Source organism: Lynx canadensis, chromosome E2, assembly GCF_007474595.2.
Source record: "Lynx canadensis isolate LIC74 chromosome E2, mLynCan4.pri.v2, whole genome shotgun sequence".
Lineage (NCBI taxonomy): Eukaryota > Metazoa > Chordata > Mammalia > Carnivora > Felidae > Lynx > Lynx canadensis.
Window position 1 is genome coordinate 4,162,352 of NC_044317.1, and position 132,710 is coordinate 4,295,061.

The following is a 132,710-nucleotide window of genomic DNA, read 5'->3' on the forward strand; positions in this document are numbered from 1 at the left end:
CCTAAGGTCAAAAGCGTCAGGACCTTGAATGCGGTTCTCTCCCCCCACCCCGCCCCTCTGCCCGCTTGTGCAGGTGCGCGTGCACTCTCCCCCTCTATCAAAATAAAGATATAAACTCAAAAAATAAAGAATAAAAAATACATAAAAAGCTTAAGCTCATTACTTGCTGGTTGTCTCCAAGGCAAGGTCACCTGATAAAACCCTCTTGTGTTCAGCCAATCAGGGCTTGTTAGCAAGTGATCTCAGCCACAATCAGGGTGCAGGAGACACAACCAGGTCTGAGGAACAAAACGTGTGTAACGGGGAGACATGGGCAGTACACGCCGTCCGGGGGAAGCCCCTGCTCAACGCACAGCGACGCGCCCTTCCCGTGGGAGCAGGGGCGCCAGACCAGAGACCGAGCGACTGCCTGACGGGGCCCAATGCGTGTTGGCTGGTTCATCGTTTGCTCCGCAAAAGAACAAACGTCACCCTGTGGGTGACGGGCTGTGAAGCGAATGTCCTTTTTCCAAGGAAATACATTTTTCTCCGAAAGATATAAGACAGACGGGAATGGTTAGTTCAGAAGAGGAATAGCAACACTTACACAAACAATAAACGAATCCTTGGAAGCCTGCTGAAGAAAAGGCAGGCCTGCTTGGCGATGTACTTGACTGGTTTTCAATGAAAATCACCTCGGGGCGCCTGGGGGGCTCAGCCGGTTGAGCGTCCGACTTCGGCTGAGGTCACAATCTCACGGTTCGGGAGTTCGAGCCCCGCGTCGGGCTCTGTGCTGACGGCTCGGAGCCTGGAGCTGCTTCGGATTCTGTGTCTCCCTCTCTCTCTGCCCCTCCCTCACTCGCGTTCTGTCTCTGTCAAAAATAAATTAAAAAAAAAAAAACATTAAAAAAATACATTAATAAGTAATAAATGAAAATCACCTCACGTGTACAGCTGGCTGTGAACAGGTGGTTCTCCTGGACACTGTTTTAGGGGCATGGTCTCCCTGGGGACAGTCACCGAGCCAGCACAGTGACAGAAAAGGCCCATCACTTCCATCTGTCCTGATGGACCAAACAGACCATTAGATGGACGTGTCCGCAGCGGCACAACTTACTAACGGTGCAAGCTGGTCTGGAGGCTGTGCGGTGCGAAACCCGCGGGCTGACTGCGTTCATCCAAAGCGTCTGACTTTGACTGCAATCTCGGCCTCGTAACCAAGCATCCTGGCCAAGTGCAAACAGCCCAAGAGAGCGATAAACAGGAATTTCCGCTCAGAGAAAGGCGTAAGAGGGCGCGTGTGTTGATCACAAAGTTTCTGCTCGTGGTGCCCACAAGTCAGACCATGAGGATGCAACTGGTGATGCTGAGAAATGAGAGCGGGACGTTGCCGTGAGCCACTCGGGCCGCTGGCCCGTGTACCACGCGGGACAACGAGAGGACCACCGCCTTCCGTTCTGAACGGAACCCGCTTTCTTGGCTGCTGGGCACACATTCCAAGCAGGTGAGTTTCGTGACATCGTTCCCTGTAGGAGAACGTCCATGTCTTGTTAGTGACCATTCACACATCAAAGACACATCTCCCTGTGATACGCCTCCCGCGACCCCCCGCCCAGTATGCACAGAGGCTTAAGAGGCCCCCTAGAAAGACGTGTCACATGCTGACAAAGGAAAATCACAGAATCGACGACCCTCACACCAAGGTTAACGGGCCAAGTTCGAAGTGTAAATGACCGAAAACCAGGGAAACGGTCTACAAAACTTACGAAAACACTAACGTGGCAGCACTAAATACTGAACCCAGAGTTCAAAATCTGAAGAACACAGAACACACGGCTAACAATCCACTTGGGACCCTGGAAAACGTTGGATTTGCTAGAACGACCTTGTTCTCTAACCAGGGACAACATGAGAACTCTTGATTCCGGGCTGACTTCTTACTCTGCATACTCTCCCTTGGTGAGTTTACCCCTCTTTCGCTGGGTGTGCGGGTCCGCTTTTAAGCGAAGGAAACTGGGAAGCTCTGTCTCTCTCTCTCTCTCTCTCTCTCTCTCTCTCTCTCTCACACACACACACACACACACACACACACACACACACACACAAAATCAGGGAAGGCAGGTGTTCTCTCTTTCCTACAGAGCTGGAGTCCATCTTCCAAACAAATGACATACGGACCCAAAGGCCAGGAGGAGCCCTTTGCTGGCCGTCGGACGGCTGTACCGGGAAGTCCGGTGTCCCCCGGGAAACAGCAACGTCAAGAACCCATCCTACACTGACTAAGACACCCAAGGCCCCGCGGGACCAACTCACTTCCACCGCGCTTGAGAGAGAGACTGGAGACCTTCCAAACAAAGTTCAGTGATACCTCGCGGTCACCTCCCAAAGATGTTGGGCTTGACAAAATCTGTACCTTAGCAGCGTAAAGATCATACAGAAACCCCCGAACGCTATTTGGGGGGACATGGTCTCATCTCAACACACAGAAAAACAGGTCCCAGCAAGGCACTGTTTCGCCTCCAGAGGCCTATGAAAAGGCATTCTCAGACCAGAGGGCCTTGTCCTTGAGAGGGCACTCAGTCTGACTCACACGGGACGGGGACAGTCCGGCGACAGAGACCCTCACCCTGCTGGGGGGAACGGGCAGCACTGGTTGGAAGCTGGTGTGCGTCAGGACGGAGAAGCCATTCGCGAGCGAGGACATGACCCGGGTCACGGTATCACTTGATGACAAGCTCTACAACACAGCTCCAGTTGGTCCCCGGCTGGGGCAGTGTTGGGGGGCAGTGTTGGTGGGTCGCCTCCCCAGAGGGAATGTGGACTCCAAACACCATATGCTCCTGAGAAGGGTCTGTTTCAATGAAAACCAAACCATAACTTGTAGGTCGGCCAAGCAAATCAGGATAGGGTGACGACAGGTGAGTGGGCTCCGTGAAAACTAAGCTCGGAGCCCGAGCGGCACACGGCTAGGCTCAGGACCACCGGCTGCCACAAGGAAGCGCTCGGGGGCGAGGCCGTGACCATGTAAGCTGGCTGGCTTGTCCGGGGATCCCAGTTCATTACCATGAATGGTCTGCACGGGCTGGAAGCGGGACACCACAGGCACGAGAGCCACTGCGGGTGGCCTGACCCCCACGTGAACTCTCCTCCGCCTCTTCTGCCCGGGAAAGGCTTCCTGTCCCCAACCCAAGGGCGGTGTCCGAAGGGCTGCTAAGATGCCCCAGCAGCACGGTGTTCAGCCGTGCGTGACGTAAGCCCACTGCTCTGGGGACGCTGACTGCGCTGGGGACAGGAACAAGGAACGGAGGAGAGTCACCTCCCTCTTCTGCTATCGGAAGATTCAAAAACTCCATCCCCCCAAATCGCTAGTTAGTGGCGTTGGCGACACTAAGCGGGCACGACCCGAGCCTCGGTTCGGCTGGCTGGAGGGCCCGCCGTGATTCTGGGGGAGCCCGCGGGCCCACGGGAGCGCCGGCGACCGGAAGTGGCGAGAGCAAAGAAACACCGTGCACAGCTTTAAACCAACTTTGTGATTTTTATTGGTGGGGGACAACTTCTGTAGTCCTAGAGATCACTAAACTGTGTACAATTAGAGACGCAGCATCACAGAAGAGCAGACGGCAGAATTGAACAGAGCGACTGAAGGAAAGATCCGTCGTCATGATTTTGCCCATTTTTCATTATGTGTACACAGAAGCATGAATGCAACGTGAAATCTTTTAATGGCAATAAAGTTTACAACCACCCACCTATGTGGGCTAACGTCTTAACTCCGGGTATCTGATCTGCAATGCATACGTAAGCAGCTTTTCATCACACGATTACTAACACGTATCTTTCCGGTGAGGAACCAGCAACTTATTTTTCATATTTATGTTTCTTTTAGAAGTAAGAACTATGTCTCCTCTGATAACTGGCTCGTTTTTATCGTTTATCAAAAACTAGAGGGTGGGGAAGGAAAGTGTGACGGATTAAAAAATTTACTCCTTAAGGAAAGATAAAATTCATTTTCACAAATTTACAAGTGTCGCTGGTGCAGGATTTATTCTACTAAGCAATTAGACTGCGAATCGAATGCAAGTTCCCCCTTCTCACTCAGGAATCGGCATTATTTCAGAAACACGGGTTCTGTGTATTTTCTCAAATCGAGTGACGGTCTGTCTCAACCAAATGATTCGGATCTGGAAGGCAGGCGGCAACGTGAACTGTTGCGCACAAGCCCCGAGGCGTCTGCTCTCCGTTCTAGCCCGTTCTGCCAAGGACGAAGAGGCTCCCCCTAGAGAGCCACTAAAGACGGGAAGGAAGTCAGAGGGAGTCGGCGTCTGCAAGCGGGCGGCGGGCACACGGCGCGCAGGCGGCTAGAGCAGGTCCACGCGGCGGTAATACAGGAGGTAGGCTGTGCGTTCGGCAGTGGGCTTCACCACCTGGTACTGGTTCACCACCTTGACCGTCTGGTCATCGATGCGCAGCCAGCCGTTCAGACCGATCTGGAAGACGTCCGTGGTGTAGTGGCCGCCCGTCGCGCTGCTGCCGTGATGGTAGACCACTGCAAGAGAGGCCGGGCGCCCCGGTGAGACGGACGGCGCGGGGCGGGGCACGGCAGCGCGCCACGCCCCCCACGCGCGCCACGCCCCCCACGCCCGCCTGAGCCCCCAGGGAGCCGCCTCGCGGGACACACCTTTCCGAGGCGCGTGGGGCAGAGATGCCACCACACAAAGCAACGTCATGTAATCCAAAACCCTCAGCGACGCGCGAGAAAGTCACACACGGACACCTTAACGACACACTCGGGACGTTCAAGGCCTCGCGGAGGAGTCGCCGGCCCGGCGGGGCTGTCCCATAAGCCAGCCCTCCGGGCGAGGACGGCCCACCGCTGAAGCGAGCACGCGGGGACTTAGCGCCAAAGACCCCGCCCCCTCCCAGCCCCCCACGGAACCGCTAGCACTGACGGACCTCCAGAAATGCCACCCAGACCCCCAAACGCCCATGCTCTCGATCCAGCCCATCCCCTTCTAGACCGTTCTAAAGAGATCATGTGAACCTCCGACAAAGATTTGGTAAGAGTGAAAAAGCAAGGAAACGTCAAGAGCCGTGCACAGTAAGAGGAACAGGCTGGGTGCACGGCGATGTAGGAATATGCCGGTGTTACGTGGAAAATGGGCAGTTCTAGGTTTTCTGTAACATCACAACGAGTGACCGCACCAGCCCCAAGAGGGACAGACAGCAGGACTGTCATGTGGGCGGAACGGGTGGCGTCCCACCGAAATGGCACCTAGTCATTACGCTTTCTTCTTTTATGCTTAAACGAAGCTTTTCACTTAAAAAAATTCTGTAATCCAATCAAGAAGCCTTTGGTCAAAGGCCTAAAACAAAGACAACCAACCACTGGAAGACACCAAGGGCCCCCGTCTTCCCCCATGGGGGGAGGAGGGCCGGGCCTCAGGCAGGAACCCGGGGGAGGGAGACGCCTCCCGAGGACAGGGGGCTGGCAAGGTGGCCAGGCGAGCTCATGCCACCATCAGTGCAGAGGAACAAGACTCGGCTGGTGGCAAGGTGGCTGGGCCCTGGCGGCAGCGGTCACTCCAGCGGAGGGACGACCCCGTCCGGACCCGTGGCCCAGGTCATGGCTGGTGGGATGACAGTCCCCCCGGCAAAGGAGCCTCCGTGCTGGAGGCGCAGGGGACGCCCTTGCCAGCCACGTGACAAACACGGCTGGTGCCCTGGGGACAGAAGACTGCAGGAGGCCCCGGCAGGACACCAGCGGTGGGATCGGCACACACGGCAGGTCGCACCCATCAAAAGGCCATCGAGGACGTGGAAGAGGCTTGACATGGCCCGTCCCCCAGACCCCAAACCCACTTTGGGCTTTCGTCCTGGATTTTCACCTCCAAGACACGTCTGGGGCAAGAGTTTTGATCAAGTGACCAAGTCAGTGGGATTTAAGGAGCTGTGGGTTTGTGTTTCCTGCACGCCCCTCCCGTTCTAACACTTCAAGAGAAAGCACTCCACACGCGTTGTGGTTCCCTCAGCAGCACCCGGGGGCTGACACGGCACGTCAGGACCCCAGGCGAGTCCCCCTGACTGAATGGGACCGGCCAGCACTTCTCAAACGTGCTCTCCGGGTCCCGCAGTCAGAACCATTTGTGCGAAGTGCTTTCTTACATTCCTGGCAGACCGGGAAAAGTCCAACTGATCCAATCTAGTGCCCTTATTTCTGAAGTGAGAAGCCATGAGAGGATTTGGGAACGCAGGGGAGCCCCGGGCAGACGCTGGGCCACAGCCGGCAGGCAGAGCGGGACCACACCGGGGCTCCCCGAGCAGGAGAGACAGGGATTCCCGTCCTTGCCCCAGGTCGGCGGCCTCCCCCTGCAGCGACCCCAGGCGGGGAGGGCAGCAGGGAGACGGCAGGGCTGACCTTCATCTCCCCCTGGGGCCTCAGGGCCCAGCTTCGGACTCGGGCCGGCTGCTACGGCCTCTCTGGTCCCAGAGGCAGGTGGCAGAGTTTCCATGACAAGGCAGGGCTGGAAAGGGCTGGGGACACCGCAGGAGCGCAGGGCCCCCCTGCCTGGGGAGGGGCTGTGATCGGCTGACATGGGGGAGAAGAGAAAGTCAAAGGCACAGCCTGGCAGGAAGAGAAAGGTGACCGGGCCCAAGCCCTCCTGGTGTCGCACGGGGACCTGACCCGCTCATCGGGGGCCAACCAACTTTCTAAACAGGCAGGACGGAGGGTAGGAGGGTGAAGACCGGCCACGCCACTGCGGGCCAGAGCGGGGCGTGTGTCCCAAACAAGAATTTGGGTTTCTTGTTTTATAAAATGGGGACACCACCACCTGCCTCGCAGGACAGCTGTGAGGAATAAATGAGATACCGGGGCGCCTGGGTGGCGCAGTCGGTTAAGCGTCCGACTTCAGCCAGGTCACGATCTCGCACTCCGTGAGTTCGAGCCCCGCATCGGGCTCTGGGCTGATGGCTCAGAGCCTGGAGCCTGTTTCTGATACTGTGACTCCCTCTCTCTCTGCCCCTCCCCCGTTCATGCTCTGTCTCTCTCTGTCCCAAAAATAAATAAACGTTGGAATAAATGAGATACCACGAAAAAGGCACTGAGTAGAAAGGTTCACTAAACACGTGTCAGTAAATGGGAACTTAGTTTAAATTACACGCAGACTGAGCGAGGCCAACACAAAAGGAAGGATAACGAAGAAGCTAGGAAATTCTGGTAAAAACGGCCAGAAAGCACACGCAGCTGATGCAAACAGCAACCGGCACAAGCACAGAGCCTCAAAGGCCCAGAAGACTCTGGCTACAAAAGAGGAAGGAGGAGCGGAAGGACGGACAGACGGTATTAGACAAACTGGGGCCGCAGGAAGCTCTGGGCCGAGACAACAGGGGTCTCGGGGACCCGGCCCCCCGGGCGCCACCGTCCCCGCGCAGGGGCCACAACGGCAGCAGGAAAGGTCCCGTCTGCAAACCACTAGCCCGGCAGGCGGCCTCCGACCCGATCCTCTGACTCACGGACAGAACTGATGTCAAACAAGGTCTTAAGACGGATTCAGCTTAGAGCCAAAAGGATATTCTGTCAAATCCAAGCACCAACGTCAGGTCAAACGCACATTTTCAAAAGAAAACAGAGTCCCCTTATAAGGTCCAGGGGTTACCAGCAGAGACACTCTTCTCTATGCGAAGTGGTATTGTGGCAAAATTGGGCCTGGGTATTAAACGTCTTTATCAGTGCTTTAATAAGTAAATAACGTACAGATTTACTTACCTGCAAATAGCCTATAGGTTCTGTGGCATTTAAAATTCTTATTTTTAACCCCTGGAGAAAGCAGTTCTGAAAAACAAAACATCGACAGCTGCAATCTGTAAAAAAGCACTTATAGAGAGGCTCAGGGTAACAGAGACGAAGAGGTGCCGACAGCCCCGCTCACATGCGCCCCCTGGCAGCCCAGGAAAACAAAACAAACTCCAGGCCCCCCTGGGCGCAAGCGCTGCCCAGGAGGGAAACCGGCTGTGCGACGAGGGAGCGCCCGGACCCGGCAGCCAGTCCGTTAAGAAACAGGGGAAATACACTGAGCCTGTTAAGCTCATGCCAGAAACCCCTTAAAAGCAGACATGCTAAAAAACGGAAAAGAGAGCCGCCCACTTAGAAACAAAATGGCCCGGGGAAACGAAGAGTTGAAACGTTTCACAGGCGAGGGAGGCCGCAGAAGTCCCATTAGGTACGAGTAAGACGGTCCCTCCAAAGAGGCACTGTCCCCCTGCGGGAACGGCTCCCCGCGGATGGACCCTTCCGGGAGCCGCTCGCCACCGGCTTCTCCCCTACCCCCACCCTTGACCCACGCCAGGGCCTCTGGTCCCCGCTTATCTCGTTTCTCTTTCTGGAAAGCACTTCAGGTGGCAGCTGACACGAAGACACGCGTAACAAGCAAGACAACACGAGCTTGCTTTCATCAAAACGCGTCGAAGCTGAGGGGGCCCGGTTACCTGACGGAGACTCGGGGCGGACAGGGTGCCACAAACCTGACACGTGTCATTGCAACCGGAGGTCGGAGGACCGCCCAGGGGCCTATGGGAAACGTCCCTTCACTTCACTAAAAAAGTCCATTTAACAGGCCGGTACGTGCGATTCTCAACGTTTATGAAGAAAACCGTTTTGGACCAGTGATCCACAAGATATCTCCAGAAAGACGATGCTCATCTTAATGGACAAAATCTCCTCCGGTTTTACAATCTAGTAAGATCGTACGGTTTATTCACTTTTTGCCTTTATCTTTCAAGAGCTACCCTGGTGCCAATTTGAGCATCAAAATCCGTTACGAATCGAGAAATCTAAAACCAAACCGTCACGAGAGAGAACCTCCTGACTCCGGCATCTCGCAGAAGCGCTGGGCGCCGAGCGCCCGGCCTCCGGGGGAGCCGGCACCGCGCACGCGGTCTCCGCCCGCGGCCGGTACCTCTGCTGATCTCCAGGTCCACAGGGTACTCGACGCTCTTGACGAGCTTCTGACACCCGCCGGTCTTCTCGTAGACAAACCGCTTCAGGTGCAGCACGAGCACGGGGGGCAGCTTCTCCAGAGTCACTCTTCGACTGATCTCCACCTAGGGCACAGAGCAGAGCAGGACGCGCGTCCCTCACTCCACGCGGCAGACGCCACGTCCGCCCCCCAAGAACCCCCTCCGGGAGCCGACGGCCTGCGGCTCCGCGGCCCCGTTCCCCGCTCGGCCGGGTCAGGGGAGCGTCTGAGGATCTAACATCCCGCCAAGAGGTCTCGCCAGAGCCACCCGCACCCACACTCCCCGCGGGAAAGCGCACACGCGCCTGCAGACACGGCGGCACGGGACGCCACGGCTCCGCGGCAGGAAGCCCTGCTCTGGGGTCGGTCAAGCATCAGACCTCCGGTCGGGTCACGCTCTCACGGTTTGTGAGATCGAGCCCGCATCGGGTGAGCCCCGCTTCTCTCTCTCTCCACCTCTGTCCCTCATGAGATTCTCTCTGCCCCTCGCTCGCTCGTCCTCTCGCTCTCAAAAAAAAACAAAACAAAAACCTGTTCTGTGACATTAATGGCAAATTGGCACAAAAATTAACAGCCAACTCGGCGGTGGCACCTCGCATTATGTACGTATTAGCGTGCTTTTTAGTAACTCAAACCGAAGCCAACGTGTTTCTCGAATCGGGTGTTCTACGTAACCCAAAAGCTATCTCTTGTAACCATTAGCTTCGCAGGTTTGTTTTATCAATTTACACGTCTCTCATCTGCTTCCACAGGTCCAATGAATGCTGCGTTTCATTAAAAATGCATCCTTGCCAACAATGCCTATTACCTTTATTTGCTGTTCTTTAGAATCATAAACTCTTAGATGCTCCCTGTATTTATTTATTTTTTTTTATTAAATTTTTTTTTTTCAACGTTTATTCATTTTTGGGACAGAGAGAGACAGAGCATGAACGGGGGAGGGGCAGAGAGAGAAGGAGACACAGAATCGGAAACAGGCTCCAGGCTCTGAGCCATCAGCCCAGAGCCTGACGCGGGGCTCGAACTCACAGACCGCGAGATCGTGACCTGGCTGAAGTCGGACGCTTAACCGACTGCGCCACCCAGGCGCCCCAGATGCTCCCTGTATTTAGATGAAGAATCCTTTCGGTAGAAACGCCCGTTCGGGTGACCGTCGGAAAAACAGCAGAAGCGAAGCGTATGGCAACGTGCAGAAGACCGTGTGCGCGTCTGGGTAGAGGGGTCCTAAGGGCGCCCGGCTTCCCACTCAGGCTCAGATCCCAGGCGGGGACCACCCGACCCGCCTCTGGATGCTGGTCACGGGTCTGGAGCGCGGTGTCTCCGGACCCGAGGAGGATGTGCAAGCCATCGGAAAGCGTGGCCACGGCCCAACGGCAAGAGACCGAGATTGTGGCAAGGGGACTCCGGCGTCCCCGCACGAGGATCGAGGGCTGGGCAAATGCATCTCTGGGATGCTCTCCGAGCCAGGGACCCAGGACTCTGACCTCAGACTTTCGGGCAGTCCACTAAGTGGCTAATCGGAAATTCTTCCGTGTGTTGTGGGCTTCCACACAAACTTGACACGCTTTTCTTCGCGCGACAAAACCACACCAGTTCCGTACAGCAAGTATTTTCTATAGCCCCATTTTCCCGTGGGCCTTCGTCAAGTGGTCCCACAGCAAAATAAATCTCGTGACCTTAAAACACAGTAACGTCAAACTCGGTATTTTAAAAAGTCCGTTCAAAGAAAACACATTCCAGAAAATGCGATACTTGCTCTTTCCGGATATCCCCGCCCCATACGAACCGTCCAAGATCTCCCTTTCTCAAACGTCTGCTTTCCGGAGAGTTTTCGCTCTTCTCGGTAACATGCCACCGCCATCACCGAGCCGGGACACGCAGCGCGTTGCTTCTTCCTCTTCGAGGCTCTGCCAAAGCGTCCTTCTCCCCGCTCCCCCCAGCCATCTGGAATAAACCACCTTCTTTCTCCTCACACCCTCTACCTCGATCTCATCTGCACCCTCCCGACGTGCACGCGTCACCGCAGCAGGAACGAGAGAGGAAAAGACGCGTGAGGGGGCGGGGGCAAGGTCTGCAGGATGAGTGGCCACCAACCCCTGCAGGTGGCCGCGGGAGAGCGAGCGAGAGAGGCGCTGGGGGGTGGGGGTGGGGGTGGGCAGGACGGCGACTCCACCTCTGGAGCCGCGGCTGCCACCCAACGAGCCACGTACACGGCTCAGCCACACCAACCGACCTCCTGAAAACAAATACCCACTTTCTCTCTCATTAAGTTCCACCGCCAGACTCGGCTGATTCACTTAAGCCAAGCGCCGAGATTCTGTCTCTCGCTCCTACCGCTTTTCTTTTCTAAACAAAATCGCCCGTGGGAAGCAAGTCAGAAAATACTGTGGAGGATCAGGCCAAACTACGTGCCCATCTCCCAAGAGGAGCCTTGACCGGTCCAGGCGGAAGGCCCCAGGGGAACCGCAGGCGCCCAGGTGCTCCTCTGCTCTGCTCCCCGTGCGCCTTCAGCCACCACAGCCTTGTTGAGTCACGCTCCCCAGGGATACTACGAGCTGTCCAGACGGGTGCCGCCCGTAACTAGCCTGCGTTCCTCTGTCACGTTTCTCTGAATTCACCAACCCCGAGATCACCAGCACGATCTCGGCAGCGGAGACGACACCCTCCTCAACCCCGGAGTGGAAACAGCTGCCGCTGGCACACCTGGACCCCAGGCACCAGGAAGCGCTCCGGGAGCAAACACTCCAGCTCTCTCCTGACTCGGCTGACAGGTACCCCACACGAAGCCATCTGCCTCTCTGACTCCCGAACACTGAAGACTCAAAGACTTTCCTCCTGTCCACATCTGATTAAAGACTAACACGCAGGAAAACAGCTACTTTCTAATTGTTTTTGATCTCCTGGAAGACCTACAACCAAATGCTAAATAGACGTGTTTGGAACCTCTTTTCTGGCCTACCTAAGCTCACGAAATCATGCTTTGTGACGTCAGAAGCTGCTCGGCCTCTGTTCGACGTGGTGCTGACTTTATCGTACCGCGATCGCACTAGCAAAGTTACACAGCTCAGGACAGACGCTCCCGACGACCGTCACCCTGGGCTACGTGGAGTGGTGTCAGGACCAGCCGTTTCAGCCGTCCCATTGTAAACACGGGGAAACTTTCAGTGCGAAACAGTGAAGCAAGGGGCCTGAGAGGCAGAGCGCGGACCCGCTTGTGCCGCGCGCTCTTTCCACCAGACCGGGGCGCCTCGGCACACACGTTCAAGACCAACTATGGCTGTACCTCTTGTTTGGTCTTTGTGGTATAACCCTGGACAGATTCTCTCGCCACCAGGCTCTCCAATGCGTCCTGGACCGTACGTATCTTGTCAGACTGGATGTCCAGCTGCAACGTGAAGAAGGGCTGCAAAGTGGCGGATTCTCTGGAACTCTGCTGGTAGACCACAGACCTGCGGGTTGGAAGACACGACCAGACAACCGTGACACAACGCTCCTTCCCACCTTCCCTCAAGATCACCCAGCAGCAGAAGAGGGATTAACACGGGGAACGAGGTTTCTCAGGACCACTCTCAGGAGGCCAGAGAGGGAAAAGAGCCACCAATGTACCGAAGTTAAAAATAATCAGGCGGGAAAAATAAATAAATAAAATAAAATAATGACACCAACTATTGGTGGGAAAAAATAATCAGGCGGGAAAAATAAATAAAATAAAATAAAATAAAATAATGACACCAACTATTGGCGGGAAAAGAAAAATAATAATAATCAGGCTGAATACCACCTCCTAAGTATTTCTAAGCAAAAGCCCACCAGTTCAGCAGATCGCGTTCCCAGCGCAAGCACACTGGAAGAAAACCTACTTCATCTTCCAAATTCCTTCCCTTCCACTCCACACTTTATTTAATGCACCAGTTAGTAACTGCCCTTATCCTGCCATGGCCTCAAAACGCTGACACTTCTCATCTTCGTAAAGTATCAGAGCCATTCTAATAAAATAGAGGAAACCCCAAGGTAAACAATATTTTTAATGGCATTTTTCCCCTATAAAAATGACTTACAAAAGAGAAGCAGGGTGTGTCTAACAAAAACTAAGCTAACATTCCAGGAAACAAGGCTACCTACCACCCTCAAGAAGAAGGGTGCCAGTTCAACCTTGTTTTCTTAGCTGGTTTTTCATTTCATTTTCCTCTGAGTTTCTCTGAGTAAAACTTGTGTGTTCAGCCCATCTCCCATTCAGCCCCGGCAGGGAAACATTCCAGGCGCGCAACGAGAACTCTGCTTCTGCAGCCTGAGTGACCCAGTTGACGAAGGAATCAGATGGTGCCTGGGGGTTCAGACTTCGCAGAGCAGGTGCCCCCAAGAGCGAACTAAACGCTCCTCTGCCTCGGGCTTCACGTCCACACGCGCTCCCCTGCCACATGGACCAGGAAGCATCTTTGTGCTCCCTCCGAGGGCACAGACTCGAGAGCCACGGCCGTTCCCCTGGTTCCAAGAGCAACGGGGGGGGGGGGGGGGGGGGGCGGTCATTAAAACTGGTGGCGGAATCAAGAAGCGGTCCTCCGGACTCCAACGGCCTCGATTTTATTTCAAGGCTCCGGACGGGCGGGGAGAAAAGGGTGAAGAAAGGTGATGGTTTCTCCAGGGGGAGTGAAAACCCACCCAAGGAAGGTGGATTTGCAAAGAAAACCACACTTCATGATGGCTACCACACACACAGAAGTTCCTAAATTTGAAGAAATCATTCCAACCTTTGCTTTGTTAGTTCTCCAAAGTATCAACAAGCCGTTTCAACATTTAAAAAGCCCGCCAAGGCCAGGGCCAGAGGTCCTGCACGGCACGGCCATGCACGCCGAGCTAGAATTTCCTCCAAATCGGATGCTGGTTATTCTCAAACAAACGTGAGATCTTGGGGTACGCCGGCCTCAGGAGCCTTGCACGTTCCACCTACGCGCGCACACACGGTGCTGTCACACCCACTGGGCTGGCCCAAGAGCACGGACATCAGGCTGCCGGTCTCACGCAGAGCCAAAGGCACAAGACGGCCTTCTCTCAGTGCCGTGCCTGACCTGGATCCCGGCTTCCCTTCCCGAAACAGCCCAGCCCAAGGAATCGTATCCGCAACACCAAGTCACAGGGGCGGCAGTCCCCAGGGCACACCTGACCACAAGGCTGACGTGGAGACGTCACAACGGAAGGGGGCCCGGCGGCTCTAGCGCACAGTGGGGAGCCCAGAAAGGACTCGTTCGAGGGGACAAGGCGGCACGACTGGCTTCTGGATCCGGCGCGGCACAGCAGCACCGCCCGGGGCCGTGAAGGAGCCCGTGGACGTGCGGGGGTTGTATCAGCCTCGCTGAAGGGGGCTCGACCTAAGCTGTGGGGCAGGGCGAGCCCGAACTGACTCTGCCTGCCTCTGCCTCGGAAAGGGTGTCACTTCTTCTGGATGCACGGCATTCGGGACAAGCAAAGGCTGCGTCTCACTACGAAACCCCCCCTCGTAGGTTCCAACGCCAGGCCGTCCGCGAGGAAACCCTGCTCCGGGGGCCCTTCGGGACTCTGGACGCTTGGGCCTCCCTGGAGCCGGCCCCAGCGCTCCTGAGTTCCACATCGAAGCGGCAACGAATGTCTGTCTCTAATGCACTCAGACAGAACTCTTCTAGAAGGAGGTCATTAAAGAGCAACGAGCATCTGGTTTACGGGAACTGGGCCAGAGGAGGGAACCCAGCCCTCCAGGAGGCCCCGCGTCCCCCTTTATGTGAAAGTATCTCCCTCCACACTCCCTCACCTTTCTAGCTCACTCGGTTCCAGAGCCTAAAATTCCTCCAGCCAGACACAGAATTTCTTCTCTTAACAGAACCTGCCCGCCAACTTAACAAGTCTTTCTCTTTCTACCTAGCTGTGAGCGGCTGGAGTGCTGACGGAGGGAGGAGTCAGGAGGGCAGCAGGGCCTGGGGGACGGCGGCAGTGCCCGGGGCCGAAGGGCTTTGGTGCCGGGCGAGAGCAGTGAAAGCACCAGGCAGGAGAGGCGCAGGGACAGCGGGGGACAGAGCAGGCACAGGGGCGTCGAGGCAAAGCGTCGAGCCCAGAACTCCTCAGACACGTCTTATACCCTCCCCCTTCGGCCAGATGGCAAAACCCTGAGAGAGGCCAACACTACAGTATATTCCAGAAGAGCATAAACCTGATGTGTCCGCCAAAAATGCCAGTGATCGGGGTCTGAACAAACTCTGCCTGGCGCGTGACTGAAGTCTTGCTCCTGGGGCCCACTTGCTCCCACTCGTCCTCACTGCCTTCGCCCGGCTCGTCCGGCTCGTCTTCGTGCACCGACGGGCTCCTGGGTCCGTTGGAAACAGTGAGTTCTGAAAAGGAGACAGTCCGCTTAGGCCCCTCCCGGCAACAACGACAGCGAAACAGCTTCCTTAAAAAAAGGTTCTCCGTAAGCCGCCTGCACGGAGTGAGCCTTAAAGGCGAAACCAAGGCGCGCTCGGCACAAAGAACAAAGGCGACAGGGACGGACGCCCACCTGAATGCTGCTGGCATAAACCACCAAGGACGGCGCTCCTGGGACGGCCGGGGAGCCGTGAAGACAGACCGGAAGCCAGGCAGCACAGTGGGAGTGCGGCCCGTCTTCCTCACGTGCTAAGGGGCTTTGGTCACACAGGAGAGCACGCTCAGTCTCCGGACATGCGTGCTTTGGCCATTTTAGGGGCGAACTAAACTGTTACTTCCCACTTAATTTGTGTCACTCAGGAAATGCGTGCACACACCGTGCGTGGGGACACAGAGAGAGAAAGCACGGCAGGACGTCAACGGGTGCAGAATCCAGCTATTCACCAAACCATTCTCCCGGCTTTTCCGTACGTCTGATCGTTTTCCTCACTAAAAACTGAACGAACAAAAGCAGAGGTGCTGGATGTACTCTGATTTACCCAGAGGGAGCATTCTCGGTGGTATAAAAAATAAGCAGTGTAGAGATAACCAGAGTCGCCTGGTGAGAAAGTGACTCAAAGGGCCAACGATCTGGGGAGGAAGCGGCTCCGTGTACGAACACGCGACATCTGTTCAGAATTAATTCTTGGGGAAATGTTCTCGCGCAATTTTGGGGCCAACAGACCACGACCTACTTTGGTTATTGGGTGACAGAAGTTTCTTCAGGTTCAGCATTTCCTCATGAAGTCCGTTTAGAATGAAGCCTAAATATTCCTCCGCGTCTTCTTGTCGACCCTGAAAAGGCCAGATAGGAACACGTTAATTTTAACTGATCACCACGCAAGGCCTGCAGGGAATACTGAGCCTGCATATTCAGACCAGGTCTCCTCTTCAATTTTTAACAAGACTTAATGTAAAGTGTTTCCAGAAATCATGTGACTTTTTTTTTTTTTTTTAATTTCTTTTTACGTTTTTATTTTGAGACAGCGCGAGTAGGGGAGGGGCAGAGAGAGAGAGACAGACAGACAGACACAGAATCGGAAGCAGGCCCCAGGCTCCAAGCTGTTGGCACAGAGCCCGACGCGGGGCTCGAACCCACGAACCGTGAGATCATGACCTGAGCCGAAGCCGGACGCTTAACGGACGGATCCCCCCCAGGTGCCCTTCGCGTGACTTCTTTGTAGGCTGAAACAGGTGGAGTGAGGGGGGCACGGGTGGGGCTGGGGGTGCAAAGTAAACCTTTATGTCTAAGTGTAGGATGAGGAGGAACTTCCATCTGTTATGTTTTTTCCGGCTTTTTGAAATTTTCTACAATAAATACACGTTACCTTCAGAACAAAACACTTATTGAAAAGTTGCTCTTCTGTGCACACGAAAGGGACGAACAAGCACTAGACACGAGGGCCCCCTCGTCTCACAACCCCAGGGGCCAAAGGTCACACTGTGGCTGTGAAGGGGAGCCCGGGTGGTCCTCCCGTTCGCAACGATGGGCAACTACAGGGGAAAGGACCCAAATCACACGTGAAAATCTCTCCTGATTCAAAGGCTCCGCTGACGGTTTTTTTTACGCACACACATCAGCAAATTCATCTCCAGACGAGTCACGCGACAGCCAGATATCTGTTTTATGATCTCAGGATGAGTTCGTATTTCCTTCTTTGGAGAAGGACCGCAGGGACCGAGGATTTCCGAACCCTTCTTTCAGCCTCTGGCGTACCCGCTCCAAACAGGACTCCAAACGGACGGCAGCCGTTGGGCGTGTAGCACGCTCTGTATGTGCGGCAAAGGGCGGAAACCAGCGTGGCTCAGAGGCACAAGGGTCAACGCGGCAGGCCTGACGTTCTCGGGAAGGGCCACTTGCCGGGTCGGGTCGCTCCCTGGTTGGCATCTGGGAAGTGGGATTTGGGGAGGGTCCCCCCGCTCCAAGAACTGACAAGGGAATGTGCCTGAATCGTACAACATGGTTTACGCTGAACACCCGCTTTCCTTGTGCAGGTGTGCAATTCTGGTCTGCGCCAGGCAGAGGACGCCTGGGGACCCCGGGCACGGAGTCTCCATTGTGCTTCCCTAGCAGACGGCATCTTTCCACGTGCTGTCGCACCTGACGCCGAGGAACGAAGCGCGTTCTCTGTGACGCACCAGGACGCGAGTCTCCAGGTTTCCCACACACCGGACGTCTCGTCTTGCCTTGTGTCCTCGTGCTGTCCTAACCCGATTGTGAGGATAACGGCTTCTGAGTCCTTCCGATAACGGCTGTGACTCACAGCCCTTCCGTCGGACCACCAAGCCTGAGGGTGGCATGGGGGACCCAACACAGCCAGGATGCACCTAACTTCAAAAGACACTTCCGTCCACGAACATAACCTCGGAGCCGGATGTCAGTGGGGCTTGGCCACGGGACGCCCCCTGAACTTCACTGCTTTTCCTGGGCCGCCACCTGAACCGGGTGGCCCGCCTCGGCTTCTCAAGCATCTGCATTTGCATCTATCTTAGGACTTCTTTGCTGTTTCCTTAGATTAAATATCTAATTCCCCAGACAGACGGTGAGCTGTCTGCGGGCAGAGGGTGCAGCGTAATCTGCTTCTGCATTCCCAACATTCCGTACATTCCCGCCACCCCGGAAACGTCAATCTCCAACTGAACGCGGAGAGGCACAGTTCGCGCCTACGCCACCCCGGCCACTCACCCTCCGCAAAACAATGGCGCTTCAACACACTTTACTTAGCTTTAATGGAATTTTGGGGGGGATGGTTTTTCTCTCTAAATAATTCCCATAAGTATCATTTCAATTGCTCGTATGGACTCATCACAGACTGTCAGGGAGGAAAGAAAGGCTCCAGTTAACTTTGCAGAAAGGGTATGCAATTCACTCTCGACAGCTGTCGGCGCCCTACACGAGACCCCCTTGGCCCCTGGTCCCACGCCTTTAGTAGCAAAGTGTGTGACAAAAGATGCAGCTAAGAGAGTCAAGGAGCCGTGTGAGTGTGACGGAGACGCAGCTCTCCCGAATGTCGCCACGGTTCCGGGCCCCAGGACCACGCTCCACGTGAAAGGCCGTGCGGCGGTCAAGGAGCTGGCCGTGATGCCAGGCGCTGCATTTACGAGCTATGTGGCCTTGGAAAAGGATCGCCCTTTTCTCAAATATAACAACGAGAGGACCGCAGGGGGCGAGGTCGGCTAAGGTACGGAAAAAACTTACAAGGGTGCTCGGTGCCCAGTAAGTGATGCACGCCCTGCCTCTGGTTACGAGGACGATCGTGGTATTTTTAAATTTCATTCAAGCAACTGACTCCACAACAAGCCTAGATCTACCGAACACCCACCAAATGGCAGCAATGCAAGTGCAGGGCGAGCACTGAACAAGCAGGGACCGGAGCTACGCGCGAGCAGGGCCAAACCTTTTCAGACAGGCTCGACTTGATCACCGTCAGGAGTCTGTAAATGTACGTAGGTTCAAAAGCAGCTCCAGGGCGGATATCCCTCACGATTTTATCCCCAAGAGCTGCAACGGAACAGGACACAGATTCTCGTCACTGAAACAGAGTCTTAACACGATGAAAGGCAACATCACCGGGGCACCCCGCCCCCCCCCACAGCCCCGCCCCCCGCGACGCTGAGAACAGCACAGGTGTAGCGCCGGTTATTTTAAAAACCTTTTCTTTGCAACAAGACCGAACGTATGAAATTTAGCCCCCTGCCTCCCCAGCCGTCCGTACACAATGGCATCAGGAGGCCTCACCGCTACTCACCTTGTCTGGGTTTTGGAGGTACTGGCATATTAGTAAACTCATTCATTAGCCGAACACTAAACACGGGGGAGAAAAAGTTTAGTACATTTTTGTAAAAGACATCCTTTCACTAGAGACTCTCGATGGCTACTCAGAATATCAGTCAGTATGAAGGTGGCAAGTTTTTGGCAACCGATGCCAGAGCGGTGAGTGGTTCTTCCACCTTTTCTACGTAACTTCCGGAAGATCTTCAGGGACACACACTGGCAAGCACTAAACTGACATGAACAAATCTGAGGAACACAGGCAGTGCTCCAATTGCATTTCTGGTTAGCTTCCACATAAAAACACAAGCAGTGAATTTTAAAAAATTAAAAAATTAAAGGACTCGTCTGCAAGAAAGTAAGAACGTTGCTAAACTATTCAAATTTGAATTATCAGAGGCGAAACGACCCAGCCCCTGGACACATCTGGAGGCACCTTACTTACAAGCTATCTATCATGGGTGTCGACGTACAAGGCCTTTGCACTTTCGAATACAGAGGGATGAACTTCATCAGGTGATACATTGGAGGGCAGGCGACCAGTGCCTGCAGCGTCTAAGGAGTGGCAGTAAGGAAGCGTAAAGGAAATGAAACAGACACTCCAAACTCCTGAAAGGCACATTAAACGCAAAGCATGTAAAACTAAGCCAAGGACACTGAAAGACTTACGTATGTAAACTTTCAAGGAATCAACCAAATAACCGTAAGGACAACTGCCTTGTGATTTCCATGTAAGGCCTTACTCTGCAGTCAGCAGTTTACATACAAAAACTTGATTCGACCAAGATGTAGCAATTACAACAATGTTTCCAGCTGTCGGTGGACACGCTACCCTATTACTCGAGGCCATGCTAATGAAAATAAAATTGGCCTCATTCTGTCACTCACCGGTCAACAAATCACCTTTCTGGGGGGCAGGAAGAACTCTATCTTTTAAGCAAGGTAGGCACACTAAGTAAGGAACCAAGTTTTCGGATTCAAAGTTTAAGGCAGAAGCCCCATGGCAGCTGAACTAAGTCAAATGCACCGGAGGAAGAGAACGCCGTGGTCCGCGGGCCTTGAAGACAGCATGTGAGAAGGATACAGCATTAATGTAGCACCAGTTTCCTTTATTGATCAGCCCCCGGGGTTGCAATGACACTGGTTTATGTATCAGGGTCACATTCTCCAGTAACTCTGAAAGAGTGAAAAAGCATATTTAAGAAGTTAACGACATCCAGTAAATAACAGTGAACGAAATTCCTACACTCTGGAGGAGCGTTAAAATCCCCCTCAAGAAAGTACATATCCAAGGAAAAGGCACACTGTGTTGAAGCTTCACGGGGCCCAATATCAGTGTGCAGTAACCAACGATTTAAAATTTTTAAAAATACTCTCCCCCCAAACACTAGGTTTGTTTATCTTTCCGTGGGGATCCAACCAGGGAGCAGAGAACTATTTTAACAAGAAACAGAAACGGCTGAACTACATGGGTTAGAGCGAACAGACCTGAGACACACAGGCCCCTCCCCGCATGCTGACAGCGAGGCAGGCCCCGCCAACAGCACAGTCCCTCAAACGCCAGCTACGGAGGAGTTCGAGTGCAGACGGGAGCCTCGTCCGGCGGAAGCCCCAGCAACTGCCACGGCACCCCACGCACCCCAACGGTGGGCGACCCATCACCGTCCAGGGAGGGGCGACACTCCTTCCTGAGACAGCGGTCTCACGTAGCGCACTTCTACTCCTCACACAAGGCGTGTGCTTGAACGCCCTGGCTCCAGGCAGAAACACACCTCTCGGCAGATTCACCCTGACGTCACTCTTCTCTACGGTCGGCAGACAGACGGGATTGCCATCTTCACAGAACGCTCGAGCGGTGCAATTAAACGCCTTAAGTAATTTTTTTCAGTAAAGTTTTAAAACAAGACAAAGCCTCCCCATGTCCCGTTACGAATCTTGTACCAGTGAAGCCACAAGTCAAGGACACCTTTTACCCGGGCAAGCGCTCGATGACGTACGAGCGCTAAGGGGCTGCACCGAATCCTCAGCAATCCAGGGGAGCGGCACCACCCCCCTTTCACCAGGAAGGAGACGGAGTCTCTAAACCCCCGCCGGCCGGCCTGTGTCACTCGGGAGCTACGCGGCACAGCCGGTGCCTAAAAGCCACGATCTGCAGCCACACCGCTTCCTTTTAAATCGTGTCCCAGAAAAGAAAAAGGGAGTGAGCGTACGTGTGATGTCGGCACCCATCCAAGGCATCCAACAAAAGCAAGCCTTTTAATTCTACACCGCAGCCGGACTGGCAGGTCTCCGACTTGAGCTTTAAATGAGGAAATTAATTTGCACAGCTCTAACGTCCGCACACACCTATCCCCTCCCTCCTGGGACAGTAAATGTCCTCTTCCCTCTAACTGACGAAGCACAGTGAATGATTTTCCCATTTACAAAAAGTAAAGCATCACAGGCTCCAGAAGACCCGCTGGGACCTGTTCAACTAGTCTGGGCTGGCACAGCTCTCCGCTCTCTCCCCTACCGCGGGCGCAGCGCCGGGCGTCCGTGAGGACCGCGCCAGGTACAGAGCTGGGCCACGCGCGACAGGTGACGCCTCCCGGCAGAGACGGGACAGGGCGTGTGACAAGACGCTGTGCTGCGGGGCTCAGCTGTACCGTTCGTTACTGTGCTCACACCCCTGTCAGGGGGCCACCGCTATCCTGCTCACGTCACAGGCGAGAGAACAGAGGCCCAGAAGGTTAGGGAGCCGGCACGGCTGTGGCCTGAGCTGACGCGTCACCCGCGTCCGCACTGCCCCTCAGCAAGTACCGGGCTCCACGCCACGACCCTTTCTCACAAAGGTTTCAGGGCTCACTTTCCCCACAGGCTTAAGATCTCCTCCTTAAAACAGAGCTGTGCGTTGTGTTTGTGGCGTATTATCACGACGGTCCATACCTGTCAACGTGTGCCCCAGAACGGCAATTATTTAACATAATTATTCCATTAAAAAATCTGTGCACTTCCAAATGGGCATCAGTCCCAGATGAACACTCCAGCAGAGGCACGACCCCTGTGAGTCTCTGCCACAGCAGCTTTACGTCTAAGAACAATAATGCCGTTTCTGCCAAACCAGAAGACTCGGAATCAACCGCCTTCTCACCACCAGGACCTCTGCTAACTGACACGCTGCCGCTCGCTGAGCCCCACCCGGGCACCGGGTCCTGGAAGCACAGAGGTGGCTGAGAGGTCGCCCTGCTGCAGGAGAGCTTGTAGACCAGCGAAAAGGGGACAACGGGGCAGGCTGAACCGAAGGCGGGTCGGCGGACGGGATGCTCGGCCACATCCCCAGACTGGACGACCCGTCAGGCGGCAGGGGGCCGAGGACGGCAAATGGCAGCTGGCACGGCAAGGTCTCCGGCCGGGGCGATGGGGCCTCCCACCCAGAGCAGGCTTCTTGTTGTTGCATACAGTGACGAGGTCACAAGCTCAGTTTCAGAGGTGTGGAAACGAGGTACCCGGATTACACCAGTCGGCAGTGCACTCACACCCACAGAGCAGCAAGTACCACATCTACACACACACACACACACACACACACACACACAGGCCCACAGCTTGCAGCTGGCACCAGACATCCTCAGCAGGACTGATGTGTCAGGAGCGGAGCCCTAAGCACCACCCACATGTAAGAGGCAGCCCAAGAAGAACCTAGAAGGACGCGGGGGTTTGAATTAACAGTGGAGGCGGAAGCAGGCTCTAGGCCCCCAGGAAGGAGAGCTAGAGCGGAGCGGCCTGAAGCCTGCCTGAGGAGGGAGACAGGACTGGGGTGCCGAGGGGCTCACAGGACTGTGGAGGGAGGGAGCCAGGGAAGGACCGACTCACCGCTGGGGAAAGAAAGGAAACAGCAACCTCAATTCCTTTTGAGGATTCCAAGGAAGGAGCGGCTTCTAGGGTGGGGGAGGGGCAAAGACAGAAGAGGGAGGTGGCTTACTGACAGTAATTCTTGTTTAGCAAGACACGGAAGGAAAATGGAAAGAAAAGGACCAGAAGATCTGAAATCTCCCTCCCATGTTAACTGCCTTAACAGACTCAAAAACATGTTTGCAGACGGTCAAAAGTACTTTGAGTTAATATCTTCTTTTTTTTTTTTAATTTTTTTTTCAACGTTTATTTATTTTTGGGACAGAGAGAGACAGAGCATGAACGGGGGAGGGGCAGAGAGAGAGGGAGACACAGAATCGGAAACAGGCTCCAGGCTCTGAGCCATCAGCCCAGAGCCTGACGCGGGGCTCGAACTCACAGACCGCGAGATCGTGACCTGGCTGAAATCGGATGCTTAACCGACTGCGCCACCCAGGCGCCCCTGAGTTAATATCTTCTTAAATATAAAAAAAAAAAAATCAACTCCACGCAAAAGGAAACAGGTGTGGGGCGCCTGGGTGGCTCAGTCAGTGAAGCGTCAGGTCACTTCGGCTCAGGTCATGATCTCAAGGTTCATGAGTTCGAGCCCCACGTCGGGCTCTGTGCTGACGGCTCGGATTCTGTGCCTCCCTCACTCTCTGCTCCTCCCCTGCTTATGTTTGCACCCGAGCCACGTGCCCCAAATTATCTGCATACCTGCAGGCTGAAACACTCCAGCCCTGTGCAGTCAGACAATATACCCAATTTAAAGTTGACTATCAGCTGACTTCTTTCCAACACTGATCTGGGAAGCAGCAGGTACTGGCTGGACAGAAACCTTTAGTTTCTACATCGACCCTTCCCGTTGGAACCAACGCCAGCTTCGGGCCATTGCTCTCAGTTCACTTATTTTTTAAGGGAGGGAAAAAAAAAAAAGCAGTTTCACTGTTCGGCATCTACAATCTCAAATTCAAGTCTCTCAGCATCACCTAGTGGTTTGCTCAATGACCGCAAGTAACCGAACATTCCAAACAGCCATGTAGCCACAAAATGAACAGGGCAAAAACTCAAAGCACGTAATCTGGAACAAAAAGACACTCAGTACATTTACTAGAGGATGTACTGAACTAGCTTCAAGTCTTCAACATTCTTTACAAGAGCCTCTGGTACAATATTCAAACATTTGTAGATTAAGGTCTTCATGGTAGAACATACAGAGAAGGAACCACTCCAAACATTCCAGATTTTCCTTAATCATGACACTGCTATTCTAGAACGTTCTCTACAGTGGCAAGTCGTACCCAAGCTAAAATAAAGTTACCATTCTGTCGTCAGCATCTTCCAGTGAGCCTAAACACCACTCTCGAAGGCGGGCTGACCGGAAGCAGTCTTCCCTGAAGGCACACTGCGTTATCTCCATGGCAGGAGGCGCCATCACCCCCACCTGGTATCAGACAACCCCGTCACGCCGCTAACTGCTCTGCTGAGTCCTTCCCGTGTGGGTACCAGAGCTTCCTGGCCTCCTCGGTCCCGGCCTGATCTTGCCATCCCCACTGATTCCAGCACATCTCCTACTGGCCTCAGGCCCCACACCTCTCTGCAGATGATTGCTGTCTTTCTGCTAATAAGAGCGGACATCTGTTCCTTTCGTATCTTATTCTTCAGACAACGCTCAAGACAAGGCCAATCATCACTCACTGACCTAGAGAGTAGGTGGCATACAGAAAGTAACCATTAAGGGTAATGTGGAGGTGAATTAAACATCTGGAGACTAAAGTTGTTGGTTCCACTCAAGTTTGTTAGAAACGACCTGGTGGAGTTTGAGGGTCATCCTATCACACCGTTCAGAAAGCCTCCAGGCGCCCCTGCAAAGGAGACTCAAGGCACGAGTCCAGGAAGACAACCAGCAGACAACCAGAGTTCAAACCCTGACTCTGCCGCTCCATTCACTTCGCAGCCTGGAACAGAAGACTCCAGCCTCCCTTGTGGCAGAGTCGACAGGCTGCACCGTGCAAGGCCATGAGAGGTGCAGACACGAGAGCACAACGGGTCTACAGAGACACCTAGCAGGATGGCAGGCGCTGATAATCCTTATTAGAATAGAAAGAACGGTGGGGCTCCTGGGTGGCTAGTGGGTTAAGCGTCCGACTTCGGCTCGGGTCACGTTCTCACTGTTCGTGGGTTCGAGCCCCACGTCGGGCTCTGTGCTGACAGTTTGGAGCTTGGAGCCTGGAGCCTGCTCCCGATTCTGGGTCTCCCTCTCTCTCTGCCCCTCCCCTGCTCGTGCTCGGTCTCTCTCTCTCAAAAATTAACAAACATTAAAAAAACATATGTTTTTTTTTTAAAAAGAAAAGAAACTGATGTAGGCAGGAAGACATGGAAAAAGGAAATTAATTTATGGAAAACTTTGAGCAAACCAACAAGTTTCAGTACTGCAAGAAGTTAAATTACTTAAAATTAAGTTTTGGACATTCTGTGAATATACATCAAGTTCCATTTAAAAAGAAATGAAAGTTTGTAAAAAAAATTAAAATTAAATATCTCCTCGGGGCGCCTGGGTGGCTAGGTGGGCTAAATGTCCAACTCTTGGTCTCGGCTCAGGTTGTGGTTTCACGTTTTGTGGGTTCGAGCCCCGCATCAGGCTCTGAGACAACAGTGCGGGGCCTGCTTGGGATTCTCTTTCTCTCCTCCTCTCTCTGCCCCTCCCCCGCTCACTCTCTTTCTCTCTCAAAATGAATACACTTAAAAAAAAAAAAAAGATGAAATTTCTTCTCATCTGGAACTTCTCTTAAGAAACACACATCCAGGGCGCCTGGGTGGCTCAGTCGGTTAAGCCGCCGACTTCAGCTCAGGTCATGATCTCGCAGTCCATGAGTTCAAGTCCCGCATCAGGCTCTGTGCTGACAGCTCAGAGCCTGGAGCCTGTTTCAGATTTGTGTCTCCCTCTCTCTGACCCTCCCCCATTCATGCTCTGTCTCTCTCTGTCTCAAAAATAGATAAACGTTAAAAAAAAAAAAGTTAAAAAAAAAAAAAGAAACACACATCCAAACGATGTAAAGGTTTGGTTCTGCAGCACCTGCCACTGGGCCCGCCCCCCTCAACAGCCGCAAAGACCACAACCGGGCGGAACACAGACACCTGTGATGTGCTCCTCCTCTCCCTCCCGGCGAGACACACGTGCAAAGATCCTAATTCCTATCAAGGGTCATCTGTCACTATTGCTGAATCCTGCCACTTGTAACTCAAGTCAATTCTTCTTGACTTGCAGACAAGCCAGTAGGAATCTGACTTTGGCCTAACTCTCGGCTGCATTTAGTTCAGTTTCTTTTATAACATCACCAATTCCATTCGCTATTGTATTCCTATCCTGAAGTCCGATAAGCACTCTAACAATTTCTGAGGTCAAAAGAATTAAAACCAGGAAGGGCGGAGCCAAAGGACAAAAGGCAGGGTACTTCCTGAGGCTGAAACTTGAAGTGGGACCAGTGAACCCAAAGACATCACTGTTGGTTCTCTATTTCACCTTTTAAGGCAAATAATCACAAGTTAACTGGAACAACAAACCTCCCCCGGAGGCCTTCCTTCCAGTTCATTATTGTCAGTGTAATTTACTACTCAGATCCACCCAGACAGCTGCTGTAGGAAGCTGGCCTCCTCAATCCACCCTTCGCACCGGGCTGGGGGACTGCCCCACGCAACGTTGACCAGAATGGCACAGAATGCCAGAACGATCCATACCACATACAAGGTCCGAAGTGCCTTCGCTTCTGTACCAGCTTAAACATTAAATGGCTGAATTAAAATTAACTTTCTTATGAAATCTGCTGACACACAGAAAAACTGAGTGGTTAACAGCCTTTCTTGTATTTGAAGACATACACAGTGGCTCACGTAAACTGCCACAAATCATTCCAATGAAATGATTTACAAACCCGGAGGCAACACTTGCACTGCAAACTTTTAAGTCAGTATAAAGCAGGATTATTTTTGTATGTATTTTAGGCATCAAATTTTGTTTTCCTAAAATTAGGATTTAGCGGTCACGGTACCTTTTAAAATGTGTGAAAATGCAGGGCAGAGAACTTTCCTGGATTCTTAAGGCCCAGTAACCGGCCTGTAATCAACATTCTGATGCTGACCGGCTTTTTCTGTCACCTTCCTAAACCGTCCAGAGCATCCTGTAAGTGTTTCCCTCTCCCTCATCGCATCACTTTGGAAGGACACAAGCTCTCTTGGGTTACCAAATCAGGAGCAGGACAGCAAAGTGACCAAAACGTACCACTATCCGTTGGCTGCATAGACCAACACACGCTCTGTAAGTAAGTGGAGGGGGGGTCTCGATTTAGTTCTGTAAGAGAGAGACGCGGCCCAAATACCAGCAGGACCATAAACACAGTGAATCAGACAGGGACCGAACGCTCCATCCACAAGCATGACTCGTACAAACCGGTGCTGGTACCTTTTCAGCTACATTATGCTACGTTATCACTACCTCCGCTGCTCTGGAAAAGCCGAAGAGGAAATACAAAATATTTAAGAAATCATTCCCCTAGGAAAAGGGAAGTATAAATAAATCTGGCTTATAAGCCACCAAAATGATCGATCACAAGGTATGTACTTGTTTACATATTTGAAACAAATACGGACACAGGAATTCATTTTTCTGAGCAGATCCAACTTGTAATGATTCTGCTGCTGTCTCCAGGAACAAATTTTAGGTATAAGACCACTGTGCGATTCCATACATTAATAGGTTTTGACTAAAACTCATAATAAACGGTAGCATTAGGGACTTCAATTTCTTCACCAGACAGGTGTATTTTTAGAGCTGTCAAGGACCTCAGTTTACTTCGCTCTTTCCCCCTGGAATTTTAATTCATTTTATTTGGGTTTCAGCCTAGTCCCTCTCCTTGCCCACCATTATTTACACTCCTTTGAGACAAGATACACCGGTGCACGATTTTAAAAGCCGAACATAAAATACAGAACAGCTCTATTTGTGACTCGAAAGCATCGGATAGGATAAATGTTTCTTAGCAAAAGCCCAGAAAACTTAAACATTCGTCACAACACACAGGGAATCCCTGTACTACCTGTGTGTCCCCCACACTTACTCTTAAACGTGGACAGGTCTACGGCTTGGTAACCACTTTCAAATACAAGCTAAGATTTTCAAGTTTCTTTTCCTCACCTCCCGGTTCAGCTGTTACTACTGAAAAGTGGCAAATATCCCCTCTCAGATTGCAACAAGCAGGCACTGCCACAGAACCCCCCCCCCCCACAGCCCACGCAGGCCCCTGCTCCCTGCAGGCTGGAGGAAAGCAGTCTGGGGGTCAGCCCAAGTGCTCTTCCCTTCCAACTCCTGGAGTAAGAGTTTCCACTTGAGTTCCCGCCAACGCAACACAACGTGGACAACCTACACCAAGAAGGTGAGAGCAGAACCCACTAACCTAACGGATCAACACGTACAAGTAGTCGAGAGCTGGCTGTATTTCGGGTCAAAATGCCTTATGTGGTGTTCTTATTGTTTACAGTCGGTTTATCTTCCTAATTTGTATCTCATTGGTGGTTACACAAAAATTAGTTGGTATTTATTAACCACAGACTTAATGACAGGGCAGAGGATCCAGAAATGTGGACATCCAAACTAAATGAACTTGGGATTTAAAAAAAAAAAAAAAAAAAAAAAAAAATCAAATGTGGATACTGATATTATTCTAAGAATTCAAAACAGAAAAAACTTCATATCTGAACTATTTCCCTCTCCCTGTTGACCAAAAGTTAATAAATACAATAATCAACATAAAAATTACTCTCTTAGTAGAACCAGTTAGATGCTAATGCTAATTCTAATTCTGGGATAACCATCATCAACAGATCTTTTAATGGAACTAGAATCTCTCTCAGTTAAATGCTGCTTAAAATAAGCGGGCCTACGCTTAAAAACCTGCCCATTCGAGCGAAGTCTGTGGCAGTGATCTTACTCGTAACAAACTGAATTTATTTCACCGTCTTACAAAGTAAATGTCTACACAGGAGCCTATAACAAAGAGGAAGAAATTGCAAACAATACCACTTTGCCTAAGCTGTGTGTGGTCCCAGGAGTTTAGTGTCGCTGCTACCGCTGCTCTGTTTTACAGGAAGCAATACTCAAAACTACTTTCTATGTTTCTAAGCAGCAATTTCTAAGTCCCTATTTCTAAGACTCAATAAAAAGTCTCAAAATAATAACGTATCTTTATTTTTTTAAGTTTATTCATTTTTGAGAGACAGAGAGAGAGAGACAGAGCGCAAGTGGGGGAGGGGCAGAGACAGAGGGAGACACAGAATCCGAAGCAGGCTCCAGGCTCCGAGCTGTGAGCAGAGCCTGACGCGGGGCTCGAACTCACAAACCGCGAGATCATGACCTGAGCCGAAGTCCGATGCTCAACTGACTGAGCCACCCAGGCGCCCCGAGACAGCCTTTTTTAACTCCGCTAGCGGGACGAGAACCTGAAGAGCTGGCGACTGAACTTCTCAGGACAGAGAAACCTGAAGAAATACGCTGGCTTCTTAGCTATGTATAAACATAGACAGCCCCTGCATTTCTGATTCTTAGTAAATTCGCCCTTTGAGCCTGAACCCTCAAAAAAAAAATCATCAACTTTGTCCCAAATTACTGCAGTTTTTCTTTTCCTGTCAAGAGCTGACCCTCATGTGCTACAACGAACTAAAATCCACGTCCTCAATCCAAAACAGACGACAAAAGAAAACCACCCCCGCCAGGGTGCCTGGGCGGCTCAGGCAGTTGAGCAGCGACTTTGGCTCAGGTCGTGATCTCACAGTTCGTTCGTGGGTTCAACCCCCATGTCAGGCTCTGTGCTGACAGCTCAGAGCCTGGAGCCTGCTTTGGATTCTATGTGTCTGTCTGTCTGTCTCTCTCTCTCTCTCTCTACCCCTCACCCCCCTCGCACTGTCTCTCTCCCTCTCTCAAAAATAAGTAATAAACATTAAAAAAATTTAAAGAGGGGCGCCTGGGTGGCGCAGTCGGTTAAGCGTCCGACTTCAGCCGGGTCACGATCTCGCGGTCCGTGAGTTCGAGCCCCGCGTCAGGCTCTGGGCTGATGGCTCAGAGCCTGGAGCCTGTTTCCGATTCTGTGTCTCCCTCTCTCTCTGCCCCTCCCCCATTCATGCTCTGTCTCTCTCTGTCCCAAAAATAAATAAACGTTGAAAAAAAAATTTTTTAAAAAAATAAAAAAATTTAAAGAAAGAAAAAACCCCAAATGCTTTCTAATATCCTAAGAAAGAACAGAACAGAAACAGTGCAAAGTTCAGTCCACATCCAGGATTCCACAGCAAAGGTGTGCAAGAGCTGTGACACACGTACACGTCCATTCACTCACACGACGGAGAATTACTGGATCAAAAGGCAAGAAAGTGGAAATGTAACCCGTCAGCAGAAAAGGACTGGTAATAGACACGGACTGTTCACTTAACACAAAGGTATGAGCACACCCGCCCCCGCCCCGCCCCGCCCCTGGCATTGTGCTTAGATATCCTTTTACGTCTAGACAGGTAACAATTAAGGCATGGCCATTCTCGAGAAATTCCTAGTAACACACAGGTCAGGGCCTGCCGCTGCGTCAGCCCAGACAGCCTCAAAGTTCCTCACCCGGAGCGAAGGAGCCCTGCTCCCATCTCCACTCTCCACCTGTGTTTTGAACTATACCTGCAATCTTTATGGCTACGGGATCCTCTGAAACTGGAACAAGCCCTTCTTTGACTTCGACCTGCTTTTCAGAGACCAGGGGGGACGTGGCGGGAGGGGAATACTTAGTTTCCACGGAAGCCACGGGCGAGGAGGAAGAGGGCTTAGAATCATGAAAAAGACTGGCCCACGACTTAGGCTGGCTGGCGGGAGCGGTGCCCGCCACAGAGGCCGGGGCATCGGCAGCAGGGGCAGCGCTCTCGGCTTTAGCAGCGTCCGAGTCCGGGCTTTCCACAGTGTGCAACTCGACCCCATTGGCAGCTGAGCCCTCGCCAGAGGATTCAAGTATTTGTCCATTAGCAACGGCAAAGTTTTCAGTAGTGTGAGTCCCCGTGTAAGGCTGAGCCACCGCTGTCCTCAACAGGCTGTCCCTGCCGGCCTCTGCGGGGAGGCAGGACTGTTCCAAGTCAGCCCCGTGGCAGCTCCCGGGCTGCCCTGCAGTCCTCGCATCGCCGTCGAGGGCTCCAGGGAAAGGCCCGCCGGACACAGCGTCGCTGACGAAGTCCGTGGAACCCTGAGGGCTGCCGCAAGTCCTGGGTGTCCCCGATGGGGGCGCCGCGCCCGCTAACTCCACGTCCTCTGAGCCTACGCTGCTCGGGACCGCTGGGTTGGCGTGGCCATTGACCAGGGCGTCTGTGGGAATACTCCCCTCACCGCCATCTTTCAAGTAACTGTAATATCCTGGTGGACGTTTTTTCTTCTTTTTACGCTCCCTCTGTCCGAGACCACCCGCGACACCGTCGTTTTCTAGAACTTCCACCTCCACGCTAGAGCCGCCGTCCAGAGCAAGGGCAGAGCCTGGGTACTGGCAGTCCACGGAGCTGTAGGCCGCTTCTTTATCTACGTCATCAGGGATCTTTTTGGAAGTTGTGCAACTGAGGATAAATTCAGGGGCCTGAGGATTCAATGTGCTTGAAATACTGTAGTTGGGAGTTCTCGGCAAGGTGTCGTTAGGTTCAATTACTTCATTAACACCAAACTCAATTCTCTGATATTCTTGTCCTGTTTAGAAAGACAAGGATCAGCGAATATCCCATTAGTTGAGAACACGGCTTACAGACGTCTCAAAAATTATTTTCTTTTTGAAACTGAACCCTTAAAGTCTTCTTCTAATTAACAAAGCTAGGACATTTTATTTCTGTGCCAAAAAATCTGCTGAAAATAAATAACTATGAAATTTTATTTAATTTAGAGATATGAAAAACAGAAGCCTGTATTTATTTTCCACTTTCAGGGTGGCCACGGGAGACTTCCAGAAGGCAGAAATTTAAATGAGATTTTAAGAGAAAGCAAGTAATATTTTGCCTGTCTAGAAACACCCCTCGGTGAAATATGACTTCATTGGCTTGCCTTCTGGGGTATATGCATTTTGGACAACTTAATTAAAAAAAAAAAAAATCATGACAACTAACTTAGGGACTTGAAGTCATTGCTGTATTTATGACTTCTCTAACTGGTGTAATTTAATAATTCAGAAAATATAAACTACACCAGAATTAATCCTCTACATAAAAGCGCACTTCAGAGGTGCTCCTTACAATTACCCGTCTCCTCAGGGCGCCTGGGTGGCTCAGTCGGTTAAGCATGTGACTTCGGCTCAGGTCACGATCTCGCAGTTTGTGAGTTCAAGCCCCACACTGGGCTCCGTGCTGACAGCTCAGAGCCTGGAGCCTGCTTTGGATTCTGTGTCTCCCTCTCTCTCTGCCCCTTCCCTGCTCATGCTCTGTCTCTCTCTCTCAAAAAATGAATAAACATTAAAAAAATAACAAAACAATCACCCATCTCCTGATCTCCTCCACTGACAACCTAAACTGAAGTCTGAAAATGGCTTTGCATGAATGCATGTAAATGTGCGCTAAATGAATTCATAATGGATGAACTCCACGGGTGAAGAAGATACTTCCAAAAATACCCAAAGACAGTTAGGACTGCACACTTTTAGAAACCTCTTTGGGACCTTTCACTACTTCCTGCCAATGGACAACAATCTACACGTGCCACCATTCCGAAAGGTACATTTTTTTCATAGTTTACATTTCTGAAATTACGTTAAGTTTTAGAATCAACTGCAGCTTTCAACAGACATCAAGCATCAGTGTCATCTTCTATCTGACGCAACAGTTCTAAATTTTGAAGTTAAGGAAAGGCCACATGCCTTCTAACTCATCTTTAACGCCTAACTGAGGATTTCTCCGAGTCTAGCCTAAGAAGTCAACTTCTCAAAACTTGTATTTCAAAAAAACCCACCCTACCAGAAGAACTGTGCTCTATTAGAGATAACCTAGGTTTCACCTCGGAAGTCTTTTAAAAAGCAGCCCCCAGGAGGCGGCAATTACGTGCAAGTTACTGGAGGGCAGGGGTGTCAACAGTCTAATTCTTCATCCGTTTAGTGATCACACCTGGGGGGCGGGAGGGGCGAACACCTGCCCAACACCAGAAAGTTCCTGAAAAAGGAATACTAGTGATGGTTACACCTAACAGCACATTTCCACATAAAGCCACCACCATGACCACTTGAATCCTTTGGTCCTTGAACACTGAGTTTTTGTTTCCTTATTTTGAAAAGAATCACTAAAGACAAGTGAACTTCTCCACCATCATGCCTAGAAGTAGACCGTCCACTCTGCTTCCAGGCATCCCCTACTCCGCGGTGCTGCGAGGGTGCAACGCCGCTGCATGGACTGACACGGATGTATTTGAGGAAATGAAGAGCACGCCACACAGGGAGGCTACCCTGGGGATACTGGTGCGTATTGTGAAATCTGATTATACATTAGTATGCACTGTGTCAGGCAGTCTGTGCAAGATTTTAACTCCAACAGACACAGTGCCTTCCACATCTCAATCCTTGATCTTATCGTGTCTCAGAATATTCTAGAACACGATATGGTATTTCCTTAATCTTATCATATCACAGAATATTCTAGAACATGATATGACATTTCCTTAATCTTATCGTATCAGAGAACATTCTAGAACATGATATGACATTAATGGAATCATTTCACTATGCTACGGCCATTGTGAAAACATGATCCTGTCTAGGGTCTGACTGCATCACTGGAAGGCAGAGTCCTACCCGAAACAGCTCCTCCCCTTCGCCAGAACACACACCACGGACACGCGTGCGCACTGCCCCACACGGCAGAGGAGTCAGGAGAAGCCCAGTCGGTGCGGGCTGACGGACCGGTGGAAGCCCGCGAAGCCAGGCTTTACACAACACAGTCGAAGCAGTGGGTGACTGGGGACCGCTCAGCGCTCAGGCTATACAGGCAGTGGGTGGTTGGGGGAGGAAAGCAGCTCAAGTAAAACAATGACATCCTAGCAGCGTTTTGCCAAGCGTGCTCCCTGCAGCGCCCTGGGTTCCTGAACGCGCCCCGCGGTCTGCAATGCTCAGGGGCCCCTACAGGTTGTCGTGCCCGCCACTAAGAACTGCTGCTTAAGTGGCTCGCTCAGCTCGTTTCTCCAATTAATAGAGCAGCCAGCCACGTGCAAAGTGCTTACTATTATCACAGAGGGTTGAGTGATGAGTAAGGCAGAGTCCCTGCCCCAGGGAGTTACATTTACCTGCAGACAAACACCTCGGACTGAAGCTGACAGTACGGAGGGAGGGCAAGACAAGGCCTCAACGGTTTACAGAGAGAATGCTTCCAGATACAGGAAAGAGCGCCAATTTCCACGAGAAGCTACAGAGGCGTCCGCGGAAGAGGCAGGACAGCTGGCTGGGAGCGGGGTGGGGGGGGGGGGGGGCGCACACTATTTCCAGCTGTGGGAAGTGACTGAAGGAAAGGAGAGGCAGGAAAGGCACGCCGTGATGAGCCCCCGCAAAGAGCCCGCTGCAGCTGCCTACGGTGGGAGGCAGAGGACGTCATCCTAAATCATTCATCCAAAACCATACTGGGGGCTGACAACATTCCAGATACGACACCGTGCGGCTGCTGAGCACACAGACGTGGACGACTACGATCCCTGCCGCCACGGCTGCACTCAGCCTGGAAAGGGGGGCGGACTCGTCACTGGACAGTGGGACAAGCACTGTAAGAAAACAGACGTCATGGAAACGCGAGAGAACAGAAAAGGCCTCAGAGAAAAAGGGGCCTTTAAGCTGGCCGGTCTCTAACAGCATGAGCAGGTGGCAAGGTCCCAGCTGTGTTTTCAGCAGATTAAAAGGTGGACTTGAGACAAGGGAGAACAGGGGACAAGAAGCAGTAACTGAACAGAGAACAGCCTGGAAGGCAGGTACGGCGCGAGAAAGGGAAGGAGAGAGCTGGACGCTGGGAAGAGCTGGCAGGGCCTCCCGTCTCCAGCCTGCGCCCCTTGGGCGGGTGGTGAGGCCGTTAACCGGACAAGAATAAAAGGAGTAACATGAAAGGGAAAAGAACGAGACATTTTAAAGCACTGAGGAGACACCTGCAGCATGCTTACGACGTGCAGAATACACGGAGACAGACTGAAATCCAGCGGACTTGGGCAACAGCCGCCCTGGAGGCTGGGCGGCAGGCAGGGGGGCCGGCTCCCTCCAGCTCACTTCACTCCGTCCCGTCCTGAGCCGCCACCAGAACTGCCCTTCCCCTCGCCATCTCCGAGACGCCGGCTTCTCAGCTGCTAATGTGAGACACAGGCTCTCTCTGATTTTACCGTGCACAAAGTCCAGACAGTCTCTTCAAAGCGCATGTCTAGATTATAATTAAGAGCCCATGCTAACGAAGCATGGAACCGGATCCCTGGCTCTCCAAGGAAAGGGTCAGCGTTCGCTTCTCCGAGGCCAGCGAGGGACCTTAATGATCCAGACTGAACATGGTCCACACGGACCCGACCCGCGCGGTGACGGCAGCCCGTGGTAACCGAACCACCCGCCACTCCTTAAACCCCGCAGCCTTCGACAACACAAAGTCACTGCATCTCAGCGGGCACCGTCTCCGGGAATCGGCTCTGCGCCCGCTCTCGGGGAGGCGGCAGCTGCGGCCCGGCAGCCTCCCCAACCAGGAGGAAGCCCGCGGAGAAGTTTCTCAGAAAGCACTGGCCGTGAAAAACCTACCTGTGCCGCTGAGAACGGTGAAGAGAAAAACAGACTCGAACAAGCAACTCCTTCGCTAAACCTGGAACATCTGATACTCTGAAGCCCAGAAGACACTTAACTCCTCAGTCAAAACGGTGCAGTGATCAAATATGCTATAGCTTACAGCAAAAACACTGAGCAGTAAGGCAATGTTTACTGGAAAAGTAGGAACGAGCAGGAAACGTGGCTTCCAGGCCTCCTGCCCGTCCCCCCCACCCCTCCCCCAGCACACAGGGCCAGCACGCATGTCCGGGGGGTAGAGGAGAGACCAGCTTACCATCGGGTAGTTCATCGGGAGCTTGTGTGCCACACAGAACTGTTCCATTGTAGGGAGGAAGCTGCACAGGGAAGTGGAAAACAAATTTTAATTCAACAACATGTTAACACCCAACACATGCTTCTTCGTTAAAGCAACACTTCGTTAAAACTCTTTATCCGTTCAACTTCTCGTGACATTTGTTTACCACAATAACATACGCTGACAGTAAAATTAAATCACCTTCATTTAAGAAAAAAATACCAGAGGAATGCTTTTAAATATTGCCATTAAGATCCAAAAATGAGGGGCGCCTGGGTGGCGCAGTCGGTTAAGCGTCCGACTTCAGCCAGGTCAAGATCTCGCGGTCCGTGAGTTCGAGCCCCGCGTCAGGCTCTGGGCTGATGGCTCGGAGCCTGGAGCCTGTTTCCGATTCTGTGTCTCCCTCTCTCTCTGCCCCTCCCCCGTTCATGCTCTGTCTCTCTCTGTCCCAAAAATAAATAAACGTTGAAAAAAAAATTAAAAAAAAAAAAAGATCCAAAAATGAGGCAAAATAATAAAAACGGACTCCAACGGACACGTGAATCAACTACGATACAATGCTACGACAAACACCCCCATCTCACAGGACGTCAGGCGGCCCACAGGTACCACGGCCACTTGTCCCGGGCCCCCGACAAAGATGACCCGTACTGCCCGTCGGCGTTTCAGGTTCACCTCACACGCGTCAGCACGGCCAGTGGAGGCCAGGACCAGGCCCACGGGCGGAGTGCCGAGAGCCCACAGAGAAGTCTGAGAATCACGGCTCCTTTTTGACACAGTGCCTTAAATAACTGAATTAAAGGCTGGAAAAAACACTCCTTGTTTAGGAGAGAATGCAAAACAGCAAGTATCTGACCTCTTTGTAAAAAGCAGGAAGGCAGTGTTATGAATATCCCAAATTTTTCTTCTTCCTAGCTACTCCATAGCATTTAAGACTTGGAAATGTTTCAAACGGACACATTCGGGGTAAGAATGCTTAGGACGGAAGGGCTAAGGCAAGTGGACCTGAAGAAAGAACAGAAGAGCAAAGCAACGACACCCTAACACAGCCCTTCTCCAAGCGTGTCCCCCCGCAGCACCCGGGCTTCCTGGACGGGCCCCGGGGACTGTCACACCCGCCACTGTCCGAGAACTGCTGCGTGACTGGCTTCCTCGGCTGATTTCTCCAATTAACTCTCAGCAAGTCGACTCAATAATCACGGAGACAAACACTTATCACTCCAAGTAACCAAGTTCTCTCCCCCTAGAGAACCTAAGGAAACAAAGAGCAGTTCAAAAGGAACTGAACAGGGGCGCCTGGGTGGCTCCGTCGGTGGAGCGTCTGACTTCGGCTCAGGTCATGATCTCACGGTCGTGAGTTCGAGCCCCGCGTCAGGCTCTGTGCTGACAGCTCAGAGCCTGGAGCCTGTTTTGGATTCTGTGTCTCCCTCTCTCTCTGAACCTCGCCCGTTCATGCTCTCTCTCTCTCTCTCAAAAATCAATAAAGGTTAAAAAAAATTTTAAAAAACAAAAGGAAGTGAACACTTTCAGGACCGGAGAGCTATGCATGTTTCCACCACGTATCCCCACTAGGGGGCGCACGGTTCCCATCCGCTGACACACCAGGAGAACCCATTCCGGGTGCGGCCAGGGGCTACCCTGGGACTCGCACCTCACACAGGGTGCTGCAGCGTTGACCTCTGGCACAGACACACGGAGCAAAAAGGGCGCACGTGAGGACCGGTCGCTTCCCGTTCCTCTGCAGCCACAAGGGAAGTTTATCAAGCTCCCGGATGCAGAGGGCCTTCTCTTTCTCTATCAGTGACAGCAGGGTGCCCCCTGGTGACAGAAATCTATACAACTGTAAGGCACCGAAAGTGCTTAGTTTTTTAATCACGCTGTATTTACACACACTGTGGTAAGGGGTAGAGGCAGGTCCCGAAAACAGACCTCCCACCCCAGCAGACTCCAGGGCAACACTGACAACCTGTTGGTGTTTAAAACACTCTGAGTTACTAATCTGGTAAGAGTGCAAATGTGGGAATTAGTGACGCTGGAATGAGTTCTGGCACAAAAGTGTGTGTGTGTGTGTGTGTGTGTGTGTGTGTGTGTGTGTATTTTTTTACTCTGTAAGCATGTGGCACCTTTAATTCAACAAGCCTCCACCATTCATAAGATGCCCCTTAGTCTCTGGTAAATGTGGATTTATTATAGACAGCGGAATGAAATTGTAAGAGTTGTTCAAAGTTCCCTCTTTAACCGTGCAGCTATTTACGAGCATACAGACTTTCAAACTGAAGCAAAACCATAAAGCTCTCACACACGAATGCACGGTGAGCAACGCAAGACGCTGACATCTTATGACATCAGGTACAAAGTGAGATCAACTTAGGCTGAGGATAGCGCCACCGTCTGGAGAAGTCACTGCTTGGGCCCTTTGATGAAGAAGGTAATGTTTTCAACAAATACTGTATGACATCCCTTACCTCTGGAATCTCAAAAACGAAAACACCTCAAATCCAAAACCCAAAGAGTGGAATGGTGGGTCGTTCCCAAGGCTGTGGACTGCGGGAACGGGAGAGACGCTGCTGAGGGGTAAGTACCTGCAACTCGCAGGTAAGCCCTGGACAGGTGACACACTACTCGGATTACAGGCAGCAAACCTGGCTGTGAACTTCAAGCCTGAGAGACCAGAGTTTAACCGTTGTCACAACTAAAGGAAACGGCAACTCTGTGACGAGACACAGCTAACTCTACGACAGCAATCTTGCAATATAAATGTATCAGATGTGGCACGCACCTTACTAAGCTTACACAATTTTGTGTCGATTACATTTCACGAACTAACGTTTCAAAACCTTTTGGCACTGCCCCCATTTGTTCCGCCGTCTAAAAGCCCCTCGTGAACCTCAAGTCTCTCCTCTGAAGCCCCACAAGGACACCAAACCCCTGAGAGGAACAGTCCTAACTCTCCATAGCCAGACCCACACCCACGCACGCACAGACACACACACCCTCAGCGTCTGCAGCGTGGCCCATCCCGCTCTGGTCTCGTTTTTCCCGTAACTGCATTAAGCATGTGTGCATGTTGCCCCCAATACTGAAGTTCCGGAAGTCCCAAGAACAAGGAGCATTCATTCACCCCTTATTTGTGAACACTACTGACATGATGACGACTGGGGTTCAAAGCATGCTTATTCAGTAAATTGACTGTATTTCTTCCAGCTGGAGAAATTCATTTTTAAATCACGCTGGCGTACAAACTAGAGCACAGCTTTATAAAAAAAGATCTGCGGTATGTTACCTTTAAATTTCTACTAATATTTAAGATCACATACAGAAACCAGCTGAGAGGGTTTCTTCGGATTCTGTTCAACTACTGACCGTCCTGTCTGGCCAGGGGCAAGCTTTCAAACAGGGAAAGTAAAACGGAGTCCAACACTCAGCTGAGAGAACGGGAGAAAAGCAGAATGTTCCTATAGTTTAACACTTTATGTTTCTCAAGCTTTGTTTTTTCAGCTCTTGGCCCCAGGGAGAGGAAAAAAATGCTTCTCAAATTCCTAACAGCCAAAGAAGTACATGATGAACAGGGCTGGTGCGAGTTCCCACGATGGCCACACGGCAGGCACGGCGCGGGCAGGAGCCACCGCCGTTCTCAGCGCGAGGCAAAAGGCCCGAGCCACGAGGCCACAGCGCCAGGAGACAACAGCACCCACACACCCACCCACGCAACCACACGGCACGCCACGAAACAGTCTGTGCCCCACGTGATGATGCTACTAGTACGCTCCAGACTCCTGACTTACAACAATTACGACACTGAGAGAGAGAGCTTGGCCCAATCGCATTAATTAGCCTGTGTTTCCCCTTTGCGGGTCACTGGACCATATGTGATTCTGGCAGACGACATCTGTCATACGTGCCCCCAAACGCAACGCATATTCAAAAGCGAAAACACAGAAGACCCAGAAACGAGCCAGACTTACGAAGATTTCTGGCTATAAACTCATTCTGTTAAGACACAGCCATTACTTCTACAGTAAAAAGCCTGACACGACTTTACCATCAAATCCTTATGTGCGAAGGTCTTCCACAGTAACTAATGACTGCCCAACATTCTGAGAGGTAAACAAACACCCCCGTTTCCCTGTAAGGAAGCACGATGAGTGGGAGGAAACTGCCAGAGCCACCAGGCCTACTTGAGTAGCAGAGTGACCAAGGAGCGCAGCTCTCCAGACTCTGAAATATGGTACATTCTCTACCTTCACATCACAGGAAAACCCACGTTTTTACTGACACTTACCTGCAAACAGGCTCTCACAAACCCACACAAATGCACGCACTTGCGAAAGGCTTTTGTAAAATACACGAGTGGGGCTTTCTCATCTTTTGAAACCTTAATTGCCAAGCGCACAGGCTGTCCTGTCCCTGGCAGGTGCCTCTGTACTCTACTGTGATTCAAAGACAGAAATGACTTAAAACTCGAACCATTAGTACACAGAGTAGAACCTCAATTACGCTAACACTTGGGGAATACGGGACAATCATGTTTTTCCTAATTGTTATTTTTTCTGTCAGGACACACTCAACTCCAAGCCTCATTCTACAAAATCTAACATGCACAGATGCATTTTATTGCCTTAGGAAATACAATCTGTAACGCAGCGTTCACGGTTTCCTGGCTCCTATCCTTAGATTCCTTAAAACGCCCTTACCATCAATGAACACAAAACAGATGGAGATGGGCACTGAAGGGATTTATTCACCTTCTCAACTGTAACCTGACCAAGCTTTGCTTTCGGTGATTTCTTCCTTTTTCCTGAAGTCAAAGAGGAGAAACCAATAAATCGCTCTCTAGTCTGTGCAGCTGAAGTAACACTTTCAACACGCTGTCATTTAATCCTTCCTCTCCAGCCCCAGAGTCTCGAGTTCAAGAAGCCAAGGTGAAACGGGCAGGACTGGCCAAGGCCACATGCAACGCGGGCCGTGTGGCTCCAATCCTAAGGAGTCAGTACCTTCTGCTGCACCTTGCCAAGTAAAAAGAACTCCACACAAAAACACTCAAGTGGCTGGTTAGGTCTCATCAACGTCCTTATCCTTATCCTTACTCGTACCTCCCTTTGTTCTTTTCGATACAATTTCAACAGTTTTCATACTTAAAATACGAATATGAAAAAATATTCCAGATCAGTTTTATTAAACTAAAACAGAAATCATTAATTACATGTAAAAGACCTGAATGGTGAAATGTACCAAAATCGTGTTTAGGAAAAGTCTCATAAAATTGTGAATTCTCCTACAAATGAGCCCATAATTAACACAATTCTAACTGAAATCTCAATGGGATTTTTCATGGAACTTGGCATGCTGATCACAGATTCTTAAGGAACAGTTAAGGAAGAAGGAGAACCAAAACACTTGGGGTAAGCACAAGAGGGTGAGGGCCCTCCCAGAAGACAAACTACAATTAAAACGAGTGGCACTGTTGCAGAGATCAAGCACAAGGGCCAGAGCAAAGGGGCACTGCACCTGAGGGCCCAGTGCTGGGACAGCTCCCTGCGGCCAAGGCAGAGGACGAGGTCAAGCCCCACCGCACACGCACAGCGAAGTCCATTCAGCTGCATTGCATACTACAGTGAACACAAAAACCTTAAAACTTTCAGAAAAAAAATGGTGTCTTTGCTACGTCAGGGCAGGGAAGAATTTCTTGAAGACATTTATAAACCGGAAGTAAAAAAAACAAGACGTTTGGCATGAAAGTTAAAAACTTACTTCCCATACCCAGCAAGCAAGCAAGCAAGCAAGCAAGCAAGAAAGAAAGAAAGAAAGAAAAGAAATGTGCATCTCACATGAAGTTTTTAAAAAGCCCCCGTGCTAGGGGCACCTGGATGGCTCACTCAGTTACATGTCCGGCTTCAGCTCAGGTCATGATTTCAGTCTGTGAGTTCGAGCCCCGCGTCTGGCTCTGTGCTGACAGCTTAGAGCCTGCTGCAGATTCTGGGTTGCCCCCTCTCTCTGCCCTTCCCCCCATTCACACTCTGTCTCTCAAAATAAAATAAAGACACACACACACACACACACACACACACACACACACAAATTTTTTAAAGCCCTCGTGCCAGGAAAAGATACTTGTAATATGCAAAACCAAAGACTATGAGTCCTGTAAGCAATAAGAAAAAGACAAGCCGCTCAATAAAAAACGCGGACAAGGGAGACAGGTAATTCACAGAAGGGCTGGGCATACGAAAGTAACGAAGCGGTTCTCAACTTTGCACCCTGGGAATATTGTAAATTAAAACAGTGAGAACCCATTCATAACCAGCCCGGCAGACTCACAAAAATTTTGAGCACACCTGTAGTGAGAAGAAGCGAGAAGCTTTTCTTTAACTGAGATGGTGACAGCGCTCACGCACAGCTGGTGGCCACGCAGACGGTGAAACCCTCAGAAAGCGGATGAGCAGAGTAGCCAGTAAAACTAAACACTTACTCCTGGTGGCCCCAGCAATCCCACCCCTAGGAACAGATCTTGGAGAAACCCACAGAGCATGAGGACACACAGTAAAATATGTTTACCGCAACGTTTCTGTAGTAGCGTAGGAACCAAAGATCTAAACGGTCCTCAACAGGAAACAAGGCAAACGAGCTGTGGTACGTTCTACTGACAGTATCGAGAAATTGAAATCAAAGAACATGAATGTAGAACATGAATGTACATTCATCAAAGCATGAATGTAAAGAATGTTACCTTAAAAGAAACAAACCTCAAAAGGATGAATCTACAGCTGACCCTTGGACAACACGGGTGTGAACCGTGCAGGCCCACGTCAGGCGGATTTTTTTCCAAAAACACAGAACAGTGCTGTAAATGTATTTTCTCTTCCTTATTATTTTAACCTTTCCTTTTCTCTAGCTCACTTGGTTCTGAGAATACAGTATATAATACTTATAAAACCCAAAATATGGTAATCAACTGTTACCATTGTCATCGGTAAGGCCTCCGGTCAACAACAGGCTACGGGTAGTTAAGTTGCGAGGAATCAAAAGTTATTGCGGATTTGCAACTGCGCTGGGGTCGGCACTCCCAATCCCCGTGCCGTTCAAGAGCCAACCACAGTATGACTCGTTTTACCATTTAAACCACAGGAAACAATATGGTGCTACAATCTGTTGACAACCACGTATGTAGTGAAAGGTGAAGACGACAGTCCGAAAACAATACCAATCCGGCAGAGTTGTTACTTCTGGGGAGGGAAGGCAGGAGGTGGGAACGGGTACAAGGGAGGCCACGACGATATCTGTGACGTTTTGCTGTTTAATAAATACAGCAAAATGTTAACAGTAGTCAAATCCGCTCGGTGGGTTTGGGCATTTCTTTTTTTTTTTTTTTTTTAATTTTTTTTTTTTCAATGTTTATTTATTTTTGGGACAGAGAGAGACAGAGCATGAACGGGGGAGGGGCAGAGAGAGAGGGAGACACAGAATCGGAAACAGGCTCCAGGCTCCGAGCCATCAGCCCGGAGCCTGACGCGGGGCTCGAACTCACGGACCGCGAGATCGTGACCTGGCTGAAGTCGGACGCTTAACCGACTGCGCCACCCAGGCGCCCCGCATTTCTTGTATTAGTCTCTGCGCTTTTCTGTACGTTGGATTTCCTTATCAACAAGCAAAATTAAAAACTCAAAACTAAAACGTAACCATTAGTTATATCTATACACATATTCAAACAAAACACTGTTTTGTCTTACCTCAACTGAAGAGCGAGGAGTCACAAAGAACTGATTGAATTCATCAGGGCTAAAGTCTCCAAAAATATACTGGAAAAAAAAAAAGCCACCGATCACATAAAATATACAATTTATATTTTCAGGCAAGATGCTACAGACTATACCAATCCTATGAAATACGTAGGCCAGAACACCCAAGACCCTTTCTCAATTAAACAGATCAAGGGTCGGCAGAAAAGATTCCGAGGTGTGATTTTCCGATCACAAACAAGAAAATGCTTAGCCGTTTCCGCAAACTGTCAAAGAACACTCTGAAATTGATAAAGCCTATTCTGAAACAGGTCAACTGTGTGCACCACACTTATCCTGAAGGAAAACCTTCGGGATCACAAGCCCTTCCAGGTGTTCCGTTTACCTGTCTGTCGACATGTCACTATCTCCATTTCAGCCCTCTCCGCCGCACATACTAATGAAAAGCAGAAAACGTGGTTCAAAAGGCAAGACAGGGAAATCCAAAACAAGAAAAATGCTAATGATCCCAATGAATGATATTTAAGATATATACGTGATTTTTTTATCCTGAAGTTTCATTTAAAAACGATGCACAGACAAACGTATTTTTTAAAGTTTATTCATTTATTGTTTCTGTGAGAGAGAGCGCGCGCGCGGGACTGAGCATGCGTGCTCACAAGTGGGGGAGGGGCAAAGACAGAGGGAGACACAGAGTCCAAAACAGGCTCCAGGCCCTGGGCTGTCAGCATAGAGCCCAACACGGGCCTCGAACTCCTTACAAACTGTGAGATCATGACCTGAGCCGAAGTTGGATGCTTAACTGAATGAGCCACCCAGGTGCCCCAAAGTATTTTTTAATTTTTTATATTATTTTTATTATTGTAAAATTATTCATCTATCCTGAGAAACAGAGACGGTGAGAGTGGGGGAGGGGCAGAGACAGAGGGGGAGAGAATCCCAAGCAGGCTCCAAGCTACCAGCGCAGAGCGCGACCAGGGTCTAAACTCACAAAACCACGAGATCATGACCTGAGCCAAAAGCAAGAGGGAGACACTTCACCAACTAAGCCACCCAGGTGCCCCCAGATAAACATATTATTGAACAGATACAAGCCTATTTGTGAACTCCTGCTTCACAGAATTCGGAATGTGACTTTCTGAAAAAACAACTGGTTTACCTGCATGGAAGCAAGTTTGGCAAGTACCTAGCAGTTCATATTCTCCCCGAAGCTTCTAAAAATAAGTCACTGAAAAGAATCAGTATGACCAGATTTCTACAACAGAGAACACTCACTGAATTATTCATTCATATAATCAACAATTATTTAGAGCCTACTAACTGCCAAGCACGATGATCAGTTGCTGGGGATAAAAATGGTAAGCAGAGGGGCACCCGGGTGGCTCAGTCAGTTGAGCGTCCAACTCTTGACTTCGCCTTGGATCACGATCCCAGGGTGGTGGGATTGAGCCCTACCTGGGCTCCACACTGAGTACGGAGCCCTGCCTGAGATTCTCCCTCCCTCCCTCCTTCCCTCCCTCCCTCTCTCTCTCTCTCTCCCCCCCCCGCCCCTCCCCACTGCTTGTGCTCTCACACTCTCTAAAATAAAGGAAAAAAAAAAGAAAATGGTAAGCAGAGTTAGGGCTCCTCTGCTCTAATGGAGCTCAATAACCTACAGGGAAATTTACAAGCATGTAATCAAAAGTAACCAGTAACTACATATTATAGATGTGGATAATGCCCAGTCTTATTGTAAATGTAGATAAATGCCAATTAACTCTCACAGCCTGTCAGTAAGAATGCACCAATACTTTTCAGGAAAATATTTCTGGAGGGCTCTCTGGCAATAGCTACCAAAACTGTAAATATATATAAAAAAAACAAGAACAGCTTCACACAATACTTCCATATACTTGCAAAAATCCACAAAGAAATTGTGTGTTGATGCTAATGGTGAAAATAAGCAGTCTCGAAACAATTTAAAAATAATCACCTGCGATACTTTCATTCTGAACTTAGACCTTATCATCATTTCCCGCACTGAGGAAAAGCCTGTATTAATTTCGGTCTGGTGTAATACCACGCAATGGAAGGAAAAGGTATCTTTCAGTGAAAAGGAAGCGGGAGAAATGGTGGGGAGGGGAAGCAGGGTGCAATGAAATGACAGCGCTGGCTGGTATTCCCACTACAGACAGAGATCGTAAAGTCTAGATATAAATAAACCTCAAAATGTGCTCAGGAGGGAATGAAAAGACAAGCCAAACTAAGAGAAAATATTTCCAACAATACCAAATGCTGACAAGGATTTGGAACGACTGGGACTTTCTACATGGCCGACACAAATGAAGAATGGCACAGCCACTCTGGAAAAGAGCCAGGCAGTTTCTTATAAAATTACTTACCATCAGACCCAGCAATCCCATGCCTCCTCACTCACCCAAGAGAAATGGAAACCTATGTCCACAAAAACAAAAAACAAAAACCACCCCTGTAGGCTGATGTTTATAGCAGCCCTATTCAAAACTGGAAACAACCCAGGGGCGCCTGGGTGGCTCAGTTGGTTGAGTGACCGACTCAGGTCACGATCTCGCAGTTTGTGAGTTCGAGCCCCGCATCGGGTTCTGTGCTGACAGCTCGGAGCCTGGAGCCTGCTTCAGATCCTGTGTCTCCCCCTCTCTCTACCCCTCCCCTGCTCACGCTCTGTGTCTCTCTGTCTCTCAATAATAAACAAACATTAAAAAAAAATTTTTTTTTAAAAACTGGAAACAACCCAAACGTCCATCAAGAGGCGAACGTGGTACGTCTATAAAATGAAACACTACTCAATGGCCCTCAAAAGCATCATGCTAAGGGAAAGAAGTCTGACTTAAAAAGCTACATGTGGTATGATTACACTTGTGTAACATTCTAGGGCAAAACTGTAAGGAGAGAAAACAGCTCAGTGGCTGTGTCAAGGGCTGGGGAAGGACTGATTACAAAGAAGCACAAGGGAACTTTTGGGAGTGATGAAATATTCGCAGCGGAAGCCTGTTGGAAAAACAGTAACCCTCCTAATTGCCAAGGAAACACACAACCCACTAAAACACTAATGACTTCAGGGGCACCTGGGTGGCTCAGTGGGTCGAGCGTCTGACTTCAGCTCGGGCCATGATCTTGCGATTCATGAGTTCAAGCCCCGCTTCGGATTCTGTGTCTCCCTCTCTCTCTGCCCCTCCCCAGCTTGTGCTCGCACGCGCTCTCTCGCTCTCTCTCTCTCTCAAAAACATTTAAAAAGATTTAAAAAAACAACACTAATGACTTCAGTCCCCATACAAGGAATGGACAGCAAATATTCACAGGACATGTGAGGACAAAAATGAAGAGAATTACTTTTAAAAATGAGTCGGTCGGTACAGGGGCACCTGCCTGGCTCAGTCACGATCTCATGGTGTGTGGGATCAAGCCCCGCATCGGGCCTTGCGCTGACAGTGCAGAGCTTGCTTGGGATTCCTCTCTCTGCCCACCCTGCCTCTCGGGCGCTCTCTCTCACCATAAATAAACTTAGAAAAGAAAAACCTCTGAGTCACACTTTCTAAGCACCCATTCTTATTGTCGTTCACATACAATGTGAAGTGTTCACAAGAGAGATACGGGTAGTGCAGCAAGAGAACTAAATCTCCAGATGATTTCATAATATCGTGTCAATGAAAGGGGTGGGGGGGGGGTACGTAATTCCTGGTGGCACCTGCAGGTACCACATCCCCACAGCCGGTGGCTGGAAGAAGCCTCACCATCAACCTAGGCGATGCTCAGAAAGATGCCAAGGAAAACTTTTCTCTTGTGTCATTTTCAATTTTACCATTTCTACTGCTTTCTTTATTTTTAAAGTATGATCTGAAAAACTTTCCTACAGATTTTAAAGGCGTTTTTATTACCATTTCATGCCCATAGTTCCTCCAAGGATATGTGCCTTCAATCTCATCACAAGACTAATGGGAAAAATGAGGAAAAGCTTGATGTGCAGGTGGGGAGGAGTCTCCAGGATACTGTTAAATGAAGAAAACGCTCTTTGGGCACAAAAAGGAAGAAAAGCTGGAGGGAGTACAGTGGCACCAGATTCCTAGCAGGTCTCTTGCCAGAATTCTTAGTTCTGAACCATAGAAATACCTAATTTACTTAAAAAGTTACTTGCAAAAAGTCAATGTAAACAACCGAAATCACTGCCCAACTATTCAAAGACACCCACTCTGCACAACAGTTACACGCCCTGTGCTCCTCTCAAGGTCTCAATGACAACAGATTAGGACTTGATGAAACGCTTAATCCAAAAAAGCCATCCTAAGCAACTGCTATCAACTACACAACGCCAAAGTATCACTTACCGCTCAACAGACGGCTAGAGGGAGCTGTGGTCAACTCCAACGTGATTCCCTCAACACTGGCACACGTGTATCCGAAAACAACTCAGTCCACTCGCTCCTCTTGCCACAATCAGGCCAGACCGATCTTCAATCTTTCAAACGCATGAGTTTCCGAACACGAGCAGTTACACCCCACGAATACAAGAAACAGTCGTTTCAATTCTGCGACTGAGATGACGGAGGGATTGCTAAGAGGCTGGCACCAAGAAGAGTGAGCGTTTCTACAAGGTGCTCACCACCCTGAGGAGTCTGGTTAGGATTTCTACTTCCTACAGAATGAGTACTCCCCATATGTTCATGGCAGATAAACCGCCTGAGTCTTCTTCCTATGTGTCTGTACACACACGGCTTATATTTAACCAGAAATCCAAATATAAGGAAGTAACCGCAGATGTAGGAAGGCTTGAGAGTTGGGGGATTCATTCTCACAGGGCGGCCAAGGTCAAGCCCCTGAGGTGTCAGGCAAGAGAAGGCTTAATAAAGGCAATTTCCCACCTTCACGGTGCATGCAAGAAAAAGGACAAGTCCTTTCTAGGCAAAATAACCAACTACCGCCTCTTTGGGAACCCTCTTTGGGAACCACGCAAACGATCATTTGGAATGATGTAAGAAAATACCCCACATAAACTCTGAGGCTGTGACATCATTTCAGGGTTTAACAAAATCAACTGTATCACCCAACACTGACTACAGGAAGCATTACCACGAATAAGCATTTTATTATCCACATTGTTCCAAAAAGGCAAATAAGAGTGTTGCTTATAAAATAAAATTTAGCTTAAAAAAATTTATTAGGAGCAAAAAAGGTAATTTTTTAATGTCCTGATAAAAAACTACAAAAGCAGGGGCGCCTGGGTGGCGCAGTCGGTTAAGCGTCCGACCTCAGCCAGGTCACGATCTCGCGGTCCGGGAGTTCGAGCCCCGCGTCGGGCTCTGGGCTGATGGCTCAGAGCCTGGAGCCTGTTTCCGATTCTGTGTCTCCCTCTCTCTCTGCCCCTCCCCCGTTCATGCTCTGTCTCGCTCTGTCCCAAAAATAAATAAAAAACGTTGAAAAAAAAAATTTAAAAAAAAAAAACAAAAAACTACAAAAGCAAAGGCCAAGTATTTATTCAAACCCCGGTGAGTGGACATAAATCACACGGCCCTGCATTTTACTGACAAAATTATTGAACTAAAATTATACCTAAGGGCTCAGGCAACAGTGTTGGGACACTGAGGAGGGGAACCAAACTGCCATTAAGTGTTCAGGTTCTACCATCTCCTTCTCCAAGAGCCTTCTTAATTTTCCATCGCAAAATATTTCAGGTGTTTGGCAAAATGAAGAACGTGACCAAAATAGAAGGGCGGGACTGTGTTCTTCAAAAATTCAGTGTTATGAAGGCTGTAGAAAAGCCCCAGATTACAGAAGCTACAGACACCCGCCAACTAAAGGCAACACGCGGCCCCAGACTGGATCCTGTCCCGGACGGGAGACGCTCTAAAGGAGATTCTTAGGTCAACTGACAAAATCAGAATACGGACGGCAGGTTATAAAAAGTATCGTCTCGGGGCGCCTGGGTGGCGCAGTCGGTTAAGCGTCCGACTTCAGCCAGGTCACGATCTCGCGGTCCGGGAGTTCGAGCCCCGCGTCGGGCTCTGGGCTGATGGCTCGGAGCCTGGAGCCTGTTTCCGATTCTGTGTCTCCCTCTCTCTCTGCCCCTCCCCCGTTCATGCTCTGTCTCTCTCTGTCCCAAAAATAAATAAACGTTGAAAAAAAAAAATTAAAAAAAAAAAAGTATCGTCTCCATGTAAATTTGCGAACGCAGGAACTGTCCAGCTGTGGTTATGTAAGAGAACATCCCCGTTCTTAGAAAATACCTTCAACACACGCGAGGTAAAAGATCATGGCGTGTGGAATTTCTCGAATCTCAGAGGGCGGATGACAAAATGTGTATCTGCACATGCACGTGTTAAGTGAGTGAGTTTGGGAGTATGTCTGTGGAGAGAGAACTCAGGCACACACATAAATGACTATGCAAAGGGGGTTAAAGCTTTTATTTTTTTTTAAGTGAGAGAGAGAGAGAAAGACCGAGACGGCGGGGGGGGGGGGGGGGGGGGAGGGCAGAGGGAGACAGAATCTTAAGCAGGCTCCGCATAGGGCTCAATCCTATGACCCTGGGATCATGACCTGAGTCGAAAGCAAGGGTTAATGCTCAAGTGATGAGCCACCCAGGCGCCCCCAAAGGGTCGATCTGGGTAAAGGAGTAAAATGGGGGTTCTTTGTACCGTTATTATTTTTGCAGCTTCTGTAAATTTGAAATTATTCCCAAATAAAGAGATTTAATTTAAAAGTCAAGGCTGAAAACACTCATTTGTGAGACTAACCTTTAACCCCTCTCTTTATGTGAGTATGAAACATTCTCTTTCCTCTGGAGAAGTATTAATAAATACATTCTAAAGTCTTTTTAGGGAAAAAATATTGTAGGAGTCTGGGTTAAAAAAAAAAAAAAAGGTAAATACGGAGCTCCTGGGTGGTTCAGGCAGTTGAGCATCCGACATTGGCTGAGGTCACGAACTTGCGGTTCATGAGTTCGTGCCCCACATCGGGCTCTGTGCTGACAGCTCAGAGCCTGGAGCCTGCTTCGGATTCTGTGTCTCCCTCTCCCTCTATTCCTCCCCGGTTCACACTCTGTCTCTCTCTGTCTCTTTCTCTCTCTCTCTCAAAAATAAAGATTAAAAAAAATAATAAAAAAGAAACATGACTCTGCCTGATTTCATAGGATTTATAATTTATTGGGGAAGAAAAAGCCACTGACCGCATGAATTAGTTCTGTCCTGTAAGAAAGAGCAGAAAAAGATACAACAGGACAATTGAGTCTGCATGAAGAAGAAACAGTAGGAGTAAGGGCATTCTTTCTTGCATTTCCAAAGCCGGGCACGGGGCCCGGCACAGACAGATGCTCAGTCAATGGGTTCAGTGAGGACAGAACAAAAGAAGGTGCCTGAAGGCCCTCTGTTGGCCCACCTGCACTACAGAAATGTTTACATTGCCATTAATAATTTTACTCTCTCAACAGCTGTAGCAGACTCTGTAAAGCAAAGCTGGAAACTCCCTCTAGGTTTTCAGCAACCCCCACCTGAGGTGGATGAATAATGGAGTCACGAGAAGGAACAGGAAAGCAACCATCGAAGGCTCCCTTCACAGCTGCCATGATGCCCACGGGAAAGGCCCGCGGTCAGGGGCATGCCCCACGGGCTTCTGGGCTCCCCAAGCCCCTTCTCCAGGAAGCAAGCCTGTAAGGTGCAGAGGCTCTCGCCCACGACCGGGACGCAGCTGACTTCTCCTCATTTCCAACTAATTCCAGCTCAGGCTTTCAGAACTCCCACTGTTCACATGTTTGATTGTTTTCTGATCCTTTCTAGAAAGGACATGACAACAACAACAACAACAACAACAACAACAACAAAGACTTCGAAAGTGCTTCCGGAAAACAGGGCAAACCCACAACACAGGAGGGAAACCCGCCCCCAGGCCGAGGCACAGCCCCTGGGCACGGCTGCTCTGGGTTTCACCTTCTGGAGACCCGATCTGGCCCCTGCAGGGAGGGCCTGGCTCTGTGAACGCTGAAGAAGGGGCTAGGCAAACCTGGAAACACCACGTTCACACTAAAGGAAAAAACAAAGACGCGATGTCACCGCAGGAAGGTGAGAAGGAAAGATGCTGGCCGTCGCCTGCACCGCGTCCGCGTCCTGCACAGACCGCGGGAAGCCACACACCGGAGGCACGGGGACTCCCACCCCAGCGCGGCGCTAGGGGGCGCTGGAGCACCGCGTGCTGCGCCTTCAGTCCCACTTTCAAAATCTCATCTCTAAAAGCACGAATACAAACAGAGGGTGCCACCAAAGCAACGTTCCGCCTTCAGAAGGACGCGCGAAAATAGAAGATCAGCCTCTGAGAGAAAAAATAAAGCTACGAGGCAGCGATCGATGAGCACCCTGCCGCGTGTGCACGGTACTCGGTTTCCCAAGGCAGTGAGACACCGGCGAGCCAGCTCCCAGAACCACCGCCAGCCGACGGGCATCAAGCCAAGCCTCGCCGGTGAGAGGACAGAACCAGGCACAGCTACCAAGAGGCCGAGAGACACGACGTCTTCTCCTCCCTCAGCATCCAACCCAGCAAGGCTGAATTTGGGAGAGAGGAGGAAAGACGAAGGACTAACAAACTCGTTCGTTTCGAGAGTGACGAAGTCTGAACGTCCTCTCTAGTGGACGTGAGGGGGTGCTGGACTGGGCAACTGGGAGCGTTCTGCCAGCTCCGAAGGCATCTCCTGGATCTCACAGGGACAAAGCAGCAGGGGTGTGGAAATGTCCCCAGGCTAACCCATGCGACCACATGGATGAACCCTGAAAACCATGCTGAGTAAAAGTCAGGCACGAAGGGCCACGTGCTGTATGATTCCACTCCCGTGAAACGTCTAGAAGAGGCAAATCTCTCGAGACAGAAAGCAGACTGTGATCGCCAAGGGTTCAGGGGAACGGGAAATGAGAAGTCGCTGCTAATGGATCCGGGGTTTCCTTCTGGAGTGGTGAAATACACCAAAAACCACGGAAATGTACTCGTACTGAAATGGGCGAACTGTATGGGATGTGAATTAGATCTGAACAAAGTAAAAAAGAACGTCAGTGCCCGCCTAAAAAAGTCTAACTTCTTCACTAAACTATACTGATCAGGCCTGCTAGGTGACGGATGCTCAGTGACAGCAACTGAACAGTCACACGCACTTTCAACTCTACAAAGTGGTGTGCAGAGAGGACACTGTTCAGGCAGTCGAGGCACAACGGGAATTTCGCTGACTTAACCATATGCGCCGAGCACCAACTATCCACACAGAGCTGTGTCGGATCAGAATACACTGAGTAAGACAGACACAGGCTTCAGGACAGCACCACATTGTGAACTGCAAGCTGCACTGGGAGCTACAGAGGGCAAAAGCAGACAAAGAGGGAGGCAGAGAAGGGCCTGCTGCCCCGAGCACCCAAGCACTGGGCTGGAGCAGAACCCTGCTTTACCTTCTTGGGGCCGAGGGATCCCGAGAAGGGGACAAAAGGACAAGCTGTTACAAAGCCACTCCCGTGGGCGGTGCCCTCTTCTTAGGATTCTAGCATCCAAATGCTGCAATACCGTGTCAGTTTCACAGGGTTTGTGTGTTTCACGTGACTACTAAAGTCCATGAGAAGATCACCGCGCACCTTCCAAAGCACGATCTGTGACGGGCTGGCTGCGTATTCCTTCAGAGCTTTCATGGAGATTCTGGGCTAAAACTTGTTCCCACCAAATCTATTTCCAAAATTAGAAAATATGATTCATCTAGCAGAAATCCATTTCGTACCAACTTCCCAGTCCTACATCTGCATTAGGTACTTTACACAATGGCAGTTAAATTTTAACTTATTTTGCTCTAAGCTAATACTAAACAGCAAGATAAAAGAGCCCTCATTACACAATAACTTCTATCTAGAATTTTCATCACATGGAAAAAAAGCTGGTAAATTATTAGGGAGTGAATTTAGCTCCAGTAGAAAAGTTCAAGATTCCACCATTTTCATTTTCATTACCATCACCCAGCTGCTAATCTAGGGAGGAAGGAACAGGGTTGGTGGGGAGACACAAGGCAGGGAGGAAGAGAGAACAGAGAACAAAAAGGAGAGAACAGAGAAGAAAAGGGAAAACAAGCAGAACACCAACAAACACGACACCATAACAGCAGTGCTCCCTCTGCTGGGGCCAAGGGTGAGTGCAGACAGGCTGCAGGGAGGGGAGGTCTGGGGAGCCACTGCAAGGGTAGAAAAGTACCTTAACTGTTGACGTGATTACATAAGTGGGCGCATTTGTTGAGACTCATCATGTATACTTTAAATGGGTGACATTCCCTGCACATAAATTATGCCCCCATAAAGGTTTTTTTTTTAATGAAAAGGAGCCAAGTTAAATTCATCTGCGTATTGCCGGCAGTCAATGCAGTACTTGGCATACAGTAGGTGCTCAAAAAAGCTTTCTGAACAAATCATTTCAAGAAGAGGAAGAAGAGATCCCCACTCTCCCACCCCAATTATAAGTTCTTGGGATAAGGAATGACAGCCTCTCCAACCTCCACAACAACAGGAAACTTCCCACATGTCAGTGCCACCAAATCACCCCGTTTGCTCTGACTGGTTTTTATTCTTCGGTTTTTAAGATCACAAGAGATGTTCCAGGCAGAAGCACAATTTTCACGTTTAAATATAATCTTCAGGGGGGCGGCGTCTGGGTGACTCAGGCGGGTGAGCATCCAACTTTTGATTTCAGCTCAGGTCATGATCTCACGGTTTCTGGGTTCAAGCCCCATGTCAGGCTCTGCACTGACAGCAGAGAGCCTGCTTGGGATCCCCCCACACACATACAAAAGAAATACACACACACACACACACACACACACACACACGCTTTAAATGTAATCTTTAGGGATACCTAGGTGGTTTAGTCAGTTGAGCAGACTCTTGGTTTCAGCTCAGGTCATGATCTCACAGTTCACGGGATCAAGTCCCACGTTGGGCCCTGCACTGTCAGCAAGGAGCCTGCTTGGATTCTCTCTCCCCCTCTATCTCTGCCCCTCGCCAGCTCACTCGCCCTCTCTCTTTCAAAATAAATAAACTTTAAAAACTAAATAAACATAATCTTTAAATATAACCAAGATATAACCTTTCATTTTTAAATATATATTTAAACATAATCAAGACAATCTGAATTAAGCTTTACAGAAAACTTATTAAGAGCATACTTGTTTTGGCCTAGAGGAAAATCATTCACAATTACCACATGGTCGCCCAGACTAAAGAAAAATCGACTTTCACATTTTAAATCTAGAAGGGAAAAAGGGGGTAGAAAAAACCATGCGTGTGATTACAAAGTATCGGGGCAGGTCAACCTTTCAAAAATCTGTTTTCATTCCCTACCACCCCCCCTACTATCCTCGCCTACCAAGAAAGTCACCTGTGTCCAGTGTGGAGAGGGCACTCTCCTAGTCTTTACTGTCCCCCTCTATTTTTGGCTTAAACTTTTTTTTTTTAAACATATTTTACTAAGAACCACCTATTTGCAGTCAGATCCACTTCTCGGTCATAAATATGACTCATGTTCTTGTGGATAAAAAATTCTTTCCTTTTAAACTGATGCACAAGAAAGTTAACATAACCGAGAATACCAAGTGCTGGTGAGGCTCCGGAAGAAGGGGGATCCTCACGGTTGCTGGTGGAGATAGAAAATGACACAGCTACTTTGGAGAAGCTGGCAGTTTTCTATAAAACAAAACACACCGCTGACCACATGACCCAACAATCCCACTTCTAGGTATTTTACTCACAAAAGTGAAAATCTACGTCCACCAAAGACTTGCAGATAAACGCAAATCTTCGTTTAGCTTCGTTCCTAACAAACACTGGAACAAAACTGTGCACCAAGAGGTGAAGAGACAGGCGCCTGGGGGGCTCAGTCGGTTAAGCGTCCGACTCTTGATCTCAGCTCAGGTCATGATGCCAGGGTCGTGGGATGGAGCCCCACATCGGGCTCCACCCTGAGCTGAGCGGCGAGCCTGCTGGGGGTTCTTTCTCTCTCCCTCTCTCTGCCCTTCCCCTGCTCGCTCGCTCTCTCTCTCAAAATAAATAAATAATTACATTAAAAAAAAAAAGAGGTAAAGAGAGGAACTGTGTTACTTCCATAATGAAATACAACTCAGCACTGAAAAGGAGAGGACTCTTACCCACAGTACGGATGAATCTGAAAGTGCTGTGTAGAACGAAAGAAGCCAGAGAGAGGAGTACATTCCGTATAATTCCACAGAAACAAAATCCTACAAAAGGGGATATGCCCAGTGACAGAAAGCAGATCAGCAGTCACCCACTGTGGGGCAGAGACTCATGGCAAAGGGGCATGAGGGAACTTTTTGGACAACAGATTGATTGTGGTAACAGTTACCCTGGCATAGACGTGTCAAACCTCAATCTGAAAATTTAAAATCGGTACATTTATTCTATTAAATCATACCTCAAAATGGTTAATGTTTTAAAATTGGTGCAGAATTAACCAGTGCACGTCTACAAATAACGTGGATGAGGCAGCTGCACTACAGAAGCAACGCTGGGAGCTCCCGGGGGGGGGGGAGCTCGGTCACTTGAGCGTCTGACTCCTGATTTCGGCTCAGGTCATGGTCTCATAGTTCGTTGAGTTCAAGCCCTGCATTGGGCTCTACCCTGCTTGGGATTCTCTCTCTGCCCCCACCTCTTGCTCGTGCGTGCTCTCTCCTTCCCTCTCTCTCTCAAAATAAACTTTTAAAACATTAAACTAGAATTAAATAAGTAAAAGCAGCTCTTGAAGACCAAGGACCACAGTATTAATCCTTCACTTACATTAAGCAGATTCTTAAATACTCTGCTAACATCCACACGCTGAGATGCGTTTTAAGATTTCGTGTTCCTGGGTCCCAAGACTCTTACTAGTAGTACCCAGCACCACCTACGATACTGGGCATGACACCTGTAACCTGCTGCCTGGTATCGCCATCAGGGTGCCCACTCCCGTAGTTGCCCAAACACTAGACCAGAGACTGTTCCAGCGCGGCACGGCCTAACTGCCTAGATCCCCCAACCGCCTACTCAAACCCCACACCACACACAGACAGTTGCTGCCAGTAACACTGAATCAGACCTGGGGTGTTTCATTAAACAGAGTGCTACGCGGGCAGAAACTTGCACATGCATCTGTTCTACAGGGTTTTTCACTTAATGGAACATGCTGGAACCAAACCAACAGAAGCTCAGCTACCGAAGGCCACCTGCCAAAAAGGAGCGTGCATCACTAAACCAGAACTTTAAGTTAAAACACATTCGGAAAAAAGCAGTGTGACTGCATAAACAATTTCCTTCTGATCTGCTGCCCACTGCCAATGGGTTCCTAAATACCTTCAAGATCCACAGCTGCCTGACTTACACCCCGCAGCCCACGCACCCGGAGGGAGCACGTTTAGAACGTTCCCCTTCCGGAGCCGCTCTGCTTGTCAATGAAAACCAAAGTTACTTGGAAGAGTCGGTCCAAGCAGTAAAAGCTGCAAAATTACGATCTGCTGAAAATAAGAGAAAGCAAAACCGGGCGCTGACAGCTAAGGCCGGGCCGAGCCCACGGAGGAAGCAGTCCGCTGCTCGCTTTTTCGGCTTCACTTTCACCTAATGATCTGCCGAAAACAAAGACCGCAACTAGGCAGAAACAGCTTCCTTTACCAGCCAAAAGAACAGATTGCGCTCCATTCCTGAATTACGTTTGTAAGTTGGCTGTTATGATTAAAAATCTTTTATTAGAAAAAAACAAAACCTGAGACTTCGGGAAGTCTGCCCTATAGTAAAGATGTGGAGCTCGAAACTCGAATCTCCCGGAAAAGTATTTCACCCACCTGGCTCACAATGCTGTTTTCCGCATAGAACACCAACCACCGGTGGGGCTCACCTGGCAGGGGAGCGGGGTCAGCTGTGCAGGACGAAGGCCTGTGGCAGTGGTTCTCAGCCCCAAGCTACCCCTAGGATCGTCTGAGGATCCTCGGGCCTTCCCTGCAAAACTCCAGGATTCAGTGGGGGCAAGCAGGGAGCCCAGGCTTCACTCAACATGCTAAACACTTTGTGTCCTCGTGACGTGCAGTTAGGGTTCTGGCCCGCCGTGGAGGGCGCTCCCACGGCCACTCCAGGCAGCTGAGGAGTTGGGGAAACTAAGACAGCACGAGGGAAGGCCAGGCGGACACAGCCACCTCGCCACTCAGTTATGGCCCCAAACCAGACATAAGCAACCCGGAAACCAGTTGAAGCGATCACTTTGTGAAAGGACCCTCTGCTTGATGAACAACGCGCAGAGCATCTGTTTTTAAAACGGGAACTCTTTCAGTGCTTTCAAGGGTTTACTGATCACTAACAACTTACGGCAAACCACAAAGCTAAATGTCAGCCAGAAGAGAAACTATCACGCAAGCAAACTGGCAACAATTTGATACAACAATTCCATTCCCAGGTAACGTTTCCACCCGTCTTTTCCACAAAGACCATTCTTTTATAACGGAGCTCATTTCCCATTTGCTCTTAACTAACTGAAATCTAACGCTCACCTCCAACACTCTGCTTTTTCAGAAACAACCTCCCATCCTAGCATCCTTTCACACCCTGCAGCTAGTCTGTCTCTCCATCACGCACCCGATTTGTCCACACTGGGAGCTCTCTCTCACACACACACTCTTTCCATGGGTGGCTCCCGCCCCCTGCAGGTCCCGACTCTGCTCCAGCCACCCCTCCTCCCCACCCCCGGCCTGTCCACGCCTGTCCCCGTCCCGCAGGCAGCTCTGTTCCCCGCCTCAAACCGTGCTGGTGAAGCCCAGACTCCCATCCTCTCCCGGCCGCTCGGTCAAGTTCCAGGCCCACTTCTCAGGCTGCCAGCCCCACGGCACTCCTACTTCCAAGCTCTGGTTTCGCCTTCAATTCCAAAGGCCCGTTATTTTCTCAAAACCAGCTCCTACACGAACGCCAACGGCAGACTTCATGGTTCTGCCAACCTCCCGGAAGAGAAACCTTGAAGATTATCTTAAATCATGTACCTTTCCATCCCAAATTTCTGGGACAATCTCAACAAAGTACCAAAATGTTCAGAAAGCTTTATCTGGCAAGAACAAGGGCAACTACATGAAGAGAAAGAAGTTTTCTGATTAACTGACCCCTATCTGTCGACATCCCACGACTGAGACCCAGAGAACAGTATCTCCATGAATCAAAGGCAGGAGTAGCACCTTTCTGAACATACACCGCACCTCAATAATAAGATTATGGGGCACCTGGGGGGCTCAGTCAGTTGAGCATCTGACTTCGGCTCAGGTCATGATCTCACGGTTCGTGGGTTCGAGCCTCGCATTGGGCTCTGTGCTTCCAGCTCGGAGCCTGGAGCCTGTTTCCGGTTCTGTGTCTCCCTCTCTCTCTGCCCCTCCCCCGCTTGTACTCTGTCTCTCTCTCGAAAGTGAACATTAAAAATGATTGATACACAGATGTCATTTTATCATTACATTATTTCTTAAAGACAGGGATTTCTAACTGTTATTTGGGGGGGAGTAGACCCCCTGAGAACACAGTCCACTACCTGAAGAATGCACACACGGAGGAAGTGACAGACCTGGAAAAGGAGAGGGGGGAGGAGGGGTGCTCCCGGATGGGACTGTAACGGACTTTGCAGCCATCCTCCAAATGTCCATTTTCCTCCTCCCCTGCTGCTTAGTGGTCACCCAGTCCAGAAGGCTGATACACACCCACTCCCAGCTCTAGATGGGAGCAGCTCTAGATGGGAGCCCGACCTGGCATGCCACCCACCCTCCCTGCCCAGAGCACCCGGTTCAAGGGTGACCCAGAAGGTACAAACCCCAAGACACAGCCAAGAATTCTGGATCACACGTCCACTCTCTTGTTCTGGTGGATGTGGAATAGGCTGGACATACACAGGAAGCCTGCAACCGCTGTGACTATCTTCTCATTCGGAGGAAAGCTAGTCTTAGGAAAATGCTGACACAACACAAGTGAAAAGAAACCAGGTCCTCAAAGATATCACTGAATTGATTAATCAAACCAACCTTGAAGCGTGACCTACCTCTGGGATTTCTGGTTCCATGAGCCAATAAATCTCTAGTTTATGCTGTAAGCCAATTAGAGCTGGCCTTTCTTTCACTTGTTCTCAAAAGCATCCTACCTAAGACAGGAACGAAGCGCACTATAAAGGACATAAAAAGGCTTGTTCCAGGTTCAGTGGCAGCAACCGAGGGACTCAGAGAAAGTAAGGTCACTCCAAAAGCCAAAATCAGGTTGATCAGAAACGCAGGCCCTACTGCCTGCCTCCCCATTTGCCAAAATCCCATTTCACTGTCAAGGCTGTTCATCCCTCCCTTCCTTCACCCTCTGAATTACTGCTGCAGAGCCTCGCACGTGCACCTCCCAAGCACTGAGCACGTAACTGCACGGCTCAGGACGCGCCCGGCAGCTTCCTACACCTCAGTTACAGGCTTGGTCACCCACTACCTACCCAGGGTAAGAGCACCAGTTATCTTCCTGAACATCTGTAGCAACAGCTAAAATAGTTGGCCTTCACCAAACATTAATCAGCTTATTGACAAACACTTTATGAAAAGATCTTTCTCAATCTTTTCCAAGTAGTTCACACATAGAACTGGCTTCTGATCAAACTGGTACAAAGTTTTAAAATCCAAACATGAAAGAACGTCATGTTTGGGGCACCTAGGTGGTTCAGTCAACTGAGTGTCCAACTCCGGATTTCATGATCATGGAATAGAGCCCCACACTGGGCTCCACACAGAGTGTGAAGGCTGCTTGGGATTTTCTCTCTCTCTCTCCCTCTGCCCCTCTCCCCCTGCTCGCACACACGTGTGCTCTCTCTCTCTCTCGAATAAAAATAAAAATATAATAAAAAACTTATTTTCGGGGCACCTGGCTGGCGCAGTCAGTAGAGCATGAGATTCTTGATCTCAGGGTTGTGAGTTTGAGCCCCAATGTTGGGTGTAGAGATCACTTAAAAATAAAATTTTGAAAAAAAAGCCCTTCATGTTTTAAATTACCACTAATTACTTAATATTACTTAGCAAAATATATCTTCTCCTCTACCCCCCAAATAACCAATGAATTAAATGTATCTTTCATATATTAATAAATAAATAAATAAATAAATAAATAAATAAATGTATCTTTCAGTTTACTTTAATGCTTTAATTAGTTCTGGGAAATAAGGTAATTCACAACACAGAAACAGCTAAAAAATGTATCCAAAAAATGTCCATCACTGTTTTTAGTATGTGTAAAATATAATTTGTGAATACACCACAGTACTTAAAAATAACATTGAGGAAAAAGTTTAATAATGGAGAATACTCACAAGTGGGGGAGAAAAAAAAAACCTTCACTCAACAACATATAGTATAATCCTATTTCATTAAAGAAGAAAGTGCATTATTATTATTACATATGTTACAACAAAGCTGTCTGGTTCCCTCTGCATCCCATTTCAACTGGTCACCCAAAGCCTTATTCGGCCCCCATGGCCTTTTGTGCTGCTCAGCTGGTCATGGGAGCACCCAACTGCCCCTTCCTGCCTCCAGGCTCAGCCTCCACCCTCCAAACCACATGTGGCCACCACGGCACTTTCTCCAAAATGGGAATCTGATTTTGGTCCCTAGGAGCAGCCTATCACAACCGTTCAGGACAAAAAGCCCCAGCAGAGCACATAAGAGCTCAGCGCCTGGCACTCATCTACCTTCCCAGACTCAGGGGCCAAGGCTCCCCACACCCCAGCACAGCAGTTCTCTCCGTGCACGCTGCTGTGCATGCGCATGCTGGGCCTCTCGCATCCGGGGCCTTCTCTGGCCTGGATGACCTCTGACATCATAGAACACAGTTCCAGAGTCTCAGCTTTACCAACTATTTTCCCAAAAAACCTGCTGAGTTACACACTCTTGATTGTAACAGCTGATTAGCCTCTATCTTACATGCAACTGTGAACTTCCTCAATATATGGACTGGGCTACATCTCTCATTAATTTGTACATCAATATATACTCACTGAGCACTGATCATGTTCTAAGCCCTGGAGATGTATCAATGAACAAAACAAACAAATCTCTGCCCTCATGAAACTTATGCTCAGCTCTGACATACAATTAGGCTCTCCACCTGGGAAGCTGTTGGCTCTGTGGCTCTCGAATTGGGAGAGTTAACGGCACTGGCTCTGACGGGATCAGAGGATCACTGCCACGGCCTACTAACAGGGCATGGGAAAGCTGTGCTAAAAGCACTATATTTGCATCAGTAACTGCCTTTTGATCTACCTCAGGACTACGTTTACTGAGAAACAACCCAGAGAATTAAACAAAATACTTTATGATCTGATATACAGATCAGTCGCCTGGATTCAAGGAACTACACAACAGAGATAAAGAAAGCCATGAAGACCCTTAAAAGAAGCTCAGGTCGCCTGTGCATTTTTTTTTTTTTTTTTTTTTTTTTTTTTTAGCAAAGTCTACACCCAACGAGGGGCTTGAACTCACACCCCAAGACCAAGAGTCACGTGTTCACTGATGGAGCCAGCCAGGCACCCGCCCACTCGTTCTTAATGCAAAAATTACAACCAATCAGAACACTTCATGAGCAGCTCATCCTTCTTATTCAGGACTGGCACTAAAAGGTATTTCCACCAAGGACGAATTTGTCCCTCACCGTTCTGCACGCTGCGGTGCTAATCTTCATGCCCAGAACGAGAAACCCCACAACAAACCCATAGGCAGTCCTGAATGTACTGGTCATTTCCTCCAAGTGGCCCCTCTGTCAAGTAACTTACCCACTGCACACACCACAAAGGCGAGACCCTGTACTGGCAGTGGAGGTGCTGGAGGAGAACCAGACCTCAAGAAAGCCTTCCTGTGCCACCAGGTCACTCCCGGGATCCTTACTCTTACTTCAGAGCACCTGAGAGAGCTCGAGTTAGACAACCGACCCGTGCTGTTCTCCTCTGCCAGGCAGGGCCCCGTCTGGGCACAGGGCCCACACAGGGCCCGGAAGGCTACAGGCCTCCACGAACAGCTGACTGACCCTCGGAGGAAAGATAGGGCATCTACAGAACCAAAGTCCACGGGGGCCTCAAAGCTCACCATGCACATTGCATGCAAGGCAGTCCTTTCCTTTTTCATAGGAAAGTGAAGGACTGACAAAGCTAACTCAAACCTATGTTCCCACCCGAAAAGAAATCAATGTCCAAGAAACAAAATGATAATGTACTCTACTTTCTGTCCACCTTAACAAGAAAAGAAGTCCATCTGTTCAACTTGTGCCATAGGATAAGAAGCAAACTCCAAACTCAGCTGTGGTAATTGTTTCCAAAACTAGTCAATGCTAGGATATTGCTACAGTGTCACCGTGTGTAGTCAGCTAAGTTTCCAGCCAAAACTACTGCAGAGACTACTGCGAATTATATACATGTACGTACATATATACGTATATACATATATGTATACATATACATGTATACATATATATATACACATACATATACGTATATATGTATATGTGTGTGTATATATATATAAATATAAAATCTATCTCCTACCTCTTATCTCCTTCTCATTTACCTCTAGTCCCAGAAAAGTAAATGTCCGTTCCTGACCCTCAACTCATACCATATAGCCGTGGCACGTAAAAGGCAGGGGTTCGATAAGGAGAGGGAAGGAGCAGTAATTATGCTCGCACGTCTGTGGAAAAGTGGAGGCAAGAATTTCCTCAACGGACAAATCCATGACCGGCAGCAAAAAAAGATGGCAAGAATTTCTGATGGCAGACTGGCTTAATGCCGTACACACAACCTCAGACAAATTTTGACTACGACCAGACCTGAGAACAAATTAGAAAGCTCATCCCAACTCACTGGGACATCAGATGGTCACGGCTGAAATGAGCCGTGGTGCAGTCTGGGCCGCTTCCACCCCGTCCCCTACATCCCATCCACAATGCAGAGCACAGGGGTCAGCAGCGGTGCACCTCTCTGGCTTTGGAGAGTGTATTTGTACTCAGATTACTTCTCTGTAACTGTGCTATGCAACTAACACACCCCATCCAGGTCCTGGCACACAGCAAGAGCTGGATAAACGCTGAAAAGGAATGAATCGGGAATCTCCTTCTGAAGACCCAATGGGACAGATCTTCAAAGTGGCAAAATTTTCAGGCGTCTCGTGCTGGTTCTGTCCCCACAATCCGTTCTACTCGGTGCTAAAATTAGATCTTATCACCTCTCACAGTGGTACATACGTGTATTTTGGTTGTTGTTCACACTCAACCTAGACTGGATAAATTATTTTATCCAAAATATGATTTAGCTAATCCTATTCGTGGCAACGTATTCAATGGGTTACGTGAAACAAACTGGAAACAAAGCCATGTGGCGGCTCTGAAACCTGAGCCGAGCTGCGATACCCTGGGGGGAGCTGTCCTAAACCCAGATTTAGAGGCCTGCCCACAAGGAGCCCCAGCAAGTAGGTCTGGATGGCCATCAGGTGATTTGACAGAAGACTAGGACCAAGGGTCCCAACCTAAGAAATGCTATCATATGGGGGCGCCTGGGTGGCTCAGTTAGGCATCTGACTTCTGCTCGGGTCATTATCTCGGGGTTCGTGAGTTTGAGCCCCGCGTCGGGCTCTGTGCTGACAGCTCGGAGCCTGGAGCCTGGAGCCTACTTCGGATTCTGTGACTCCCTCTCTCTGCCCCTCCTTTGCCCACATTCTGTCTCTCTCTCTCTCAAATATAAGTAAATGTTAACACCAAAGAAAAAAATACTATCACATAAAATGATTCCGAATTTCTAAAATCTCCTATAAAAAAGACTGAGGAGGGGCACCTGGGCAGCTCAGTCGGTTGAGTGTCCAACTTCAGCTCCGGTCACGAGCTCACAGTCGGTGAGTGTCAGACTCGCTGCTGTCAGCACGGAGCCACCTTGGGACCCTCTGTCCTTTCTCTGCCCCTCCCCACTCGCACGCGCACACTCCTTCTCAAGAATAAAAACATTAAAAAAAAAAAAAAAAAGGACTGAAGAAAAGCATTTCAAAGTATTAACCTCAGAAGTCACCTCTGGGTCATGGGATATTATGAGGGACATGTTCTTCTTATATTTTATTTCCTAAGACCATAATGAAGAAACAAATGTTTGTTTTTAAAGGTGCCCCCCCAAAACTAAAGGGAATAATGTCCCCACATGGCCTTCCTAACACTCTATCCAATCAGCACTGAGGACACCCAAAAGCTATTCGCCTTGCATTAATCCGCCTCAGATGTCCCCAAAAGAATGCCCTGCTTTTCCCCCTCCAAGTTCTGGGGTTCAAGATGCTCGGGGTGCTGACGTGAGCACAGAGTACGCTCCCGGATCTGGGCCACAGCCGGAAGAGGGACACCTCTGACAGCCGGGAAGTACCACACCTGGCCTCCGGAGGCCGTCGCCACGGGCAAGGCTGGCACAGAGCGGTGCCACCACTTACTAAAACCCGTGGTCTTGTTCCGAAACCCTGTGGGTTCTCACAGACCCGCACCTGCTCACAAGACCCACGGTGTCTGCGGCTTGGCCTCTCTCAGGGTCCCTCGCCTCGCCTCTGACTCCGGCCCCACCCGTTCCCCCCACACAGCACTTCAGCCACAAACCTCTTCCGGGTCCCCACACGTGCCTCAGGTTTTGGGACTCTGCTCCTCCGCCTGCCGTCTCCCAGATGCCCTTGTCCTCGTGCTCCTCTGCCCAAATGTCACCTTTTCAGAAGAGACATCCTCCCAGCCTCCCCTGACGCTCAGCCTCGCTCTCCTCCTGTTCAATCTGTCTTACACCTAAATACCTTCTAAATCATGCCACTGCTCTACCCTGCACTCTCCCTGAACAAGAATCCAAAAGCCCTCCGGCCTCATCTCGTGGCCCCCGTGATCTCGTTACAACGTGTCTACTCTGCACAGGGCGGTCACAGCGTGAGCCCACGAGGCAACTCGATCACGTGCTTCCACGGTCAAACGCCGGACGGCCCCCTCCTTCCACATTTTTCTCGGCGTAAAGACGGTAACATTCAGGAAACCCTACAAGGTTGGGCAGACCCCTGGAGGCCTCTCCTCTCCGGCACGGAGCTCTACACCTATGTGGGCTTTCTCCGAGTCCTCTTAACTGCCCTCAACTCGCTCCAGCCACGGGGCCGGTACACCTGCAGCTTGCACGGTCCCCAGCTGTGCATCTCAGCTAAGGCACCCCTTCCAGGGAAAACTCTTCCCCGACCCTCCCGGGCCACACCAACACACTGTGTTCCCTTCCTCTGGGACACACTTCTCAGTCTAGAACGACACGGCCATTGCTGTGATTATCTGACCAGTGACCGTCTCCCTCACCAGACAGTAAGCTCCCTGGTAGGAGGGACAATGCCCGCTTTTGCCCATCACCCCATCCTCAGTGCCTGGTACACAGTAGCCACTCAATAACTACTTGCTGAGTGAACGAACGAAAGTTCTTGGCAATGTTCTCCACACTTCTGTTGCAGGAATTACCACCGCAAATCAGGGTTCGCCAACGAGCCTGTTTCTCTCCCCCCTCCCACTCCATGAACTTCTAAAGCACAGCAACTGGCTCTTCAGCTCTGCGTTCCTAATGCCCAGGCGCCAAAAATTTTGCTTTGAACAATCACAAAAGATACAAAGTCCTTTATACATGGTTCTGAATAAAAGTGTCTGATAGCCTACAAATTAATTCCAGCTGAAGCAGAACGCTACCCTTGGAAGACCTGATCTTGCGTTTTATTAGAGTCAGAAGTGGTGGAATGCCGTCGTCTCCGGGGAGAGGGACCCGAGGTGGGCAAGGGGAGAGTGCTTCATCTTCTGCCACTGTAGCACGTTGATTGTAAAACAAGGGGGGAGGAGAAGGCAGGAAAATCCAAGTTAATTACCGGCGCCCCCACTATTCACTCAGGCTGATGACCACTGTCTCCAAATAAGGAAAGCTTCATCCTCTCAATAACCTTCTCTAGTGAAGAGGGGACCAAGAGACAAGAATCTGAGTTTGAGTCAGACCTCTTTTCACCGTATAAAAACTGGATGGCACGGCTGCTATAACTAAGGGGTTGAATTCTTCAAAAAGCCATTTCTTTAAAAAAAAAAAAAAAAGTCTTTGGACATTTTATTACTCAGAAATCTCTAGAGCATTTTCACAGTTCTCAGTATACTTTAACCTCTAGAGTATCTGCTCCGTTCCCTGGCTAAAACAGGTAAAACGAAGAAAACTTACTATGCTTGAATAGATGCCTTCAAAAATTTTAAAAACAAGGTTTGCTCCAAAAAGTTCAGCTCAGTGGCTGTGTGGTTCGAGCAGACTGTATTACGTACAGTGAACAAAAGAATCGCAGAAACGCCACGCGGGAAAGGGGGCGGAAGACGTATATCAAACTGAGCATTAAAGGACAGAGAGAAAGAGCATGACTTCAACTTTTCACGTTAAATACTTCTGGGTCGTTGGCATGTTTTAGAAAGAGCACATCTGTACCATGTGTTTCAAAATAAAATCAATAAGGACACACCCCACACAAAATTTAGCAACTGGTAATATACTAGCAACTCTTAGTGAGATCACAGTCCTGAATCATTTCCATTTTTATTTCACTCATTCATCCATTCTATCAACTTTCACTTAGGAGCTGCTCCGGCGGGGTCACTATGTGAAGCATTACACCTTGATCAGTCTCTTGCAGGAAAGCAGTTTGGCAAAGCAGAAAAAACAAAGGATTCAGAAGTCCAACGACCTGCTGGCAAGCCCCCAGTGATGCACGTAGCAGCCACGTGACTTCAGGTCCCACGCTGCGTGGGTCTCCCTTTTTCATCTGTGAGACGGTGATGACAAGACACCGCAGAATGGCTGTAAGGCTCAAACAAGCCATGCACTTTACAAACCATGACACTTACACACTGCACAACACTCAAGTGCTGATCACTGCAATTTTAATGTGTTGTAATTAATAAGTTCCTCCGCGTCCAATTATCAGATCTACCCAGAAGGTCCACTTCCGGCCTCAAATAAATATACACATATTGACAGCCATCTAAGTGGAATTACTACTTAAAATTTCAAGGGACATATTTGACAACACTGGGCAAGAATCGCAAAAAACTCTGGAATTAAATTTCACTGTCAAATTCTCTTCCATTTCCCTGAAAGCTTCAACAGGTCCTGTCAAAAGGAAAAAGATTATGACGTTCAGAAAGAACAGGGAGTGCACACATTTTAACGACGCAAGACGAAAGTCTCTCGACAGAGGCACTGCTTCACTCCGCTAGTTATAAAACGTCTACAGTGGAAGAAAGCCCCCCCAAAAACCACTAGAAATCCTCTCGACAATTATTAGAATACCAAATACATTCACAAGTTAATTGGTCCTAACTAAATTTAAATGAATGCAATGAAATTTAAAAGGCGCCCCTTGTAACCAGAGCAAAGGAAGGGCATCACCGTGTTTACATGCAGACTGCAACCGATCCGGCCAAATGGCAACTCAAAATGTTCTACGGAGTCATCTGCAATGTTCCTGAACAGTTCCTATGTCACAAGGGCCATGGCTTGCAAATATAACGTATACAGACGTCTAGCTTTACTTAATGCATTTTACAACATGAGTATTTATGACATGTACTCGCAGTAATGGTAAACGACTATTTGGGGCGCCTGGGTGGCGCAGTCGGTTAAGCGTCCGACTTCAGCCAGGTCACGATCTCGCGGTCCGTGAGTTCGAGCCCCGCGTCGGGCTCTGGGCTGATGGCTCAGAGCCTGGAGCCTGTTTCCGATTCTGTGTCTCCCTCTCTCTCTGCCCCTCCCCCGTTCATGCTCTGTCTCTCTCTGTCCCAAAAATAAATAAATGTTGAAAAAAAAAAAAATTTAAAAAAAAAGACTATTTTTGTGGACAGTGAGCAGAACTCAATTGAGACACTGGTCTGAAAAGCCACCCCCACCACTTCCGGCACAACCAGCAGGTCCCCTCTTAGAATGACAGCTCCAGGGGGTGCACTGCTCATGGCACTCTGCACTCCCCACCCTGCCAGCAATTTGCATACAGTACACAGAGATGAAAAAAATTTCTTCCTCATAAAATAAGGACAAGGAAAACAAAATCTGCCACTGTCATATATGATAAGTAAGGGTGAAAGAAAGAGGCAACTAGATGTAAAAATCAAATGCCCAAGGTGCAAGAGTGGGGAGCCCAGACTTTCCACCAGGAGGCGCCTCCACTTGTAGCGCACCAGTGGTGAGAAGGAGAGTTAGATGTCCCACCAGCCGACACCAAAAACATAAACTGAGAATTGATCTGAAGATTGGCAACCACTAAAGCCGCAGACAAAGCCCACAAGAGAGGGGCCTGAGGATCACAAGAGCAGACGGCATCGGCGCGTGGACACTTGGCGGCAGGCGCTGGGCGAAGGCTACGCGCATGCTGTCGTCTAACAAATCTCCAGGAGGCCAGAAAAGGAAACTGTAGGAAAATGTAATAGGCACTAATCCCCTTTGCATCACCTTACTCTCCCAGCCCTAAACCACTCCTCCACCTCTACACCTCACCTACTGGATTCCCGGGAGAGGGCAACAGGAGAACCGCACGTGTCAAGACAGAGGGCAGAATGGAGTTACTGGCCCAGAGCTTCTGGCTTCTCAGGTCTTCTGCTGGAACGGGGTCACGGCTGAGGAGCTTTCAAACAGACAGAAACAGCCAGCTCGCAAAAGGCATACATTTCGAAGACGCCACATCTAGGGTTATGACAGATTCTACAATGTCTAATCCTTGAAACAAATACTATGAGCATAACCCACGGGCCACCTTTATGTTGCCCACACTAGTCCTTAATCCAGCCTGCAGTGACAGAGACGGTCACAAAAAGACCTTTGGGGAGATCACTTCAACAAACGGGCAAACTGCAATCCAAGCACATGTAAGTCTTTGGAAACGAACATCGACACTGCTGAAGTGGCACGAAAGTGACAAACGACAGTAATCCAATGGCCCCAGGCCAATTAATTCCATTCAAACAGATTTCTCTGTTTTGTGCCCAGTGGTTCTCGCACGGGAAGCAGTAAATAGAAATGCAGCCGCCTAATTACAAATCCAAAAGCAAGCTCTTCCTACAATTTCTCGAATTCTTCCTACAATTTCTCATACTTCAGTGTGCGAGCAGCAAAGTAACAAGTGTCCTCGACAACCACCTTTAATGATCCTCTTGAAAAACCAGATCTATTAACAGCAAAAACTCACATGACAAATCAGTACAAACGCAAAAACGAACAAAAAATTAGCCTTGATGTGGCTGATAATTCAAACACAGATGACACAACTTTTCCCAAGTTCCTGAATATCATACACGGGTAGAGAAAACGTGCAACAGGTTTGGCATGAGACGATCGCTACACTTTGTAACCCTTTCCTCCTGTAAGTTTTCCCATGTCGAGCACTATTAGATCACGCCAGCTCCACATAAAAGTGCACTGGAATGCAGGTCCTAACTTTTGCTCTAGAGAGGAATTGAAAACGAGGCAGGTTGGCTTAGCGCTCACTGCAATTTCGGTAAACTGTGGTCCCACCAAGACGGACCCAAGTGCACGACGCACCTCGTCTGCACTGCCGCTCGGTACGTCACTGAGGCGACCGTCATTTCACCAACTTGAAACCCATCCAGTCGCAGAACAGGTTTGAGTTTCTGCTGTCGCTGTGCAAAGGAAAATCAGCATCTCCAAATATCCTGTATTTCAAATAATTGTGTTTGCTTCAGCTGCCTCACTACGAGGTTCCAGTAAAAATGTATCTTTTGAGAAATACTAACACAGCGGTCAGTTATAACAGATAGATATTCCACCACACGGGGACACTCCACCATATGCTGTAAAGTGGATCCAAGAGATTCCATAATGTAAAATGTGGGGCCCCATCACTGCCAGGTAATGCAAAGACCGGAGTGAGCCTGCTTCAGGGCACCAGGACAGGAAGCCACGTGATATCCAAATAAAGTGTAGAAGGCATTACCAGGGGGGATTTCACTACAACGACCACAAACCCACAAACGATTCCTGGTTTAAGGAAGGACTGGTCAGTTCACACTAATTACCCCAAATCATTTCATCAGAAAACAAATACTCACAAATTAAGAGATGTACTTACACTTCCATTGTCAAAGTTCATCCTTTCTACCTGTTAAAATGTTGAAAACTATTGGCATTAGAAATGTTTCCAAGTTTTCCACTGGTTCACTTCAATCCAGGGAACAGGGTTCAACAATCATATGGAAATAGAATATAATCTATATAAATTTTCAAAATTGTAAGCATAACAATCCAATTTTATTTTTTAAAGTTTATTTATTTTGAGAGAGACAGAATGAGCAGGAGAGGGGCAGAGAGGGGGGGACAGAGGATCCGAGAAGCGGGCTCTGTGCTGACATCAGAGAGGACAATGTGGGACTCGAGCCCACAAACTGCGAGATCATGACCTGAGCCGAAGTCCGACACTTAACCGACTGAGCCACCCAGGTGCCCCAACAAACCAATTTTAATATAAAACCCTTACTGTTGATTTGTGGTTGTCATTCCCAATTGTACACAAGTAACATGCATCTCATGATGCTTAACACATGGTAAGTGATCGGTAACTGTTGAATTAATGAGTGAATGACCAGTGTCTCTGCAGGGCTCTTAGGACAGAAGGTCTAATAAAACAAATTTATTAAGATGCTCAGCCTGGGGTGCCTGGGAGGCTCAGTGGATTAAACGTCCGACTCTTGATTTTGGCTCAGGTCATGATCTCACGGTTTCGTGGGACTGAGCTCCAAGGCGGGCTCTGTGCAGACAGCACCAGCCTGACTGGGATTCTCTCTCCCTCTCTTGTCTGGCCCTCCTCTGCTTGTGCACGTGCTCTCACTCCTGCTTTCGCTCTGTCTCTTCCAAAATAAATAAAATTAAAAAAAAAATGTTCAGCCTGATGCAAGCAGGATACAATTACCAAATCTTGTCACATTATTTCATTATTTGTTTTCATTACTATTCTTTGAAAAAGACTATGAGAAATCAAACTATTCTTTTGCTACCTTCTCCATGCTAGAACTTAAAAGCACTCAAATTATACTTAAAAATAAACGTATTAAGGGGCGCCTGGGTGGCGCAGTCGGTTAAGCGTCCGACTTCAGCCAGGTCACGATCTCGCGGTCCGGGAGTTCGAGCCCCGCGTCAGGCTCTGGGCTGATGGCTCGGAGCCTGGAGCCTGTTTCCGATTCTGTGTCTCCCTCTCTCTCTGCCCCTCCCCCGTTCATGCTCTGTCTCTCTCTGTCCCAAAAATAAATAAACGTTGAAAAAAAAAATTTTTTTTTAAAAATAAAAAAAAAAAATTAAAAAAAAAAATAAATAAACGTATTAAAAGAATAACCTCAAAGAGTTGCTAACATTTATGTTCAACTGACTTTCGCCACTGCGGTTTTCTAAAAATGGGTATAGGCAATATTGTTTGAAACGTGAATACTAGGACAATGAATGTAGATGAAATTACAATTAAGTTTATATATCGTCACGGCTAGTTATCATTTAAATCAGGTTTGCATTGTAACTGGTACTTATGATGATGGACTGAATTAGGGGTGCCTGTAGCGCACGCAACTCTTGATCTCAAGGTTGTGAGTTTGAGCCCCACAGTTAAGCATAGAAATTACTTAAAAAAATAAAATCTTGAAAAAAAATAATAATAGAATGAATTATGGCTAAACATGCCTTCACTTCAAAATCACTATGAATACGTTACACGTTCGTTCACAATGAATCGCGTACGTGTTCATACCAATTTTAACAATGAGCTATACACGTTTATATTTGAGAAAAAGGCAAATATCAAACCTCTTAAGAAAACAAAAATCTTTCAATTACACATTTGTAAAAAATTACTCAAATGCTAAGCCCCCTTTTTTTTGCAAAGAACCATAGGAAATACTCACAAAGTAGATGAACAAGTGAACAAGAAGTTAAAGGGAGAAACTTCTGCAAACTAAAGTATCAAAAATTTGACAACATTCCAGCCTCCTGTAAGATCTCATTTAAGGAAAAAAAAAAAAAAGTTTTCGCGTTTTAAATTTCAGGATAGGCATTAATCTCAACAGCTATTAAAATCGACTTCATTTCCAAAGGGCGAGAAACACCCAACAGTTCGCAGAGGCGATCTACCGGCCACCAGTTCTCCCAGTAGCTACTTTGTTTCACTTTCCCATATTTCAATACCAAAGCACACTGGGACGGTATAAAGTGCAGAAATTTCTAGGGATTAGATGTCAAAAAACCAGCGGTCGAAAGCAAGCCTGAAAGATAATACCATAGGAGCAACTGTAACACCCAGAGTCATTGAAAATGGGGGGGGGGGGCAACTCTACACGTACACCTCCCCAGAAGAGAAAAAGGTGCGTCTCACTCTTTCCCTCCACTATGGGATCATTGTAAATGGTCCCTAAACTTCGGCTGGTGCTGTGACACGGCGCGTTAGCGTCAGCCAGGCTGAGATGGGTTCATGCAAAAGATGTCACTCAGATGCAACTCAAAGTACGGTCCTGGGGACTTGATTTCCACTTTCCTTTGCAACAGTAACCGAAGGCTGTTCCCCAGTGACTCGCGTCCCCAAACCAGAGAACCAGCAAGCCCCCCGCGGTCAATCAAGCTGAGGAAGCGACCTTTGGGGGCACGGGGGCAGCGGGGCACCCCCACGCCTTGGGGTCCCGCTCCGCGCCCAGAGGTGACCCGAGTGCCTGGAGAGCCCCGCCGCGGCGGGGCCTCTCGAAGCCCCCCGGCTGCCTCTCCCGGGGCGCCCAGGGCGCCCCCCCCCACCTCCGCACCCCCGGCTCCCCCGCAGTCCGCCCGGAGGTTAACCCCTTCGCGACCCCCGCAGGCGGCCCGGCGCCCCTCCCCGCTGCTCCCCGAAGGCGGGCCCCTGCTGGCTCCGCGCGGGGCGGCGGCGGGCGGCCGGGGCGCGGCGGCGGCGGGAGGCCGGGGCCTAGTCCGGGGCAGCGTGTCCCGGCGCCCTCCCCCACTCCCACACGCTCGCTCCGGGCAGGGCGCGCCCGCCCGCCCCGGGGCCGCCCGCCGCGGCTCGGGGCCGCTCCCGCCCAGGGCGCGGGCCGGCAGCTACCTGCGGGTTGCGGAGGGCCATGGCGGCCCGTTTCAATGAGCCTCGGCGCTCGTCCGACTCCTCACGCTGCTTCCCCCGCCGCCGCCATCTTCTCGCCCGCACATACACACTCGCATCGGCCGCCGCGCCTGCGCACTGGCCGCGCGCCGCGGGGCGCGGGGCGGCCGGGCGCGCCGGGCGCCTGGTGCGCATGCGCGGCCGACAGGTGGGCGTGCGCGGCGGGAGTGGGCCTGGTGGACTCCGAGCCCGCGCCCCTTCGCGGTGCGGGCCGCGGGGCCGCGCGCTGGGGGCCCCGGCCGCGGTCCCGGAAGGAGAAAGGGCGGGGGACGGGGGTAATGATGCCAAAGCGCCCGGCCGGCCCGGGCCTCTCACCTGCTGGCGGGCCTCCGGGGTGCTGGGCGTGACTCGGGACGTCCGGAGCCCGGAGCCGCGACCTGAGGCCGGCCCCGGGCGCCGAACCCCAAGGTCTCCCTGGGCCGGGGTCTCCCAAATGAGCGCCGAGGGCCCGGGAGGAGCCTCCCCTGCTCGTGGTGATAACAGTTCCGTGCATTCATTCATTTATTCACTGTTCATCCCACAAACGTTGCCTGAGCGCCCACTCTGGGCCACGCCTATTGCCAGGCAGTGGCGAAGACTCAAACGCACACGTAAAGCGCTTAGCATCGGGGCCTGGCACCCGGTGAGCGCTCAGTCCGTGTTGCCCGTTACACACGTGCAGGCACGTAGGCAGACAAATCGACTTTGGGGGCACGGATTCCAGACACAGTGAGCCCCCTACCAGGCCACGCACTTAACCATCTGGTTGGGCCTCCCTTTCTAGGTGAGTGATTTCAGACCTGTTACTTCCCTTTCTAAACCTTTCTGTTTTCCTCACCTGTAAAGGAGACTCATACAATTTCTGAACTCACAGGATTTCTGGGAAGGCCCTATTAGATGAGTGTGAACAACTTGGCCAACTCTCAAAAGCAAAAAAAAAAAAAAAAAAAGTAGCTTCTGTGATTCTTATTCACAACCCTTATCCCTGGTCTCGCTTGTTCCACGAACGTGCAAGGAGAGAACTTGCTATTGCCGGACCCCGTGCCAAGCAGCAGAGGTCAACAGTATGATCCATGGTTCCGTTTCAAGACCGAGGGCCTCGCCTTCTCAAAAATGGGATGCGATGAAAAATAAATCAGGGAGAGGGAGGACACTGTTCTAAAATGAAAGAGCTAAAAATATAACCAAATACAGTGGGTGAATCTTGATGGGATCCTGATGTGTTTTTTAAGCCGGTGAATATCTTTTGACAGAGAAATTGGAGTATGGCCCGGAGATACAGAGGCGTTCAGTGAATTATTGGTAATTGTCGTGGCATACTGATGATATTATGCTCACGTGAGAGAATGTTCTTATTGTTAGAATATGCCTCTGAAGAATTTAGGGGTCAATGTCACAATGCCTGTGAGTTATTTTTTAATGGTTCAACAAAAAACAGCGTATAAAGACGCACAACTGTACGTGGAAGGCAAATGAGGCGTATGTTCACAATCGGATCAAAGGGGTACCATCAACTTTTCTGTGCGTTTGAAAAATTATATAACAGAAAGCTGGGGAAGCGATATAATATTGTATCCATGCTATCCAGAAAAATAATACATGCGCATGGATAAAGACAAAGGTGCGTGAAAACCCACTGGTGTCTTGGGGTGGTTGATGTCTGATTTTTATCGTAACGGTGCTTGAACAAAAAATAAAAATTATAATAAATAAGACCTAATTCTAATCTTCAAATCACTCATAGAGATAATAACACACGGTTTCTCGATACAAAGGAGTAAATAGTAAAGAGAAAATATCAACAATCATCATGGGCCCTATAGTGCTGAGCAGGCCCTGGTCTTTGCAATGCGTTTAGGGACATTGGAGGAACCCAGAGTCAAGATAAGCCTGAATTAAAATCCTGACTCCCCCAACTCACTGGTTGTGTGAACTTCAGCAGTTTACTTCACCTTTCCGTGAATCTTTTGTAAAAAGGGGTACCGTAGGCAAAATAACGCCAGCCCCCCTCCCATCCGCAAAGTACCCACGTCCTAATTCCTGGAATCTGTGACTACATGACCTCATGTGACAAAAAGGATGGGATTAAGTTGAGGACCTGGAGAATTAAGGACCTTGAGAGGAAGAGAGCTTTCTAGATTATCTGGGTGGGCCCCTTGTAAGCACAAGGGTCCTTACAAGGAAAAAAGGGAGGCGGCACCAGAGGGAGAGTGGGGAGGGAGAGGGAGATTGCTTTGAAGATGTTACGCTGCTGGCTTTGAAGATGGAGGAAAGGGCCATGAGCCCGGGAATGCACGCAGTCTCTAGAAGCTAGAAAACGGAAAGAAACAGATTTTCTCCTACTTCTCCCAGAAGGAACAGAGCCTTGACCACACCTCGATTTTCGTAAATCTTCTGACCTGCAGAATTGTAAAATAGTCACATGTAAACCAGTAGATTTGTGGTCCTTTTTTACGGCAACAACAGGACGTTAGTTAACACAGGGGATAAAACCACCACTTTGCAAGTATGTTGCCACGAGGACATGAAATAATGGTCCAGCACATGGAATATCGTGCCTGGCACTTGTTAACGATCGTTAACATTTGGAAGATGTGCATAACTCAGTGAATCGATATTTTCCATATGACCCATGTGGGATGTTATAAAATCATGCACGAGTAAAAAAGATCCATGTAGAGCACAAGATAGACTGATGGATTTCAATCTGAGTACAATAAAGTTCATTGATATGATTTCACATGCCAATTTGAATTTTCCCTTAAGAAATCTGTCAGCTTTGGGCAGAGCAACGAAGAAAGATAGCCACAATTATCTGTAAACCTCACTTGTTAAAAAAATGAATGGGGGCGCCTGGGTGGCTCAGTCGGTTCAGCATCCACCCTCAACTCAGGTCACAATCTCGCGGTCTGTGAGTTCGAGCCCCGAGTCGGGCTCTGTGCTGACGGCTCGGAGCCCGGAGCCCGCTTCGGATTCTGCGTCTCCCTCTCTCTCTCTCTCTCTCTGCCCCTCCCCCGCTCATGCTCTCTCTCTGTCTCAGAAATAAATAAACACTTAAAAAAATTTTTTTTAATGAATGAAGTTAAAAAATGAAAACATCACTCCTTTTGAGGAATATACTTTTTAGGACAATACCCCTCCCTCCCTTCCCCCACCACATTCCCTGTGTGAGGCTGGATTTTCTCCATACGCTTCAGTCAAAGCAACATATCGCAACAGACTGAATTCGGCAGCAGATACGAGAACCCAGCTATTTTCTTATTAAGCCAGACGTTAAAGAGCTTTACAGAAATCCACCATACTGCCACTCTCCTCGCCCAAATTATTTGCCTTGGAAAAGAGTTATTTTCCACTTTAAAAAAAATACGTTATTTTTATGTTGATATACAATGAGTTTATGATTATTACATTATTATACTTATTTTTAAATGTCTCAGTTTTCATTCCCCCCCCCCCTTTTTTTTTCTGAGAGACAGAGAGAGAGAGAGGATCCCAAGCAGGCTGACACGGAGCGAGAGCCCCCAAACCATGCGATCATGACCTGAGCTGAAGTCAAGAATTGGACGCTGAACTGACTGAGCCCCCCAGGGACACCTCAGTTTTCATCCCTAAATAAATAACAACAGACATAACTTATAAAAACAAAGGCTTTCTGGAGTCCCGAAGTAAAGCAGTGTGAGAATGACAGCCCCAAGGTACCAGGCTGCCCGGAACTTTCTTTCCCCTCACCCACTCAGCTCTCTGAGAAGAGGTCACGGCCACTCTGGCCCTCACGGCCACCTTCCTTCCGTCCTTCCCTCCTGTTAGCCTGCTTTGTTTTTCTCTACGGAACTTCCCACTCGCTGACAGTCTGGAAGGGCTGCTATAACAAAGCACAAACCAGAGACTTAAGACCCCGGGAATGTGTCCTCTTACGGTTCTGGGGGCCGGGAGTCTGGGATGAAGGTGTGGACAGGCTGGGCTCCTTCTGGACGCTCCGGGGACCGTCTGCTCTAGGCCTCTGTCCAGCTTCTGGCGTTGGCAAGCCTCGGCTTGTGGCCGCGTGGCTCCCCTCTCTGCCTCCGTCGTCACGTGGCCCTTCTGCTGTGGGGCTCCTCTGGGCCCCTTAATAAAACCAACACAGAGGACTTTTCATCCAGAGCCGATTGGAACCCGAGGTTGCCCACTTGAGCCCCCAGCTGCGGCTCACGGCGCAGGACGCGTTACGTGAAACCTGCTTAATGCTACCCATCAAGGCCGCACTCCGGCCCGGCCGGCTGCCCTGGGAGCACTCGGGGACCCAGACTGCCACCTCCCAGCCCGTGCCCTTAGCAGTGGTGCCCATATCTCCTCTCGTTGTCCTGCCGTCGCTCTCGTTTTGGGTTGGCAGTCGTGATCGAGTTGACGTATCTGTGCAAAGCAGCAGCACACCCACCCACTGTCCCTCTGTCCCCCACACCTGGCACCACCCCAGGCGGGGACGTCCCCGTCGCCAGGGGAGACACCGGTAAGGAAAGCGGAGACAATCCCCATTCTGAGCCTGCTGAGAAGGCACCGAACGCTCACTCACAGAAGGCTCACTGCCATTCTGATTTTCCACTGATTTTCCGGAACGTCCAGCGTATCCTGCCGGCCTCAGAGGACCGGGCCCGGGATCGGCCCAGAGACGGACGTGCCGGCGACTTCGGTCTCGTGAAACGAGCCATTAACCACGGCACCTTCGCATTAGCGAGGAGTTCAGGCGGCAACGTTGCCATTTAATGCCCTTCATTTGTCTCCGTCCCGTCGCCCCTGCGAGCCCTTCCTTCCCCACTCGGCCAAGCACAGCTTCGTTTTTCATGGGCTTTCGTCCAACTTAGGTTTTTCTCTTCCGCCAGACAGGCAGCTCGGAGGGGAAAAGAAATAATCTTCAATCTCCTGCAGCCTACAAAAATAAGTATCTTTTCTACTCTAAAGGCAAGATTAATTATTATGACAAAACCAAGAGATTTTGAAAAAAAAAAAAAAAAAATCCGTGACCCCAGCACTCCAGCACAAATACTATGACTTCTCAATTTTTTTTTTTTTCTCCCGAAGGCTGTTAACATGGATGGGACTGGGGGCACCTGGTTGGCTGAGTCGGTTAAGCATCTGACTCTTGGTTTTGACTCAGGCCACGATCTCACAGTTCGTGGGTTCGAGCCCCACACTGGGCTCTACTCTGACAGTGCAGAGCCTGCTTGGGATTCTGTCTCTCTCCCTCTCTGTCTGCCCCTCCCCTGCTCACGATCTGTCTCTCTCTCTCTCAAAAATAAATAAGTGAACATGAAAAAAAAAATTAATGAAAATAAAAATAAATTATGGGGGGCCTGGGCGGCTCAGTTGGTTAAGTATCCGACTTCGGCTCAGGTCATGATCTCACGGTTCATGGGTTCGAGCCCCACGTCGGGCTCTGGGCTGACAGCTCAGAGCCTGGAGCCTGCTTCGGATTCTGTCTCCCTCTTTCTCTCTGCCCCTCCCCCGCTCACACTCTGTCTCTCTCTCAAAAATAAGTAAACATTAAAAGAAATTTTAATGAAATAAATAAATAATAAAAATAAAAATCAATTAAAAAAAAAAACATGGACGGGACAGGAATCTCCAGAGTGGACTTTGGGGTCCGATGGATCTGAGCTCAGCTCCTAGCTCTCCGTCCGCTCAGCCGCTGGGGATCCGTGGGCAAGCCCCCTGCTGGAAGTCTCCGTTTCTCTTCTCACAGGGTCGGCAGGGTTAAACAAAAACCCTATCTGTCTGCTAGAGTGGGGTGAGCTGAGGATCGCAGAGAGGCGTCAGCCAAGGCGTCCCAAGCAGCCCATACCCACCGACCCCGCGAGAGTTGCGGTGGGGCCTAAGCAGGTGGAGAGCAGCTCGGTCCAGGAAACGCTGGAGGAATCCACGTAGTACCTGGAAAGCCGGGCTGGACCGGCCGTGAGGCTTGGCAGAGAGGATGCTGGAGAGACAGCCAGGGGACTGGAGGCAGGTCGTATAATGACGTCTACCGTGTACTGAGGGCTGTGTGCTGGGCACTTGGATTACATTGTGTATTTGCATCAGCCCACTATTTATTCATTTGGCAAAAGTTCATGGGGCTGCTACCATTCACAAGTATTAATTTAGAAGCTGGAGACCGACGGGAGGGAAAGTGACGCGAAATGTATCCATTTACTGACTGCACGTACAGATACACGCAGGTTCTTAGCTCATGCTGTCGGTGTAGTTTGTTTCCAGAATGTCACCGACGCTGAGGACACTGCCACGAAAGGAGTGTTTCTTAACGCGTCTCCATCTGACTTTACTTTTGATTATTAATTGAATAAGCAACAACTGGGTGGCCGGCGAGCACAGTTCAGCTGGGGGATCACCCAGGGGTTTCCTGACAGCTGTGACTTCCCATAGAGGAGGCCACGTGGCACTGAGGACACAGAGCAGGAGACTGATCATCTTTTGTCCCGTCGCATGCTGCTCAGCCAAAGCCGCGAGGTTCCCCCATTCTGCCCCCACAATTCTGAGGCTGCCCTGGGGAGGTGAGGTCCACACACGCCTTGCTTTCTATGAGAGCCTCAACTCTAGCATGATCCCTGACCCGTGGTGAGTGTCCCACTAATACCTAATGAATTAATGATCAGTTGGAGCCCCAAGAATATTAGAACCATAAGCTAGAGTCTCCAGACAGGGAGGCAACAGCTTTGAGCCTTGCGAGGCTCACGCTTTCTCCTGAGCAGAGATTCTCTTTCTTCCGAGCCACGACCGATTAGATCTCCCAGACGTGACGAGGTGACCCAGCTAGTTAGCAACGGAAAAATTAGCCCCTCGCACCTTGGCTGGGTGATAGCAATACCCTATAATGCAATATCCCACCACTCCAACCTGCCGCTTCCGTCTAACCCCGAGGCAGTGGCCAGAGAGCCTGGCAAAACTCACACTTGATCCTGTCCCTCCTCTGCCCGGGACTTGCCACGGGCCCCCACCGCTCTGAGTAGAAGTCCACACAGTGACCTACGAGGCCCTCCACGATCTGGTCCTGACCCCCAAATCCTGTCCTCCTTCCCCGACACCCTCTCTTCTCTAGCACACCAGCCTCCCTGCTGTTCCTCCTGCCCCAGGACATTAGCACTTGCTCGGCCATCCGCCTGGAATGTCCTCTCCACCTGTCTGTTCTCTCTCACGAGGACCTCCCTGGTTGCCCTTGATAAAGTGGACCCTACCCCCAACACCGTCTATCCTCTTTTTTGTTTCTTTTGTCTCCTTAGAACATATCCCTGACATGCCATATACTTATTTTCCTTAACACATGTCTTTCTCCCCAAAACGGAAGCTCCATGAGAGCAGAGACGGTTAGGGTATGTTCATTCTAATATCCTTACAGCCTAGAACAGCGCCCGTCCCATAAGTGTTCAGACACCAAGTTTATGATCAATGTGCTGATTTAATGAGGCGCTTGGCTAATGAATGCAAATGGGGGTCTCCTGAGGGCCAGGACAAGTCACTTTCTTTGGGGACTTCTCTGGAGACATAGGGAGGATGTCCCCAAATCTCTAAGAATCTCTTACCTCCGACGACTGTTACCTCCAAACATCAAGATTTTGACTACGCATCCGATGGTTCCAAAACATGGTTTTGTTGGGTTTTTTTTTTTCCCCATTTGAAATGTGCTCTAAAGCAGGCTGGCCTTTACTGCCACCACACTCCAAGTCACCCTGGGGATTTCTTCCTGCGTTAACTCCCCCCAGAGCCATCTGTGTGGAAGATTACAGACGGCTGCCAGCTCTTTGACACTGTGCCCTGAGACACGGAGCCGGCGTCCCTGCCCTTAAGTTGCTGGCCCCGTGACTTGCTTGACCAACAGAGCGTGGCACCAGCCCCGCTTTGTAAATTCCAAGGCTGAGCCTTTCTCTCCAGTACTTGGAGTGTTTCCTCATGGAAACCGTGAGCCCACAATATCATGACAGATGATTGTCTTAAGCCACTATATTTCAGGCGATCTGTTACGCAGTCATAAATAATCAAATGCCCCCGGTCTGTTGGGGCTGCGATGACAGAATACCGTCAACTGGACGGCTTGTAAACAGTGGAAATGCATTTCCCGAAGTTCTGGAGTCTGAGACGTCCGAGATGAAGACACTCGCGGATCCAGGGCCGCCTGGGGAGCTCAGTCGGTTAAGGGTCCGACTCTTCATTTCAGCTCAGGTCATGATCTCACGGTGCGTGGGTTCGAGCCCCATGTCGGGCTCTGTGCTGACAGCTTGGAGCCTGGAACCTGCTTCGGAGTCTGTGTCTGCCTCTCCCTCTGCCCCCCCTTCTCGTTTTCTCTCTCTCTCTCTCTCTCTCTCTCACACACACACAAAATAAATAAATAAACATTAAACAAATAAATAGTAAAAAAATTGGAAAAAAAAACTTCCGAGGGAAAAAATAATAATAAATAAATAAAACCTCCTGAGGTGTTTTTGCCTCTTGTTTTTACTTATATTTTTATTTTTTAAGTATTACAATTTTTTTTTTAATTTTTAAACTTTAAAATTTTTAGGTTTTTTTTTTTTTTTTTTTTTTTTTAAATCAGAAGCAGGCCCCAGTCCCTGAGCTGTCAGCACGGAGCCCGACATGGGGCTTGAACTCACGAACCGTGAGATCATGACCTGAGCCGAAATCCACAATCAGTCAGGCGCCCTGACCCTACCTGACTGAGCCACCCAGGCGCCCCTACCTGTGTGTTTAAAACAACGATGCCAGGGGCACCTGGGTGGCGCAGTCGGTTAAGCGTCCGACTTCAGCCGCGTCACGATCTCGTGGTCCGTGAGTTCGAGCCCCGCGTCGGGGCTCTGGGCTGATGGCTCAGAGCCTGGAGCCTGTTTCCGATTCTGTGTCTCCCTCTCTCTCTGCCCTCCCCCGTTCATGCTCTGTCTCTCTCTGTCCCCCAAAAAATAAATAAACGTTGAAAAAAAAATTTTTTAAAACAATGATGCCAGATCCCATCCTAGACCGAGTCGATCAAAGTCCCCAGGCATGGGCTTGGGCACAGGTGTTTCATGAAACTCCCCCCGTCCCACGCTGTTCTAGCAGGCACAGCCTGGGATGAAACCCGCTGCGTGGGCTCTCCGGCCTTGGCCATGGCCTCACTGGCTGGCCAGCCGCTAGAGGCCACACGATCTCTCACAGCTCCATAGCTTAGCAGTGCCCTTCCCTCTGTCTAAAACACCCTTCCCTGTCCCTCCAGGCTAGCAAAGTCCTATTGACTCACTGTGGGCATGCCAGTACCAGCATTATTGGAAACCCCACAAGCTTGGGATTCAGGTAGATGTGGGTCTGACGCCACAACAAGCGATTTACTCGTTTTGGAAGCGAGGGAGACAGAGACAGAGGAAGAGAGAGGCCTGATCACTAGAGACAACTCACGTTTCCACGTGAACTGAGACCCCCCCCCATCTTTAAACGTTCGCTACTTTGTGAGGTCTGTTTCGTTTTCGTTTTTTGAGAGAGAGGGAGAGAATCCTAAGCACGCACCGTACCCGGCGCAGGGCCCAACACGGGGCTCGATCCAACTACCCCGGGATCGAGACCTGAGCCGAAATCAAGAGTCAGGCGCTCAACTGAGTGAGCCACCCGGGCGCCCCTAGACTTGGGCTACTTTGGACTGGGACTGTGTCACTTGCCACAAAGGAGCGCCATGAATACACTGTTGCTATTGTTGTGCACCTATCATTTCAGGAGGTTAAAGCCACGACCTCATGTGAATACACCGCGAGCCATGTCAGAGGTTTACTCAGCTCACAAGTGAGGGAAGCGGCAGGATGGGAATTGGGTTCCGGGAAGGACAAGAGAGACTGACGTCGATGAGGTTCATGAAAGAAAGAAAAAGCCATCGGTAACTTACTGATACTCGACAAGCCCTAAGAGTAAACAGTAAGTCAAACACGACGACCTTTCCCTAGAGCAGCAAACCACCGTGGCCCACATGGGTGACCAGATTTTCATTCTAGAAAGATACCTCAGGCATCGACAGGTAAACCATCAGGGGTAGGGGTGGGAAGGCGGTGAGGTTAGAGAAACACAAAAAGATGGGAGGACTTGTAGCTAGTTTAGAGCCTGTAACTGAATCCCAAGCTGGAGCCACTTTGTGAACTCCTGGATGCAGCCATACCTGAAGCTGGAAAGAATTCACAGACTTCCCAATGAAGCCATCCCGAAAAGGATACTGGAGAGAAGGTAGGTAACGGGACAGAATTGGAAGATATTGAGCTGATGGAATCCAGCAACTGATGCGCCAGGTGACAGGCAGCCAATGTTCTCCTGTAGCCAATGTCGCCATATTTTTGATTTGTTGGACTGGTTATATGGGGCAGCCCAGGAGGAGGTGTTTATCTGCACGTAGAACCTCTCTGATTGCTTCCAATATGCTGGGAGAGAGAAACATCGGCCAAGGGAACGACAGTGCTCTTCAAACACAGTATACACGTCTCGTCTTTGTCTTCACTTCCATCAACACGCTTCGCGAACACCACAGCCGAAGTTAAGAACACACTTCTACTGGCAACGGCACGGCGGCTGAGCTCTCCTCGCTTCTGAGTTAAATGCTCCCAGGCTTAAACCACGCTAGCCCTGCCCCCCAACAAGAATTTTACTCACGGCGGTGAGGAATATGTCTGAGACATCGAATGCAAAGTGCTTTGCACGGTGCCTGGTATGTGCTAAGGGCCTCCTCGGAGGTGGGGGTTTTGATCATCCTTCTGGGGATGCCAAACAGACATTTTTTGACTAACTGGCTTGTGACATGGATTACTTCCTTCCAATTTGAGACGCTTTTTTTTTTTTTTAATGGACGTTGAAAGAAAATAAGGCATAATTTCCATTTCATAGGTAATTTCTATGCGGTGCTTGCTCTAGGATTAAATAAAGGGATTTGCATGTAAGATAATATTGCTCCTGTTAGCACTACTGATATATCAGCTATATGATAATACTGACTTTAACTTCATGGGTAGATTCTGGGGATGGTAGTCTTCCAGGCGGGGGAGAGGGACGCCCCACCACCCTCCATCGCTGGCCCCACGAGTGCTGTGACCTCAGAAAAATGGGAAGGAGAATCAGAGGTAGGAGACTGAGGCTCCAATCCTACTTTTAAAAATCCAGTTTCTCGGGGCGCCTGGGTGGCTCAGTCGGTTGGGCGTCCGACTTCGGCTCAGGTCACGATCTCGCGGTCCGCGAGTTCGAGCCCCGCGTCGGGCTCCGTGCTGACAGCTCAGAGCCCGGAGCCTGTTTCGGATTCTGTGTCTCCCTCTCTCTGACCCTCCCCCGTTCATGCTGTCTCTCCCTGTCTCAAAAATAAATAAACGTTAAAAAAAAAAAATTAAAAAAAAAAAACATCCAATACCATGCCTCTCTCGATTGGAAGGAATTGGTTCGTGTGATTACGGAGGCTGGCCAGTCCAGAATCCGCAGGACAGGCTGGTGGGCTGGAGACCTGGGGGAGGGGGCTGATGTTGCATTTCAAGCCTGAGGACAGTCTACTGGAGAATTCCCTCTTGCTCTAGGAAGGTTAGTCTTTGTTCTCTTAAGGCCTTCACCTGATTGGATGAAGCCCACCCACACAGTGGAGGGCGATCTGCTTTCCTCACTGTCCACCAATTTAAATGTTAATCACACCCGGGGCGCCTGGGTGGCTCTGACTTTGGCTCGGGTCGTGATTTCACGGGCTCATGGGTTCGAGCCCCGCGTCTGCTCTGTGCTGACAGCTCAGAGCCTGGAGCCCGTTCGGGTTCTGTGTCTCCCTCTCTCTCTCTGCCCCTCCCCTGCTCAATCTCTCTCTCTCAAAAATAAATAAACATTAACAAATTTTTAAAAAACCCCCAGTAACCACATCAAGCCACTAGCCTCCGTGGGGAATATATCTTACAAAGGCAGTTGACCGTCTCCCCTGATGTCTCTGTGGCACCTCTCTAGGTGGCTGATGAAACGGTCGCCTGATCTTAGACTGTCAGAGGGGATGGGACACAGAAATCGTCCAACTTCCCATTTCCCAGAGGGGGACGTGCTGGCACACGGCCTCTGGAGTCGTTGTCACTACCAACAGAGTAGCGAAGGGGGGTCAGGAGCCAACGAGCTTGGGGGATCCTGGTTTAAGCGAAGGCAGATGGGTGTCCTTGGTGGGACTTTTGGAGGCTGTAATACGCACGCGTGTACCCTGCTGTGACTCCCCAAGAGGCGGATCCTGCCTCGGGCATTTCCCAGGCCCCTCCTGACCAGAACTCCCTTAGGTGGCTGCCTAGGGGACGAGGGCTCTCTGCGGGGCACCCCGCCCGACCCGAATCGTCTCCATCCATCTCGTGTCACAGCCCAAGAAACGGAGACTTACGAGATGGGGTGCCCGGCCCCAGAGGCACGTGACACAGCCAACGCGAGAATCCGCCTTCCCGCCCGGGGACATCACGGAGACGTGGTCTAGGCCCCCGTTCTACCAACAGGAGCCGCTGAGCGAAGCCACCCCCTTGCTGGAGGCTCACTCGTTACGAACGCCGCGTGGGATCTTTCGAACCTCAGCCTGGCACCAAAAAAGGCCCAGGGCATTGGCACACTTGGAAGTTGGGAGCCGCGTGCGGGGGGGTTACGTATTTTTAGCGCCTTCAGACGACAGAGGCGGTGGTACCGTGGCCCCCGGGAGAGAGGAGTCACTAACGTGGCGTGCCTGTTCAAATGATTCCCTTGGGCCGAGGAGGCTTGGGCCGCGCCGGAGCTTCCGGAGCTTCCAGGCCCCGTCGGCAGGAAGTCCACAGGCGACGTTCACTTTCTCTGGGGCACAGGCAGGTGCGTGGCCCCGTGCGAGTTTGCTCCGAGACCCTAAGCTGCAGCCCCCTCTGGACTGGGCTGTGCTTCGCCAGAGAGGAGCCCTGCGGTTCGGGTTGGGGCCACGGTCACCCGATTTGTCGGAGACTCGCGGCCCAGAAAGGTCTGTGGCTGGAGAGAGGACACAGACACCTCCAGAGGGCGGCGGTCCCCGACGGAGCACGGGCTACACTCGCCGGGAGGGCTTGTGACAATACACGTGGCTAGGCCTGATCCGGCAGGCCTGGGGTGGGGCCTGAGAATCTGCGTGCCCGGCGAGTTCCCTGTGATGGTGACGTCGCTGGTCCAGGGGACTATGGTTTGGGGACCAGTGCCCTGGGGCCCCCCCACACACAGAGGTGCTGCCCCACAGGCCTAGAATGAATGCTGCCTCTATTCTCATCATTTATGTAATTACTTTCAGAGCGAGAGAGAGACAGACAGTGTGAGTGGGGGAGGGGCAGAGAGTGGGAGAGAGAGAATCCCAAGCGGGCTCCACACTGTCCGCGCAGAGCCCGATGCGTGGCTTGAACTCACGACACCGTGAGATCGTGACCTGAGCTGAAGTCACTTAACCGACTGAGCCACCCAGCCGCCCCCATCCCCTGTTTTAAAACCCAGGTAGGGAGCTTTGTCTCCTGGCTCTCAACCTGTGGCTACCTGGGGGACCAAACCCGGAACTCGGAGAGCGGGCTGCATTATTGCTCTGATGCCTCAACCAACTCTATTGAGATGTAACTCACACGACATGCAATTCACCCCGTTGAAGTGTATTCGACGACTTTTCGCGGTCACGGGGATGGGCAACCGTAACCACGATCGGTTTGCGGGCATTTTCATCGCCACCAAGAAGAAACATTGCCCCCCTCTCCCCATCATCCCCACCCCAGCCCTAAGCAACGCTTCATCCACTCGCTGGCTCCGTAAATTTGCGCGTCCTGGCTGTTGGCGTGTTAAGTGGGATCTTGCAGCGCAAGCCCCCTGGGTCCCGCCTCTGTGACTCGCCACGGTGTTCACCAGGTTTACCCATGATGCAGCCTGGATCACAGCTTCACTCCCGTTCATGGCCGTGTAATATTTCGTCGACCAGTTAGAGTCCGTTTAGTTTGTCCGTTCGTCCGTGGTTGGGCTTTAGTTTCTGCAGAAAATGATTGCTCATCTGTAAAAATTCATGGAACTGTGCACACAGGGTACATCTTACCGTCCGCTGATTTTTGGAAAAGGGACCCCGGCGGCTTCCACTTCCTGTCTCAGAACGGGGTTGGGCTGAGCCCAACAGTTCGGGCGTCTCCGCTCAGAGACCACCTTGCGGGAAAGGCCGGGCCGGCCCAGCTGAGGCCAGCCTCCCCTCTGGAGCGGCTGTGGAGTGAGGCCGGGCCACCAAGAGGACCCCCCCCCCCCCAGGGAGCTTCGGGGAACAGTACAACCTCCCAGGTGCCCCGCCCCTCCCCTCGGAGCTGTAAGATACAAGTGGTTATTGTGAAACGCCAGGAATATGTGTAGTTTGTTTCAGGGCCTTAGGTACCGGGGCAGCCGTGGCGCCTCCCTGGGGGAGGGGGGGGTCTGTCAGGGACGCCTCCCCGGCCAGCAGCCAGCCCTGTCCATCCGCAGACGGCCGTCTCCCTCCTCCTACCTTCCCCACCCCCCCCCATGTCCCTCCATTCCACCGCGGCCAAGGCTTTGCTCTGAAGAGGGGGGATCAAGTCGCTTCCCTCCTGAGTCCGAGCCCCAGCTCCCGACCCTCACCTCGTCCCACCTCACTCAGAGCTTTCGCTCTTCCTCGCCCGCCATGCAGGAGACATGGGGACATAATCCACGCACGTAAAAATCGACCCCTCTGAAGGGTACAGTTCGATGGGTTCCACTACATCCGTTCATGTGTCGCTAGCTGTGATCTGCATTTACTGGTCTGTGACTCCCCACTAGGGCTGGCACCTCGGGGGTGTGACCAGCACCGTGTCCCCAGCCACCCCCCTCCCCCCCCAGCGGTGCCTGGCTGGCACAGTGCAGAAGCCTGGTGAACGCGTGTCACCCTCGTGAGCACAGAGTTGTCTGGGTCCACGGAGAAGGTGACCTCCAGGATTGAGGGCAAGTCCTTGAGACGATGGCACGGCCTCTGCTGACATGTGGTGAGGACCAGGCCTGTGCGGGGCTCTGAAGTGATAGGCGTGCGTCCCCCACTCTGCCTCCCGCCCAGCCCCTTACAGACTTACCTGTGTCGTGCCTCCTGCCACCTGTGAGTCAGGGCGCGTCTCAGAGCCTCTCTGGTTACCCCCTTAGGTCACATACCTGCATCCTAGGGGGACCTTTGGGAGACACGATACCTCACATGCGGGCTTTGAGTGGAGGTGGTCGTTTAAACCAATTTTTTTTAATGTTTATTTTTGAGAGAGAGAGGGGGAGAGAGAGACAGAGACAGAGAATGAGTGGAGGAGGGGCCGAGACAGAGGGAGACACAGAATCGGAAGCAGGTTCCAGGCTCCGAGCTGTCAGCGCGGAGACGGACGCGGGGCTCGAACCCGCAGCTGAAAAGAGCCGGGTCTGTGTTACAAGCTGTGCAGCTGCTAACTTGGGACGTGGGGTCTGGGAGCCTTCGGCGGCCACGTGAGAAATCTGGATGTGGCCACCATGCGGAGAAACCAGAGAGAGCAAGGGGCCTGGAGGGGTAGGGAGGCAAGAGGAGGAGGAGAGATCGAGAGCGGGGTGCTGGAGGAGCCCCATCTCACCGCGAGCCTCGGGGAATGGATACCTGACCCTGACCCTGACCCTGAGTGAGACGCCTGGGGGTGGGGGGGAGAGGGCTGCCTAGTGGAGCCCAGTCGACTCTTGGGTTTGTCCCCAAAGTAAATGCTTATTACCATTTATAACTTTTTTTTAATGTTTATTTGTTTTTGAGAGACAGAACGTGAGCAGGGGAGGGACAGAGAGAGAGAGAGGGAGGCACAGAATCCCAAGCAGGCTCCAGACCCTGAGCTGTCAGCACAGAGCGCGATGTGCGGCTCGAACTCACGGACCGCGAGATCGTGACCTGAGCCGAAGCCGGACGTTCAACCGATGGAGCCCCCCCAGGCGCCCCGATGCTTGTTATCATTTAAAGCCACTACCTGGGAGTGGTTTCTTACTCCGCTGCAGATAAAACTCCTTGTCATCCGCCTTTCTTCCCCGCCCCCCGGTCTCACGCCCGGTTCTTGCGGACCACCTCCCCAGATAAATCACCTGCCTCGTGTCAAGTTCTGGGTTGCAGAAAACCCAGGGCAAGACAAGCACCGAGCAGCTGGGCGGGTAAGGTAATTCACCTTCGGGAAGATGATGCGGTCCAAGCCTTGGGTTCCTCATCCGGGAGATGGGAAGAGCGTCATTTCTAACCCAAGATTCTTCTCAGGCTGAAGGAAGGGGTCCTGGTGAGCTTGGCATCTGCTGGCCTGGGGCCTGCCTGGGGCAGCTCATTGGCTCAGGGGCAAATTCTAGGCCAGGTTCCAGGTGTGATGGGCACGCGGGTACCTCCCACCGTCCTCCCGATGCCAAACTGCTAAAGGTACAGGGAAAAGGTGTTCCCAAGCGTGACTGGGCTTGTCTGCTGGCGGCCTCGTGAAACCCCGACGGGGCAGAGGGGAGACAGTCTTCTTCTCCGGCCCGCGGGACATACAGCAAACTCGGTTCTCACAGAAACGTTCTGCTCTTTTTCTGATAAAGACAACAAACTGCGGGGCGCCTGGGGGGCTCCGTCGGTTGAGCGTCCAAGTTCGCTCAGGTCACGATCTCACGGTCTGTGTGTTCGAGCCCCGCGTCGGGCTCTGTGCTGACGGCTCGGAGCCTGGAGCCCGCTTCATGTTCTGGGTCTCCCTCTCCCTCTCTCTGTCTCTCAAAAATAAATATTTAAAAAAAAAAAAAGATAATAAATTGCTTGCCATAAGCTATATGCTTCTTTCCCCTGGTTTCTGTTTTTCTTCTCTAATCAAATTACCCCCGCTGACACAAATTTAAGCAAATAGCTTCATTTCAGGTCACAGGACCTCGCGGTGCAATCAAGGATCTGAATGAAATTCCTGGGAAAATATAGTAATTAGAAGCACAATGAGAGCAGCCTCAAAACGTCCCAGCCCCCCACCGTCCTAAAGGGCAGTCTGGTTAATTTCCAAATTATATTTGGGCTCAACATGCAAGGGGTTCTTTTTCACCCGGGCAGAGAAAACAGGCCTGAAGATCATTACAATAACCACACAAGACTGGGACTATAATTATAAAATAAACCATACCCTATCAGGCAAACCATTTTAATGCGTTTTGGGAAGTGAATATTCTGGACGGAATCAGAAACAGAGGGGGGAAGAAAATCAACGCGCAGGAAATGAGTTAAAAAGAGGTAAGACACAGAAAACCTCCAAGTGTCATAAAATCACGAATACAAAAGCAACGAATCAAAACACACACTCACACACACACATACAGTTACAGATTTTGATAACATCAGTAGCCAGAATATACCAGGGAATTACTTAACGGTCAAATATCCTCCTGCTTTTCCAAGGGGGGGCTGGTGGCGATGGCACACTTCAGTCGACCCCAAAGGATTTGGGTCTCCCTTCCAATCAATGCCAAGCAAACCTGTGACGATGACGTCGGGTCACTGGGTTCCTTTTCTCCAAGAAAATGGACACGGGAGGTTTATTCCCTCGGCCCCACTCTACGGCCGGACCTGTACATTCATTCACCTCTTTTAACCAAGGCAACCAAGACTTCTTGAGACCTCGACGCACCCTCAGAAGCCACGGGTTCTATCCGTGTTAAAAAAGAGAGGAACGGACCTCCGAGCTGAGGGCAGTAATTCTGTCAAGTGCAGGACGGTTCGCTGTTACAGACTTCGCGTTGAAGTGTCTTTAAAAGAAGGGATGGACGGGAGTGGATGAGGGCCCCGGCAAGCAGTGACCCGTGTGAGACAGGTGACAGACGGACTGGACCGGTCCTCGGGGATGGTTTCACCTCTGTGCATGCTGCTGAGGTAGGAGCAGCTTCGGAAGAAATACAACGGTATCTTAAGGGAGTGAGGACGTATCTTAAGGGAGTGAGGACGTCTTCTTGGCCGATCAGTGCCCTCTAGCTCAGCGGGGGGGGGGGGGGGGGGGGGGGGGGGGGGGGGGGGGGGGGGGGGGGGGGGGGGGGGGGAGCTAAGGTAGTCGCAGCCATAGGTATCAAAAAGTATCAAAACAGGGGCGCCTGGGTGGCTCAGTCGGTTGAGCGTCCGACTTCGGCTCAGGTCACGATCTCGCGGTCCGTGAGTTCGAGCCCCGCGTCGGGCTCTGGGCTGATGGCTCGGAGCCTGGAGCCTGTTTCCGATTCTGTGTCTCCCTCTCTCTCTGCCCCTCCCCCGTTCATGCTCTGTCTCTCTCTGTCTCAAAAAATAAATAAAAACGTTAAAAAAAAAATTAAAAAAAAAAAAGTATCAAAACGTTTCAAACAACTTGAAAAGCTGCCAGGCTGGGCGGCGGTGCAGGGCCGGACCTCCCAGTACCCTTGGAGCTGCCCTGCGCTCCAGGGGTTTATGCTGGAGGCAGGACACCGCCCCCTCCCCTCCCCTCCCCTCCCCACCTCTCCCCTCCCCTCCCCTCCCCTCCCCTCCGGAGACACTCAGAATCCGTGGAGAGGCCAAGGATGAAGGGGCCCCTGGGGGGGGGGGGGGCGGGCAGCGGTCTGAGATTCTAGCCGAAAGCTCAGAGACACAGAAGGCCCGTGAGCTGCTCCTCAGGCAGGTGGTGGCCAAGCCACGCGCCACGAGGACCAGGGTAATGGTGGACGGTTGACAACTCTACAAGGGGGGTGGGGGCGGGCGTCCCTCACTTCCCACGGTGCTGCAAGCCGCTGAAAGGTCGCCCTGGCTCAGGGGCCAGGGACTTTGGACCGCAGGTTAACTCGCTCGAGCAGAGTGGGGACCCCGGACCTCAGAGGACAGACTCCACTCCCTTTGGCATTTGGGTTTGCACCCCGAACTGAAGACCCCTTAGGGCTGGCTTCTGGGGTTTCTACTAAGTCGCCAACAGGTCACCTTATCAGTAAGCAGCAAGGGGAGGGGCATTCACGATACAGATACACACGCACCGAGGTTTTCTGCCCAGATGGAGACCTACAAAGCCCCACCCGGCGCCTTTCTAAAATGGGAAAACGTTAACGCTTCACATCTAACGTGAGAAACACTGAGAGCCGCACGCACAAAACAAGCTGCTGAGACGACCTCCGTATGTTCCGACGGCAGGAAGAACACGGTAAGTCGCAGCGCTTTCCACGTTCCTTCCAATTCTGGTGTTACATTTAGGTCTTCGGCAAACAGGGCTCTGACGCCGGGGAAGGGGCAAACTCAAGACGTACGACTGTGAACCTAAAACTCTAGTTCTTTCAAAGTGAGAAAAAAAACCCAAAAAGCCAAAAAAATACCAACCCCAAACCTGCACGGAAGCCCACCACGCTCATTTCGAACCGTCGCCAGAAATGACCCGGGTGCCCTCCGAGACCGAAAGCGGTGCCGCTGTGTCTCAGGGGGCCGCCCGCCGGAACCCAGTCTCTGTCGCTGCGGTGGGAAACCACACTCCCATGATTCTGCAGTTCTACCGGCCACCTGCAGGAGTACCTCCCCAAGCTCTGCCCATGGGGGGGGGGGGGGCGAAAGCGTTTCCTCCCGCGACTTCTGTCTTAACACCTCGGACAGCTGCCATGGGTCCCATCGCTGCGCGGGCTGGTGCCCAGACGCCGCTCCTCGGTCCCGAGACTCTTTTCCACTGACCCCTAAGAAAGGCTCCAAAACCTTTCGTGGCACAGGGAGACCACCCCCAATTAGGTGACGTCAGTTTACGAGAAGGAACTTCTCAACCTCACCTTTAAGAGAACCCTCCCAACGCTAGTGATGCTAGATTCTAAGCCGTGTAAATAACAAAGTGCCCTCAGAGCGGCAAGAGGGACGTCACGAAGCGTGAGGTGCGGGACACTGGACGTAATCCACAAGGCGCAAGAAAATCAGAAGAGTGACCAGCGCTGCGCCCTTATCCGGGGACATGACCTGGTGGTCAAAAATAAGAGAGCTGGCTTAAGCTAAAAACTGACGGTTCGCCTCTTCCCAAGGTCAAAGCCATCCTGCTGCCCAAAGCACACGTGGAATGTACGTTGATTCCCCTGGAGTCTGGTTGAACCACCAACCACCTCTCTGTTCACGAGTTAGGCTGAGCTGGGTAGAAAAGACCATGGGTTCCATGCCTTCTAAAGGGTCTCTTCACGTAATGAAATCTTTCCTGGAATAGGAAGGGGGCAGGCTATCCCAAAGTTGGGCAGAAGTTCTGCAAAACAAATGTTGTGGAGGGCTGTACGAGATAGAAGACGAAGACACACACACGCAGACACACACAAAAAGGGTTTCAGGCTCAGCGAAGTTCGGAAATGTGGGGTTGATGGAATGCTAAGTTAATGCAGGACTTCTCAGAGCCTTTAACACAGCAAAGTATTGTGGAGCTCCAAGAAGAGTATAGAGTTTTTGGTTTGATTGTTTGCATGCCTTGCAGAACCTCTCAACAAGCCTCTAGGGACTTCCACGTGCACAGAACTAGCTAAGTCAGCAGACCCCTCACCCCACTAACAACAGAGGGCCACGATTCGGGTACTGAAGCTTTCAACGCCCAAGCTGCTCAAAATCACAGTAATCCTTTCTGGGAAAGGAAAAGAAGTACAAAGGAGATAATTTTTCGTTTTAAAGGAAGTTAACTGAGAGTCATATTCTAATGTCAAGGTTAACAATAAATCTTGAGGTGTTCTCGTCTCTGCAATCTGATCTTTGTCAAGGCATAGATCACGAACGCTTCCCTTGGCTCTTGGCACGCTCTTATCTTCCCAACGTCCTTGTGTCCACAGCAGCTTGGGCAAGAGTCCCCAGCTCGCCTTCGAGGGCACAAACCGTTGGTGACACCTGCAGGAAATCTGCACAGGACGGTCACACATCTCAAGAGGGGTTGAACACGCATTGCTAGCTTATACAGACTGAAGCAGCCGGGCCCTGGGATTCTGACCTCAGGGCCTGTTAAAACTTGCCCAGCAGCACAAAACGGCTGAGCAGCGGACTGCTGAGCTGGGGGGGGGGGGGGGGGGGGGGGGGGGGGGGGGGGGGTACCTGACAGCCTCCTTTGGGAGCAACGTGTACTCGGCCGGCTCCCGGAGGGGCTCCCGAGGGCTTCTTGGTGCCGAGCCACAGAAAACAATGGCAAGTTCTAGGATGCCCACTCTTTCTTTCCTGAGAAAGGAACACAGATTTTGGGGGCTCAGCACATCAGTAATGTAAGTTAACAGTGGGTTCAGGAAAAATAAAGCAAAAAGCACAAATTACAGAAAAACGTTTATAAAAGAGCTTCATGCCTTTTTTTTTTTTTTTTTTTTTTAGTTTTTGGATTACCTAGACCCTTTCAGAATTCGGGAAGAGCTACCCGTCAGGAAAATGGGATTACTCAGAAACAAGAGTCACCTGATCAGGAAATCCCGGTGGGAACACCTCCCTGGTGAGAAGTCCCAGGTCCTGCCTGTCTACTGAGCGTCACTCAGTCACCCACTCACCCTGTCGGGGTCTCTGTGTCCCCGCTCACGACACGAATGCACTTGGCCTTGCCTGCGATTTGCCAGACGTGGCCAGTGCTCAGTCACTCCGGGAACCGGTTGAAACACACCGCCTCCAGGCACCCCCTCCGCCCTCACTTCTGGTACTTTTACAACGGATACTTCTCAAGTGGGGCCCCGGAACCTGAATTTTGCACAAGCTCAGCCAAGCGGAGGGAGGTGCGGACTGGGGGGGGGGGGGGGGGGCACCCTCAGGGATTCGTCGCGAGGGAGGAAGGGGCCCTGCACAGAGAGGAGGGTTGTGTCTCCTGCCTGGGCCCAGGTTCAATGACTCGAGCCAGAGGATACGTAAAATGATATAGAATATTTAATCGGTTACTGTGATATCATAGAAACACCAAGCATCATCAAAGTAAAAAAGGCTGCTAGGAGGTACGTGATGGGTCCGGACGCTACGGGGTCGTGGCTGGTCTACGGCCTCCGGCGGGGGGCGGCGGGGCCCGGGGCCCCTCGAGGCCCAGCGGGGGGGGCGGGGGGCGGGGTCGCTGGCCCCGGTCCTGGTGCCTCTTGCCCTTGCCCTTGCCCTTCTTCTTGTCCTCCAGCCGCGGCTTCAGGGCGCACACGCAGGCGGACACGCCGGCGATGGCCTTGGGCAGGTCGGTGCCCCTGCTCCACGCGTCCTTGTCGCGGTCGTAGACCTGCACGGTCTTGGAGAAGGCCGTGCTCTCCCAGCTGTAGCCGCCCAGGACGTAGATGCGGCCCTGCCACACGGCCACGCCCGACTCGCTGTTGGCATGCAGCAGGGGCGCCACGCGGGTCCACTGGTTGCACTGCGGGCTGTAGGCCTCCACGCCCAGCACGTCGAAGCGCTCCATGGACTCGATGCTGTCGTCGCTGCCGCCGATGGAGTAGATGCTGTCGCCCAGGCTGCACATGCTATGCCAGCCGCGGGCCGTGGTCATGGGCCGCCGCTCCTCCCACACGTCCGTCCGGTGGTCGTAGCACAGCAGGTTCTTGCGGTAGGGGCCGATCTGGTAGTCGTGCCCCCCCGAGATGTACACGAAGTCCTTGTAGATGGCGCCCGCGTGGCCGTAGGTGAACCTGCGGAGGCGGACGGACGGACGGAGACACAGAGGGGGCTCAGGGCCGCGCCGGGGCCCCGCGCTTTCCCTCTTCGCCGGGGGGGGGAGGGAGGGGGCCGCGGGGCCCCGAGGGGACCACGGAGGGAGCGGGCGGCCCCCGCACGCTTTGCAGATGGCAGCTGTCACCGGACAGAAAGCGGCGGAGCCGGGCGGGCAAGTGCGCACGTGGCTCGGCAGCCGGACCGCCCGGCCTGTGCCTGACATTTCCCGGTGTCAGGACGGGGATAATGACACGGCAGATCCCTCGCGTAAAAGCTAAAAACAATGGGACCGTGTGACTGAGGCACTCGTGGGTTCCCTTCAAATTATACAGCAAACGGGAACAAAACAAAGCACAGCCTCAACTCTGCGACATTCCAGAAAAGACTACAGGGGCAGTGGAAAAAACCCTTGGGCCGTCGGGGCCCGGAGCTCGGGTGGGATGAATGTGTGGAGCACAGGAGGCTCATAGGACAGTGAAAACACTGTGTGACACGCGTGGCTGGAGGCGCGCCCCTGACATCTGTCCAAACCTATACAGCACAGGCGACACAGAGAGCCTTTGCTTAGCGCGGACCTCGGTGAGAGCGTCTTGTAGCCACTTGGGTGCGTCAGTTGTAACAAATGTAGCGCAGAGGGAATGAGCTCAGGGGAGAGAGTCTATGGGAACGATCTGTACCTTCTGCTCGATTTTCCGTACACCTAAAACTGCTCTAAAAAGTGCCGTGTGGGGGCGCCTTGGTGGACCCGTCGGTTAAGCGTCCAACCTCGGCTCGGAATGTGATCTCAGTTGGTGGGTTCGAGCCCCGCGTCGGGCTCTGTGCTGACAGCTCAGCACACGCACTAACGATTACGGCATCATGGACTATGTTTACTCCAACCTCGGACCCCTAAGGCCCATTTAGAAAGAAAAAAATCAGGTTCGTTTTAGCGTTTAGGTACGTGAATCACTCCAGCTGGCCCACAGCGATGGCCGCAGAGGCTCTTATCACTATCGTTGAGCCTCACTCCTCCATCTGTAAAATGGGATGATTAAAAAGAAAAAAAAAAAAGTACCTAAACCTAAGGAGATCACAGGTCTCGGTCTGCCTGTGACGGGGTCGGTATTTACAGTTAACGTTCACTGCCATCCTGGTTTGGATGACAGATTATATGGGCGCCTACCCCCACCCCACCAGGTCCCTGGGTGTCAAGGGACTCGTCATATCAAGCACTTGGCCCAGAGGTGACACACGGTCCTCCCAAGTGCCAAAGGCACTGCTCCACCGGCTTCTTAGAACCTCCACACGAAGGTGGTAGTAACTGGGGACTGGAGGACGATGGGATTCACCACCAAATGCTCACACCGCTCACCTGTCTAGCTCCTGGGGACGCACCCAAGACCGCCGGACGCGTTCCACAGCAAGACCGGTTCGGAACGCGTGCCTGCACGCTCAGCCACGGGAGACTGCTAACGTTAAGTGGCAGGCACCTTCTGCTAAACCCGTCAGGGTGACAGGGGCTCCCTGAGTGCACACCGGCACGCGGGGCAACCGAGGAGGAGGAGCTCCGAGCCCTGGGACACCCCGGGGAGCCCCTGGGCGCTGGATGCCGTGGAGGGGGGCGGGGGGGGGAAGGCTCCTTGGGAACATCTCGCTCCCAACAGTCCTATTCTGTCACCTCGAGGACCAACCCAGGTCCACGCTCAGGGACAGGAGATTTTTCCTGAAATTAGAGGCCAAGACATCTAGAAGACGAGGTGGACAACCGGAGCCCCAGAGTAGAGCCCGCCTGAGGACTCTGCGCCTGCCCGCCCCCCCCCCCCCCCCCGCCCCCCCTGGCCCCCAGTCACCTCGGCAAGCCGGCCACGTAGGACCAGGAGTCGGTCTTGGGGCTGTAAGTCTCCACTGAAGAAAGAGCTCCGTTCTCGTTCCGGCCACCGACGGCCACCAGCATGTCTTCGATGGAGGCCAGGTAGAAGTCCACACGACGCTGGTTCATGGAGGCCACCTGCGGAGGCGGGACACCTGTACCTTCCCTTCCCCACGCTCGGGACAACGTCAGCATCGAGCACTCGGCTCCCCAATGCGTGCTGTGGGACGCACAGCCCAGGAAGGTCAGGCAGTGGCCAAGCGCGTCTGGGGAAGGGAGTCACCCTTGACGAAAGAGGGGGTCTTCGGACAGGACTTCTCAAGAGCTCCCAGAACCCTTGAGACCTCGTCCCCCGGGAAGGGGACAGAGAACACAGTCCCCCAACCGGCCTGGGCAGTGGCTGACCTTGTGGACTCGGATTCCGCAGAACATACGGTTCAGAATGACCGGTTTAGTGGTTTCCTGGAACAAAAACTCATCTCTCCTCGTGCTCCTCCCACACCAGACACTTTTAGAATTAATGCTGATTGCTATCGTGTTGACAGACAGAAAGGGGCAATCAGCGGGAAATTAAAACGCAGAAGACTCAACTTTTTTTTTCTTTTTTTTAAATAATCCAAGCAGAACGCAGAAACGAACACAGTCCCAAAGGAGACCGCGCCTGCAGGCCGCCCCTGCTACGGAGCTCTCGGGGACGGGCTCCAAACAGGGGGCCTCTTTCGAGGGGCAGGACCTACACGCTGGAGGGTGGTTTGCAGACTTTCGAGAATAAAACAGAAAGGTCCCCGGAGCCCATTCCGAGTTTCGCGCTCAGATAAAATCACCAAGTAAAAGCGCAGAGGCACGGGCAGAAAGGCAGACCGGTTTCTGAAGGTCGTGGTCTGGGGAGGGGTTTGTGGGAGGAGAGGACTGCCTTCTCTGTGCCGGGGGCTTGCCAACCCCCACCGGCCCCAGCCCCTGACCTCGGAATGTCCGCGCCCCCCTACCGACCCCGTTTCCGGAGGCGGAAGCTGGAAATCTGGAGGGCGAGGAAGCAGTCTGAAATCCCCAGCAGCGACTCAGCGCAGCTGGGGTGTGAACTCGGGCCTGACACCGAGACCCAGCCTTGGCCACAGTTCGCCACACCTGCTGGGCCACGGCTGCCACCAGGCGGGAGCCTCCGTGGCCTCCTTAAACGAGCTCCAAACCCTTCCCGAAGGGGACTCCGGGGCGACTCTGGGGGAACACCGTCCGAACCCTGGGTCCAACCTGTAGGCCGGCACCATCCAGCATGGCAGCCACCAGCCTCGTGCGGCCATTTACGCTCGGACAGACGTCAGTTAGTTCAAGTGAAATACAACCCCAAATTCAGTCCTTGGGTCCCACTGGCCGCATTCTGAGCGCTCAGTCACCACACGTGGCTGGTGGCCGGGGTATCGGACAGCACAGGCGCAGAACGTCTGTGTCGCCCGCAGACCACGCCGCGGCACGACTGCGCCTGCCGCCTGCGCCTGCGTGGCGGCCGCTCGGCCCTCCCTCGCCCCTCCCCCGCCCCGGGCAGGGCGCGGGCTCGCGGCCGGGCGCGCCCCTGTGTCCTCACGCCGCCGCCTCGGTCAGAACAGAGGCGGGACGGGGGCCGAGGCCCGAGAGCAAGGGGGCAGCCAAGGCTAGGTTAAGAGAGCAAAAGTCCTCAAGAGTAAAGAAATAATCCGGCTTTAATCTCACCTTGATCCACTGTTTACAGCGGGGGTCATACCTATAAAGAAGATTGGACGCCGCATCCCCTCCGTTGTCCCGGGAGAAGCTGCCGCCGGCAATGAAGATGAACCCCCCCAGCACGGCGACGCAGTGGTGGCTCCGCCGGGCCGGCAGGGGCGTCTCCTTGACCCACTGCTCGCTCTTGGCGTCCAGGTAGCAGGTGTCATCGCTGAGCTCCAGACACCGCTCGGAGACCTCGCCGCCCACGAACAGGAGGCGCTCCTCGTTGGTGCGGAGCGCCGTGCGCTTGGTCTGCATGACCGGCTGGGCCGCCAGGCTGTTGTGGTAGCGCACCGCCTCCTCGATGAAGCCCTCGCAGTTGGCCTCGCGGGGCAGCAGCGAGCACACGGCCGGCTTGACGCGGTGCAGCAGGTCGTTCTTGGGGATGAGCGGGAAGTGGATGTTCTCCAGCACCTGGTAGGCGTGGGCCTCGCGCTCCGGCTGCTGCGTCAGCCACTGCAGGGCGGCCTGCAGCAGGTCGTGCTCGCACTCCCGCTGCACCTGGCTGCTGCTCAGGTAGACGCACAGCTTCTGCATGGAGACGTTCTGCAGGAAGTCGGGCGTGAAGGACAGCGTGCCGAAGTGGCTCAGGATGAAGCCGTCGATGAAGGCGTCGAGCCGCTTGAGGCTGTAGATGGAGGCCAGCTCCTGCAGGTACAGGTAGTTGTCCTCGCTCACCTCCTGCTCTAGGTACTCGCAGCAGAAGTCCACCACCGTCCAGATCTGCAGCAGGTGCGCCGTCTCCAGGATGTAGTCGATGTTGCCGCCGTCCAGCGCCAGCTCCCCGCCGTACAGGAAGTCCACCACGGCCTTGAGCCCGATGTAGGAGGCGCCCACGAGCTCCACCTCCTTCTGGAAGGCCTCGCGCATGCCGATGGTGAACATGGAGTTGAAGTAGTCGCTGCACACGGCCAGCAGGTTGCGGTGGGCCGGCACGCGCTGCTCGTCCGCCACCAGGACGATGTCGCAGAAGAGGCCGCGGAGGCGCTGCTCGTTCAGCCGCTGCAGCACCGTGGTCGAGTGGTCGGCCCAGTGGTACACCTGCGGCCGAGAGAGCGCGCGCGCGTCAGGGCTCGGCCGGCAGCCCGCCCCCCCCCCCCCCCCCCCCCCCCCCCCCCCCCCCCCCCGCAGCAGGGTCCCGGGGTCAACCCCGGGCCTCACGACCGACCGACCGGCACTTAACAAAACGAGAGCGGGCAGAGCGGGCAGAGCCCGCGGGAAACGAGGGCGATTCGGTGCACACCCTGTAGCGGTCCTTCTTTCTTTTCAAATGCCAGCTCCTAAAGGGGCGCCCGGCTGGCTCAGTCGCCGGAGCAGGACACTCTTGAACTCGGGGTGTGGTTTTGAGCCCTACAGTGGGGGCAGAGATCACTTACCAAACAATGTGGCCTAGCAAAGGCAATTTCTAAAAACTTACCGTTCTCCTTTCCTTCCTACCTACCGTCTTTCTTTATAAATACAATCCCTAAAAACGTAATCTCTCTTCCTCGTTCGTCTTTCCTGCTTTTTTTCTTTCTAAATACAGTTCCTCCAAGTTTTATTTTTTCTCTCCCTACCCCCTTTCTTTCTTACTGTGGGTCCGGAGCAGATAGGTTTAAAAATGGCCGTCCCGTAGGGGCAGCCCAGTTGCTCAGGTACGGCCTGTAAACGCGGACAGAAGCTGGGTTTGAATCCCAGGTCTGCTACTTACTAGCTGAGTGATCTTGAGAAAGCCCTGAGAAGCCTCTGAGCCCCCTTTTCCTGGTCTCACAAGTGCGGACGAGGGCGTTTACCACTCGGGATGGGACGTTAAGAGGACGGGGCCCCGTTCCAGGAGACCCAGAGTTCCCACCGAGGCCTCCCACCAAGGAAGACTGCTCGCTCCGTGTTTTAGAAAATGCTTAGCGCCCAGCCATGCGAGGGGCTCCCACTTCTACTGATGGGTCCAGGGATGGGGCGGGTCCCAGAGACTCCGCGATGCATCCCGACTAAAGTGCTCTGGGGGTCCTACTTTCAGAAAAGCGAGAAATCAGGAAAAGTGCAGGAGCGTGGCCTCTTCCCCAGGGCAGGGCTTATACGAATCTCGCACTGTGCGCTGGGTATGTGCTCTCTCATTCGCGGGTCACAATGACCCTCCTCCAAGGGAAGGTCTGTAATCATGCCCATTTCCCAGATGAGGAGAAACTGAGGTTCAGAGACTAGGAAACTTGCCCAAAGTCCCACAGTGGCTGAGAGGCAGGGCTGGGATTTGCGGCTAGGTCTGATTCCGGAGCCCGAACTTTTAATCACCACACGGCACCGGAATCAACAAATCAGTTCACGTGAACAACGAAAATGGGTCAATTCAAGCAACCCCGGTCGGGAGACGTTTGCGGAGTGCTGTCTGCCTGCCACCGGCTTTGGAGGGCACGCGGCCACGTCAGACCCAGGCAGCAGCGTCTCCATCCTTGGAAGACCAATCAGGCTCCGGGGGGTTCGGGATCCACACACCGCCCGGTTTGTTTACGTCAGCAACACCACGAAATTCAGTACAGGGAGGCACAGGCCGTCCAGGCACATCGGTGACGTAGCTGGTCTATTTGAGGGTGTCGGCAGACAGGGCTGGCCGGGCACCGAGCCTCAAAGGGGAAGTGGTGCGGGTGAGGGGAGGTGGGCTGAGGGCTCAGCAGGTGTGAGCAGCTGTGGGGGGGACTGCCAGGTCCCCGCAGACCACTTTGCAACCTGTGTCCTGCCGTGTGTCATCGCCTTCTTCCCTTCCTCCCAACACACCCGTGACGGGGGTAGTAACTGTTTCCCCGCGGTCCCTCCTCATCCGGCCACTCCCAACACCCACCGCTCCCTCTAGGTTACAGGAGCGGGCAACGTTCTCGGACTTGTGACGTGGACGCCTAACAGGTACTGCCCGAAGCTGCCTTCCCTTCCAAGTGCGGAGAGCCAGGCTGTGTTGTTCTCACATCACAGGACGGTTTCTCGGAGGTTCCATACGTGGATCTCTCCGCCTATTCTGGTTACCGGCAGAAAGAGCCCGGCTGGCCCGGTCTGGGCTGCCACACACCCCAGCTCAGGGCCCCTCTCGGGCGCGGACTCGAGGAAGGAAGCGTCAAAGCACCACACCGGCAGGCCCTCTCGTGACCGCGAGGGCTCAAAGCCCCCGGAAGCGAGGGGTGTCAGGTGGGCTGTGCGCCCCCGCCCCAGGCCCCCGGTTGTCTGTAGCTGGTGGGGATGTGGGGCCAGCACACTTCAATGGGTGCACACAGGACCCCCAGCTGCGGCGTAAAGAGAAAAACCAGGCCCCTGGAGGGGGTGGGGGATGGGGACAGCCCCAGATGACAGCTGCGGAGAGGACCATCTGCTCCAGTGAGCCAGGGCAGGGAAAAGGGCAGCCACTGTTTCTAAAACTGGGTCTCCATGCTAAGTAGGCACGCTCATTCTTCACCTGGGTCTCAGTGACAACCCGTTTCTGGATATTTTAGTGCAGCGGCAGAGATGAAGACTTTCAAAAGAAAAAAAAAACCCAAAACCAAAAAACACCGAACACGACCTCCCGGTTTCAAAGGGACCTCAGCAACAGAGTCGCAGCGTTTCCTAAAACCTAGAAGCTTCGACCCCCACACTCTTCGATGGTGCTAACTCTTACTCGTTCATTTATTCCCTATTTTAGTGCCTCCACCAGCGGCAAGGCGACGTGAGAGAAGAAACACAGGCCCTCAGCAGCCAACCCTAGCCAGAATGCAGCACGTCCGGAGTGTTTTACATGCAAACGGGATTCATCATCAGAACGGATCAACACATTTCAGAGCAGATGAACCAGCAGGGGCCGTCACACAATGGAAGACTCCATCGCGCCCGGAAGGTGAACAGCCTACCGCTTACAGGCAGCAACGGGGCCAGACCTCAGAGGCGTAGTAACCGGCGAAAGGAGCCTGACTCGCATTGAGTTCAAGGGCAGACAACACTCCAGTCTCGGAAGCTGGCGACTGGGACTGGAGGGTCCGGTAATCTCTGCTGTAATCTGGGGGCTGGCTACCTGGGTGTGTCTGACGTCTAGAAAATCCAGGCTACACTTACCCTCCGGGCCCTCTTTAAGTACAGTAAGTCAGAAACACGGATACCATGTAACCACGGGATAGATTCCGACAGAAACGAACCCGGAACGCGCCTTTCGGGGACAAAGATTTCCAGCACTATCACCACGCTCAGAAAGCCGTACTGTCTCTGCAGCCAGGCTCTGAAACAAAGCCTCTTTGAGACAGCCGCGAGACCTTTCTGGGTTTTCGCGGCAGATAAAGCCGGGCTTGGCAAGAGCCTTCTCGGTAACTCAGATGGAAATAAGAGCCCGTCTCTCCGGAGAACCCACCTCTCCTGAAAATTCTACCCCGTTTTCCTTCTATGCACATCTGCAGAACCTCTGTTTTGCCCTCAAATCTACACGCTGCTCACAGGTCCCTTTATCTAAAGTGGTTACCTCCGTCTGTTTTCAGTCTTTTTTTGACATATTTTTTCTAACGGCGCCCATGAGATTCTAACGCCACACGTATCCTGTGTATTTGTACGTGAACCGTACGTATAGCTGTGCTCTCTGATCGCAAAAAAGAGAATTCTTTTTAAACCCTCCCCTCTCCCAAGAACCAATTTTGGGGGCAATATTGGCCCCAGTGAAAATGCACGATCTGAGGTAACCAGAACATTTAAATCTGCAAAAGGGCCACTTTTAAAGAAAAGTGGTGATAAAAAAATTAAAAAAAAAATAATATTTTTTTTTTTAAGAAAAAAAGAGGTGTTACTGATATTTATAGAGGAACAGGTGTGAACGGAGACTGGCCTGAAAATTGGTCCCCCAATCCTTATTTACAGTAGCCTCGAGTCTGCTGAAGGTATAGTTCCCCAGGTCCTGCTCTCAGATTGTAATTTTGTAGGTCTGGGGTGGGGCCCGGCATATGCAATCCAAATTGGATACGTTCCCCCCTGCCAGGGTGATCCTGATGTGGCCAGCATGACACAGGTTGGTAGGCTGGCCATAGGAAACCCACCCTCACTCGCTCCTAGGGTCCCAGAAAGGCAGACTGGGGGAAACACTCCGGGCCCTTAACATCCAGGTACGCAACACGTGACCCCGACCGCTAGGTCAGGTGCTGGCTTGTCAATGGACGTGTCCTTGGAGTTTTGGGGCCCCCAAGTGGGGACACACATCCCATGGCTTTTTCCTTCTGTTCCATCCACGTCTTTGAGTTGCGGCAAAGAACAAGCGAGTCAAGGTGTATCTCTAACGACCCTCACGCTCCTGCTTTGAGTTTCGGATGTTTTCTACCCCGTGCCCGAGCTACCTGTCTACTCATTGTTAAGGAGGCTAACACCACCACCAGGAACAGAAAATCCGTCTGGCCTTTAGGACTGATCTCATCAGAAAAATACCACACTTCGTAGGCAACTTGCACAGGGTGGCGAGCGGCCATTCACAGACCTTTGAAGATTCGCTGATCTTGTACGGCCGTGACACTCGCGTCTGCCGGCTTCCCTCCATCATAGAAGAGATCCCAGCCCTAGGACAAGAACAGGGATTTTTGAGTGTGCGGTAAAAAAAAACCCCAGGTCACTCAGTAATCGCAGGCTGCTGGCAGATATCGAGGACGACGAGGGTGAAACCAGTCACACGGAGGAAAGACGGAGAGAAGACAGTACAGAAATGAGAACTCTTTTACGCTGAGCTGAAAAACTCATGTGATTAGAATCCGACAGTGCACTTAACGTCGTTCCTTTATTAACTAAAATCTGACAGTATCCTGTCTTTTACAGCCCACCTCCTACAAATACCTGCCTTCTGATGCTTGATCTCAACTAGGCCTTCGGCTAGATCAAGATACAATGACGGCAGACCCCGGCTAAGGGATTTACCTGTGCTGTCTCGTGTAAGCCCCGCAACTACTCGGCCAGGCTAATGTCACATCCCATTTTACAGATGAGGACGTTGAGCTCCAGTCACCACGCTCGTAAACGGCTGGGAATCAAACCCGGGTCCGTCCGGGCCCCAAAAGTGGCCAGACGTGGGCCCTTCACCGCGAAGCTCTGCTGAACGTGGCCCAGTCTGTGAGAACAGCTTAACTTTTGAAAGATCATGACGAAGGCAGGGCTGTGACCCAGTGATGACTGCCACGTATAAAACACGTTCACGGTCTCGACACAGGTACTTTTCCTTTAAGTGCCTTCCTGTGTCTTCACGGATTTAATCCCCAGAAAAACCCCGTGAGTCCAAGGCTACTGCCCAGCATCACACAGCCAGGAAGGAGCTGCGGAGTTGGGCCTCCCACCCAGGGGGGCCTCCTTGCTCTCAACCCCAAGCTACCCTGCCTGGCCATTCAAAACAGAAAAAAAAAAAAAAAAAAAAAATTGCCCACAGGCAGGAAACCTCCACTGAGGCCTAGGCCCTGCCTGGACCACCCAGTATAAAACCAAACGCTCACGTTCACCTCCAGACGTCGTAATCACGTCTCCGGGATGGGCGGGTGAATCAGACACCTTAAAGTTTCTTCCAGCCAAGTAACTCACTAACAATAGCACAGAGGTAGGCTTTAGGGGATCTGGAGGGCATGGGGGCACCGAGAAAGGACTTAAGCAAGTCACACCCTGGGCTTCACGAGGAATTTCTTCCCCTTGCTAAGTTGCTACCTACCGAACCAACAGCCTAGGCTAATAAAGAAAAATGTCACAAAGCGTAAGCACGGTGTCAAGATAATGGGGGACATACATTCGGGCACAATCCATCCCGTCCAGCTCCCTGGGGAAGGAAAGGACAGCTAGATTTCCCCTGACAAACTAGCAACTTTGTGACAAAGGCCAGCTGTGCCCACCCCCCTGTCCCTTTTGACTGCCCCTGGGCTGCTGGGGGGGTTCGTGAGGGAAAGGAAGGAAATCAATATTCGGCCGGGCCTGCTGGATGTTTTCCCTTCACCCTCTGAGACTCTGACGCTCAGGTGGTGGAGGGGGCCGTCCAAGGTCACACCCCAGAAAGCAGCAGGTCCCTCTCTCTCCACAACCCTCCCCCGCAACCAGCCAGAGCTCAGGTTTGCTCTCAGCGCTCAAAGCGTTCTTTTCTAGGCCAAGATTTCTTAAGAGAGTTCCCCTTGGTGGAGGCTCCCTTTTGTCTCGGGGCAAGCGGTTTGGGGCCAATGTGTACAGGAGCGCTGGGTGTCAGCCGCCTCGCGTGCTTTAAGGGGTCAAGGCCATCCGCACGGGCAGCGGCGATCCCCAGTTCCGCGTTACAAGATCTCTTAGTAAACATGGGACCAGAGGCCACGTCCGGACGGAGGGTCTCCAGGGAGCCTGCTCTCCGAGCTGCCTCCGGGTTTCTACCCTGAACCTGCCGGACCTCGGCGATCGGGACATGGCCTCGGACACCCGCCGCTACTCACCAGCCCCGGGTCTCGAGGACAGGGTCTCGGGGCCGCCGCGGTCGCTGGGTCGCACCCACACCCCCCCCCACACACCCCCGCCGGCGGAACTGGCGGCCCAACGGCCGCCGGGCCAGCTCGAGCGGGCGGCGAGCAGGCGGAGTCGGGACGCGGCCGGGCCGGCGCCCGCGGCGGGACGCGGGGACACTCACCTGGGCCGCGCAGGCCGCACCTGTCTCACCTGCGGCGGCGGCCGCTGCCCCTCCGTGTTCCCCTTCCCGCCGCGCCCCCCCCCCAGCACCGCGGGACGCCGGGAGGGGGAGGGGGCGGCGCGGCCGGGGGTCGCCGCTCGCGGGGCGGGGGCCCTCCCCACTCCCCGGATCCCCCGACGGCGCGCGCGGAGGCCCACCTGGAGGGCGCGCTACGGGAGCGGCGCGGGGACCCCCGGCGGCGGCGGGACCGGACGGGCGCGGCGGCGGGGCCGGGTCGCCGGAGCCCCGGGACCGGCCGGCTGCGCAGCCATGGCTCCGCCAGGAAGTGCGAGGCCGAGGGCGGAGGCGGCGCGCGCGGCCAATGGCGGCGGCCACGAGGAGGTGGGCTCAGGCGGCGCCGAGGCGGGGCCTGCGCCGGGGAGGGAGGAGGGCGCGCGCGGCCGGGGGAGGGAGGGAGGCGCGCGAGGCGGGGGGGAGGCGCGCGCGGCAGGCAGGGGGCGGTGAAGGGAGGCGCGCGCGGCCGGGGAGGGAGGCGGTGGTGCGCGCGGCCGGGGGAAGAGGGGGCGGTGCGCGCGGCCGGGGGAGTTGGGGGCGGTGGTGCGCGCGGCCGGGGGAGTTGGGGGCGGTGCGCGCGGCCGGGGGAGGGGGAGCGGTGAGCGCGGCCGGGGGAGGGGGCGGGGCCGGAGCGCCCACCCTCGGCCGCAGCCCCACCCCCCGCCACCGGACTCGCCCCCGCCAGGTTGGCCCTGCGAAGCGCCCGCTAGGGTCCGCCAGAGTCCCTGGCGCGGCCCCTAGGGCCCGACCTGAGCGCTGCAAGGGGTCCTCAGCCCGCTGCGCTCACCCTGAAGTGAGGCGTCCGTTGGCCCCTCTAGGTATGGTCACCTTCCCCCTCTGTCGCCGCTTGTAGCTTTGCGCTTCACCTGGCTCTTGGCGCCGTTGAATGTGCCAAATCCCTTTCTTACTCATTGGGTTTAGGGTCTCTCTCCCCCACTGGAAACCCTCCCGGACAGAGTTTAAGGTCGGTTTTATTCCTGGCCGGGCCCTCAGGACTGGCACGCAGTAGGCGCTCCGTAATCTGGTTAACACTGTGGGATGAGTGAATTTCACTATCCCCCACCCGTCTATCAGTTGTCCAGCTTACCTCCTGCTACAGCTTGGTTGAACCTGGACACCATTACGCTGAGTGAAGGAAGTCAGACACCAGAAGGACACATAGGGTATGATTTTAGTTACATGAAGTGTCCCGAACAGGGGAACCCGTGGAGACAAAGTAGCTTGGTGGTTGCCTGGGTCTGGGGGGGCTGGGAGGAAACGGGGGCGGCCGTACAAGGGATTTCTCCTTGGGGGTGATAAAAATGTTCTGGAATTGGGTAATAGTGATGATTGCACAACTCTGAATATACCAAAAGCCATTGAATTGTACCATTTAAAAAGGCAAATTTATGGTATGCGAATTACCTCTCAGTAAAGCTGGTACAAAAAGAAAATCAAACAAAAGCCTCTCTCTCCTTGTTTTTCTACTCCCTGTCTTCTCTGGGAAGGATTCAGCGCGTCTTTCAGGGCCCTGTAAAGCAGGGGCTGGTTGCAGCCCTGAAGATGGGCCAGAAAAGAAGAGAAAATAGGGCTGGGGAGTCAGCATGGCCGGGGAAATCCTCGAGGCTGGTCTTTGCCCTTTCCGTGCTAGACACAACACTCATGGACCTTTTTCAAAGATGACTTGGGACGATTGGGATTTGTATTAAAGATCTTTAATTGGTAGAGAAACAAAAGTATAGAAAGTATCTTTTTAATTTAAAGGGACTTAGGGTAGGGGGTGCCTGGGTGGCTCAGTCAGTTGAGCCTCTGACTTCGGCTCAGGTCATGATCTGAGGGTTTGTGAGTTCGAGCCCCGTGTCAGGCTCTGTGCTGACAGCTCGGAGCCTGGAGCCTGCTTCCGATTCTGCGTCTCCCTCTCTCTCTCTGCCCCTCCCCTGCTCTTGCACTCTCTCTCTCTCTCAAAATTAAATGAACGTTAAAAAAATTAACATAAAACAAAATAAAGGGACTTACGGTAAAACTAACGTTGGAACCACCTTCAGGCCTTCAGTCAGGCATCATTTTTACTCGGAAGCCTTCCTTGCTCATCTTTGACCCTCCCTCGATCTATGTCTAACCCCCCCAAAAAAGCTAATCCCACATCTTGTTCTACCTCTGTATCTTGCCATGTGAATGTCGGCTATTCCTTGAACTCACGCCCGCCTTCATTCATTAGTTCATTCAACAGACTTGTAGGGAGTTTCTTTTTTTTTTTTTTTTAACGTTTATTTATTTTCGAGACAGAGACAGAGCATGAACGGGGGAGGGGCTGAGAGAGAGGGAGACACAGAATCGGAAACAGGCTCCAGGCTCTGAGCCATCAGCCCAGAGCCCGACGCGGGGCTCGAACTCACGGACCGCGAGATCGTGACCTGAGCTGAAGTCGGACACCCAACCGACTGAGCCACCCAGGCGCCCCGGGAGTTTCTACAATGCTCCAGGCACTGTGGTACGTGCCTGGGATAGAAGACATTTTCAGGAATTTTAGGCAGGGAGGCAAGCAAGTGAGTGAGCAATTACCATATCATGGTCAGTCTCCTGTTAGGGTTCTTTTTGGGCGCTGTGGGTGGGAGTATTCTTTTTTATAGTTGTAGTTAACGATTCCTTCTCTGTATATATACATATTATATATATAGTAGATAGATGGATGGATATAGTATAGTAAATGATATATGTATGAGTCTATGTGTATATGGCTATATACCTATTGGAAAGATTTAGCTATAGATACTTGATCGCAAGAGCCTCTAATTCAGCACTGGCATCTGTCCACCAGATGTTGGATCCTTTATGAAGGAGAACTCGGATGAGGAGGCCTAGAATAAGGGCCTGGGACAAGCTCAAGAATCCACTGGTGACCTTGACCGGAAAAGCATGCAGACTTCATGCTGTTTTCCCGTGGAACCTGACTTCATCCTGTTTTCCCCGACACTTTCACTTTTATTTCCCCTTTAATTACTATTTTCTTTCCAATTCTATTTTTTTTTTCTTTCCAATTCTAAAAGGAGTGCATGCTTCAAGGGAAATGCAGAGAAGTCCAAAAGGAAAACTAAACCACTCGCTTCTGCACCATCCAGAAATAGCGATTGCTAATATTGTTGCGTCTTTGGGTTTTTCTCTTATATAATTTCTTTACAAGAATAACATCAATGCTATACGCAGCTTGCTATGAGCTAGCCATTGGTCTAAGCCCCTTGCACCTCTGAACTCATTTCATCTCCGTGCCTCTTTGAGGGAGGTGGTATTACTCGCCCGGCTCACAGGCGGGGAGACTGAGGCCCAGAGAAGTTCAATCACTTGCCCAAGGTCACAGAGCTTGGCCAGAGCACTAAGCTTGCCCCCTGCGCCGTCGCTCCTCTGTGCAGTGGCAAAAGTGATGTGCGCCCTGTGTGTGGAAGTTGAAAACACGCACCCACAAAAGGGGAAAAAAAATCGCCCACCTAAGGAGAGCAGCTGTCAGTACTTAAGTGTAAGTCAGCCCAGTATATGTTGCCCACACATCTATGCAAATGAAGTCACGTGGTACAAGCCCTCCGCTGACTGCCTTTTTTCCTCTTTTGCAAATATCATGAGTTTTTCTCACGCCCTAAGTTCTCCTCTACGACATGCTTCTCCAGGGGCATCTGATCCCTCCCCCCCCCATCTTGATTGTATGCTTGACCCCCTCCCCCAATGTTGGGCCGCTTTCCCTGTTATAAATAACGCTGGCCCAGAGGAGTGCATACTTGTGAGGCTCTAAATAACCCCCCAAAGGCTGTTCCGGTGGGAACCCCTGGCAGTGGCTCAGTGCCCTGACACTTCTGAGATTCGGGCACCAGACGGAACCACGGCCAGCTACGTAATTTGCAGGGTCCGGGGCAAAATGAAAATGTGGGGCCCCTACAGCAAGAAGAACGTGATTTCCTTTCTTCGGCAATCTCTCGATCTGTCGTGGTGCCGTCTTGTGCCGTGTGCCTTGAGCATGGAGATACTTGTGGGACACATGCAGACCCTCATGGCACCCCAGGCCGTGGAATTTGGTGGGCAGCGCCCAGAGGCTTGGCCCTAAGCCTTCCTGCACCCGTCTGTGCCCAAGCCCCCACGGAGCGACAGTGACGTAAACCTGTGAGCCACGCCCACCAACCCGCTCATACAAATCCAACAAATGGAATTATTAAGAATTCCAAGACAACAATCTCAGAGCGTTAAATCCCAAGCCTGAGTGTCGAGCTCTGTGAGGCTGCCGGCCCTAGATGGGGCAGGTGGAACTGTCACCAGAGAGGGACACGCGAGGCTGTTATTTCTATGCTCGATAACTTCAGGAACACGCACAGCTGACTCTTCCTCGTAAAGAACACGTCATCTGGATACACAGAATGGCAAAAAATAAAAATAGGAAAAAAAAAAAGAAAGAAAAAGGCACGGGGCGGGGAGGAGGAAGGTGTAGGCAAGTGAGGCCTAGTTAATGGCAGGTAATACACAGGCCCTCACGGTAGCCTTCGGGCCCCATGCTACCGTCACCCCACTTTACAGATGAGGAAACAGAGGCTCTGGGAGTGGAGGATGCATCCCGTACCACACAGATGTGTGAGCACAGGAACCAGGATGAGGAACCCACGCCACAGTGCGCCAGCACCCAAAGTTAACCAGCGCGCTAGAAGCTTCTCTGAAAGGGCTGCAAGCTGCTTTTCTTTCAGGCTACTGAGTTGGCCCTGACCTCCCTGTGCCCAGGAGGTTGCAGCCGGTAGGAAGGGGAGGCAGAGAAAGGTGTCCCCGCGAGCGTGAGTGTGAAAGGCCAGCCAGACTTCCGGAGAGCAGCTGGGCTTGGCAGGGGCGGGCCCTGAGAACTTGCACTTGGAGCTGGCTCCGCCCCCCCTGCGGGGAGTTTGCAGGCTCCCCGGTCTCCTGGAGGAGGAGGGAGGAAGAAGGAGGTGGGCCTGTTCTCTAAACAGTCTGTTCTTCTCACCAAGTGTTTGTCCTTGGCCCAGCTTCCCTCCCAAAAGCTGAGTAATCTAGAAAAATTGCAGCCGGGCACCGAGGGGCAGGCCCAGGGGCCGACCTGGATCACGGCCCCAAGCGCAGTTCTTGGCAGGCTCACTCTTGTAAGTTTGTAACTGTTTAGACCCGAGGACAGGAAGCACCAGATGCCTCTAGAGGATCAGGCCAGCCAATGGGCAGAGCCACACTGGGGGTCTGTCTGGGCGGCTCAGTCGGTTGAGCCTCTGACTTCCGCTCAAGTCACGATCTTGCGGTTCGTGGGTTCCAGCCCCGCGTCGGGCTCTGTGCTGACAGCTCGGAGCCTGGAGCCGGCTTCGGAACCTGTGTCTCCCTCTCTCTCTGCCCCTACCCCGCTCACGTTCTGTCTCTCTCTGTCTCAAAAATAAATAAACATTAAAAAAATAATAAGAAATCACGGATTTACCCTATGACCAGCGCTCCCGGCGGCACCTGCCACGGACAGCTGAATATGTGTGAGCTTTTGCTGATGACGCCTGACGCTCGGCCAGCCGGAGAGCGGTTCCCAGCTGAAGCCCCTTCTTCCTGTCAAAAGAGAAATTGTCGGGCAGTGGACGCGCTGCCTCCCGGTCGTTTATACCTTAGCGTTTCCATCAGCTTCTGGCACTTTCTCAGGAGGATGCCGTGACTGGAAGGAAGGAAAGACGGCCGCCCCCGGCCAGAGGTAGGGACAAGGTGACCGGGGAAGCAGGTGCCACGTGTAAGACGTACAAGAGGCTCCCCGCCCGTCACGGTTTCACCTGCCGCTGACTCTGTCTTGGGTTGTGCCGCTTACACCGAGGCCCCTAACTAAGCTCGCATCGCCCGCGGCCTGACCCCCCCGTGGCACGCCAGGCGGACCACGTGTTTCTCTTTTCCTCAACTGTTAAAATGAAACACTTGGGAGGGACTTCAGGGTCTGGGTCCAAGGTCAGCAGGTAACCCCGAGTGGGCCGTATCCTCCTCTAGAGTGTTCCGACGTCTCGTGTAAAGTTGGACAACGCGGAAAAAAGCCTTCCCAGAACTGTTGCAGCCGGCAGAACACAAACCCAGTTGTTCGTGGTGAGTCCACTCCTTGGTTACACCCCTGCCCTCCCCGACGGAACTGCAAGCGAGCACGTCTCAGGGTACCCGTGTGCATCAGAACGACATTCTGAATCTGGAGTCTGGTATCAGTCTAGGGGGGGAGTCAAGCCCCCCAGGCTCTAGGGCGATGCTGTGCAAAGTGGTCACCAACGGCCCCCGGTGGCCATTTCAATGTCAATTAGCTAAGACCACCTAAGACTCAAAATTCGTCGCTTGAGCCTCATGTCGAGCATTCACAGCCACACGCACTAGGGACTGTTGCCCTGGACGGCAGAGGTTACAGGACGATGCCATCATCACAAAGTTGTACAAGAGACGCTGTCCCACGGCGGTGCTTCCCGCTAGCTGCAGGCCTGGGGGCAAGTCGCTTACCCCTCTGGGCCTCAGTGTCGTCATCTGCAAAATGAGAGTTAATCTAGTCAACAGCAGATGCTTCGCGGAGGCCCTGCCAGGTACTCTTCGAGGGGCTGGGGATACAGCAGTAAGCAACACAGGGAGGTAAAATCATGGCCCTCGTGGAACGGACCTTCCAAAGGAGGGGCCGCCCTTATTTCCTGGAGCTGGTTTGAGAATGAAATGAAATAGGGCAGGAAAAGCACATTTTGTGGTTTCTGGCACGTTCCAAGAGCTCAGTAGATGGTAGCCGCTAGTGTTACTAGTTATCAGCTCCCTTCTCCCACGTCCCGCTAACTGGGATGGTAAACACGAAACCGTCCTGCCCATACTTCTCATCCTATACCCGTGGCAGACATTGCTAATCGATCACAGCACACTCTCCACTGAGCCCAGAAGTGGTGCCTGAAGGATTCTAGGAATAGAGCGTCAGGCAGCACTCTCAGACAAAAATCCCCTCGGAACTCCCATCACCCTGTTCGACATCACCTCTGCATTCTTCTACAAACTGCCTGTCCCCCCCCCCCCCCCAAATCCTGGATGCTGGACCCCCGTGGTCCTCCGGAAGGTCAGACTCCAGGCCCAGCCCTGCCCCCACTTGGGAGAAAGTATTTTTTTTCAAATACTGAAGTGTCTGGTCAGTACCTGGTCAGCTGAGCAGCTGGTCTGCTCTGACCTGCCAGGGACTGGCTTCTTGAGTCACTGCCTCCCGGAGTGGGTTCTGGCTTTGTTCCCACCAGGGCTCCTGGGGTCTCGAATCCTGTCCCTCTTTTTTGTTCCAGAAAAGTGGATTGTTTCCACGCAGGGCAAGTAAGTCCTGGCCAAAAAGGTCTGAGTGAAACCCAGCGCGCGTCCCCCGTGAACACACAGTTGCGCCACGGAGAAGATAAGGGATGGGCGGAGGAGGCCCCGTGCCCCGGGGACCCAAGGGAGGCCGGGACACCGGGTCCCTGGGAGTCAGCTTCAGAGACGAGATGCATGTCCTGCACTGCAGCCTCCAGCCAGAACCCTTGCACTGCCTGCCCGAGCCTCTCTGTCCTCCACTGCGGGGACTCACCCGGAGGGCTGTCCTCTCTCCGGATCCTGTGTCACTTCGTGTATGCCGGTCCCTCCAATCATTCCTTCGGCACGGCAGGTAGTAACGACACCCGGTGTCGTTGTCGGGAGTTCAGCTCTCCTGTCTACCATTTACCAGCTGTGTGACCTCAGGCAAGTTAACGAGACTCTCTGTGCCTTGCTTTTCTCCTCTGTGAAACGGGGTTAACAACCGAGGCTACAGGGAGCGTCTGGGTCACAGGGAGAACTTAGTGAGTCATTGCAGAGGGCTTAGCAGGGTGCCTGGGGTGCTGTACTCAGTCCACAACACAGGTTCACTGCCGCGGTCAGTGTTTTCTTTTTTTACTCTGTTGGCGTGGTAAATTTCATGAACTACTTTTTTTTTTTTTTTTCAAATACTGAAGTTTTCTGGCACCCCTGGGATAAAGCTTACCCGCTTTTGACATAGAGCGATCGGAGACTGACATCTGAGCTATTCACAGGGGTACGTGGGGGACCAGTAGGCAGGTGAAGGAGGAAAGGGCACGAAAGGCAGAGGGAACAGTGGGTACGAAGGCCGGGGTAAGAGGCAGCAGGTGAGTCCAGGGAGGGCCCAACCTGGCTTCAACCAGGGGAGCTGGCGGGGAACAGCGGGAAACGCGGACTCCAGGAACATAGAAACCCGTCAGCACTGAGCTGCACGTCTGGCACTGGGTGATTGAACACCTTTATTTAAAAACTTTTTTTCTGATGTTTATTTTTGAGAGAGACAGAGACAGAGTGTGAGCAGGGGAGGGGCAGAGAGAGAGAGAGGGAGACACAGAATCCGAAGCGGGCTCCAGGCTCCGAGCGGTCAGCAAAGAGCCCGACGCGGGGCTCGAACCCACCAACCGTGAGATCGTGACCTGAGCCGAAGTCAGCTGCTTAACCCATTGAGTCACCCAGGTGCCCCAAGGCAGCTTTATTTTAAGTTCTACAAGTGCACCATAAACTTGGAGAAGGCAAAGCGCCTGTATCCTATTTTTTTTTTTTTTTTTTTTTTGCCACATTCAGTATATATTTGTTGTGTCGAGTTTTAGCAGCTTTGAGGCTCCTTTTCCTACAAGCTGCAATCCACAAGTAGAAGATGCGGCCGGGCCTCCCCCAGATTCCACCCGTTGTGAATAGTTGTGAATGTCCGAGTTGTGAATACCCAGAATATTCCGCCTAGAGGCTTTCCACCTCCTCCCCTTGAGGGCAGCCTGCAGCCTCTGGTTGACCAGTATCAGAGTACAAAGCCGTGGCCCCCTTGCCTCAAGGTGGAGGGGATAATTTTGTGTTTCTAGTCAAGCTCCAGAGCTCTTTCTGGGAATGAGTTGAACTCCCCCTTGGCTGGGCTTTCTCCTGCCCTGTCCTACTTCCTCTGTTCCTTACAGGTTTCTCCTGAGGACTGTCCCGTCGCAAACCAGGGCAGAAAATCCAGGTCTCGAGATCTGCTTCTTAGACGCCTGACCTAAAGCTCTGTAGATGGACAGGTAAATGAGAAAGCAGGGCTGTCGCGCAGGGACAGCCCTGCCCCCTACCCGATCGCCGGGGTTCCCCAGGCGCAGGCCTTAAGGCTAAGATCCAAGTTCAAGTAGCTGATTTGGAAAGTGCAGAAACGCTGACTGGGAGGAAGGAGCAAGAGAGCAAAAGGGAAGGGGTCCTCGCGGCACGAATGAAGCCAGCCCCACTTCCGAAGGCGGCCGGAGCTTTACGCACAGGGAACTCTCGGAAATAGTGGAGAACACACCCTTTGGAGCTTTCCCACCCCAGGGGTGGGGCGGACCGGTACTTACACAACACTCCTGGCGCGTATTGGTTGACAGCTGCTCGCAGGGCTAACCGGCCTGCGTTTCCAGCCGGCCTGGCCAGGGGACAGAATCGAAGGCCTCAGATCCAGGCCTGCAGGTACTGGCAGCTGGAGAAGGGAGGCCGGAGGAATACGGACGGAACACCAACAGCATGGGCTACATCCTCCTTTAGGAAACGATTCCTCCCCAAAGTCCCTTCCGGGAGCTTCTCTTGAAGTTGCCGATCTGAGAAGCCCACCCACGGGCCTGGGCGTATAACCCATATTTAGCCAATCGCAGCAGCCCACTTCCTTGGCAACAAGTGATTGGCTCAAAGGGTAGACACGTCCTCCAGGCTGGGCCAATCAGAATCGTTCCCTGGCATTTTTATACAGTTGTCCGGAGAGAGCGAGAAGTCCTCTTTTCTTTATTGCTGAGGGAGGATGTAAGCTGGAAATTCTCTGCATGGAAGGAAGTGAATTACACTGCAAGAGAAGTGAATTACATCCCCCCTCTTTTTTTTTCTCCCCAAACTATTGGCTTATGTCAGTACGGTTTCTGTTTCTCTCACTTGCAACAACCGAGTCCGAACTCATATGGGGTCTATCCTTCTCGTACTCCCTCAGACTCACGAGTGGCAGCATTCTGGAGACGAAGCCCTATTTGTTGACTGAGAATCTTGGATTATGAGTCTGTGTACTCAAGGCCAGGCCATTCCTATGTGGTTTGTTCCCGGAAGGCTGAGCTCAACTGGAAAGCTTGGTATTTTTCTCTTCCAAGTTGCATAACACATGTGATTCCAGGAAGTAGGAATGCGGGTTGGGGGTGCGGAACAGGGAATCAGAGGGATATACCATGGAGTTGTCCAATGCCCTGCCCCCATGCAGGGGCGACTGCATGGTGGATCTCATGGGACCTCTGGGGAGCCTGTGTAATCCAGCTCAGAACTGTCCTTCCAGGAGACAAAACGGGGACACATTTGTGTGTGAGTTCCTGGGCCCCACTGCTCAAGGGGAGGCCGTGGGAGTTAACCCCATGGCCAAATTCTGGGTTGTGCATGTGTGAGTCCCCAAAGGGCTCTGCAATATTGCATGCCATGGTGTCTGAGAAGTCTGAGGGCCAAAGGCAAGATGTACCTGGCCTTGGCTGGGTCTCCCCGTCACTTTGCTTTTGACAAAGCAGCTCTGTGCATTGGACAGGCCCGTGCAGTGACGTGGGTTGGGTAGGGAGAGGGGGTGGGAAGGGTGTGTACCTCTCCAAGTGACCGTTTCTCATCCAGCAGATTGGGGGCCAAAGTCCACCCGTGCTGGGATTTTTTGGGTTAGGATGATAACTGTGGAGTCATGTCTGTCTGCCACACCTCTTCTCTGCCTTGCTGACCTCCAATCTCGTGCAAAGCCCTTTTTCTGGTCACCTCCCGGGCCTCCAAAGACTTGGCTGGCCTGGTCTGTGTGTCGATCCCCTGTCCCCTGCCTGCTTCCCCTGACGCCGCTGATGGGCTGGCACCAATCCTTCCCTGGCTGCCACGTTCTCCTCCCGGCCCTGCCCCTTCTTCTTGTGTTCATCTCACCGACTTCTGGACGTTGTAAAGGAAAAAGGAATTCTGATCCCGTCAATGAGGCCGCCCATTGGCAAGAAGGGTGGGCTGATTGTTCCCCATTGGCTCGCCCCCCACCCCTCTCCCCAATCCGTTCTCCAGGTTCTCCAGATCCTAGAAGTTTGACATTGACGGACATCACCTGGGCCCCCTCCCTGTGGACGTCCTGTTGGCTTCAGCCAATGGAAGGCGCGAGGAGGAGATTGGAGGGCGGGAAGGGAGAGGTTGGGACATTTCTTTTCCTGCACACTCCCTGCTCTGGGTTGATGTTCTGTCAGTGGCTGCTCCCTTCCATGACCCTGGCTCCTGTCAGGTCATCCTATTAAAAAAGAAATTATTCTGGGGCGCCTGGGTGGCGCAGTCGGTTAAGCGTCCGACTTCAGCCAGGTCACGATCTCGCGGTCCGTGAGTTCGAGCCCCGCGTCGGGCTCTGGGCTGATGGCTCAGAGCCTGGAGCCAGTTTCCGATTCTGTGTCTCCCTCTCTCTCTGCCCCTCCCCCGTTCATGCTCTGTCTCTCTCTGTCCCAAAAATAAATAAACGTTGAAAAAAAAAAAATCTCAAAAAAAAAAAAAAAAAAAAAAAAAAAAAAAATTATTCTGACAGTCGTTAAAGATGCAAACAGACTTGTTTTAAGACCATGGCAATAGGAGAGAGGCTCTGAGCTCACCTCTGAATACAGCAGAGACAGCTGGGGGTTTACAGCTGGATGGGGGGGGGGGGTGGCGAGCCCTGGATGGAACCTTACAGGGAGGAGTCATGGTGGGGGGCACAGTTCTTGCTGAAGACAGGCCCAAGGTGGGAGATGAGGAATTTGGTCAGATACCAAGGGTCAGGGGATTCTCCTTGAACTGACTTTGCGGGATTCTTTGCCCAATCTGGGCTTGGCAGGTCCAAGAGGATGGGAGCCAAGGTCAAGGCCTCATCAAGGAGAGGGCTCAGAGGAGCCTGACTAACATCCGGTCAAGGAAGGAGGAGATTTAGCAATCCCCATCCGAGGCTCCCGCCCCCCAGGCTGCGGGAACACTCCTTCCTGTCTCCCCATCCCCAGGCTCAGGGGACTGACAGCTTCATTCTTGCTGGCTCGGGGTGCCTCAGTAGCCCTTGTTGGTTCTAACTCAGAAATTCTCTTCGGCATTCTATCAGACGTGCCTTGGGTCCGCGGTCCTCACCGTGGCTCTCTCCCCTGGGAAAATGTGCCTTTCTGTCCATTTCTCTGTCATTTTCCAAAGTGGCTTTTAGAGTCGTCTCCTTTCTGTCTCACACTGTCACCACGGAGGATCTGAACTTTGGTCCCGGGGGAAGATGAATCGGAACCCACAGCATTGCATAGAGGAAGCACCCGAGGGTCTGGGTTCTAGGCTGGCCACTTTTTACTTGCCATGTGTGTGCCGATGGACAGGTGGCTGAGCCCCAGACTCCCCTTCAATAAAAAAGGACATAGTAACAGTGACCCTGCCAATTAGCCTGCCGTAAGCACCGCGTCAAGTATTATCAGGTCACGGAAGGAATCTTTATTGAACGAAAAAGTAAATGGATGACCAAACAAAATGAGCTAATGCATAAAGTCATCCCTAACTTCTAATGTCTAATCAAACTTTAATTTTTTTGAGAGAGAGAGAGAGAGAGAGAGAGAGAGAGAGCCAGCCTGTGGGGAAGGAGCAGAGGAAGAGAAAGAATCCCAACCAGACTCTTCCCTGTTAGCACAGAGCCCGATGTGGGGCTCGATTCCACAAACCATGAGACCATGACCTGAGCTAAAATCAAGAGTCAGACACTTGACTGACCGAGCTACCCAGGCGCCCCCAAATTTTAATTTATAAACATTTATCTTTTAAGATGACTCTCTTAGCCAACTTCCACCTGATTTTTTTTTTCAACCTGGTTTTCTTTTGTTAATAATCAATTCATAAATTAGTGGGTTAAAATTTCTCCTGCAATTAACTCCATTTACAAATTTCGTTCTTTAAAAAATTTTTTTTCAACGTTTATTCATCTAGGAGAGACAGAGAGACAGAGCAGGAGTGGGGAAGGGGCAGAGAGAGGGAGACACAGAATCTGAAACAGGCTCCAAGCTCTGAGCTGTCAGCACAGAACCTGATGGGGGCCCGAACTCACGAACCACTGTGAGATCATGAGCTGAGCCGAAGTGACTGAGCCACCCAGGTGCCCCAAATTTAGTTATTTTAAGTTCCCTTAAGCGTTCCAAACTACATTCAAAATTTTTAAATGTCTCAATCTTAGACACCTTAAAAAACAACTAAATGTGCTTTTTTTTTTATAATGGTAAAAAATACATAACATAAAGCTTAGCATTTTTACCATTAAATTTTTAAAAATTAATTAGTTAATTTCTTAATTTACATCCAAGTTAGCATATAGCGCAACAATGATTTCAGGAGTAGATTCCTTAAGCCCCTTCCCCATTTAGCCCATCGCCCCTCCCACCACCCCTCCAGGAACCCTCAGTGTGTTCTCCATATTTATGAGTCCCTTCTGTTTTGTCCCCCTCCCTGTTTTTATATTATTTTTGCTTCCCTTCCCTTATGTTCGTCTGTTTTGTGTCTTAAAGTCTTCATGTGAGTGAAGTCATGATTTTTGTCTTTCTCTGACTAATTTCACTTAGCATAACACCCTCCAGTTCCATCCACGTAGTTGCAAATGGCAAGATTTCATTCTTTTTGATCGCCGAGTAATACTCCATTGTCTATATATACCACGTCTTCTTTGTCCATTTGTCCATCGAGGGACATTCGGGCTCTTTCCATACTTTGGCTGTTGTCGATGATCCTGCTATAAACATGGGGGTGCACGTGTCCCTTCGAAACAGCACTCCTGTATCCCTGGGGTAAATACCTTAGTAGTGCAATTGCTGGGCCGTAGGGTAGTTCTACCCTAGTTCAATTTTTTGGGGAACCTCCACACTGTTTTCCAGAGTGGCTGCCCCAGCTTGCATTCCCACCAACAATGCAAAAGAGATCCTCTTTCGCCGCATCCTCGCCAACATCTGTTGTTGCCTGAGTTGTTGATGTTAGCCATTCTGACAGGTGTGAGGTGGTATCTCATTGTGGTTTTGATTTGTATTTCCCTGATGAGGAGTGACGCGGAGCATTTTCTCATGTGTCGGTTGGTCATCTGGGTGTCTTCTTTGGAGAAGTGTCTGTTCATGTCTTTGGCCCATTCCTTCACTGCATTATGTGTTTTTTGGGTGTTGAGTTTGAGAAGTTCTTTATAGATTGTTGGATACTAACCCTTTATCTGATAGGTCGTTCGCAAATATCTTCTCCCATTCTGTCAGTTGCCTTTTAGTTTCCCCGATTGTTTCCTTCGCTGTGCAGAAGCTTTTTATTTTCATGAGGTCCCAGTAGTTCATTCTTGCTTTTGTTTCCCTTGCCTCCGGAGACGTGTTGAGTAAGAAGTTGCTGCGGCCAAGATCAAAGAGGTTTTTGCCTGCTTTCTCCTCGAGGATTTTGATGGCTTCCTGTCTTACATTGAGGTCTTTCATTCGTTTTGAGTTTATTTTTGTGTCTGGTGTAAGAAAGTGGTCCAGGTTCATTCTTCTGCATGTCGCTGTCCAGTTTTCCCAGCACCGTTTGCTGAAGAGACTGTCTTTATTCCATGGATGTTCTTTCCTGCTTCGTCAAAGATGAGTTGGCCATGCATTGGTGGGCCCATTTCTGGGTTCTCTATTCTGTTCCGTTGGTCTGACTGTCTTTTTGTGCCAGTACCATACTGTCTTGATGATGACAGCTCTGTACTACGGCTTGAAGTCTGGGATTGGGATGCCTCCTGTTTTGGTTTTCTTTTTCAAGATTGCTTTGGCTATGCGGGATCTTTTCTGGTTCCACACAAATTTCAGGATTGTCTGTTCTAGCTCTGTGAAGAATGCTGGTGTTATTTTGATAGGGACTGCCCAACTGACTCCCTCGGTTAGCAGACGGGTCCTGTTTCTTCTGTGAAACATGGTAGCACGCTCAACCCTGCACCTGTGGACTCCTTCCCCTACCAGTTGGTCTCAATGCTTATCTAGGGTTGGGTGCGTTTGTGCCCAAACTTGTTCCTGGCAGTTGTGTTTGTCATTGTCATTAACTGATTTAATTAAGCATTGCATACACCGTGGGAATCTGAGGGTGACAAGAACGAGCGAACGTTGTCTCTAGGAAATCTAGGAAGGGGTGGATTCCAGGCTAAGGGAACTGATATCGACTTTGCTGATTGACCAGAGTCCTGATTTCTAGACTAAGAAAGCCTCCTTGTCTTTCCGAACTTCTCTGTCTTCCCTTTTTCCTGCTCTTCCGGTTTTCTCTGCTAGTTTGTCTTCCCTTTTTCTCTGCCTATTAAATGTCCAAACAGGGAACTGGTTTTTAAATGGATTTCATTTTAATTCTATTGAATATTTGATTTCTGATGTATTGCATTCCTTGAACCACATGGAATATTCCCCGTTAATTAACTCGAACAGTCTGTCTTTACTCTCGGCATGTCACTGCTATGGTTGCTTCAAGCCAAAGGGATGCTCACTTTCGCTGTGTCCCGTAGACAGTTGTGGCTTCTTATTTGCATATTGTCCACGTGAATTTCTTCCTCCCCGTGGGGCCTCCCCATTGTAATGGTTTCCCTTCTCCGGCGTGAAATAAATGGTTCCGAAAACATCTCCTGTGAACCTGAAAGTATTCAACGTTCAAATTACTGTTGGAAAAACTTTGGCGTCAGATGTGCAGGCTTGTCTGTTTTCAGCAAAACCGGAAAACCCAGGTTTTCATATACTGTGTTTGCCTAAAGTCAGGCAGCTGTACAGACACATTCCTGCCTCTGAGGAATTTATACCCTGTTCAGGGGAGAGAAGACAGAAAGTGTGAAAATTTAGCTGATGATATAAGAGTCGCTGCGTCACTTAAACTTTTCTTTTCTTGTCTTTTTTTTTTTTAGAAGATATATATATATATATATATATATATATATATATATATTAGAGGTAGAGCATGAGTGGGGGGGAGGGGCAGAGGGAGGGAGAGAGAGAGAATCTTTTTTTATTAAAAAAATTTTTAGGGGCGCCTGGGTGGCGCAGTCGGTTAAGCGTCCGACTTCAGCCAGGTCACGATCTCGCGGTCTGTGAGTTCGAGCCCCACGTCGGGCTCTGGGCTGATGGCTCAGAGCCTGGAGCCTGTTTCCGATTCTGTGTCTCCCTCTCTCTCTGCCCCTCCCCCGTTCATGCTCTGTCTCTCTCTGTCCCAAAAATAAATAAACGTTGAAAAAAAAATTTAAAAAAAAAAATTTTTTAATGCTTATTTATTTTTGAGAGAGAGAGAGAGAGACAGAGACAGAGCACGAGCGGGGGAGGGGCAGAGAGAGAGGGAGACACAGAATCCGAAGCAGCTCCAGGCTCCCAGCTGTCAGCACAGAGCCCGATGCGGGGCTCGAACCCAGGAGCTGTGAGATCATGACCTGAGCCGAAGTCGGACGCCCGACTGAGCCACCCAGGCGCCCTCAAAGAGAGAGAGAGAGAGAGAGAGAGAGAGAGAATCTTAACCAGGCTCCGTGCTCAGTGTGGAGGTCGACGTGGGGCTCAATCCCGGGACCCTGGGATCATGATCTGGGGTGAAATCAAGAGTCAGATGCTAGACCGACTGAGCCACCCAGGTGCCCCTGAAACTTCTCTGACATGGCAAAAGTAAAAACTAGTTCAGAATAGCAACAATCACTAGACCAAGAGTTAACTTTCGTGTTTCTTTTCCCGCGACGGGGAACTCGCTACCTCACAGAGGAGCCCATTCCGTCTGCATCAGAAAGAGCTTCTTTATCCCGACGCCAGTCTGTCTTCCGGTAACTGTTTTTCATCTGCTTTCCGGAGGTTCATGCACGAAGACGGCCAGTGGCCAAATGGAGAGGCAGTTCTCCCGTCCTCCGTGAGGACTGCCCTCCTGAAGGACATACTGCATCTGAGGCCTCTCTCCCCGCTCTGTCCTGAGCACTGCCCTGTGTCAGCCGGGCTCCTCCTCTAAGCGTGGTCCCCCCATCACCACACAATTCTCAAACTGTGGTCTGACCGCTCACCGTAAAGCACGACCCCCTCTTCCCGTGTTCAGGGCAGGAGTGCTCCTCCAGAGCCAGTTAGGTCTGCGCCTCCCCCTTGCTCTGCTCTGCGTCACTGTGGGGGTGGGAGAAGGGCCTCCCCCACCCTGGCTGTATTTCCCAGGCTCCCTGGTCAGTGGCTTCCTGCTGGGTCTGGCCAATGGGGGACACTGGTAGAGACTGGACAGCAGGAGGGGGGAAAAGGCTGGGGTATTTCTACTCCTTTTTGGAGCAAATCTCTAGCAGCCGTACCTCCTCCACACTTCAGCTTTCCCTAGGTGACCCCAGCCCCAGGGCTCTCTGTCCCTCCAGCCCAGGGCTGGTTGCCAGTCTCCGTGCTGTGCTTACTCTCTGGGGGCACTTCGCCAACTTGCGTGGCTTCTCAGATCTCCCAGCCCTGGTGCGGTCAATACCCTGCATTCAATTCTTCCTGCTTATATACTTGATACATATATGGAGAGAGAGAGAACGTGTGTGTGTGTGTGTATATATATATATACATATATATATATATGTATATATATATATACACACTTGACCCTTGACCAATGAGGGGTTAGGGCGGCTGTACCCCTGCACAGTTGAAGACCTGCATATAACTTGTGACTCCCCCAGATCTTCACTAGTAATAGCTGACTGTTGACTGGAAGCCTTACCGATAAGGTAAACAGCCAATTCACACATATTTTGTATATGTAGTAGGTACTGTGTGCTTACAATACATGATGCTGGAGGAAACAAGATATTAAGAAAATCGCAAGGAAGAGAAAATACGTTTATAGTGCTGTACCGTAAAACACCCGCGTGGACTTGTGCAGTTCAAAGCCACGTTGTTCAAAGGTCAGCTGTGTGTATGTATATATGGTTTATGCTTCCCTGTGGACTCTAGTGCAGCGTGTGACTTCTACTAAGTAGTTTAAGGTTGCAAACAGATGTGGGGGCTGGCACGTAAAATACCAGCCGCTGTTATATCTTTCACACGCATTTTCCACATGTGATGCTCAAAGAATTCCTCGGTGGGAGATACCCATTTTGTGGAAGAGGAAACTAAGGCTGGGGAAAGGTATGGCAGAGCCCAGGTTTGGGTGAGTGGCTGCCCAAACCCTTAACTGTTAGACCACTTTCCTACTCACCAGCAGCTAAGACCCCAGGTCACGTTGCCTTTCCAGTGTCTTCCGGCTGGACGTCTGGAACCTGAGCGGTGTTGGCTCTGAGAGACTCAGTTCCTGAAAAAGACCATTCAAGAGCCCTGTTTTACACTCCCTCAGTCACTGGCCCAGCATCTTCATTTTGCAAACGTTCCTGGGAACCTCTTTTCAGAGATTTGACAATGGGTGAGCTCAGCACCGATTCTATAAATATCATTTGCTATAAATATCTGTTCCGTGTAAGGCACCTGCTTCAGAATGACAACCACCTTGCTGAGAACAGCAAGTTTCAGGGTTATGTTTTATTCCCATCTCTAATTACAGCTGAGGTGGGATTTCTTTCTTTCTTTCTTTCTTTCTTTCTTTCTTTCTTTCTTTCTTTCTTTCTTTCTTTCTTTCTTTCTTTCTTCCTTTCAACTGGTAGCTCCAAGGAAAATGTGGAAACCAGGACGCCGACCTTACAAAGTCTGTAAGGTCTTTGCAGTGAAAGAAATAAAACCCATGCACAAGTGAATGGTCTTGAAAGGCCAGCACAGATTTTTCTGGTTGTCTCAGGGCATGTATAGCTGAGCTACCTCGGATCGATGTCAAGATCTCCAAACTCTGCTTCTTGGTGGGGAGGCTCAGACCCCTGAGGGCAGACCGCCTGGGTTCAATTCGTATCTGTGCAATGTTCTAGCTGTGCAACCTTGGGGGATGAATTCAGCTCCCTCATCTATGTCCGGGTGTTAGTGACAGGGTCGCCCCAGCGGATGCGAGAATTAGCTGAGAAGGTAGTTGCAAGGCACTTAACACGGCGCCTGGCACACACTCATTAGGAAGACGTTACTATGGCTAATATTGCGTAATATAATCACCATATAATGTATGCGCCATATAATTACTGTTACTAATACTCCCTCCTGTCATCACGCATTTATATATATCGTGTAACTTGTCCATCTGGCATGGCGGTTGGGCCCGAAAGAGGCAATGCTGTGAAACACGCACTGTGGGGCTCACACACACTAGTTTCTGTCCGTTGTCCGTTCCTGGGTCAATAACAGACGAAAAACTTTGTGTACTGTCTTACATCCCGCCCCCCGGGCTGAACCCCTATCTCTCCCCTGCTTAATATCACAGGGATGGGTCCCAGCTTGTCCAATGCTGGTCACTCCCCTCTTCCTGCAATGCCCCCTCTCCCGCTGGAAAATCCTTCTCAGTCTGCTTCACTGACTCCTTTCCCTTAGGAAAAGGATCCTAAGGGGCTGGGGATCCTTGGGGCTTCTGGGCTCTGCCCTAGACCTTCTTCTTCTACCTCGAACATCCCGGGCCATCTCACACATCCCTGGCCTGATCGCCCCCACCGTACACACCCATAGCTTCCAGATGTGCACGTCTGACCCATTCCTGTCCCGTTGCAGCCCTGTGGTTCTGCTGGATGTCCCCACTTTGATGTCCCACGGGCAGCTCGAATGCCACCTGTCCCAAACTGGACTCATTCCCTCTGCCTACCCAGATATTCAGGCCCAAGCTCGAGAACGTTCCTTCGTTCTTTTTTTTTTTTTTTTTTTGAGAGAGAGAGAGAGAGAGAGAGAGAGCACACAAGGTGGGGGGGGGAGAGGCAGAGAGAGAGACTATTTTTATCAATTTTTTAAAAAAGTTTATTTTGGGGCGCCTGGGTGGCGCAGTCGGTTAAGCGTCCGACTTCAGCCAGGTCACGATCTCGCAGTCCGTGAGTTCGAGCCCCGCGTCAGGCTCTGGGCTGATGGCTCGGAGCCTGGAGCCTGTTTCCGATTCTGTGTCTCCCTCTCTCTCTGCCCCTCCCCCGTTCATGCTCTGTCTCTCTCTGTCCCAAAAATAAATAAAAAAACGTTGAAAAAAATTTTAAATAAAAAAGTTTATTTTGAGAGAGATTGACAGCATGAATGGGAGAGGAGCAGAGAGAGAGAGAGAGAGAGAGAGAGAGAGAGAGAATCCTAAGCAGGCTCCACGTTGTCAGCACAGACCCCGATGTGGGTCTTGAACTGACGAACCTCGAGATCACGACCTGAGTTGAAACCAAGAGTCAGACGCTCAACCAACGGAGCCTCCCTGACACCCCTTCCTTGACTCTTTTAAAAAACTTCATTCAACCTTTTGTTAAGTGCACAATTCAGTGATTTTTCATATATTCACAAATTGTGCACCCAAGGAGCAGAAACCTAAATGTCCACCAACTAATTAATGGACGCCCGAAATACGGTCTCTGCATACAACGAAATATGTATTCAGCCATAGAAAGGAAAGAGGTACAGATTCGTCCTACAACCTGGAGGAACCTCGAAAACATTACACGACACGGGAGGAGCTTGCCACAAAAGATCACATGGCGGGAATCCATCCGTACGAAGCATCAGGAAGAGGCAAATCTATGAAAGGCAGAAGGTAGGCTCATGACTGCCAGGGGCTGGGCCAGGAGTGGGGGGCCAGGAGAGTGACTGCCGATGAGCGCGGAGTTTCTTTTGGGGGAGACGAAAATTCTGGAACGTTGGCCATTGTGAACAACACTGCTGTGGACACTCACATGCTAGTTTTTCAACGTTTTATTTTTTTTATTTTTTTTATTTATTTTGGGACAGAGAGAGACAGAGCATGAACGGGGAGGGGCAGAGAGAAGGGGAGACACAGAATCGGAAACAGGCTCCAGGCTCTGAGCCATCAGCCCAGAGCCTGACGCGGGGCTCGAACTCCCGGACCGCGAGATCGCGACCTGGCTGAAGTTGGACGCTCAACCGACTGCGCCACCCAGGCGCCCCTCACATGCTAGTTTTTATGTAGATGTATGTTTTCATTTCTGTTGGGTGTATTCCTGGGGCTGGAATCGCTGGGTCATGTGCCAACTCCACGTTCAACATTTTGATGAACTGCCAAGCTCTTTTCCAAAGTAGACACGGCATTTCACATGCCCACCAGCGGGGTGTGAGGGGGCCCTATCCCGCCACCGTGAGATCATGCCCTGAGCCGAAATCAAGAGTGGGACGCTTAACTTACTGAGCCACCCAAGTGCCCCTCTTTTCCTCTATTTAAATGGGGCTACTTGTCTTTGTTTGTTTGAGTCGTAAGTGTTCTTTATCTATCCTGGATACAAGAGCCCTATCAGATATAGGATTTGCACGTACTTTCTCCCATTCTCTGCATTCTTTTCACTTTCTTGACCGTGCCTCTGAATCACAGTTTTGTTTTGTTTTAATTTTGCGAGTCCAATGTATCTAATGTTTTCGTTGCTGCTTCTGCTTTTTGCGTCATAGCTGAGAAGTTCTTGCCTAATCCGAGATCCATCCGTCCAGTGACGACGAACCGTGTGTCTGTCTGGGATTGGGGATGTGCTTGGACATGGGCGTACAATGGTAAAGGAGATGGACATTGTCCCTGCCCTCACAGACCCGACATTCTTCTGGGAGTGGAGGGCGATAGGCAACTTAAGGGATAAACAAAGAAGACGATTTCAGATAGAGATTAGTGCCGTGGAAAACAAAAGGAGGTTACGTGATAGAGAGGATGTTCTAGAAGGGGCTCTTTCTATTGGGATGCTGGGGAAGGCCTCTTCGAGAGGAACGCTTGACATCTGCATGAGGGGTCCGCTGCCGCAAGTTGACACACCTGAAGCCCCCTTAGCCCTGGGCTTTCCTGTCATCGAGCCATTACTTGCCCTCCACTGTGGAAGTCTATTGGAGTAGAACCTTCTGTGGTCAGCAGCCAACAGCGTTCACCCCGAAATAACTGCTTGCTCCCCTGCTAGACTGTAAGCCCCACGAGGCCACGAGAGTATTTGTCTAGCTCAGATTTGCACCCAGGCACTCTTTTTTTTTTTTTTTTTTAATTTTTTCATTTATTTATTGTCGAGAGACAGAGAGAGCACAGTTGTGGAGGGGCAGAGAGAGGAGGAGACAGAACCTAAGGCAGGCTCCAGGCTCCGAGCTGTGGGCACAGAGCCCGACTCGGGGCACGAACGCCCAAACCGCGAGATCATGACCTGAGCCCCAGTCGGACGCTTGACCGACTGAGCGCCCCTGCACCCAGGCAACTCTTAAATGGAACATCTTTGCCAAAGTTTAGGGATCAAGAGCTTTCACAGAGAGGTCCGGGTATTCTGCTCCGCTTTCCCTAGACAATTGGGAGGCTTGGCACCCGCCATGCCAAGGTTCCTGCAGTGGGAATGCCAGTGAGGGCAAAGCGGAGAACCAGTGGTTCCCTTTGGATGTCAGCTCTGAAGCTGAAAGTGACCGCCAGGGGAGGGCGCAACAGAGAGGATCACCTTTCGCAGAAACACTTTTCTTGCAGATTGCAGGAAGATCTTAGCTCATTTATATTCCGTGCCTGCCCCCTGCAGGCGAGTGAGTTTGCGATCCCTTTGGAACCATAATGGGCCCAGGGCCAGGAATGCATGCATGCATGCATGCATGCATGCAAGCAAGCATGCATTTATACCACTCCCTCAATTCTTGACGCAGTACATTAAACAAGGTGTCAAATATTGTCATTTGATTTCTAAAGAAACATGAATTAGCTTGCTGGGTATAGGGTGCGGATTTCAGTTTAAACAAATATTGTCACAGTATTTAGTTCCGGCGTGCCGTTTTCCTTCGCCGCCTTTGCTGGGCCGAGTTGACCTCGCGGTGCTCAGAACCGCGGTTCCCTTGAAAACCAGCCCTTTACGCTTTCCGTCCAGTAGGGGGCGACAGCAACAACGAATAGAAGGAGAACAATAGTTAAAGGCTAGATCCAGTCAAGGTGCTTCCTACAGGGATGCTGAGTCCGTGGAGTCATATTCTGGATGGGAGCCACTTTTGCGGGGGGAGGAAGGGGAGATTACTTAATATATAATGCATTCAGATGGTTCAATCCCCATCCGCTGGTATCTGGCCTCCCACTCATTTCCATCACAGGTATGACTTCTTTGACCCTTGTGCGCTCTCCCAAAGGCTTTTAAGCGTGTCCGAACAAATAGAAATATCTATTTACACCCCCAACTTTACCCCAAAAGGGAGCAACACCGTTCTGGACCTTGCTTTGTGTGCTCATGACGTATCGGGTTAGAATGTTCCCTATCAGTCCATAGAGAAGGTCTCTCCCCACCCCAGACTCCCCTCCCTCACCTCTTTCACGGCTGCATTGGTTCTCCTTGGCAGACCTGTGTGATACTCTATTCACCCAGTCCCCTACCGATGGGCATGTTAGGTCGCTCCTAACCTTTTGCGGCTGGAAATAAAGTTCAATGAATAACCTTGAACAGATTTACACACACGTGAGCCTGGCTGTAGCCCCACCTGCACAGGAGAATCACCCAGGGGGACTTTAAGCATCCCAGCCCCCTGGCTGGACCCGAGATCAATCGCATCGGCATCTCCGAGTGTGGGGTCAGGGCACCACGCTAACTCCAGGGTCCAGCCAGCCCTGGGCACCACTGACCTCTAGGGGAACTTGACTGGTCAAGAGCACGTAGGCTTGTAAATCTGCTAGACATTGCCAAGTGGCCTCTGTTGGGGGTTATGCCCAGGTGCACCCCCACCAGTGTGACAGGGGCTGGGTCTCCCTAGCCTCACCACAGAGCAGGCTTGTCCAACTTTGATCTTTGCTGACCTGCTAGTTTATTTTGAAGGGATCTCTGTCCTGCCTTAATTTGGGCTGAAAGGGAGCATATGTTTGAGAGCCATTTCATCTATCTGGTCGCGGCCTGGGCCGGTTTTTGCTTTCGTTTTTTGCTTAGATTGGCTTCTGTATACATCAGCAAGATGAATTCTTTGTGATTTGAGTTGCAAATACTGTTCCCTGCTTTGTCTTTTGTTTTCACACTTTGCACGAGGCACTATGTGTCGTTTCTGTTGTTTCTCCTTGAAGAGCACTCTTTATCCATATAAATGTGTCCTTGTTTTGTTCTAGGTTTGGATTTTGAGTCAAGCCTGAGAGACCTTTCTCATTTCAGACTTCTTCCCGGGTTTGCTTCGGAAACTTCTGCGGTCTCCTTTATTTACATTCAAAGCCGTGATGCTTTCGGATTGCCCCTGATCAGTGGTGCGAGGTACGAATCCAGTTTTTTGTTTCTTTCCAACGGTCAATTGTATCATTACCTTTATCAAGGAGTAAGATAGGAACTGCTTTGGCCTGCCTCACACTGGAATTTGTTTTTGACTTTTTTATTTATAGCAACACCTGCTCCTCCTTTTCTTTTTTACCTGCCTTGACACTGTTACTAGTCTTTGTGGTCTGGCAGGATAAGGAATGAATGAGTGAGTCAGCCAGGGAGGGAGGAAGACCGAATGAGTCAGCTTTTGCACTCAGAGGAACCCAAAGGGGGAGATAACCAGAATACAAATAACCAGAATACAAAGTAAACAGTGATCCCACCAGCGTTCTGGAAGCAATCCACTTGCTATCCCCTCCTATTTGAAATGCTTCCTTCTTTCCAGTCCCTCCGCACCTAGAACCCAGAGTCAAACACGGGGTGGGGTCAGTTCCTTTGGTCTGCTGCATTAAGTCACCCGCTTGGAGGTCCCCTTTGGAGGCTAGGAGGTCTGCAGCTCTGCAGCCTGGGCGGGGGGGGGTGGGGGGGTGGGGAGGAGGAATAAGGAAGAGGGAGAGGCAAGGAGTGGGAGGGAAGAGGAGGGCAGAAGACAAGGGAGGAGGGGGAAGGGAGGAGGAGGAGAGAATAGGGAGAAAGGAGAAGGGGTAAGTGGTGGAGATAACGGGGAGAGTTAAAAAGGAAGAGAGAAGGGGGAAGAAAGGAAGGGAGGGGA

At 51.5% G+C, this 132,710-nt stretch overlaps 1 protein-coding gene across 5 annotated transcripts; it reads right to left on the reverse strand.

Moving 5' to 3' along the window:
- Positions 1-3,494: 3,494 nt before the first annotated feature.
- LOC115503575 (kelch-like protein 36) lies at positions 3,495-108,077 on the reverse strand. 5 transcript variants are annotated; one of them, XM_030299894.1, is made up of 15 exons: positions 107,964-108,077; positions 105,631-105,709; positions 43,893-43,961; positions 36,145-36,205; positions 30,770-31,810; positions 20,276-20,367; positions 19,637-19,746; positions 19,169-19,224; positions 18,818-18,921; positions 16,115-16,214; positions 15,172-15,349; positions 12,277-12,442; positions 8,934-9,078; positions 7,745-7,810; positions 3,495-4,525 (listed from the first exon to the last, which is right to left on the reverse strand). In XM_030299894.1, exons 2-15 carry the CDS (start codon positions 105,691-105,693, stop codon positions 4,338-4,340), a joined length of 2,439 nt encoding a protein of 812 aa, XP_030155754.1. In that variant the 5' UTR covers positions 105,694-105,709; positions 107,964-108,077; the 3' UTR covers positions 3,495-4,337. The 5 variants fall into 5 exon arrangements, with proteins under 5 accessions (XP_030155754.1, XP_030155755.1, XP_030155756.1 ...); XM_030299895.1 differs by lacking the exon at positions 107,964-108,077 and adding an exon at positions 107,767-107,854; XM_030299896.2 differs by lacking the exons at positions 105,631-105,709; positions 107,964-108,077 and adding an exon at positions 74,053-74,183.
- Between the last annotated feature and the right edge of the window lie 24,633 nt (positions 108,078-132,710).

Excerpts from the sequence above, each read along its gene's own strand:
- LOC115503575 (XM_030299894.1), bottom strand. The coding sequence starts at position 105,693 with ATGATGGAGGGAAGCCGGCAGACGCGAGTGTCACGGCCGTACAAGATC. Across the intron at positions 31,811-36,144 it reads TCCCGATGAACTACCCGATG|GACAAGAATATCAGAGAATT; the intron begins GTAAGCTGGTCT and ends CTTTCTAAACAG. Across the intron at positions 18,922-19,168 it reads ACCTCCAAAACCCAGACAAG|CTCTTGGGGATAAAATCGTG; the intron begins GTGAGTAGCGGT and ends GTTCCGTTGCAG.